General features: G+C 36.9%; 2 protein-coding genes and 1 non-coding gene across 3 annotated transcripts; 1 reads left to right on the top strand and 2 right to left on the bottom strand.

The window, feature by feature from the left end:
• Positions 1 to 1647: 1647 nt before the first annotated feature.
• beta-Man (beta-mannosidase) lies at positions 1648 to 44980 on the top strand. The gene is made up of 12 exons (XM_073962244.1): positions 1648 to 1905; positions 1983 to 2239; positions 19893 to 20030; positions 20094 to 20607; positions 20759 to 20855; positions 20970 to 21150; positions 29042 to 29152; positions 35534 to 36007; positions 36067 to 36488; positions 36548 to 36745; positions 44355 to 44537; positions 44605 to 44980. Exons 2-12 carry the CDS (start codon positions 2059 to 2061, stop codon positions 44878 to 44880), a joined length of 2775 nt encoding a protein of 924 aa, XP_073818345.1. The 5' UTR covers positions 1648 to 1905; positions 1983 to 2058; the 3' UTR covers positions 44881 to 44980.
• TRNAT-UGU (transfer RNA threonine (anticodon UGU)) lies at positions 31576 to 31647 on the bottom strand. Its single transcript has one exon. It is a non-coding gene; the product is annotated as a tRNA-Thr (tRNA).
• A 7499-nt stretch (positions 44981 to 52479) lies between the features above and the next one.
• On the bottom strand, positions 52480 to 106312 carry LOC141391479 (uncharacterized). Its single transcript, XM_073964357.1, has 2 exons — positions 106109 to 106312; positions 52480 to 54520 (listed from the first exon to the last, which is right to left on the bottom strand). The coding sequence occupies exon 2, from the start codon at positions 54425 to 54427 to the stop codon at positions 52781 to 52783; it is 1647 nt and encodes a 548-aa protein (XP_073820458.1). The 5' UTR covers positions 54428 to 54520; positions 106109 to 106312; the 3' UTR covers positions 52480 to 52780.
• Positions 106313 to 112935: the final 6623 nt, after the last annotated feature.

The following is a 112935-nucleotide window of genomic DNA, read 5'->3' as shown; positions in this document are numbered from 1 at the left end:
CATTTTGGAAAATGCACTTTAAGGTCTGCTTTCGAATCGCTTTTAACTTTGTTGTAAGAACTTTTGTTTGCTGTCCCCATTACGGCGATGCAGGTTTTTTCAGGGTCAAGTCCTTACTTCCTGAGAAAATAGCTCGATAGCTGTAAAAATCCCTATGGCACTATGCTTATGATAACTCTCGAAAGGATCAGCCGATTCAATCCAAAATTTGGCCTTCGTAATATTTGGTCCAAACTAAGTTTAAGTTTGAAGATTGGCACTATCGGTGAGCAACTTCCGGTACCTTCCCCCACCCCCAAAAGTTAAAAAGCGTCACAATAATAGTACGCGCTATATCTGCTGAACGGAGCAACCGTCCAAACCTTGGATCTCCTAATATTTTGTCCAAATGATGCTTATTCATTGTGGCCCTGTTTAACAGATTTTACGAGTATGTTTTACGTGGGCAAGTGCATGCTTCCTGACATCGTGGCCCAAAACCTGTAAGTTATACTGTGACCAACTTAAATTAATGGTGGGCACAAAATCTATAAAAAGGAATGCAATAAAATCCACATCCAAAATGAACTATGTCGGTCCATTTCTTTAAGTAACCCCCCGCAACACTTTTGAGCTTCAAACCAAATATATTTTTTTGGGCAGATTTCAAAAAGGGCTACAAAATCCGTAATCCGTAGATTCGATATCGCCAATAGATGGACATTTAAATTCACATGGGCTGAGGGTATATCTCTGCCGGTTAAGCCTACTGATACTTTTTACTTGTTTAATAGCCCATCGCTGTCCGATTATATGTAGTATGTGTAGGTACATCATTCGGAATAATCATCATATAACGTAATTATAAAATCTTTAAATAATTAATTTAAAATTCACTGTATAAATTTACATATGTTAATTATTTTTTCGTTTCAACCTAATATACTTTCGCTCATATGTTTGTAGTGTTTATATTATGTTCTCTCTCTCTAATAATTCTTTGTTGTAAGTCAAGCCATGAAAGTGGATCATTTGAAGTTCAGTGACTGGATAATAAAAACATTTACATTGTATTGTTGCAAAGTCTCAACAGCACTTGTATCTCCCCTGCAATACAATAGAAGTCTTTGTTGCATTGTATCATATTCGAATTGAAGGAAGTGTGGCGGCGGTTTGATGCAATTTGAAACTAAGAAATTATTTATATTTAAGATGGCAAAGAAGGCTCTGAACCGTGTATAATTTTCTCTTTATAATTTGTAAACACAAACCCAAAGCTGAACTACTGTCAATATAGTTGGAGCTGTAATTCTTTACACAATGTAGCAAAGGTGTTCACATTTGAACAAATGCTATTTTGGGGTTTTTGCTCAACAAATTTCAGAAAGTGGTTATTCACCAAAGATATATTAATGTTTTTATTTTAAATTATAAGTTAGCAAACTAGTGGGCGACCAACTGTATATACAATTCTCCTCATTCTAACGCTCAAAATGATTCATTTGATTTAATTTTCTCTTATACTAAAAGTAACGTATTTCAATATTTATGAGTGTGATAAGAGGTTTGCATGCAAAGAAACGAAAAGAAATGCATGAATGAACGCCAAACGGCAACTAAGCATCGCGGTCTTCTTTCAATTGAAACTTTAAAAAAATCGCAAGGCAAGCAGTTGGCATTTGTTTGTTGTCGCGTTATAATCGATCGGAGCGCGTCCAAAATTCTTTTCAACAAAAATAATGTTTGAGTGTTGTTGTTGTTAGAAAGGAAGCATGAAAGTTTTCGAACCATAACAAATGTTCAAATTAAAAGTGATTTTTTTTGTTTCTTTTCAAAATTATTAACAAACAAATTATGATGATATGAATGAAATCAAATAATAATAAAAACGCCAACTAAACAAAAAACCAAACCGGCAAAGCAAAAGTAATTACGATAATTTGTTGTGTGTTTACAAGTTGAAAATATAAGCTGTGTAATTTTTTTTGTTATATTTTGGAAAGGTTAAGGTTCGCTTCACGCGCCTAGCCTAGCGTAGATAAGTAAAGAAAAATTAAACAAAAATAAAATAAAAACAAAATGTTGAGATTAAAAAGTAACTCCTGTGTTCCAAATCGCACGATGGTTTATTGCAACTCGTATACAATGTTTGCAGTGATTTTGTTGCTATTTTTATTTTCTATGGCACGTGAGTGCCAAGCAGATTCAATAAATGTGGTTTATTTGAACCGTAATTGGTCGCTGAAAAATCAAAATGAAAGTGAGTAATTTTGGTAATTATGAGGACATAAAAATAAAAAAAATTGCAATTGCCTAATATTTGTAAAATCTGTATGCTATCGGTTAGTGGCAGTTAATTAATTGCCGGAATCAATTATTATCTTGAGAAATAGCTCGCAAGTGGTTACTTGTAGCGGAAGAGATGTTGATATTCTTTAATGATGATTGCGTTTGGATGGTGCCAAAAATTATTAATGTGACATAAAACAAGTAAAGTAAAACAAAAAGTAGGGTAAATGCTCCTAACTCCGGCATGTGCTAGTAATGCTCAAAATTACTGTAACAAAATGTGAAAATAATATTTGAACATCTTCAACAATACTTACAGCTAACTTTGTGTAAAATTTCATTGAAGACCATTTATTATATCGGAATTTAACTTTTTGTTAGTGAGCGTGCATGTCTCTTAAGAAAAAATTAGGAAGAAAAAATGTTTGTAATTATGTTAAAATGAACAAATTTTCAATAAAAATTGTTAGCCCATAGCAATCGCCGAAGGGATTTTCAAATAAATCGCGATTTAAGTTCACATTTTCAGGGGTTCTTTGGGTTTTCACGATTTTGCTTGGAAACCGCGAGTTTTATGTAAATGGGCCTAAAAAAAATATTGTAGCTGTGAAAATTCTCTACAAGTTTGACCTTTATGATATTTTCGTTATATATCTTGAAAATGGTACAACCTAGGAAAAAATCCAATCTTATAGAGAATTTTCATAGCTTCAACATTTTCTTTAGGCTCATTTACTTAAAACTCGCTGTTTACAAGCAAAATCGTGGAAATCTAAAGAACCCCTAAAAATGTGAAGTTAAATCGCGATTTATTTGAAAATCCCTCCGCCGTTTTTTTGTTTCTTAATATTTCTCATCCATGAGCATTGTAGTTTCAGAATCTACAAAAACTTCCCAGGTGTAAGCACCTTCCATTTAAATTTGGTTAATGCACACCGTCAGATACTATGACTGCCAAATTTTGGGCCGAATTGGTTTATCCGTTCGTGCGCTCCATCCACTACTCATGGTGCCATAGCAGGTTTTTAGAGCTTTCGGGCCAGGAAGTATGGACTTGCCCCTGAAAAAAATTGTACTGTCATAATGGGGACAGCAAAGTTGTTACAACAAAAATCAAAACGATTCGATACACGGAGGAATAAAAGACCTCTCTAACATATGGTAAATTTCAAATTTCTTTTGCAATTCCATTGGAAGAAATTTTAAAAAAAAATTTGCGAGCACATCCGCTAATTTTGGAACATAGATTAAGAAAAAAGTCGTGGTTTCAAATCTGTTCGCGTTCACAAAATTGGATGCTGCGCTCCAAATTTATGGGGGGTTTTATTCCCTTATAAAGAACAAATATTATTTTTGGTGTTATAAGAAAATGTATGTGTAAAGCGTTAACAGCATTTAATATCTATCCGCAGATGCCTAAATATTTACTAAATGTATTTCTATTTTCGCGGAAAATCAACAAATACTGAAACAATTTTGGAGTAAATTTAATTTATTCTAATTTAAAGTCCAAATAAAACTCGAAGAAATAAATTAAAAATACGTACAGATTCTAGACAACGCGTAGAAAAATATGAGACCAAAATTTTAACGATAGGATTTATAACTACCATATTACAGCAACAACAAAAGACGAAAACTTATTGTTGGAATATTATTTCAAAAATATATTTTTTTGTTTAATACGAAAAATAGAAAAATCATTTTTGGGAGTTATTCTACTATTTCGCTAAATTTCGATGCAAGGACTGACGGACTTCGCTGAAACTTTTTCAAGGAAAATGCGATGACAAACCCGAAAGTGTATTTGCTTACTTTGATAAACAATAGGATTATGAAATAGAAAGTAATATTGAAATTACAGCCAAATAAAAAACATAAAACTTAAAAAACGTATAATTCGCGAATTCGTTAAAATCAGTTAAGGCGCATGCGCTTTTCAGATACAGCGAGTGCATCTCTATCAATATGTAGCCATTTTTCCACTTTTCATTCAGCGGCCAAAGTGTGCCGTCAGCTGCATCTTACTGTTCAAAAAACCTTTAGGTGGGTAAAAATTGCGCGATGTACATAAGATTATAAGGCGCATCCGATTTCAGTGACCGCCTATAAAAAATACGTCATTATAACAAATTCGTCAAGAACCACGGATGTGCTACCAAATTCTATTTTATACGAAATACGAATATTACTCCAGAATCTCGGTAATTTCTGCCACACGGTTTTGGAAAATAATATAATCGCGTATAAAGGATTCCATTTATGTAAAAATAACCAAAGACAATCGCGGTTCAATGCGCGGAATCATCAAAATATAATTTTGCAGAATTTCCTACTTTCAAGGTATCTATAACCGCCGTTTTAGTGGATGGATTTGAACGCTGAAGGGTTCATTAGATCCGGCGCGTAAAAAAACTAAAATCACGCGGGCTTCAAGGGTACCTGAGTCACAGTTGTAAATTTTGAAGCTAAAAAATAGGTTTTTAAAGAAAATTTACGCACCAAAATTTCGACTTTGGACTCTTATTACTAGGGAGCTGTATGAAGCACACTCATGAGATATACATCAAACGACGTGGAATCACGAGTTCTACAATCCAATAAATAGATTGGGAAATTATCTGGGTGCGCCCTCCAATTATAAGAAAAATTCAAAAAACCCAGATTTCAAAACTTCAAAATGTCAGCATCGATTTTAGTTGGATGCAGTGTATATATCGAAAAGTCATACATTAGAACCATGTTGCCCAAGGGGTATTCTTCAATTCTTTCTTTGGGTTCAGGTCTGAATTTTCCGTGGTTTGACCAGAAATCAAGAAAGAACACAAAAAACTTGTAAACTTCAACACATTTTTACCCATTTTTTAATATTACCACCAACACAGCTTCCACGTTAATTATTTGTTATGGTTCATTTTATGCGACCCCGGCTAAAACACTTCAATTAATATAAATATATTCATATTATATAAAATATATTGACAGTTCGCGACTTATTAAATGGTGAACCTCAACTTCAACGATTGTAAAACATTTTTGAATATTACCATATGTCCCAAACTTATTTTGCAGAAAACATATATTTGTTTGCAATCAGTCCCAAACATAACGTATGTTTGGGTCCTGCAAACAAATTATATGTTTGGGTAGAAACAAATTAGCCACAAAAAAAGACAAACACATGCACCAGTGGGCGCTTACTGAGAGCATGGGAGCATACATTTTAATGTAAAACACATTGAAAATATATGTTCAACTGCTCTCACTAAGCGCTCACTGGCTATCTCTAACATATACACATATTTATAAATGGTGATGGTTTATTGAAAAGCATAGAAATACCAAACACAAAATCAGCAACAGACACATAGGTACATAAAAAATTCCAAAGAAATACATAACAGACTTAAAAAAGAAAAACTGAATGAAAAAATTAATAAAAAGTCACACTTTTAAAAAGAAGCAAGTAAGAAAAGTCTATAGTCGGACGGAGCCGACCATGGGATACCCTATACCTGGACAATCGCTCTCCACGGAACTTCTTTTCAATGATTGTGAAAATTTAATTATCAAATATCAGAGATGTAATATGTATAATACTTATGACCAAAACCAAAAAGTTATATAGCATGACAAAGACATTTTTGTAGTAGGAAAGGAAAATTTAGTTCACACAAACTAAAATGTAATGAAACCCAATTATGCAGTACTAATACTTCCGTTGTTTAACCTACGTTATTGAAATTTTTACCAATTTCACCCAAAAGTTTCAGTCCATATAACCCGCTAAGTATTATCTGACCTTCACGTTGGTTTGTACGCTTCTTCTACATTATAAACTCAAACTTTGTTTAAAATTTTGCGGGTTATTATTTTGACCTACAGAGCCGCTACAAAATTGGTTAACATTTTGTTTTTGGTCCATTTCATTCCATGAACATTTCACGATCATCAGCAAAAACTAATCATTTCTATTCTGGCCCGAAATCAACCTCCTTAAAAAAATCGTTACAATCGGTCCATAATTGCGGCCTTAAGCTTGTTTGAAATTTTTAATGGACGGACACACATCGCTAATTCGCTTTATCTCGTCGAGATATGAATTTTGGCATACCAAATAAGGGGTCTAGGACGAATATTTCGTGGTGTTACATAAACTTTTGGAGAGACAATATGTAGCATGGGAAAAAATGTTGTTCTCTACACAGAACCCATTATATATTAGGCAGTTGGCCCGTTATCTATCAAACACTTTGTTGCAATTTACATCAGAGGAAAGGTCAGTAGTTTTTTTCCATATGTAGGCTACTTTGCGAAATATATATGTCCTCAAGGAATTAAAATATCGACCAAAAATAAAATTTTTATATTTTTCATACAAAAGTAATGGTCCATTTCACCCGCTAAAAAATATCAGATCATCATTCAAAATTGTAGGCATCTTTTTCGACCTATACTCTTACCCGGTGCAAAATTTCGTGACTATTGATGTATAATTGCGACTTCTAGCGAGTTTATTATTACACTACAAACAAATAACCGAATATATTAGGAAAGTAACTCTGTTATCTGATCATGCACACCAACATAATTGGCATCAATTGAAAGGTCAAGCGTTCCACTTTCAAGTATATCTCACTTGTCCGGAATGTCACTTCCAGGAATTAAGATATAAGCTGTATATTAAAAATTTTCATAATTTTCACACAAAAGTTTTGGTCCATTTAACCCTCTAAATATTATCCGATCGCCATCTCCAATTGCAAGCTTCTACTTTGTGAAATGCTCTTACCTTATTTAAAATTACGCGTTGATCGGACTATTATTGAGACCTACAGAGCCGCTAGAAAATTAGATAAATATTATGTTTTTGGTCCATTTCACCCGCTAAATATTTCACGATCATCACCAATAAGAATAGGGATCTATTCTGATCGGAACCCGACCTCCATACAAAATTTCGTGACGATCGGTCCATAATTGCGGCCTGGAGCGTGTTTATAATTTATAATGGACAGACGGACGGACGGACACATATCTCAAAATCGCTTTATCTCGTCGAGATATGAAGATTGGTATGGGGGTCTCCGACGAATATTTCGCGGTGTTACATGAATTTTTACCAAAACAAACTTATAATACCCTTTTCCACATTGTGGTATAGGGTATAAAAAAATATATAAATATATATCGTTGAACGCTTCTCCTTAGTTGTGAAATAAAACACATTTTCCTCAAAGTTGAATTCATCAGCGGGAAATCGGCATCTGGAATCAAATGATTACATAATGTAATAACTAGGTATATCCATATTTCAAATGTACATATGTATGTATATGAAAAATGTATTGATGTAATTGCCAATGTTAAATGTGATTTCTTCTTTGTCCAATAAAATATTTCCATTCACCTTTTTGATTCAATTATAACATGTATTGGGCATTTAATTTATTAAAGAGCACAATTTCTTTAAGAAAACACAAAACACTGATTTATTCACTCACTTTACCGTCTTTACTCAACGATTGTATTTAGAAAACTGAAAAAAAAGAAAAACGTAATTAATGCCTTTTTTCATTTCCTCTTCGCTTGCTGCTTTGGTTAACAACAACAACAAAAACCGAAATACACGTGTTTGGCCGCATACACACTACCAAAGCTTCTGCGTCTCCTAATACACCATACACACAGCTCTTTATTAGAAAACAGCATTCCGCATCCGCGAGAGCCCTGTTGTTACTCTCTTTGATAAAAACCCTTTCTCCACCCAAAAAAAATATGTTCTAACATAAAAAATATGTTGGTAAATGTTGCAAACATATATTTGGTTGGACACAAACAAATTATGTTTGGATCCAAACATATATTTGTTTGAAACCAGTTTATGTTTGGATCCAAAAATATTTCTAACATATATTTTTCTGCGTGTATGGACCGACCACAAACCGAGAAAAAAAGATAAAAATAGTTTTTGTTTAATGTTATTTAGCTATTCTGACCCTTAAGAACCGTTTGTGCAGACCTAAACCCCAGAAAATTTTATAAGGAATATGACCTCGACGATTTCGACCTCGATTTTGAAAATTGCCTCAAAGAATAAATCAAAATTCTTAACGGTTTTGACAAAATGATCCCTTTTAACATCAAGGCCTCAACACATGTGGGGCCCATAACCTCGAAAGTCCTTATGATGGCGAAATACGCCTGGACATGATGGTTTTAGACTCCAAGTATCTTTGGAGAGAATCAGTTTCAGACAATTTGAAGTCGATTTAACAATGTGCGTCCGTCTGTCTGGCTGACTGACTGGAGCGCACGATAACTCTCGAACGGATTAACCGGTCGAATCCAAAATTTGGTATTCGTAATATTTTGTCCAAACTTAGCTGAAGTTCGAAGATGGGCCATTTGGTCCACTCCCTCGGGTAACTCTCTCACAAGAATGCAATCTTTTCAAAAGATTATGCGCACCATAACTCTGGAAGGCACTAACCGATTTGGTCGATATAAAGCATACTGCCTCCATTACGACAGTACATGTTTCTTCAGGGGCAAGTCCACGGTTATATATATATATATATCATATATCAACGGTTATATATCAACTCTTTCGAGTACCTCCCACACAAAATTTCGGACATGTACAGTTTAGGACCTCTTTTCGAATCGTTTCGATTTTTCTTGTAAAATGTTGCACTCAATGCCTCTATTACGATGGTACGATTTTTTGAGCGAAAGCCCTACGGCCAGCATTTGTAGTGGACCGAATACTGAGTTAGTCCACACTTAACATATCGTAATATTTCTTCCAATGTTAGATGAAATTTGAAGGTGGTGCTTATAGGTCCACTCCTTCCGGCACCAACCCCACAAAAGGTTGAAAATATGCGCTAAAATGGTTCGCGCGATATCTCATAAAAGGAGCAACCGATTTGGTCCAAAGTTTAAATTTGGAAATTTTTTGTTATCGTAGAGAACCCTTATATCGTCCGGTTTTAGTTATTTTGAAGAGTTTTTCAACATTATTCATGCTGAAGTGAATGTTACTTTGTATTCCGAATTCCCAACGTATAGAAAACCCCCCACGAAACAAACAATATAGGTTGATGTTTCGGTATACCTTCCAGTGGAATGACTTTAATTTCGATTTCGTATTATAACTGGGTAGACAAAAGCGAGGTAAACCCAAAATTTTTAATACATTTTGTGTGGTGAAATTTGTTGTCGGAGACGACGCCTGAGTTGGAGTCGTGAAAAAATTTAACTGGAGTCATAGTCTAAAGAAAAATGGCTCGACTCTGAAGCCCTGACCGTAACAAAGAGTAGTTTTTTCTGCAGCGCTCATACTCTTTCAGAAGTTTTGTTAGTTTTGTTCAAATTGGTTGATATATGCGGGTAGGTCAATGTTTTGCTCCATAGTTGAAGGCGTCTGAGATAGTTTTGAAATCTTTACCAAATTTAGTATTCACGGTCCCTATTACGATGGTACATCTTTTCAAGGCAATTCCATACTTTCTCATATTGCAAAATGATCATACAAGTTTATTTCGAACAGTTCTGGCTGTTCTTATAACGACAGTATAACTATATTGGGTAAGTTCATACTTCAAAGGTAATGAGGTTTTATATCCTCTGTGCCACACATATGTATGTTAAGAGCATATTCTGTAGGCAATATGAAAAATTGAATGTAAATTTCAATGTCCACACTGTATCCCCATACGGGTTAATATGATACCCGCCAGACATTATGATTATGGTCTGCACTATTTGTTACCGATAACTACCTACTACTTTTCACTTGTTTATAATCAATTACATTCTCCCCTAATCACTGATATACATTTCATTGAAAACTAAGTTTTATTTGTTGTTTAAGTTTATCAGAATGGCAATTAGTTGGTACCAGTTTGGTGCGAATGACCGCTCGAGTTCTTAAATTGTAAAGATTATAATAAAGAAAGCCGCTTGGCTCCTATGAATTTTGAAATTTGAAATATTTACTTTTCTATACATATTTACAATCGATAATTCCTAAAGGGGTGAGCGCAATACCGGGTGCCACCGTGGTGCAATGGTATGCACGCCCGCCTTGCACGCAGAAGGTCGGGGGTTCGATTCCCCGGCCAAGCAACATCAAACATTTTTCAACGGTGGCAAAATACCCCTCAGTAATGTTGGCGACATTTCCTGAGTATTTCAGCCTTGAAAAACTTCTCCATAAGTGGTGTCTTAAGACACGCCGTTCGGACTCGGCGATAAATAGTAGGTCCCATATCATTGAGCTAAATATGAATTGGGGTGCACTCATTGATATGAGAGAAGTCTCCCTTGTCCCGTATGGGATGTTGTGGAACAATGTTTTTTTGTTTGTGAGCGCAATACCATTTTAAAAATAAATCCAATGTTTACAAATGACGATCCCGTTATTAATATTACTTTTGCGAATTGTGAATGACAATTTTATAAAGTGCTTGTCATAATTTGTTTCTTCATGACCTATCCCATAAATCGCGCAACCAAACCAATTGAAGGTATTTGATTATTGTTGCACACGCTAAAAGTGTTTAATTGATTAAATTCATATCAACAACAGTTGTTTAATTTGTTATTGCTATTGTTGTATGTGTTCTTTAAATCTTGTTAAATGTATAACACTAGTCTACAGGAAAACAATAATATTGATTTTGCTTAATTAAGGCACAAATAGAGAAAAATAAAACATAGAAAATATTCTTTTGAGAAAATATAAATGACAAATGTTAAATAACCACTACAAAATCATATATAGTGATATTTCAAAACATTGCCACTCACTTCAATAAGACATACAACTTTTTAAACGATGATTTTTATACTCAGTCTTTAGACTTTTAAAATGTGTCTCATCGAAATAATGGTTTTAGACCCCAACTATGTTTAGACAAAAACAGTTTCAGCCAATTTTGAATCGGTTTAGCAATGTTCGTCCATCCATATATCGGTCTGTCAGACTTGCTGCATTCAGTCCATCATTTGGCCAAACTTAGTTTAAGTTCGACGATGGGTCATATCGGTCCACTCCTTCGGATACCTCCCCCACAAAAGTTCAAAACTTTTTGCTAAAATGCTCCATACTTTGCACATCGTAGTATTTCTGTGAGACATAGATCAGGTCAAATATGGACTATATCGATCCACTCCTTCGAGTAGCTCCCGCACAAAATTTTGGAAAAGTTGATTTTAACATCTGCTCTCGAATATCTCTGATTATTTTTTGCAACCATTTGTATTCGTTGCCCTTATTACGACAGTACAATTTTTTCTGGGGTAACTCCATTCTTTCTGGGAAAATAGTGTAAAAAACCTTGCGGCTCCATATGTAGTGGCTGGAGCGTACGATAACTCACTATCGGATCAGCCGATTCGCTTCCAAATTTGGACCTCGTAATATTTTGTCAAAAATTAGTGTTAGTTCGAAGACGGGCACTATATGTCCATACCTACCGATACCTCCCCCAAAAACTCAAAACGTTTCGCTAAAATGGTGCGCAAGATAATTTCCGAAGTAACCAATGTGGTCCCTACTTTGTACATATTGGTCCACTCCATCAGCTACATCCCCCACAAAAGTTCAAAACTTTTCACTAACATGGTGCACACAATAACACTCGAAGGCAGTAACCGAGTTGGTTCAAATTCGAATATGCACTTTATCGGTCCAGTCATTAGTTACCTCCTCCTCAACATTTTTGTTTAAGTGCAGTTTAGGGCCTGTTCGATGATCCTTTGGCAATATATACCGATGTTACTCCTTATGGTTTTGTGGTTACCGAAAATAAATAAGAGCTGCCTCCACCTTTTTCTCTTGTAAAAATCGTCGATCATATAGCTCAACTCCAACGAGTAATTAAATAAATAATATAATAGTTAATATTAAAAATTAAAGAAAAAAAAATAACTTACAAAATTAAAAAAACAAAATAACTCCCAAAATAACATCCACTTCCTTCGCAATACTTCTGAGCTTTAATCCAAATATATTATTCGGCAAAAAATACATAATTATTGGGGAAAAGGATTTCGGTTGGGTAGCCGAATAGATACTTTTTACTTGTTTCATATTACTCGAACACAGCTTCCAGTTAAATTTAATTTGAAATTGTTTAAGGCGTTATGGCCACATACAAATTTTACAAAATCGACATTTTTTATTAGTTCATTCTAAAGTACAGATATAATAGAGATGCTGATCGAATCGATCGGACCAAAATTAGCTAAGATATGATTGTAAGAAAGAGAAAATTCATTGCGATTTGTTAGTCCAGTCAAAATAGACATTGAAATAGCAAAAATTCCCACAAAGCTGAATTTTGGTGGAGAGCTAGGGTTTGCCATTAAAAGCAACGTCCTAAAAGTCCCCATCGATCCCATGTGTGCAAAAAAAATTATTCGGGGTCAAAGGTCAAAATTTAAGGGTTTATTGTATTTATTTATTGTATTTATTGTAGACAGAAAAATTATCTACAAGATTGACCTTTATAATTTTTTTCTTAGAAGGAACCATTCTTGAGATATAGCTGTTCTAAAAAACACATGATTTTTATGCACTTATAAGGGAAATTAGCACATATTCAGACGAACCGGCGAAAATAAGCGAAGTAATCGGGTCTGTCCCCAAAAAAAATATATTTTTTCTTGAAGAGCGAAATTATAGCTATCTTCTAAAAAAAATTCCAACAAATTCGCAGTGTGTTTAGTAGAGTTATTCAATGTTAGAGTCATTTTATGCAAAAATAGCCCATTTAACCCACATGTATGATCGAAAGCCCAACTGGAACGACCCCAACGAAAACTCTCCGATTGTTTTCAAGTTTTGTTCGAAGGTAGGGTTTGTTGCGCTGATTACGGAAATGTATAATTTTCAATGGTTGCGGATCCGGTTCGCCGGTTAGGCCAAATTTAAAAACCGGGTTAGACCCGGTTCTACTGAACCGATTATGCCCACTATAGCTCGAAAAGGGATGAATACTTATCTTCATATGTTTTTAAGGGACTATTATACATATAAAACGTTTATACTTAAGTGAGAAACTTAGAAAGAAATTACGGATTTATGGCGAAAACACTGTCCATTTTTATACCCAACACCACACTGTGGTATGGGGTATTCTGTCTTTGTGCATTTGTATGTAACATACAAAAGGAAACAAGATAGGCCCATAGTTCCTTCTAGGCATATATGTATGTACGTAGAATCTCTTTCTGAGTCGATTTATGCATGTCCTTCCGTTCGCAACATACACTTCGCATTTATTGTTCGATTCAGCTGAAAATTGGGAAGTATCATTTTTTAGCCATAGGGAGAATCCTATTCTTTTTGGTGAAAATCGGTTCTGATTTGGATATAGCTCCCATATATTTTTTCGGCCGATTTCACGTATTAGATGCACCAAACATGCTATATATCCGACTTCGATGAAATTTGGAATATATGACTGAATTCGGTCTAGAAATAAATATGCCAAATTTAATCAAAATCGGTTCAGATTTGGATATAGCTCCAATATATATATCTTTGGCCGATTTCACGTATTTGTTGCACCTAATATGCTATATCACGGTGCTCTTGAAACAATTTTAAATGGAAGGTGCTTACACCTCGGAAGTTTTTGCGGATTCTGAAACTACAATGTTCATAGATGAAAACAATCAAAAAACAAAAAAAATCGCCGGAGCGCTTTTTAAATAAATCGCGATTTAAGTTGACATTTTTAGGGGTTGTTTAGGTTTTCGCGATTTTGCTTAGAAACCGCATTTCCTTTCAAAATGGGACTAAAACAAATATTGTAGCTATGAAAATTCTCTACAAGATCGACCTTTATGGTATTTTCGTAGTTTTTACCATTTTTGAGATATAGAAGTTCAACTTGGGACAATGCACTGACTGTATCGCCCCCTTATAAAACAATGTCATGTAGGGTGCTCCTTAACTAACTTTTGATGAAAACCGCTTACACAGGGAAAGTTTTTGTGAATTCTGAATCAGCAGTGTTCATAGATGAGAAAAATCCAAAAACAAGAAAAAATCGCTGTAGGGCTTTTTAAATAAATCGCGGTCAAAATTCACATTTTTAGGTGTTTTTTAGGTTTTTACGATTTTGCTTGAAAACCGCAAGTCCAATCGAAATGGAGCTAAAGAAAATGTTGTAGCTGTCAAAATTCTCTAGAGGATTGACGTTTATCATTTGTTCCTAGCTTGTACCATTTTTGAGATAAGGAAGCTCAGTTTACATTTTTAGTTTTTTTTTGTTAGGGTTTCGCGAATTTGCTTGAATACGGTAAGTCGTATCGACATGTGACTTGAGAAAATCATAAAGCTGTGAAAATTCTCTACAAGACTGGCTTAAGTGACTTATCCTTAGTTGTAACATTTTTTTTAAATATATAAGTTTAAGTAGGGAATTTGCAGTCATGAAATTGTTTTATAAAGGGGCGATACAGAATTGAATTGAATTTGAATTGTCCCAATTTGAACTTCTATATCTCAAAAATGGTAAAACCGACGAGAATATCATAAAGGTCAATCTTGTAGAGAATTTTCATAGCTACAACATTTTCTTTAGTCCCATTTTGATAGGAAATGTGGTTTCTAAGCAAAATCGCGAAAACCTAAACAACCCCTAAAAATGTCAACTTAAATCTCGATTTATTTAAAAAGCGCTCCGGCGATTTTTTTTGTTTTTTGATTGTTCTCATCTATAAACATTGTAGTTTCAGAATCCGCAAAAATTGCCGAGGTGTAAGCACCTTCCATTTAAAATAGTTTCAAAAGCACCGTGATATATATCCAATTTCGATGAAATTTTGTAATATATGACTGAATTCGGTCTAGAAATAAGTGTACCATATTATATCGAAATCAGTTCCGATATATATCTCCCATATATATGTTACATATCCACAGTGGTGTAGGGTATCATATAGTCGGACCTGCCCGACTTTGATCCTTTCCTTACTGGTTTTAGTTAAAATCGAAATTTTGACTTTGACAGTTCACATTTTTTATGGATTTTTTTAATTCCTTTTCGCTTAAGTACAAGATTATTATATTCTTAATGTTCCCACAAAAACAAAAAAAAAAACAAAAACACATGCTGATCGGTTAATTCGTTTTCGAGTTACAGTGGGCACCGCAAACTGCTTTATTAAAAAGAGTGTTTCGTATGTGGCCATTCGTCAGAAACTGTGCAATATTTAAAAAAATCCGAAAGCAGCTAAAGGTTTGATCAATCAGAAGAAAACAAAATCTTCTGAAAAAAATTGTAGTTTTAATGTAAAAACTTCATGAAGAATTTAATTTTTCGTGCTCAATAAGTGGGCAAAACCCCTTAATGACAACATATAACCTGCTTACACTGTGCAACAATTTTCGGGTCAATGGTGGGCTTGTTTAGTTCTTCCTGGTCTTTGCGCTATGCTCTATGCCGAAGTCTAGGCTCTGTGCTCCCTGAATTCAGCATAGGATTGTCTACCTGCCATACAGTTAGTCAACCATCTGTTAAGATTGTTAGGGAGCGTTTACTCGATAACATCTCTTAAGAGAGTTGTATGACTTACCGTATCGAACGCTTTCGACAGATCCAGTGCCACCAGGATTGTTCATTTGTGAGGTCGTTGACAGTTACGTCCTTCTGTTAAGCTGGAAGTTACCTTACTAAGTGCTTTGACCATACTTCGTCCAGCTCGAAAGCTGTGTCGTCAGTCTGTTGTCTCTTTTCCTATTTCGTATTCTCTTGTTGTTTTTGCAAAGCGAAGTTGTATTTTTTTCCAGCGTGCATGATATTATGACGATACGTTTAAACAAACGAAAGAAAAATAAAAATTTCACCAAACAAAACAAATATGGCACGAATTCAATTTTTACAAAAAAAAAAAAAAAATAAATAAATAATAATAATAATAAAATAAAAAATAAGAGAATGACCCAAAAGCTCTATAAATTCTACGGTGACCAACTAATAACTATACGGTGCACGATAACTATAGGCAGAATTGACTCACAACCTAAGATCAAGTTTCAAGATTGACTATTTCGGCCCCATCCTTCATACAACTGTTGCACAAAAGTTTGTCACTTTTACGCTTAAATCCAGTCATTCTCGCAAAAATACTTCGGCCGGGGGCTGGAGGTAGATCGATGTCAAAGAAGATGCTGCGCCCCGCGGCTGGCTAATAAGGCCAATCTCCACCGACATCGGTGGCACTAACAGTGGTTTTGGCACACTGGGGCGGTCATGTCTTTGAGGTTGTAGGAGGGCGTGCCTACGCAACAGGCTTGGTTGGTGGTTTGGGTGTAGACTGAGTGTTTTCAGGTATCCGCTGACTCGTCCTACCAGGTGATTTGGAACGGTTGTCGAGACTCACTTAACTGGCTTGGGTTGTTCGTAGAGGCCCGTTTCATTGACTTAGGAGGTTGCGAAAAGGGCTGGATAGCAATTTGGGCGGCGCCACCCTTTGTCTGGCCCGGCTTAGTGAGGTGAATTAAGCAGGGCTTCATAGACTCCAGAAGTTGATATTGAATATGAGGACTTCTTATTGACAGTCAAATTTCGGATCTAATTTCGAAATTCTCTCCGGCCTTTGACAATGGGTGTTGCTAAGTTTCTCCTGACGATCTGCAGCACCTCCTGGAGTTCATACGCTCTTCGTGACGGCTCGATGACTCTAGCTCCGATGACAGTGGTTAGTTCATAGAAAAGTGCTCCTGGATGGAACTGTACGCAGCCGACTCGAGTTTACTGCCAACGAGATTTCCGGTAGGTATTCGTCCCCTATGTTGTTTGGTTTTCGGCCACATTATTATGGTCTAAATGGTACTGTTAGCCCGCCCCGTGGAGTTTTCCTGAGGGCAATATGATGATGTAAACTGTCGTCGAATGCCTGTCTGTAGCATATAATTTCCAAGAATGCGGCACGTGGCTTCCATCATCTGTCGAACCCAATGACATTGGGAGGCCTCCACTGCTCGCTGTAGCGACACGACGGGATGTCGTGACAATCGGCTACCACGTTAAGAAAGACCCTTTTTATACGTTACACTGAATTTGTACTGCATGAGCTCCAGAGCCCAGAGTGCCAGCCTACCGGTGGGATTGCCTATGGAGTTCAGCCCCAGGTGGTCAGTGATTACCAAGAATCTGTAACCCTTGACGCATTTTTCGGATGCCCCAAACTATTACCAAGCATTCCTTCTCCGTGACCGAGTAGTTTTTCTCTGCATCATTCAACGTAAGACTGCCATAAGCTATCTGCCTTTCTCCTTCATCGAACAACTGAGATAAAACAGCTCCGAGGCCGTGGTCACTGGCACCCGTCTGCAATATAAACTGTCGTGTTAAATCTGGGCAAGCTAAAATATGTGCTTGGGTGAGTCTAGCCTATCGTTGCGAAGTCTAGCCCAAACGTACGGTACATGAAACCACCCCAAGATGTGGCGCTACGGAAGTAAACCGTCCCGGTACGGGAGACGCGGTGTATCGTCTGCTGTTCTCCTCCATAGGAATCTGCCAATACTCATCTTTAAGGTCGAGATGTACTGGGCTTCACGGAGGCGATTTAAAAAGGAGTCGCTTCTTAGAAAAGGAAACGCATCTGGTTCCGACCTGCTGTTGAGTATCCCGAAGTCGTTACGTAATCGCCACGTTCCGTTTTTCTTTTGCACAAACATTATATGGGAACAAAAAGGTGAGACGGCTCTCTATATACCAATGCTAATAGTTCATTTATCTTCCCATCGATAATGGCTTGCATGGCGGAGGGCATACCTGAGCTTAAAAGGCCGGTCTTCCTTCATGTTAATGCAATGGATTGCGGCTGTAGATGGTCCATGAAACGAATACTTCCCGGTATATCGGTTTTCCATACACCTCCCGCACATATTTAAGTGTAGTTAATTCTATGTTTCTACTGCATGTAGTTTCTGTAGTATTCCCTCGATAATAGATTGAAATTTCCAAAAATCTCATCTAGGTGTTGTTCTATTAATATGACGGTGACGTCCGAGTAGGCAAACACTACATAGTTAAAAGATCGGTACGTCGACGAATCCTCTCACCCCACCTAACTCAAATACAACACCACTAGGGACTTAAAAGATCGATACGACGAAGACTCTCCGTACCCCAGTTAACTCAACAACAACACAACGGAGTTAAAAGTTTGGTATGCCGGCGAACCTTCGCACCCAAGTTAACTCAACAACAACACTACGGAGTTAAAAGATTGGTACGTCTGCGAACCTTGGCGTCCCAGTAAACTCAAGAACAACACTACACAGTTAAAAGACTGGTACGATCTTATCATAACCCAGTTAACTCATCAGCCGTCAACAGACAACTGTGTCGAGTGATGGCAATGCACCCCTTTTATAGCCGGCCGCCGGTGGTTTATGAAGCAACACATGCGGCCAACTTCACTGTACTCATTGGTCTTGTTTTATATTTTTCCGCTAGAGGGTTTAGTTGCTGTGGTAGTTATCGTGATTGCCACCAGAATCTAATGTGAGACCGTTTAAATGGATAAATAAAACGCCCTCTTGAGTATTTTATATGGGTATACAGATTTAATTTCTTACTGCCAATATTCATATTTTTAAATTATTTTTACAAGATAAAATTATATTTCATTTGCACAACCCAAACAACGAAAAAAATTTCAATTGGTAGTTATCGTGATTGCCACCAGAATCTAATGTGAGGCCGTTTAAATGGATAAATAAAACGCCCTCTTGAGTATTTTATATGGGTATACAGATTTAAGTTCTTACTGCCAATATTCATATTTTTAAATTTTTTTTACAACACAAAATTATATTTCATTTGTACAACCCAAAAAACGAAAAAAATTTCATTTTTCAAAATAATGGACCCCTTATCCTTTACAAAGCCGACTTTTGGGGCGTTACAGTATTCTACAGTCATAGGCGTAGGCCCGTTCTTACATCTTGTCTTTAAAGTCCATTTTAGTTATACCTTACTTTAAGAAAATTAAAGAATAAAGTTCGCATTACCAGGGATTTGTTATTACATCTTCCACTTAATATAAATGTTAAATTTTGTATGGCAATATCAAGCAAAAAAATCAGTGTACATAAGATTTACTCAAATCTGATTGGTTGATTTGAATTTGCTGACAATTTTTTCTTGCTTATGGTGGAGCATACTCTCGGGCGCAGTTTAAATTTTAAAAGGAACACAAAGTTCCTTTTAATTTACATGACACTTATTATTAATGGAAACATGTAAGAACAAAAAACGGGTTATCTGTCCGATACCGGCCAAAATTTAACTACAGAAAGAATGTAATAATGGGCCTGAATGTATTTAGCTGTAGACAAAGCCAACTTATTCTCTTTTATGTTTTCGCTCTAAAACTCATTGCAATCATTACGAAAATTGATTAACGGCTTCCGATTGCTTTCTGAAACTTTGTTCTAGTACCTTCCTTCCATTTATTAAGCCATTTGGTTGGAAATGCGTTTATTTTACCGATATTTTGCATCAAATGTCTGTAAACTTTTTTGTAAACCTATTTTTACCGCTATTAAATGGTACTCCCCTTATTTTCCATTTCCAAACTACTAGCTATTTCCGTTTCGGATATCATTTTACCAAGTGGTGTCTACTCTGCACTATACGGCGAAGAAGTATTGGATTCTTGGAACGATGTGGGTATGCGTTGGATTTCCTATGATAACTGGACGTATACCAATATATTTATGGGTAAGTTTAAACATATACGAAATACACAAACACTCTAGTCTAAATTTTTGTCCATGGTTGCAGTTAACACCACCACATTGCGAAATATACGCTATAAAAATTTAACTCTTTGGGGCATTGACACTGTGGCAGAAGTGCGTCTCAATCGCTATTTGCTGGGGCGGACAGACAACATGTTTGTTCGTTATTCCTATGAAATTTCACAATTCTTACAAGAAGAAAATGTTCTAGAAATTGAAATAATATCTCCGGTACATGCTGCACGCCAAAGGGCAAATGAGCTGAAAGCTCAAGGATTTGATGTTCCACCAAATTGTCCTAATGGTCGATATCATGGTGAATGCCACATGAATATGTTGCGTAAAATGCAGGCCAGTTTTTCATGGGATTGGGGTTTAGCTGCACCCTCAATGGGTATATGGAAATCGGTGGCCTTGGAATATTATGATGTTGCAGTGATACGTGATGTTGATGTGGCTACATGGAAAAATTCCACACATTGGATAATAGATACTCGCGTGTTTATGGATTGTGCTGGCCAACAAAATTTCTATGCTGAACTAACATTTTATGCTGTGTAAGTACATACAGACATATGCACATATTTAGTAGATACATATCTTCTTACATGCTCAATTGCAACTTTGCATTGATGAATTGATTCAAGTACATCATAATTGGAATAATTATGCAAATTTTATTACTTTGTTATTGATCTTCATTTATAGAGAACTTCTTAAGAATCCGCTTATTATCACTGACCATGTAAGAAAGCCAATTAGTTACAAGGCTCCCGTAATTGAGTTTCAAGTGGCCTTTCCCATTGTGAGTATCATCAAGACATTGACTGACGCCACTTTGTTAGTTTGAACGCAATTATGTATGAACTTGTAATGATGATGTTTTTATGTTTTTTAATTGTATTTCTATTGCTTTTAGGATGAAGTAACTCTGTGGTGGCCCAATGGTTATGGTGGCCAGAAGCTATATCCTTTACATTTTACCCTAAAGGCTTGGCTGGATTCAAAAGGCACAAGTCTACGAAACAAAATTGCCTCACAAAAATCAATTAGTATTGGTTTTCGCACAGTAGAATTAATCGAAGATCCAGTATTGGAAGGTAAGGCCAAAGTATATATTTATAATAGACTGACTGATGGTTTTAGGTATATTTTGTGTTGTATATTTATTGTACGTGCGTATATATTTATGTTCATGACTGATGAACACATGTTCTTTATCACTTTAGTCGTGCCATACTGACAAATAAATTTCTATTTACTGTTGAAGATAATGTTATCAAGATTATAAACAATCGAGCCAAAATAATTAATTATTTGATGATACATATAGGCTTCATTTATGTCAACGATTGGTGTTTTATATATAAACACTTAGTTACTGGTCATGATCTAAAATGTATTTTCTGATTAAATAATATCCTCTACTAAACGTTTCTATTGTTTTCTTTGAGCTTTTTATTTTTAACTTAAATCTTTCTTTAACTTAATATCCTCTATTTTTAAACTAAAGAACGACTTGGATCGGACCATCTACCCATAATTGTCTCCATCAGCAGACCACCCGATTTCATCACCTCTGAACGCCGCACATTCGTCAATCATGGGAAAGCTGATTGGCCGAGTTTTGGAGAGTGAATGAGCGTGATGAGCTTCGTCGAACCAACCCCGACGACCCCAGAGTCAGGGAGTTGACACTGGAAGTTAACAGGCTGGTCGGCGAACATTAGCGGAACAAGTGGTTAAATCATCTGAAGAGTTGCAACATTGGAGCCGGTATAAGTGAATTGTGGGCAACGTTTAAGTCACTCTCGAACCCCGGAAGGAGGGATGACAGGACCTCAATCACGTTTGGCGACGTTACGTTGACTGGCCCGAAGAGGTGTGCAAGTTACTTCAATCGACAGTTTGTCGAGCACCCCAGGAGTGGCATTAGATCTCTTCCTGCCGAGGATGAACCACCACAGTTTACAATGGATGATGTTGCGAATGCCATCAGGAACGCTAAATCATCCAAAGCGTTGGGCCCTGACGGAATTTTCATGGTAATGTTGAAACAGCTGGATGAGCCGGGAGTGGAGTATCTCACTAAAGTTCTCAACCTGTCGCTAGCCACCCATATTGTTCCCGAAGTCTAGCAAATGGGCAGGGTGGTACCGCTACTTAAGCGAGGCAAGGATGCCAGCAAAGGTGAATCGTACAGGCCGATTTCGCTTTTGTCACCTGTAGCGAAGACCCTTGAGGCCTTAATCCTTCCCAGCATTAGAAACAGCTATCAAGTTGCCGATCATCAGCATGGATTCCGTAAGCAGCACAGCACGACGACAGCGCTGCACGCCATCTCCACACATATTTGTCGAGGACTCAACCAGGAGCGGCCGTGTGATAGAACAGTGATGGTGGCGCTTGACTTACCAAAAGCCTTTGATACTGTCAAGCACTCCACGCTGTTCGAGGACATCGAGCAGACAACCCTCCGGCCAAGTCTGAAACCTTGGATAATCAACTATATGTGTGGTCGCTAGTCGTATGTGGAATTCAGGAACAAGAAATCCAAGCCCCGTAGAGTGAAACAGGGAGTTCCCGGGTGATATTTCCGGAACTGTTTAACCTCTACCTTTCCCGTATTCCGCCCCCTCCAGACGGCATTGAGATCGTAAGGTATGCGAATGAGTGTACGATCCTGGCATCAGGTACCTACCCTGATGACATCTGTGAGAGACTGAACTCCAATTTAACCGATCTTACCACGATACCCTAGGCATATCAAGAAGGATATTCATGCTCTAGAGACGGAGGTCCAACAATATAAGAGAGAACCTCTAGATCAACAGGCATAACAGGCAGGTTTGAACAGCATTCACACGGATGCAGTTGCTAAGGCCATAAGCAACTATTGTGTGAATGCAGTCATCGGAGTACATCCCCATCTATAGCAGCCGAAGAGCGTCAGCTGCAACGACGAACCAGAGTAGTTTTGGCTCAATTACGCTCGGGATATTGTAGTCGCCTAAATTCTTATTGGGCGGGAATAGATCGCACCGTGCAAGACATCTGCCCAGTATGCGGCATGGGCCCGCACAATACTAAGCACCTATTCAACTGCCCCGCCAAACCTACTCATCTAACTCCAGTGGATCTGTGGTTACATCCCATCGAAGTAGCCACTTTCCTGGAACTGGAGATAGACCAGAACCAGATTGAACAGGAGAACGAACATACAAACATAAAACACAACAACAGCTGCAAAACCGAGCGTTGTGAGATTCTGTGAGTAAGAAAACACTTGTTTCAGTTTTACAAGACTGACATGTAGCCAACATTACAGATGGTTCCAACGACTGTTGAAAAAATGAGTATGGTCTGGTCGTAACCTTGTGTATGTAATGCTGTCATGCAAAACCACCAATGCTAGTTTTAATGAGAAATTTTCCTTTAGATGAAACAGTGATTTCTACCTTATCATCCTGTCGCCTCCAGACTTAAACTGCTCGGCTGGTAAGCCATCGGCTTCTGCTGGCTTATTATACCGGTGGCGATATACACTCAATACCATCTTCTGGTTATCAGATTTCCCTGCTCGTCTCTACAGAAAGATGTGCCTGTGCCTGGGCTCTTTCATTAAGCAACTGGGCTAGTTGTGAGGAATATGCTGTGGCTATCTGTTGTGTTTGCTTATCTATGTCCAAATTATGTGTTGTGTATCTTCGTATTTTATTTGCTACGTTTAGACCAGCGTCGCCCATAATATTTCCATCAATACTACAGCATATGTGTATGCAAAACAAAAAACAACATTGTTCCACAACATCCCATACGGGACAAGGGAGACTTCTCTCATATCAATGAGTGCACCCCGATTGATATTAGCTCAATGATATGGGACCTACTGTTTATCGCCGAGTCCGAACGGCGTGTCTAAAGACACCACTTGTAGAGAAGTTTTACAAGGCTGAAATACTCAGGAAATGTCGCCACCATTACTGAGGGGTATTTTGCCACCGTTGAAAAATGTTTGATGTTGCCTTGCCGGGGAATCGAACCACCGACCTTCTGTGTGCAAGGCGGGCGTGCATACCATTGCACCACGGAGGCACCCATGTGTATGCATTGGTAAAAAAAACAACAACCACATGATATTCATCGTTTGTTTATTTACACGTACACTGTACGTGAGAGAGAGAAGCAAATGCAAAAACAACTCAGTGGGCGCCCTCACTATACTTCTTTGCAAAGACAGCGCGTCTCTGGTTTAGACAGTGTAACGACACCTATGGCTCCGTTTGCTGAGGCAGCTCGCGGTGACCAGGGCACGTCCCTATGTCGTCTATCCTCGGAGCCGGCAACGTGAGACCAAGAACAGTTCTCGTGGCGGTGGTCACCCTTTGGGCGGACGGAGCACTGCGCCGGGGTGGCGGTGTAAAGCCGGAAGGGTAGTTACGATTGGCCTGTGAAAACTCAATCGCCTAACGCCAGGCTTCCACGGTCCGCTCGGGGATAAGTAAGTGGCCTGTGAAACTCACTCGCACTTGGACGCTTGAGGGGCAGGAGTGGGGTTCGAGACCTGGGAGGTGAGACCTTGGACGGTTCTCGGGACCAGAGCGTAACACGACGCTGGAGTTCCTAAGGGAAGTAGCGATTGACCTGTGGAAACTCAATCGCCTCTGAAGTGGCGATGGACAGTCTTTCTTGAGGGAAGTAGTGATTGGCCTGTGGAAACTCAATCGCCTCTGAAGTGGCGATGGACAGCCTTTCTTGAGGGAAGTCGCGATTGGCCGGTGGAAACTCAATTGCCTCGCGCCGCCTTGCTCGGTTCGATCGTGGATGTGTGGACGGCTTGGGAAACTCACACACATCGACACTTGGCTTTGTTCACTCTACTAACCTCAGGATTTTTCTTAATAGCTGGGTACTTTGAAACGGGCACTGGGTTACTATGCGTACACTTGGTAATTTTCACTTTCACTGACTGTCCCCGCTGTCAGCTTGCCGCGTCCTTTTATAGGGTCCTTGACTACCGTCGGCGTCGACTTCAAAACCTATCCCTTTACATGTTGTTACTGGTTGTTTACGAACAACGTGGTGCAACTTCTGGGTTCCCTTTTGTTGTTGGTTGTTTACATCAGCCAACATTAGATATTCTAAGGTCCCCTATTAGATTGTTTACGAACTCCACCGTGCGCCGGTGTGGCTGGTTGTTTACGAACTCCACCATGCGCAGGTGTAGTTGGTTGTTTACGAACTCCTCCGTGTCCTATTCCCGTGCATGTTGTTGCTTGTTGTTTACGAACTCGAATTGGAGTGGTTGTTTACGAACTCGAATTGGAGTTGTTGTTTACGAACTCTAATTGGAGTGGTTGTTTGATGATATTGTTTGTTGTGCCGACGATCGTTGGTGTAAACAAAAACGAGTGCACATTAATAATTTAGAGAAAATAAATACGTTCATGTTCGCATGTATTCACAAATATGTAATTCAACCAAATAAAAGGATAACAAGGAAAAGGTAAAATTCAATTATATACAATTCATTAGATGATATGATAATATGATAAAATATGGTAAGGAAGGAAAACAATTCAAAGATTAACGAAAACAATATATAACAATACCAGCACTTCGCTGGCCAACGATAAAAATATATGTGGCCGGAAACAAGAGTCGACTTCCGGCGTCACAACAGATACGTACCTCTGTTGTAACAAGGTAAAACTCCGAGTCGATGTTTGTTCCTCGGAACAATCGTACATCCAATGAATGTCTTCCATCAAACACAACGTTATCAATTTGGTTTGTTGTTTTCTGATCTGGTGACAGCCAGGTGTCCTTGTGAATATCGTTTTTTTGCTGCTGCGAAGTCTATCCGTTGTCATATGTTACATTATGGAAACTGAATTTTTCCCATTTTTTTAAATCGCCGAGAATAATTTTAATGTCATGGGCAGGCATGACTACGGTCATATGTTTCTTTTCCTAAGCGCTCGTAAAATATATATTTGGTCTCTTCGGCTGGACCAAATGTTTTAACATCCGACAAACTATACTTTTGGACCAATTTGGTTGATGCGTTTTACAGTTATCGTGCGCTCGGCATAGTCAGTCAAACATGGCTAAATATACTACAAATTGCCTGAAAAGGATTTCGTCCAAACATACTTCGTCCAAACATACCATTATTTCGATAAGGCACACTTTGGTCTGAGGGTATGGAAATTGTATCTATCTCCCAAAGAAGGATGATACTATATTGACATTTTTTACCCACTCAGAACCCTAATTATTAATTTCCAGAAATTTGATAAATGTTGCTATAATATTTCAAATACTTCCATCGTGGCCATGGTTATATGGTGCTATATCTCAATGCAAGAACGTTGTTGCTGTGTCCAACAACTCACCCGTGGTCACCACGGAAAGATGTTCCCTGACTTGTTTGCATGGATACTGCCCTGTTGTCTCTGGGGGGAACTAATACTAGCTTTCGATGGTTTTATCGTTTGTGGCGGACGTTTTGTCCTTTAGAGGAACGGCACCAAAAATGCCCAGCCAAAAATTTTGTTTTGGGGGTATAATAGAGTGTCCGATTGAGAAATTGGTAGTCCCAGGGATTTGGACACGGTATACCGTATTCCGGTACGCCCGATGTATATATCAGAGGTTAAATAAGTATTTGGGCTTGATGATGCTACGGGTGCTCTTCCGCAGGGAACCGTGTATGTGCGAACCTCGTTGCTGGTCAAGGTCAGTAACGCCTTGTTCAAGGGATTTAGTTTGCAATCGCCATCATCTATGCAATCACCGAACATTATGGTGCTATCCGGGTTTCGAGGATTGATTAGCACACGGACCTTAACCGCGACTCAATTACCCTCGGGATAAGAAGCTGGACCTCGGCAGTAATTTTCATACAATAATGGTAATTGGTGTCTAGAGGGTGCATTAGAGTGTTATGGGGCAAGTGGCAAGGATGACACTCCTTCTTCCCTGGTCAGCTCTGCACGAGGTGTCCCATTCCCAGGCAGTTTCCACAAAACAGGGATAGCCGGATGTATGCCGTCTTTAACCGCGGGGACATCTGCAGGAGACAGGAATTTAAGCCTTTATAGGAGCGGCACCAAAAAATGTCCAGCCAAAAATTGTGTTTTGGGCGTATAGAGTGCCGGATTGAGCAATTGGTAGGCACAGGAGTTTTGAATCCCGTGTCAGCCTCGTCCGGTACGATCGCCGTATTTCTCGGAGGTTAAAGGATTCTTTGGGCTCGGTGATGCGACGTTAGGAAGCGGTATATGTGCGAACTTTGTTGCTGGTCGAAGTCAGCACCGCCTTGTTCAAGGGATTTAGTTTGCAATCGCCTTCATCTATCCGACAACCGAACATTATGGTGCTATCCGGTTTTCGAGGATTGATTAGCACACGGACCTTAACCGCGACTCAATTACCCTCGGGAAAAGAAGCTGGACCGCTGCAGTAATTTTCATCCAATAATGGTAATTGGTGTCTAGTGTGTGATGGGGCAAGTGGCGAGTATGACACTCCTTCTTCCCTGGGCAGCTCTGCACGAGGTTTTCCATTCCCAGGCAGTTTACACAAAGCAGGGACAGCCGAATGAATGTCCTCATCTGGAAAGAGAAAGCAGAGATCGGTTAGGAGGGAAGTATTTCATAAATAAATAGTGAGAACGACAAGGGTTGCCTGGCTTGTAGAGTAAGAATTTTTCATTCCTTGGGAGAAGGACGAGTTTATGGATCAGTCGAAAGATTACACCATTTTGTGTTCTAAAGTCCACCGCTCTTAAGCGCTCGCTGGGCCTTTTATACATCTTGATGAACCGACCGAGTCACCATTCGTTCGTTGCCATTGCCTCCTTGTGTAACACTTCCACGTCATTCAATTGTAAGTCCTCTTGGGGTTGTTTCCACTTAGTTCGCTTGTGGAGCTCCATCTTCGAACGCCTGCAGAATTCTTGCGAGCCCAATTTCACCCGTCGCCAACGGTTCCGAAAGAACATACTATTCTCGTCTTCCTGTGGTTCGGCTGGAGAAAGTAAAGACCACTCCGATGAGAAATTGCCCAGGTGTAAGAACACTGGGATGGTCGATGCTAATGGTGTATATTCTTTATTCGCCAGAACAGTATACAGCTCCTCGAACTTGTGCCTGATATGGCGGGACATTTTTCCAAGTGCCTTTTGCAGACAAAATATATAGTCTGTTCCAGAACTACAAGAATCTACTAATTTTTACTATTTTTTCGATAACATAAAGGAAAAAATGTTATCGTAGTAAAAAATAGTAGCTTCTTGCAGGTCCTGGAACAGAGCATTATTCTTATTCAATACACAATGGTTCTTCTTTATTTTCCTTTTTCTAACAACAGACCTTGACAGCACTCGCTGACAATTAAAAAACTGGGACCACAAGAGCCAGAGTACCAATAAGAAACAAAATACAGCAACATAAAAACAGCAATTCCCTTGTCGCCGTAGTTGAAGGGAAAGTAACGTTTATTGATCTGTTTAGGTGTTGCTAAGGCAGCGTTTTCCAACTCACATAAATAAACAATTGCTATCAACTAATATAATCCCCATATACCGATAAATCGGATAAAAAAGTACCTTAAAGCTCCTTTAAATTATTTCAAATTTAGGACTCTGCATACATTTCGACTTATATGGGTCACCTGTTCATTTATAACTAACTATAAACCCCTTCTAATAAAATTAAATAAATAAACCACTGTTGATAGTATAGTATTTCATTTTTATTTTATTTTTGATGATATAATTCTATGGGTCTCAATTTGCAATTACACTTATGCTCATCAGTAATTGAGTACCCAATTGTAGGAGCGCAGATTTTCACAGATTTAAATTATCTTTATTTTATATATACCTTTATAATAATATTTTATACTTTTTACAAATATTAAATTTTGATTTCTTATCTTATTACTCTAAACCTTTTTTTCTTTGTCAATGTTACACCCTTCTAGGTACCGGCAACACCTTCCTCTTCAAGGTAAATGACAAGGAAATCTTCATGAAAGGCAGTAACTATATACCCAGTCATATATTACCTGAATATAGTCGCGATACAACAAGAAGTAAGTATTAACTAGAAAAAATATTTATTATGATTAGATCTATTTTTAAATACTATCGTAAAGTTTTGCGGCACGTAACAAAATCAGATTTATTTGTATTATTTGTTATAATTTATATATGTGTTATCGTAACCTTGTTACGAGTGAATTTTATGGTCAAAACACTTGTCGCCTTCAATGAAAATGAATTGCATTAAATTGTCATGGAATTGCATTATTTATAGATGGATGTAACGTTTGTTCGTTGTTTGATTAGTGATGAACTCAGCTACTATATAATCTCCACTTCTATGAAATAAAAAATGACAGGGGATTCATAGAATTAATAAAATGAATGTTTCGAAAGGAAGTAATAATTAAAATGTAAACATTTTAAAGAGATTACTTTTGAAAATCGGATAGCTATAGCAATGCATTTTTATAATATATACATATATATTGTGGCTCTTTTATTTCATATTTACAACTTTTATAACGAATAAATCCCTGTAACTAATTGTTTTAAAAGTACAAATATGAGTTCATACACAAAATAGTCTTCTCGATTAGTTATACAGTCGAACCTCGTTTATTCGTAAACCTTCATTATCATTTTACACCAATTAACCCAGAAAATAATTCAGTCGACCTCATTTCAGTGGACAAAAACAATGCACAAATTATTTATTAAGAACAGTTTCAATCTTTTAAACTGCACATTATGGGGGTTATAATGAACGGCAATTCCCCTGAATTTTTTCACTTTCTTCCTTAAGTTGCAACGGCGGAAAGACAAAACTCACGGGGAAATTTCATTGATGATAACCCCCAATATTTATAATCGCTCTTATTTATAAATATTTGCAAGTACTCATATTTTTGTTTAAACATATATAAGAAACAGTGCTACTCCATTATTTGGGAAAATCGATTATCCTTAATGCCTCCGGTCGCGACCATTACGGATAATCGAGGACCGACTGTAATTCTTCTACGTTACAGAGAAGTTTGAATGTAGCTGCAATGTTGATGAAACTTAAAATCAATACAGCATACTTTTAGGCGCTTATGTAAATAACCAGTAATACTGTACACACAGAAACCTTTGGGTACAGTGACGAGCATTAGTGAAGTAATGAAGCCGAAAACGAATGAACGTTTGAGTAAAGTCCCACAGTGGTCCCACTTGTATGGGAAGGTGCGACAAAAATATTTATATTCGTCGGATAAATCTGAATGCCTGAAATCGGGAGGGCATATATTTGCATTTCCGTGTGTGACATTAAAAATACTGACGGTACCTCTGGTCGTTTCAGTGAATATGCCGTATTACTGTATTCTCAGTTTCTTCTCTGTTTTGTGTTTTAATTGTTTGTTTTGGTTTTTTTCTTTAAAGATTTAGACATTTTTGTTTTGGGATCTACTTATGAGTGTATTTTTTTACATTTGTATATTTTTGATATATGTATGTATGATGCTGCATATAATATGAAAAACAAGTAAAAATTTAAAGTTCGGTCGTACCGAACTTTATTATATATTATATGAAATATTCAGACCTCAAATGGAATAATGTTTTTTTTACCACTAAGAACTCCAAATAGCAAATTACAACCAATTCGAACCGAAAATGTAGATAAAAACATCATAATAACTGAAATAGGGAGGTACCTTAATATGAGGGCTATATCGAAACCTGGACCTAAGACCACCACAATTTTTGGCGCAGAAGGTTTTTGATCATTGAGAACTCCAACTGGCAAATTACAACCAATTCGGGCCGAAAATATTGATAAAATCTTCAAAATGCCTGAAATCGGGAGGTATCGTAATATGAGAGCTATACCGAAATCTGGACCTAAGACCACAATTTTTGGCGCAGAAGGTTTTTGACCATTGGGAACACCAAATACCAAAGTACAGCAAATTAGGGCCGAAAATGTAAATAAAAGCTTCAAAATACCTGAAATCGGGTGTTACCGCTACATGGGGGCTATAGGAAAAACTGACCCATATTGATGAATTTTTGGCTAAAGTCTTTTTTACTTATTTTTAGCATATACTGAAAAAATCTGATTGATCCGACGATTATAAATATTTTTGTCGCACCTTCCCATACAAGTGGGACCACTGCGGTGAGGTTTGAACTTACGACCCCTGGTTTACGATACCTGAGCTAAAAGGGCTCTGGTCCTCGCTGGAGTTAATACCTAATTTAAAAGTGCTCAATTTTGAAACTCTAATAATATCAAATGTTATGAAACGTTCATTAAAAAATTACTTAATCGTGTTTATTTATACGGAGTTTGATTAAGAGATCTTCTGAAACGTTCTTGTAATTTCTTCTTAAAGTACCCTCTTTTTCAATAATTATTACATACGCATTTTAGTAGTTTTTAATTAATTTTTCCAAATATTATTGGCTAAAAATATTTTATTCGATTTGCCTCCTGTGAGGATTGAACTCACGACCCCTGGTTTACAAGACCAGTGCTCTGCCACTGAGCTAAAGAGGCGTTGTTACACATGCATTTAAAGGCAAGCTTAAACATGGTTCCATTATATTGTATTCAGTGTTTTAATCTTATCATTTTCCAATAAAACGGGCTTTGGTTCCGAGAATAACATTCGTTACGAATATTTTAAAATAGAACTTTTGATTGCTGACAAATTTTATCAAAAAGATGTTATGTAGTTTGACAATACAAAATTGAAAGATAGCAATAATGTACTACGCTATCTGGATAGCTTGTGCGATGATATTAGACATGTGGGGTTCATCTGAACTATTTGCGATAAATAACTCTCGTTATGCCGAACATGTTACTAACATATTTTCTTGGAAGGCAGATCCAGTTATCTAAAATTTTGTAATGTAATAAAGTTCTTAAAATTTTTGTTTTACACAAATAATAAATGCATTTTATTTCTTCTGCGATATTTTGCAATGGCTTGCACACATTCCGCAGAATGCTGGTATCAAAACACGTGCTTTGGCCTGCATCCTATTCTACCCCAAAGGGTTAGTTAAAATGCAATGCAAAAGGGATAGTTAAAATGCAGTGCCAAAGGGTCAGTTAAAATGCAGTGCCAAAGGGTTAGTTGAAATGTAGTGCAATGGAGTGCCTCTTTCCGGGGTCACGCTCTTGTAAAAAGAATGAGTGAAAATGCATAATTTGATGCACTTCCAAATCACTTGTACATATCATTTAACTGCCTCTTTGGAGGCAAATTTTTGCTGGGTATGCTTCTACTTAGGTTTCGTTATGGTATAACAACAGCACTCCAAAAATATTTTCCATCAGGTGAATTACCGCAAACATGTTCGCATTTTCTTTGTATTTCTTTATTGTATAACAAATTCTTAGAAATTTATACACTCTTTTTTGTCTTTGGAAGAAATTAAGTCGCTGCTGGTAGGGATCAACAAACTGGCTAGCTTGTTTGTAGCGATATTTAAGCAAATGTATCGAACGGAGTGCATTTTTCACAACTCCGTGGGGACTGCATCGGAGGATGTTGTGAAATCTTAACACCACATGGCATCACTTCCAATTTGTTTTCGTATCGAGAGAAGTATGAAAAAAATATAGCGTTATAACAAAGACTACTAAAAAATATAGTGCAATAGGTTTACATCCCGTAATCAAACTCAGCCATACATCATGTGGCAGTTGAAAGTCTTATGCTAAGTTTACATTTACGAAATCCACTCGATTTCAACTGTCAATTCCATAGCTCAAACGTCTAATTAAATCTTATCTGGATTTCATTTGACGTTTAACCTATGGATTTGACAGTTGAAATCGAGTGGATTTCGTAAATGTAAACCAAGCATTATCTCACTTTATTCTAAGATTGGTGAGCAGACCCCTTACCACTTGTTAATCACGTTTAAATGGACTATATATTAAAATTAGATCCCTGTTTAACTAAAATATCTCTCCTCTACACCAGAAAATCCTCACCTAGACAGCATATTTATTAATACAAAACACTGTTCGTTACCTGAACAGAACTGGATATCATTTTGGTAGTCATTCTTTTCGATGGTTTCCGCGTCAACCAGCCACTTCGGTTGCTCAGCTTTGGATTTTTTTAGAGTATTTGGGTTATTATGTCAGGAAGAATGGACTTGTTCGCGAAAAAAATGTAGATTCTTGTAATCAGAATCACTAGGTGTACACACGGGTTTTCTTTAACTATTGAGTCATTTTCTTAGGAAGTAGGAACTTGTCACCGAAGAAAATAATGGGGCCGATACGAGGCATGTACATACTTAAACTGCACTGTTATGATATTTTTTAAAGCTTGTGTGGGATAAGCCGAACTAAGAAACGATTTCTATCTGCGTATCTTGGTGGATTTGCCATTCGTTGAACATAGGCTGTAGTCGTTTACACAATATCCCTGACGATATCTTATATGCAATAGGGAACCGTATAGTTTGAATATACAGTCTTATCTCCTTCCTTGTGGACGTGGCATAGGATGATCACGTTCCAATAATCACGGAACGGATCCTGCTGTGTTATTATTCTTCAGCCGTTTTATTGCTGTCTTTACCTCAAATTGGCAGGGCGGTATACACTCAATATCATCTTCTGATACTGGATATGTGGAACCTTGTCGTCTTCTCTAGTATTGCAAACTATCTGAAGAAGTGCCCGCACCAAAGTCATGTATTTCTTTTTGCGCTACGCAACTGATTGAAGAGTACCCATATATGCCGCATTCTTCTCTTTTATAACAGCACGATATTCCTGGTCATACCTTGGGTTCCTTGGTGAAGGTCTCTGTTATTCAAGTATGGATTTTATTGCTTTTTGCATGGAATGGGCAATACTTTCCGAATGAGCAGTTGGGATACTTTAGTATAATATGCTGTGGTTAGTTCGCATTCTGCGATTCCTTCGCTTCCTGCGATCCGTTCGCTTACGCGATTAGTTCGCTTCACGCCATCCGTTCGCTTCCTGCGATTCGTTCGCTTCCGCGACTCGTTATCTTCGAACTTACTCAATCGTCTCTTGTCGTTCCAGACCGACTATACTGAGCCGAGTGCCACCAACCCGAGTACAATTAACAGGGAAACCGAGCCGATGGCCATTAATCCGATTGCCGAAGCCAAAGGTAATCATCACGCCTATTAGAGCCGACTATACCGAGTGCCATCAACCCGATTCCTCAAGCCTAGGGGCATCAGCACGATCAGGCCGACCCGAGTATTGTTCACCACACTACATTAAACCGAATCGCAGTCAACACGACTATTGTAGCCGAGCGTCATCAATTCGGCTCCAACGTCGAACGCCGTCAGCACACCGACTATAATCAACACGCTTGCACCCGGCAATACGAGCCGAGTTCCCCACCTTTACAAGAACCAATACTTCCACGGGCCGACTCCTGTCATCCGAACACCGTCGAGCCGACTGCTACCACTGTGTCAACTTCAGACGATCCCGCCAATGCTACTGAAGACAGTAGCCTGGCAGTAACTATACGAAGTCACCCTGCCGAGACGAATAGTCGTACCAATTAAATAAGCCTAAAGTACTCAAACGTCCACATGTTTCTCATTATTTAGACACCAAGAGAGGTGATAATAAAGAAATTAAATCATCATAACTCGTGTATTTCCTTAAGGTTTTGTGGGTCCTTGAGTTGACCCTGGCAGCGACTGAATTTACTTCAGCCCTAGTTAAAACCCGAGTTATAACACTTTGATACGACCAAAATTCTGAATCATCGAAATAATTGTTTTATACCCCAAGTATTTTTGGACGAAATCCTTTTTAGACAATTTGGAGTTAATTTAGCCAACTCCATTGCCGGTCCTTCGTGTACCTCCCACGCAAAATTTGTACAGTACAGTTTAACAGCTCGTCTAGCATCGTTTTGATATTTTTGCAATAAGTTCTTCTTGCGGGCCTCGGGAGAAGTCCATACTTCCTGAGGAATTACCTCGGAAGCTCAAAAAGTCACTATGGACGTCAGAGGTATCGTGGTTACTTATTTTCTATAGGTCCGAGGCAGCGGCTAAATCTCCGTTGACACAGCTGACTGATATTTTCTCACTTGTTTTCGTTATAAAAGATAGTACCATTAAAGATAATACTTGGAAAAAGAATACCTGCAGGATATTTTTTATTCAGTTCCGCAGGTTTTGCGAATAATTTGTTTGAACATTTCCCTGAGAGACTGCGCCGGTCATATAGTAAAAAAATTGTTGAAGGTTTACTTTTCCCTTTATCACGTTAATGTGTGCTTCGGACATTGTCGTGTTGAAACAGCCAGGCGCTTGACATTACTATTAACTTATTTTTATACGTTTAAAATAAATATTCTCAATTCTTACTTATATTCATCATTTTTTTTTGTGTTTAATTTTTTATCGTCCAGTAAAACAACTCTTACTTGCCGCCAAAGACACCCATCAAAATATGATACGCGTTTGGGGTGGTGGTATCTACGAGTCGGATTTATTCTATGAGTTAGCCGATACATTAGGCATTATGATATGGCAGGATATGATGTTTGCCTGTGCCATGTACCCGGTGACAGATGCGTTTCTGGCTTCAGTACGCAAAGAAATAACGCAAAATGCTCAGCGAATTGCCCATCATCCAAGTATTGCCATATTTGCCACAAACAATGAGAATGAGGTGGCAATAGCACAAAATTGGTATGGCACAGTGGAGGAACGTTATAAAACTGAATATAGGGAATTGTATTTAGGCACAGTGATACATGAATTGAAAGCCCTGGAACATGCAAGTCGTCCTTTGCCTTTGGTATCATCACCATCAAATGGCAAAGAATCGGTAAAGGATAATTACTTATCAGCAAATCCACAGGATCCCAATTATGGAGATGGTAAGGCATGTTCGTCAGAGTTTGATGGCTAAGATATTTAATATTTGTTTTCATTTTAGTTCATTTCTATGACATATTTAAGGATGGTTGGAATCCTTCGATATATCCCCGCCCCCGCTTTGCCTCAGAATATGGTTTTCAAAGTTTGCCATCAATGCAGACATGGCAGCGCACCCTTGCTGCCGAGGATAACTTGGGCGATTTAATAGAACATCGTCAACATCATCCATTGGGCATGATGGCCATAACAACTTTGGTGCGCATGCATTTTCCTCTGCCGCTGCCAGAGGATGGGAATTATTTGGAGGCTTTAATTTATTTCAGTCAAATCTCACAGGCCATGGCCACAAAAACCGAGACAGAACTTTATCGTAGTCTACGTGATACTGAGCACCGGACAATGGGAGCTCTGTATTGGCAGTTAAATGATGTGTGGGTTGCTCCATCATGGTCAGCCATTGATTTTTATGGAAATTATAAGGTGGGCTTGAGGAGTTTCTGATTTATTATGTTTAAGCTAATATGGGTTGTTTATTTCAGTTGCTGCACTATTGGTCCAAGGAATTTTTGGCGCCCATTGCTATAACAGCTTTGTATGAGATGAAAATAAGATCATTAAATATTTCGCTGATATGTGATCTATTCGAAATAGATACCGATGGTTTACAGGTCTCAATGAATATTTACAAATGGTCTCAGCTGTATCCTAAGAAAACTACAACATGGCCTGTTACAATGGTAAGATAATTATAATTGGTTGCGAAGTTTTTATTATGATTACGAAGAATGCTCGCATATTTTGGAATTAATATTTCTATGGATAGGAGGAAACCACACCATTTTCTCTTTTTTGACGATTTGTTGTATTAGTGTATCAAGTCAGTAGCCTTTCTTATGTCTTAGGTCTGGTTATAGAATGCGCATCTGCCATTACGAGTATTGCAGACAACAGCTTCATTCGGTGACCAGCGGTTCATTCTGATCATCCTGAAAAGAGATAAGTGAGGAAAGTGAAACGGGAAGGTGTGGAAAAGATAAGTGGGGGAAGTTCAGATAAAAGGACAAGGACGGATAGAATGCAAATTTGCCGAACTGTAGATAAGATCTAAAAAACAACCGCTTGGTAATTTAAGACTCCCGCAGAATTTTAACAAGGCCGCAGGTTCTACAACCCGATTATAAAACTCCATCTTGCTACTTCATCATCAATCTTATCCCCCAAAATTGCATTTTGAACCATTTCAGACTTTTTTCCAATAGACCCTAGTGTCTTTAGAACAGTGCGGATATCTGTATATACCGTGACTACTCTACCTGCGAACTTCGTCAATCCCACTAACAACTCTAAAGCTTTCAAGACTACAAAAAATTCTTCCTGAAAAACACTGCAGTCATTTCGCTCATTTACTCAAAAAGTGGCATAACTCAAAAATTGCGTTTTCTGAGTTAACAATTTCTATTTTTTCTACGACATTGACTTTATCCTTTGACAAATTTTCATGTTGATATCTCTAAAAAAATCAGCAACACAGTTTTCCGAGTTTATGAAGCACTAATATAATTCAAGTTATGCTTGATCTTGCACAGAAATTTAGCACCGATATCTGGCTTGTTCTTTCCAAAATATTGTTCCAGTTGTTATGTATTTGTTGTGTAATAATCTTTTTAAGTGGGGAAGTCAAAATTCAATCGTGAACTTAAAACGCGCTTTTCTCGAAACTCCATTTTTTGAGATGTGTCACTCCTTGAGCAAATGAGCGATTTTTAGTTATCCTGTTCCACTGTGCGGTCTCAGTCCACATGCAGGGCATATGTTCGAGCCCAAATCGAATTAGGGCGGCGGCATGTGTTTTCCTTGGCTGCTGGTATTTATCTGCTGCAATTGATAGGAAGTGGTCTCCGAGTACTGTATGCACACTACCCCTTCAAAGTGCTGATTCTAAAATTCTACAACTTGGCTGGCCCCGTCCATAAAGATTCGGGAGACAGGTGATAGTGTTTAGCTGAACATTTAACCAGATACAGCGTATCCCGTTATCTCAGTCCACATGCAGGGTACGTGATAGGTATGTGTTAGGTATCCATATCGCCAGGTTCCAGTCTACATGCAGGGCATGTGTTGGGTATCCTGCTGTCACTTGAGGCAGCTGCACCCGCCTGATCTGTATTGAGCTAAAAGCTCACACTACCCTTTCGAAGTGCCTGATTCCAAGGAATATTTCATCAGTATCAGTACGAGTATTGTGGGTTTTTGTGGGCACATGAAAAGATGCCTAGTAATGTGATGAAACTGTCCACATTCTGGGCACTCGTTTTGTATTTCAGGGTTTAGGAGCCATAGATAACTATTTAGGTACGTGGATAGTCCAGACCTGAGCAGTGCTAGCATGCATCTGGTCTCTCGTGGTAGTTTTGGTTTCCTCTTCGCTGATTGGAGGAGGTCTGCACAGCATTTGTATGAGCTAGGTTTATTGCTCGTTTAATTTATGCATCATTGGGTGTGTGTAGTGGGGGAGGGTGTGCTTGTCCCTCCTGAAGTCCCACCTGATTGGATTTATGAAAGTGAGGTGATTTGGATGGTTTGGGGCGTAACACTTCAGTTGGTGTTGTTTTGTAAGGAGTTTGGAGTGACTTTTGACATTCAGCATTTTGCACTAATGTTGGGGGTTAAGACTGGGGCCGCGTAATAGAGTAGTGGACGGCCTATGGCTTTATAGGTTGTTACAATGGTTTTTTATCTTTACCCCATGTGCTTCCAGTTAGGCTTTTGAGGAATTTATTTCTGCCATCTACCTTTTTTGCCGTAAGTCAGACACGGTGCTCTAGAATCCAATTTAAATGGAAGGTGCTTACACCTGGGAAGTTTTTGCGGATTATGAAACTACAATGTTCATAGATGAGAAAAATCAAAAAACAAAAAAAAAATCGCCGGAGCGCTTTTGAAATAAATCGCGATTCAAGTTGACATTTTTAGGGGTTGTTTAGGTTTTTACGATTTTGCTTAGAAACCGCAGGTTTTATCAAAATGAGACTGAAGAAAATGTTGTAGCTATGAAAATTCTCTACAAGATTGACCTTTACTGTATTTTCGTAGGTTTTACCATTTTTGAGATATTGAAGTTCAAATTGGGACAATGCACTGACTGTATCGCCCCTTTATAAAACAATGTCATGAAGGGTGCACCTTAACTAACTTTTAATGAAAACCGCTTACACAGGTGAAATTTTTGTGAATTCTGAAACAGCAATGTTCATAGATGAGAAAAATCCAAAAACAGGAAAAAAACGCTGTAGGGATTTTTAAGTAAATCGCGGTCAAAATTCAAATTTTTAGGTTTTCACGATTTTGCTTGGAAACCGTAAGTCCAATTGAAATGGAGCTAAAGAAAATTTTGTAGCTGTGAAAATGCTCTACAGGATTTACGTTTATGATTTGTTTTCAGGCTGTACCATTTTTGAGATAAAGAAGCTCAGTTTACATTTGTAGGTTTTTTTTGTTAGGGTTTCGCGATTTTGCTTGAATACGGCAAGTCTTATCGGCATGGGGCCTGAAAAAATCTTATAGCTGTGAAAATTCCCTACAAGATTGGCTTATGTAATTTTTCCTCGGTTGTACCATTTTTTTTAGATTTATAAGTTTAAGTTGGGAAATTGCAGTCATGACATTGCTTTATAAGGAGACGATACAGAATTGAATTGAATTTGAATTGTTTCAATTTCAACTTCTATATCTCAAAAGTTGTAATATCTACGAAAATACCATTAAGGTCAATCTTGTAGAGAATTTTGATAGCTACAACATTTTCTATATTACCATTTTGATAGGGCTTGCGGTTTCCAAGCAAAATCGCAAAAACCTAAACAACCCCTAAAAACGTCAACTTGAATCGCGATTTATTTAAAAAGCGATCCGGCGATTTTTTTTTTTGTTTTTTGATTTTTCTCATCTATAAACATTGTAGTTTCAGAATCCGCAAAAACTTCCTAGGTGTAAGAACCTTCCATTTAAATTTGATTCAAGAGCACCGTGCAGAGTGTTTACTAAACTGGAAAGTATTGTCGAAGGTAACTCCTAAGATTTTGGGGTACTTGACAGTCGGTATGTTACTGCCGTTGATATTTATTTTTATTGTTGTATTTACCTCTTTTGTCCAGGTTGTGAATAGCGTTGTGGAAGATTTGAGAGCTGAGAGCTTTAGATTTCTACTTTCGAAGAAGTTTGAAAGGAGAGGAAGGTACTCGTTTAGTCTATTTTCTATAGTGGAGATATTTCTATCATAAAAGTTGTGGTGATAGTACTCCTCCTTGGGACACCCCTTGCTTGTTGCGTCTTTGTTTGGACTTGGTTCCTCTGAGCTCGACGTAGGACTGTCGTCCGGCCATCTATCTCTTCAACGAATTTGGGAGAGTAGTCCCTTTGATATCGTTCAGGAGTGTGGGGTGTCAGACTGTGTGAAAGGCCTATGACAGGTCCAGGGCCACAAGTATTGTTTTCATGTGGATCATAATTGAGATAAGACGACTCGTGCTTGCCTTGGCAGATGGCGTTCTTCTGCTGTATTCTGGAGGATGTGGAATTTCAGAAAGGTGGAATTTAACTAGTTCCGGGTATATCACTCCGCCTTGGTAACCTCCCAGTTTCCCTCATCGACTTCTTCTCTCTGAATTCCACAAAAGACTGGCATCCATACATATAGTTGATTATCCAACGGGAAGTCTTCGCTACGTCCTCGAACAGCTTGGCATGGTTGACGATATCGAAGGCTTTCGATAGGTCAAGAGTCACCATGACAGTTCGATCCCATGACCTGTTCTGTGCATTTTGCGGAATCCATGCTGCTGTTGGGTAACTTGAAACCTTCTTTTCATCATGAGAAGGAATAGTTCTTCTATAATCTCTCTATAATACTCGCTTGAATTCTACTCGCGAGTAAAACTCGCTCGAATTCAACCGCGAGTACTCGTGCGAGTTTGAAAAATTAATCGAGTATACTCTAATTTTCTTCGTCACTCGCGAAGAATATTTCCGATTTGATTGATTTTTATTCGCGAGGAGTACGAGTTTTTTTGTTGTGAGGGGAACCTCCGAACAACCTCCTCCGAACTTCCCCCTGTCAAATTGCCCTTTCCAATTTCAGTCCACAGCATCATCAACACATGTTCGCTACTACACACACTCACACGAATACAAAAAACAGTCACAAAATAATTTTTTTCACTCGATTTTACTCTTAGAGTAAACTTTCACTCTATTTCGAACATTATGACTCCCCCTCTTTTTTAAACCAGGAGTACTCGCGAGCGCTCCGAAATAAAACAAAAGAGTGGAGAAAAACTTCGTGTAAAACATGTACTCTTAGACTATTCCCACTATCAAGTACATTTCACTCGCGAATAAAATCGAGCAAAACTAATTTTTTGCTCGTACTCTTCGTGTACTCCCACTCGTGAGTTCTTTTTACTCGCTTGTAAAATCGAGCAAATCGGAGCTCTGACTTCAAGAGGAAGTTCATTAACATCCTTAAGGGTTCGAACGACGAAACTCATCACACTAATTTGCTGGGAAGTTTCTTGTATTCGACTAGCAGGTATATAGCGAGCAATGCCAAAGATTCCAGGGACTGGGCAGTTCTCTGAAACGGTAATTGATGAATTTTCTGAACCTTTGACAATAGGCTTTCTCATTGTTTAGGTTATGAGTTTATGAAGTCAGTAGGTCTGTTAAAGGAGATGTTGATTGGAAGGTGGTCTAAGCCAAGCAAAATGGCGGGTTGTCAGGATACGTTATTTATGAGACTCTGTGCCACAAAGCAGTATCCTCTTACCATCGTAAGAGCGTCTTCATTTAGTGTGCAAAATGTGGAGCTAATAATTTCAAATACCAAAGTCCCCTATCACCAAATGGTTATTGGCCTTCAAAAGCGAGTTTATATCTCGCATATAACTCAAGTTACAGATTTTCATCGGCGGTATGCACCTATTAAGCACATCTATCTCAGGGAGGGGAAGGGCCACTAATAGACCAAATATGATTTTGGAAGAAAACTTGCCGACAAAAATGTGGATTAAAGTTCAAAATGTTGCGAAGGAGGTACTTAAAGGAATGGAAGTGGATCGTTGTTATTTTTCTCATTCGAGACGAGCTGATTCATCAGAAGGTTTTTTTGTAAAGAAAAAGAATGTCAGAGCAATTGTCATCGCAAACCACTACACTACATATTTCGCACTTTGGTGAGAAGTGCTCATCAGGTGTATCTTGTGCAGCAATCTGACTATGTCTCTACCCTAAATGTTTTGTTCTATATATACTGAATTTATTTCGAAATTGCAATTTGGAATTCAACACCACGGATTTTTTTACTGCAGATGGCATTGCCAACTCTTATTCATTTACGTTTTTACAGGGATCTTTTAGGAGTCATATCTTTTCGATAGATATCGCGCCCACTAGTCATCTCAGTGGGTCATCGTATAAATTTTGGACCAGTATGTCAGGAAGCATGGAACTTTCCAGGGATAACATTATATCGCTTTAAGCACCACAACAAATAGCATCGGTTTACATTGTTAAAGGATCTTCGAACAGACTCTAAACAAATGTTAAACTTTTGTGAGGGTGGTACCCTAAGGAGAGGAACGTTAAGGGCCATTTAAGAAGTAAAACTAAATATTAAATATCTTCGAACTAAAACTAAGTTTCGACAAAATATGACGACGGCCAAGTTTTGAATCAAATCGGTTGATCAGTTCGAGAGTTATAGGATTTTTTACAACTTTTGGGCTGTTTTCTCAAGAAGTGTGAACATGCCCCTGAAAAACTTTAACTGTTGCAGCGAATGCAAGCTGATTCAACAAAAATTAAAGTAATTCGAGATCACGTTTTAACGTGCATTTATCCGAATCTTTTTGTCGGATGTATCTGAAGGAGTGAACCGATATTGCTTATCTTCGAACTTGAACTAAGTTTGGACAAAATATTACGAAGGACAAATTTTGGACCAAATCGGCACATCCGTTCGAGAGTTTTCTTGAGCTCCGACCTACACCGTGTGTAGTGTTTTTTTTTGCATCTTCAGGCTAATTTTTCTCACGAAGAATGGACTTGCCCCCCCGATGAAAGTTGTACCGTTGTATGGAGGGCAGTAAATACAAGCTGAACTATTCCCAAATTTTGTGTGGGAGGTACCTGAAGTAGTGAACCGATTGAATTCATATTGGAACCTCATCTAAGTCTGCTAGAAATGTTACGATGTGAATAGTGTGGATCAAATCGGTTACTCCCTTTAAGAGTTATCGTGCACACAAATTTTCCAAACATTTTCGAACTTTTGTGGGGAGTGGACCGATGTGGTCCATCTTCGAACTTAATATAAGTTTAGGCAAAATATGGTGAAGTGCAAAATTTGGTTTGAATCGGTTAATCTGTTCGAGATTTATCATGCGCACCAGCCATCCATCCAGACAGACGGACAGATATGGCTAAATCGACTCCAAATCGTCTGAAACAGTTTTTGTCCAATCATATTTGGGATCAAAAACCATTATTTTGATGACGCACATTTTGCCCGTGTGAAAGTGTTACCTTAAGTGCTGAGGGTATAAAAACTCATGCCTGTGACTCACTTCTTGGCAGAACTCTCCCCCATTCGGTTAGGATTGAAGGGACACTAAAGAGCTCTAGAGGCGGATAAGCTCTAAAATGTCCTTTAGTATTGTGATCAATATGAGAGGTGTGCTGTTGAGTATCACCGGGATGACACCATCAGTTCCGGGTGAATTATAGGGATGGAAATTATTGATCGTTCGTGAAATTCTTGAATTAAGCTGTCAACAATGAGCCCCTCTCCAGAATTATAAGTCCTATTCAGCTTTGTCATTCTTGCAATCCGGAGTTAGTGAGTTTTCACCAATATATTTAGAGTCTCAAGAGCAGAGTTCGTAACGTGTTATTACCTTGGTTAACGCTTCCAATAGGTGTGTGATATTTTAGGATTACCTTGCGAAATCTTGCCGAAACTATCGGCTCTTTGGGATGCCTCCACCGTGCATTATGTATGTCCGTTTTCGATTCGAGGCCATGTTGCCTCATTTTCAACGGTGGCAAAAATACCGCTTAGTATAATGTGGTCACATTTCCTGAGTATTTCAGCCATGTAAAATCGGCTATTACAAGTAGATCCCATAAAATTGAGTTTAAAAAATGGGGGTGCGAGAGTTCTCTCTTGTCTCTTCGGGGATGTCTATCGAAACAAATCTTCGTATAAACAAACTGCTAAGGATTCGATATAAACATACTATTTCGGTTTTCCAACCCTTTCTTGATGTATAATTTATCTCCTGATTTTAGGTACCAAATGGAGTCCACTACGATAAAGTGATACCCATAGATGATATTTTTCAAGGAGAATTTAACAACTACAATAGCTTTGTGGAATTTGTGCTGCAACGCAATACCATACCGCTGGCTCGGACATTTTACTTTCCTTCTTCATTTAGCAGCATTCAGGCTGTTAAAGATCCTCAGATAGAGGTAAGGATCGCCCTAGTATAATCCATTCTCAAATAAAAAATAAATGTTTCACTCTATTTCTTTTCAGGTTCTTATTTCCAATGCGTTTTGCAGTTCCCAAGTCAATGCCAAAATGAATAGCTACAGTTTGACACTGAACACCAAATATCCGGCAATATTTGTCTACATTGAATTAATTTTGGAAAAATTTCCGGATATAAAACATTATAAATTTTCTAAAAATGGTTTTATGATGACTTCATCCAATTGTGTGCTGCACTTGGAGTTCGAAGCAAAGGAATGCGTTCGATTGAATGCTAATGATTTTAAACTTATGACAGTTAATCAATTTATGAATCTTTAATTTTTTTAGTTTTACATCAAATATTTTTACAATTCTCTTGTTAACTCGATATTCGAACAAAACATATATTTTAGAAATAAGAATTTATATATTTATCTAACTGTGTTCAGTGTCTTCATTTAATGGCGGGACAAGTAAGACAGAAACAGCTAAATACTTGTATAAAATATTACGAGGTGCAACGTTTGGTTCAAATCAGTTGATCCAACGAGTCACTCAGATAGGGAGACCATTATTTCGATGAGGCACATTTACACCTCACGAATTTTCTGTGTTTTGACTATTTTAGCTACAGTAAATGAGATGTTATTTGTCAAGGGTCACAACCAAAAAAGGTATATTCAGGTTTATGTTTTGGTATGAGTACCCAATTTTCGGCATTTTGAGGATTTTAGCTAAAATTTTTGGACCGAACCAACGGTTATTTCACATTCGAGGTTCCCAATGGTCACAAAGCTTCCATTATATGCAAAGTGATTTTTTCAAGTACCCTCGTAGAACTCGATCCAACTGTAGAAGTTGGTACGTATAATTTTGATGTAGTTAAAAACTTCGTTAAAAACATTAGTTTTAGTTAGTTTGGTCAACAGATGCTAGAAAACTGTTTAAAATCAAAGCCACATCTTGTCAAACAAACACAACGTTTATATAGTACTGATACTACCCGTGCCGGTTCAAAATGCTTGTACACCAAATAGATTTGAGAGAAAAATTCTTCCAAAGACCTACGGGCCAATATGAGTTGACGGTGAATATCCACGTCGTATGAACCACGAGCTGTGTCGGCTATACAACGACATCAGTAAATATAACGATTGCGATGGCTTGGCCTTGTCATAAGAATGGGCGATGATGAAACCACTAAGGCGTAAAAAAGCAGGACGGTTTTCGAGTTTGCCCATAGATTGTTGACTTGGCGGTTTTACACTTTTGGCGTTTTTACAGTTTTAAAAGAAAACTCGGAAATCGATTTTCTGCGGTTATGAAAAAGTCGAAAGTCGAGTTTTAGACCAAAATCGAAAAGTCGAAAAATCGATTATTGCTTTCCATTATCTATCCCTAAACGCCATATTCCTGAAGATACAAATGGAAATCTTTTCTTAGACAAATGTTCCGTAGAGGATCACACAAATACGTAAGTAATTTCTATAATTTCTACTTCATCGTCTCGTCTCTGCAGCCGCATATTTCCTTAAACTTGCACCATGGTGTGATAATTAAAGCTCAAAGTACAAACTACACTTCTACAGATGAAGTGTGTTAACCAAGTACTCCTTCACCCGAACAGCTTCCTTGGATTCCTTACTTACCTGCGATTGGGATTTAATTGTCTTCAGCGGAAAATTGGTGGCACACCGTTGCTGTTTTGTGGGACGACAGATTTGAGCTTATAATATATGCTTCCTTTGACCCGTTGATGATATATTGTTATCGTCCCAAGGACTATCTGTACTGCCGGATGAGTCCGTGCTACTTTCGGGGCAATCAAGTATCAAAGAACTGGTAATTGTGGAAAATGTCGCTTCTATTGTCATCTTATCCTTTTTGCTTATTCATTCGCCGTTTACGTCGATAATGTCAAACAGTCCTTCAATGAATTAAGGTTCTGTTGATAGACCCTCCACCTTAGTATGGAGGGTATTTTAAGTTTATTTTTCGTTTGTAACTGAAATAATCAATTTATTATCTTGCGAACGTATAAATATTATATACTCTTGATCAGCATAAAATTCTGAGTCGATCTACACATGTCCGTCCGTGGGCTATATCGGCCCACTTTTTGCTATAGCCCCCATACAACAGTACATCCCGATTTTCGGTGTTTCGAGGATATTAGCTACAATTTTTAACCAAATTGGATGTAATTCGACATTTTAGGTTCCCAGTTGCCACAATACTTATTCACTCAAAATTGACATCATAGGTCCATGCTTTGGTATATAACCCCATATATAACATAACCTCCCGGTATTTCGGTATTTTTGATAATTTTAAAATTAATAGCGGTGAACTTATTATACCCTCAGCCTTTAGGCTAAAGAGGGTATTTACACTTTGATACGACCAAAAATGTGCCTCATCAAAATAATGGTTTTAGACCCCAAGTATGTTTGTACGATATCCGTTTCAGACAATTTTGAGTCGATCTAGCAATGTCCGTCCGTCTGTCTGTCTGTCTGTCCGTCTGTCTGTCTGGCTGGTGCGCACGATAACTCTGGAACGGATCAATCAAATTTTGGTTATCAAAATATTTTGTCCAGATTCGATTTAAGTTCGAAGATGGGCCATATAGGTCCACTCCTTCAGGTACCTCCCCCACAAATGTTCAAAAATTGTCTCAAAACTTGTGCGCACGATAACCCTTGTAGGTAATAACCGATTTGGTCCATACTTTGCACATCGTGTAATTTCTACCAAACTTAGACGAGGTTCCAATATGGACTCAATCGGTCCACTCCTTCGGGTACCTCCCACACAAAATTTCGGAAAAGTTCAGTTTAGGACCTGGTCTCGGATCGCTTTGATTTTTGTTTACGCAGGTTGTATTTGCTGTCCTCTATACGACGCTGTAAGTTTCATTAGGGGCAAGTCCATACTTCCTGAGAAAATAGCCTGAAAGTTACAAAAAACTCTATGACAACGTGTGTAGTGGTTGGAGCGCAAGATAACTCTCGAACGGATCTGCCGATTCGGTCCAAAATTTGGCTTTCGTAATATTTTGTCCAAACTTAGTTCGAGTTCAAGGATGGATTATATCGGTCCACTCCTTCCGGTACCTCCCCCACAAAAGTTCGAAAATGTTCGGAAAATTTGTGCGTACGATAACTCTTGAAGGGAGTAACCGATTTGGTCCATACTTTGCACATTATGAAACTTCTACCAGACTTAGATGAGGTTCCAATATGGACTCAATCGGTAAACTCCTTCGAGTACCTCCCACACAAAATTTCGGAAAAGTTCAGTTTAGGACCTGCTCTCGAATCGCCTTGGTTTTTGTTGTAACATCTTATATTCACTGTCCCCTATACGAAGGTACAAGTTTCCTCAGGGGCAAGTCCATACTTCCTGAGAAAATAGCCTGAAAGTTGAAAAACAAACCCTATGACACCATGTTTATGGGTGGAAGCGCAAGATAATTCTCGAACGGAAATGCCGATTACGGCTAAAATTTGGCCTTCCTAATATTGTTTCCAAACTTAGTTTAAGTTCGTAGATAAGCCATATCGGTCCAGTCCTTCAGGTACCTACCCCACAAAATTTCAAAAATATTCGGAAAAATTGTGCGCACGATAACTCTTGATGGGAGTGACCGATTTGGTCCATACTTTACACATTCTCATAATATCTACCAGATATAGATCAGGATCGAATATGGACTATATTTGTCCACTCCATCCCGTACCTCCCACACAAAATTTTGGATAAGTTCACTTTAAGACCTGCTATTCAATCACTTTGATTTTTGTTGAAGCAACTTACATTCGCCGCCTCAATTACGATGGTAAAAGTTGTTTCAGGGGCAAGTCCATACTTCTTGAGAAAACAGCCCGAAGGGTGTAAAAACACCCTATGGCACCCCCATGGTCTATGTCGTTCCATACCTTTAAGTACCTTTTCCGCAGAATTTTTGAACTTTAATCCTAATTAACATTTTTGTCGGTTCATACCAAAATTTTGAAACCCCCTAAATACATAATTTTTTTGTGAAAAAAGTGTTTCAATTTGCACAGGCTGAGGGTATATCTCTGTCGGCAAAGCCGACTGATACTTTTTTACTTGTTTTTATACATTTTAATGCTTTATATGCAAATAAAACAAAGAATTGCACAGCAAAATTCGGGTATAGCGAACATCGGTTATATGAAACTACGTTTATAACGAACAAAGTTTTGTGTTCCCAACAAATTTTTCTTAATATTTGTAAACACATTCAACTTCTTAAAACGACCACGATTATAACGAACAAAAATTGTCACCACGCGAGTAGATTTTTTACAATTTGTTAGGCCCGCTTTTAAGTACATGTGGATAGCGACGAATTTAAGCACCGTTTCAAATATTTTAATACATGATATTTAAAAGTAAGCTTTAATAAGAATTGTACAGATGGACACGTTTATAACGAACGCCGGATATATCGAACACATTTTTTTTGTTCCTACCCTCTGTTCTCATTTTACCTATTTTATTCGTTCCAACCCAAAAATAGAAGAAAAACGATTATAATGAACTAAAATATTGATTCCCCAAAAGATTTTTATAAACATTGATATGTTTAAAATATTGATTCGCGAAGAGATCTTTAAAAATATTATTTTTTATAAGGACCAAATAATCCGCGCAATCATGTTACCCTAGAACGTATTGCGGCTATAATTAACAAAAATGTTGACCACGGCACTTCTGTACATTTTTAGAAAACATGGTGAGTATTTCTTTAAAGAAAATTTATTTTTAGTTCAACTTCACGCAACAAAAAATTAAAAAAATATTTTTTTTCTGCAAAGGCACCTTCAAAAAAGTGATATAACTAAAAAACGCAGAAAATCGCTACTTGGTATATTATGTAGTTGATTCAGAACCCTTTACTGAATGTAGGCAGAAAAAATATTCTCTGTGTAAGAATTTCAGACAAAGTTGGGCAATTTTGTAAAAGTCTACAATATAAAACCATAATTTTGTAAAAAAAAAAAACAAGTAAAAAAGTGTCAGTCGGCTTTGCCGACAGAAATATACCCTCAGCCAATGTGAAGTGAAACTTTCATCTACGGGCAGATCGAATGTATTTAGGGTCTCTTCAGAATTTTGTGGCCCTTTAAGAACGTTTGAACTTGCCGACAAAAAAAATGGATTAGGAATTAAAAGCAATTATACACAAATGATGAACTTTTGTGGGGGAGGTACCTTTACGGAGGACCGATATGGCCCATTTTAGAAGTTAAACTAAATTTTGACAAAATATTAGGAGAACCAAAGTTTGAACCAAATTGGTTGCACTATTCAAGTCATATCGTCCTAGGATTTTAGCGACATTTTATTGGGGGAGAAGTACCGGAAGTTGTGGTCCGGTATTGCCCCATGAAACTAAGTTTGGATAAAATATGACGAAGTCCAAATGTTGGACCAAATTGGTTGAACAGTTCGAGAGTTATCGTGGCATAGGGTTTTTTACACCTTGCGGGATGTTTTCCCAAGAAATATGGACTTGCCCCTGAAATAAATTTTACCGTCGTAATGAAGGTAGCGAATGCAAATCGCTTTAACAAAAATCAAAGTTATTCGAGAGCAGGTCTTAAAGTGAACTTATCCGAAATTTTGTGTGGGAGGTACCAGAAGGAGTAGACAAATTAGTCCATATTTGAACCTGTTCTATGTCTGGTAGATATAATGGGATGTGCAGAGTATGGATTACATCGGTCACTCCCTTCAAGAGTTATCGTGGGCACATTTTTTCCGAACATTTTTGAACTTTTGTGAAGGAGGTACCTGAACCAAATTGCCTGAAACGCATTTCGTGCAAACATACTTGGGGTCTAAAACCATTATTTCGATGAGGCACCTTTTGCCCGTATGAAAGTGTATATCACCAATATTTTTGAAAATTTAACATAGTTGAAGCCAAGGTTTACCCTTTTAGAACACGTGACATCAAAAGTTAATTTGCCTGGAAGCTGTGGCTATATTTATTTTAAAAAATATGTAAAAATGGTTTGAAGCCAACGTGTATTTTTTGTTTTCTCTTGACTTGTGAATAAACCAAACTTTTCCCGATTTTCCTGTCAAAGTAAAAGTAGAAGCAAACTAAATATGGATCATCTCACTAATGTACTACTTTTCAAAATTTGATCTGCTTCTACCATTAAATGATGCTGACAGTTTGAAGCCAGATTTACAGTGTTTTTTGACATTTTCTTCTAATTTCAACTCTCGATTCTGAGTTATTTGATATATGTGTAGTGAATGTAGTCTACACAGCTTCATAGAAATCTGCATCCATATACGAACATTTTGTGCGAACATTTTTCTAAAAATCATATTTTTCGGGCCTAATTTTTACAATTGTCATTCGAATTCCTCGTACTTAGTTTTTTACGTTCCGGATCCAATAAATCATCCCCCGTGAAAATCCATCTACTAAAACGCGAGTTACAAGAAATTCCAAAGTAGAAAAATCACTTAATAATGTTTTTGAAAATACCGCTTATTTTATCGCGTTTTCTGCGGTTCGTTTCCACTACAATGAAAAAAATAGTGCAGCATCTTCGTTTTAGCGGAAACAGAGATTTTAAACTTCGCTGATAAGGAAACTACATTTATTTTATCCCAAAAAATAGTGTGTGATGCTACATCCACGGTTCTTGATGCGGACAAAAATTGTATGCACTTTGCGCAAATTGGCGCTATTTTATAGGTTTTTTAATGCTAAGATGCAGCCGATGCTACATCTTAGAATCCAAATTATATTTCGAAAAATATATTTCGATTTGGTCCAAACTTTGGATCTCTAAATATTGTCGAAACTAAGATTTTAAAATTTAAATTTGGTCCCTATCTGTCCGATCCTTTGGGTACCACCCACACAAATGTTCAACATTTTTTGTGGTTAAGGGTCTGTTCGAGGATCCTTCCTGTTTATTACTAGTAGGCTAGTATGGTAAAAAAAACCCTATCTATCGATATTTCCGCAAATTTTTGCGCTTTAATCCTATCCATATTTTTGTCGGTTCATACTCCCAACATTTTGGAAACCCCCCTAAATACATACGTGCTTATTTTTTTGGGAAATAAGTATTTCAATCCACACAGGCTGAGGGTATATCTCCGTCGGCAAAGCCGAATCATACTTTTTTACTTGTTTAAAACCAGTGTAGTACTGCTGTTGGATGACTCCATACTATTTTCGGTATCTCTGATATGTAAGTATGAACTGTTTACCGCAATAATTGAGATAAAACACAATATTTTTGCAAGCGAGTATATTTTTGCGACGTGCATGGCAAGTTGGAAGATGGGCCATCTTCGGCCCCGCCGAACTTAACAAATTTTTTCCTTGTCTGACCTAATTGAGGCATTTGCGGTGCCCGTGGTCGAAAAACTTATGCACATAAAATTGTGGTCAGGAAATGAATCTAATTATTCCATTTTAGTTGAGAATATTTGACGGTGGAGAGTTGGCCCGGGCGAACTTAACCATTTTTTATTTGTTTTTTTTTTCCTGCATCGTTCGTACTCGTCCAGAAGATTTGTTATTTTCACATATGGCTCGAGTCGAAAAGTCATCGTGCTAATAAACATGTTTCCGCCAGAATGACATATGAATATGAGCCAATTAACAGTATACGTCTCAAGGGAACGAAATCACAGAACTTGACATCCAAAGTTGGAGAAGTAAAGTAGATACTAACCAAATTTAAAATCCGTATTAAGGGTGATACCTCTCATAAGCCCGTTTAATATATTCGCATTTTAGTGAAATATTGTTTGGTACAATTACTTATTATTATTTGAATGAATGAATTTCACCATTAATTGTACTTAGCTCACCTTCCAGCAACAGGCTGACAGTTAAAAAAAACACATTAAAAAATTAAAATATTCTTTTTATTTATTGTTTATTTTACAAACTAACTAAATTCTTAAATTACATAGTAACTTTTAATATTAAACAAATGTTCAAATTATTTTATAAATAAATAACAATAGCTTAAATAAATTCTAAATTGGGCATTGCAAACAATAAATAAATATTGAAATTAACCCATGTACCCCCGCCGTGGGACACTTAGGGGAGAGCACATACAAACATGCTTTATGTGTACAATTTAGTGACAATATACTATAAATTCTACAGGACAAGATTTAATGTGAACGCACATGTTGTAGGTTTTAATTTATTTGTCTATCTATCGAATGTTTGAATTTCTACCTTGGGCGGTGTATAACCCTCTGGGTATGGCACCAACTGATTGTTAAGCACACGAGCATTACGCCAAGTTTTCACTTTATCTTCGGGGGCATCAGGTACACGAATGCCTTCAATAACTGTGACTGCCGGTCCATCAACAACTGTGGTAGTGGCCGATGTTTGTGGTGAACGAGTGTAGGATTTGGGGGGCTCATCAGATTCTATGAAGGTAAGGGAGGCTGAAGATGTGACTTGGGCCGGCGGTGGAAGGGAGTTGTATTGTTCGCGCTGTTGAAGTTTTTCTTGGTGTTTTTCTTGCTGCCTCTGTGGTTGGTGTACAAAATCGTATTGCGTTTGAGGTTGCTTTGGTGGCTGTTTTTCTTGCTGCCTGGAAAGCTGGGGTACAAAATCGTACTGAATTTGAGGTTGGTGTGAATGGGGTTTTTCTTCTAGCTTTGACTGGTGGTATGCTACTGATTGTTGAGGTTTTTCTTCTCGCACTGTCTTTTGGAATGCTACCGTATTTTGAGGTTTTTCCTCATGCACTGTCTGCTGGTATGGTACTGAACTTTGTTGAACCGCTGTTGAAGATGTGACAACAATTGGTGCAGGAACACGAATATGCGTTCTCTTGGCTTGAATATAATTCTTTTTCGTTATCAAATTAACTGGCAACTTATGCTGTTTCTTTTCTTCTTGGACATTATTTCCATTATATGAAGAGGAGGGTACATGCCTTGAACTGCGTTCAAAGTTATCTACAGGTGCAGATTGGGTATAGGATCTTTCGGGCCCAAACGAAACTGTGGCTTGTCTATAGTTGCGACTGTGATATTCCATTGGTTGCCATTGTGGTGGCTCTTGCTGCCTATAAGTTTGATATGTAATCACAGAGGACCTTTCAGATGGGAAAGAAAAATTCTGTGGCCTTTCCAAGGTTCCAAAGCTATAGCTAGGACGATTATAGAATCTAGGCTGGTGATATTGTTGTTGTTGCTGCTGTTGGAAATATCTATTTTCTGAGTTGTCATATATGTGGTTGGGAGTATCATCCTCAAAACGTATACGTCTGGCTGCTCGGGGCTTACTGGACCAAGGATTTGCAGTGTCTTGTTGTTGCCTCCAGCTTTGAGCCTTAATAAGTTTTAAGTCTTCCAATTGTTTTATCCGAGCCTCCGTATCTTCTTTGCGTTGTTGATAGGCTTTTGCATCTCTTGTCCATTGCTGTTGTTTGAGTAAAGCTGGAGAATGGGGTAGTAACAGCTCTTCGGCATTACTTGATCTTTTGGCTGTTCTAAGCTGCTCAGGCTTACGAACATCTGAGGAACGAACAAAGAAACTTTGTTCCTTCTGACCTGCCCTGGCCCGCCTACTATTTTTGCCCACCAAAAGTTCCACATCTTCACCTTTATCCGATTTCACTGTGACCACTTGAACTTTTTTGGGATCTAAATTCCGTCCAAATCTCAGCTCAGTTCTTAAAATGGCCGGTTTCAAGACCTTTGGTGGATCTCGAGAGTTTGCAGGTATATAGCCAGTATCTTCAAGATTTACATGGGCCTCACCGCGACCATATTGGCCACGGCTCACATGCACCAATAACCCCAGAATAAAAAGTAAAAATAAAAATTTCGTTTGCATTTTATTTAAACTCCTTCTCGTTTTTTTCGGTTTCTTTGTTGGCAATTATGTTCCGTTCAAATAAGTATTTCACTTAACTCTGCTTGCGTGACTCTGCAATAGAAAATTAAAAAAGAAAATCACAAATTAGAAGTGTTATTGCAATGTTTAATGACAAGAAAATTGAAATTGAATGCCAACAAGTAAAATTTTCCTTTTATAATTAATCGTGTTGACAAATTCGTTACGCCCCAGATATTTGTTTGTTTAAAGTTTTCCGTTGTGCGGATGGATAATTATGTTAATTGTTAGTTGCCAAAAACAAAGTGTAAATTTCACAAAAATACCTATTTTGAAATCACCAATTGATAAGAGTTTTCAATGAAACTCTTAAGCTTGCCGGAAACGTTATAACTTTAAAAAAAATCAAGCTGAAGAAATATATTTCAAGTGCGTCAGTCGCGTGATGATATTTAGGTCAAGATTTGTTTGCTGTCCATATAACCTATATATATCACACTTTGCATTGACGCTCACAGTATGCAGATGTTTTCAATTTACATTACTCAACGAGTTAGACAAATGGCTTGTCAAAGTGTTTAACAGCGACAAACAATTCAAGTCATAACATATAATTCTCATGAAAAATATGAATTTTGTTTTAACATGTTTAAGATAATATCTGTCGAATCTGCTAAAGAACCTGTAAAAAGGTCATGGTTCAATTATTGATATAATGAAAACATAAAAGCTTAAGTCAAAAATAACCAATTTAGATTGAAGTAGAAATAATATACAACTCGGGAGTAAGAGAAACATAAATCATAAATAATAATCATGCAATGACAAGAAGAAAGTAAGCAAACATAATATGGACAGTTTCTCCTTACGACACTGCTTTTCACGTCCTTTTTTAGCAGCATTTTTGGCAATTTTGGACAAGTCACCGTGGGCAGATATGCGTATAATTGAACACAAGCTTCAAAGCAACATACGTATGTATATGTAACATTTCGTAGGATCACCAACATACAGAAATGTTATAGTGGAAGGTAAAATAAGAATTCAAAATCAACCCATTCTGCTCTTTTTAGTAATAAAAACTTGTGTTCATCAGTTTGTTTGGAAACGCTTTACTACTTTAATTTTCGTACCTCCTCCCATTTACTAGGAAACGTAGGACGAACGTTTTCACTTTTTATTTTCTTATCTGTTATGCTGTGATCAATTCCGACTGTTATCTGATATTTTGTATCAACATTTTTCTCAGAATTGTTATTTTATTTGAAATAAACTTTAAAAAGCATCCTGCGCTAAATTTGCATATTTCCGTAAAAATGACAAAAAGTCAAAAATCGCGAAAAGTCGAAGAAAATTATTTGGAAATTTGTTCTAGACAAGATATATAAAAAATAAAAAAATATATCTCGATCTGATCTGATCCGATTTTTTATACCCTCCACCATAATATGGATTTAAATTTGTCGTTCCATTTGTAACACATCGAAATATTCATCGGTGACCCTATTCTTGATCAGAGTAAAATACTAAGTCGATATAACCATGTCCGTCTGTCCGTCCGTCCGACTGTTGAAATCAATAAACAGCTCGCAATTTTTAAGATAGAACCTGTTAATTTGGTTTAGACGTTTATATTACCCCTAGGATGTTAGGTATTGCAAATGGGCTATATCGGTCCACGTTTTTATATAGCCCCCATAGAACGGTACCACCCGATTTATGGTATTTTGAAGGTTTTAGCCTCATTATAACACTGAAATGGCTGAAATTTGGTACGTAGTCATCGTTGGGGGTATAAAATTTTCTCCCAGAAATTTTCGGGATAGATCCACGCCTTCAGATAGCCCCCACAGAACGGCACCTCCCGATTTCCGGTATTTTTAAGGTTAAGGTTTCGATATAGCCCTCATAGAACGGTACCTCCCGGTTTTCGTAATTCTGAAGGTTGTGACGTCAATATCCCACCGAAAGACTGAAATTTGTTATTTAGTCCTCCATGGGGTTATAAATATTCCAGAAGAAAATTATCAGTATAGGTCCGCGGCACTGTGGTCGAACTTGTATGGGAAGAGCGGCGAAAAATACGTCCTGTGCAGATATCAATACGAAATTTTCAGTAAAGGCTAGTTTAGCAACAAAAATAAAAGGAGCAAAAAATTCAACATATGTCCAACTTTAGGTATAGCCCCCATAGAACGGCATATTGGGGTTTTAGACCACATATTTCAATGAAATGGGCTGAAATTTGGCTATCGGTATTCCCTAGTGTTAGAAAGCCTTCTTGCAAAAATTTTTTGAATTGGGTCCACGTTTTGATAATGTCCCCATATAATGGTATCTCCCGATTTTCGGAATTTTGAGGGTTTTATATAAAATATTAATTCGTTATGACCGAAATGCCACTAAATCTTTCCTAGAGGTAGGCTACCACCAGAAAATGTTCGATTAATGTAGGTCGACCCTTTTATGTTTTCCCCATAAATTGGTACCGTCTAATATTCGGTATTTTTAGGGTTCTAGCCGTAATAATCAATCAAAATGGCTAAATTTTCCAAATTTTATATTGAGGACCACATTTTGGCATATCCTTCATATAACTGAACCTCCCAGTGTCTCTTCTATATTTTTAAAAAGCTGAAATGTATCACCTGCACCTGCAAAATGACAAAAACACCCTGAAAGCTACCGTTAGTATTTTGGGAACAAGTTCCAAAGTCGCGGAAATACGCAGCTGATATTCTGCAAATAGAATATACTATAGCCTACTAATTATCTTCTAAAAAAATCGTTGGGGGGAAATTTAATTATACCGAAGAAATGACATTACAAAAGTCCTTCAGTCAACACACGTATTCAATAATTAATCCCAAAAATTAACAAACACAAAATTGCATAAAAATTAAGTTAATACATTGTTTTTCAGTATTCGAATTAAGTTTGGTCAATATAGAGTTCATTTAGTTTGATATTAATATTTATACCCTCAGCCTTTAGGCTAAAGAGGGTATTTACACTTTGATACGACCAAAAATGTGCCTCATCGAAATAATGGTTTTAGACCCCAAGTATGTTTGTACGATATCCGTTTTAGACAATTTTGAGTAGATCTAGCAATGTCTGTCCGTCTGTCGGTCTGTCTGGCTGGCTGGTGCGCACGATAACTATCGAACGGATCAATCGATTCGGTTCAAATTTTGGGTATCGAAATATTTTGTCTAGATTCGATTTAAGTTCGAAGATGGGCCATATAGGTCCACTCCTTCAGGTACCTCCCCCACAAAATTTTCGCAAAACTTGTGCGCACGATAACTCTCGAAGGGAATAACCGATTTGGTCCATACTTTGCACATCGTGTAATTTCTAACAAGCTTAGATTAGCTTCCAATATGGACTCAATCGGTCCACTCCTTTGGGTACCTCCCACACAAAATTTCGGAAAAGTTCAGTTTAGGACCTGGTCTCGAATCGCTTTGATTTTTGTTTACGCAAGTTTTATTCGCTGTCCTCTATACGACGCTGTAAGTTTCATTAGTTGCAAGTCCATACTTCCTGAGAAAATAGCCTGAAAGTTACAGAAAACCCTATGACACCGTCCAAAATCGGTCCAAAATTTGGCTTTCGTAATATTTTGTCCAAACTTAGTTCAAGTTCAAAGATGGATTATATCGGTCCACTCCTTCCGGTACCTCCCCCACAGAAGTTCGAAAATGTTCGGAAAATTTGTGCGTACGATAACTCTTGAAGGGAGTAACCGATTTGGTCCATACTTTGTACATTATGAAATTTCTACCAGACTTAGATGAGGTTCCAATATGGACTCAATCGGTAAACTCCTTCGAGTACCTCCCACACAAAATTTCGGAAAAGTTCAGTTTAGGACCTGCTCTCGAATCATATTGGTTTTTGTTTTACCATCTTGTATTCACTGTCCCCTATACGAAGGTACAAGTTTCCTCAGGGGCAAGTCCATAATTCAGCCTATGACACCATGTTTATGGGTGGAAGCGCAAGATAATTCTCGAACGGAAAAAATTTGGCCTTCGTAATATTGTTTCCAAACTTAGTTTAAGTTCGTAGATAAGCCATATCGGTCCACTCCTTCAGGTACCTACCCCACAAAAGTTCAAAAATATTCGGAAAAATTGTGGGCACGATAACTCTTGATGGGAGTGACCGATTTGGTCCATACTTTACACATTCTCATAATATCTACCAGATATAGATCGGGTTCGAATATTGCCTATATTTGTCCACTCCATCCCGTACCTCCCACACAAAATTTTGGATAAGTTCACTTTAAGACCTGCTATTGAATCACTTTGATTTTTGTTGAAGCAACTTACATTCGCTGCCTCAATTATGATGGTAAAAGTTGTTTCAGGGGCAAGTCCATACTTCTTGAGAAAACAGTCCGAAGGGTGTAAAAACCCCCTATGACACCCCCATGGTCTATGTCGGTCCATTCCTTTAAGTACCTTTTCAGCAAAATTTTTGAACTTTAATCCTAATCAACATTTTTGTCGGTTCATACGAGACCAAAATTTTGAAACCCCCTAAATACATAAGTTTTTTTGTGAAAAAAAAGTGTTTCAATTTGCACAGGCTGAGGGTATATCTCTGTCGGCAAAGCCGACTGATACTTTTTAACTTGTTTACTTTCACTTAACTTTTGCTCTGAATTCACCTCGAAATCAAACCTGTTAAAATGTCTCTTTTTTGATGCTATTTTCAAAGAGTACAGTAAGAAGTAATCCATAACAATTTTTTTTTAGAGAAATTTAACATGTTAGGAGTAGATATGAACACATTTGATACCAAAAATTGGACTTTAATTTTGGCCAATGGCAGCGACCACTGTGCGCGGGCTTCTATATCCCCGATAGAAGCGTACCTCTTGATTTTCGGTATTTTGAAGATTCTACCGAAATATCGGAAGTTCGGTATACAGTCTTCTTTGAGTCTTAAAACTTTCCGCCATAAATTTGAAGGTATAGATTGACGTTTTGGTATAGCCCCCATGGAACGGTACCTCCCGAATTTCGGTATTTTAAAGGTTAGTTGGGTGCCACCGTGGTGCAATGGTATGCACGCCCGCCTTGCACGTAGAAGGTCGGGGGTTCGATTCCCCGGCCAGGCAACATCAAACATTTTTCAACGGTGGCAAAATACCCCTCAGTAATGTTGGCGACATTTCCTGAGTAATTCAGCCTTGAAAAACTTCTCCACAAGTGGTGTCTTATGACACGCCGTTCGGACTCGGCAATAAACAGTAGGTCCCATATCATTGAGGTAAATATGAATCGGGGTGCACTCATTGATATGAGAGAAGTCTCCCTTGTCCCGTATGGGATGTTGTGGAACAATGTTTGTTTAAAGGTTAGCCACATTTTTTTACCGAACGCGCTGAAATTTGGTAGGAAACTAATTGTTCCACTTTACTTCAATACAACTTGTGGTGGAGGGTATAACGAGTTCGGCCTACGCAGTTCTTACTTGTTTACTTTACTTCTCCTTTAATTGCAGAAATGGAATAAAATGGACGTTACATATAATTTGCCCGTAACATCTATATTAACATGACTTATGGCTTATAAAACTGTTTAATTTAATTAAATACTTTTACAACAAATCAATAATACAAAAGACTCGACAATAACATTTTCACAGACTGCGCACGTCTGTCACAATTTTACAAATAAAAAATGGCATCGTGAACACTGTAATTAATTCTTATTATTATATATGCCGTTAAATAAATTCAACCCTATAGTTTCTCTAATACTGTACTAACGTTTCATAGTTTCTCTGAACTTATTATTTTGATTTTCTGCACGCTAGATCGGTATTTTTTCCCCACTGTGCGTTGGTTGCTTTGGACAATGCTGATTGTAGATTCAGTTTCGACCTGCATTGCAGATGTTTCGAATCTGTGGTTTTGTCATTTGCTGAAGGCAGTTTCATTGAGTATAAATGCTCATCAAATCCTGCAGAAATAAGTACTCGATGTTTGGTGATTTAGTCGACCCATGGAAAATGATGATGATCTTGGGTATGGGGTGACCTTTCTCTTCACCAATTGTTATACTCAAACGACCATACCTTTTTTTATCTGGTAATCACGCTCGTAGTATCGGTCATTAAAAATGTAGAAAAAAGGGTAAAAATAGGTTGAAGCCATTTTATGGATTTTTCGATATATCCACTGCTTCTACCTAAAATTAATACTGACATTTTGAAGCCTGAATTTCGGCGTTTTTTGAATCGTTATAATAATTTGGACTTGTTGCCCGTCCAAATTATTATAACGATTCAAAAAACGCCGAAATTCAGGCTTCAAAATGTCAGTATTAATTTTAGGTAGAAGCAGTGGATATATCGAAATAGTATAATAATAGTCAAAACTGGTAACAGGATTACAGAGCTCGTGACTTTACGTCGTTTAATGTATGGCAACATGGGGCGGCTAGGCTAGCGCCGATTTTTTTTCGCAAACTATAAGTGTTGTTTATTTTTATGTTTATTGAAGATCTGTCATCTCCTAAAAGTTGGCAGTTGTGTCATAGGTATGACAGCGGATGCATACGGTGTTGTGTTTTTAGGGTATTGGTAAAAATAATATGGTAGGTATGTTTTGTGATATCTTCATTACTTTTTGTGATATCAAAAACATATTTTATACCGTAAGAAGACAACTACTAAAGAATATAAATCCCAATGGGGCGCCTAAGCCATGATAGGGGGCGGTGGGTTAATGTGTGTCGTGGCGGTGTCATGTTTAACTTAAATTCTTTATGCCATAGATATACCACACTATAATGTGTAGTTAAAATCAAATATTATTCTAAACGTATCTTCTTTATTTTTTGGTAATATTATGTTTTTTTCTAAAATTCAAGGTACCTAGTTCAACTAAGTATTATTGGTTCTCTTTGTGAATTTTAGAATCATTTTTGATTACTCATGTTCATGTTTTTGATAAACATGTTCCTTTTTCGCATAATGTTGATATTTAAGGAAGAAGTATGGTAAATTACAGTTTTAGAGTCCGTTGGAGAATGTCACATATAGATGGCTAAGTTGGCCCATGTTTGGGGAGGCTTCGCCACTTTTTACACATTTTGTAAACTCTCAAGAATAATATCTTAAAAACAAAATTATAACCATTTATATATCAAAACATATGGTCAAGATATGCTAATATTTTTACCAAATATAATATTTGAAAAAACGTTAACGGTGTCTATATGAGAACAGTGTGAAAAAAACGTGGCAAAGGCGCCCCATGTTACCATATACTTCATAAGGGTACTCCGTACAGCTTAATTGGAATCCAAAGACGACAAATCAATTATTCTCAAATTACAAATGAAATAATTCGAAGTTCAATTGGAATTCTCAAATTACAAGTGAAATCTTTCGAATTTCAAATGAAATAATCAAATTACAACTGAAATTCTTCGAATTACATGTCAGAATGGTGTAGTTATTGTTACTTTATTGTCATATATGTATTTATGAAATCCACCGGTGGATGGTATTCACAATTAATTCACCTTAACAATAATTAATTCACCTTATTTCAGAAGCACTTTAAATGATTCGCTTCTAACTTTTATAATTTTTCATCGATTTCATTCGACCAAAGACCATTGTAATCTTGACTTTGTAAACTTGGAAAACCTTACAAAAGAATATATAAAGTAGGTATATTGTATTTTGGCCGACGCACTTTGGGGCAAGATCGAAACACACAGTTTTGCTAATCTGTCTTAACAGGGTTAACGAGTACAAAATTCTACCTCACTAGCCAAAATAGCAAAGTCGTATGTTGTTTACTTTTCGTGCAGCAAAGTGAAAATATTTTTAAAATTTAAGAAACAGGTGAAAAGTATTAAATTTTGCTGCTTTTAAATCGCCATCACGTAGTTTTTGCTAGATAACCTGGCATTTTCAAAATGGATATTTCAAGCAGAGGTAATTCTTAATATTTTATTAAAAAATGTTTCTGAAAAGGTCTTGTAGAAATGTCATTAAAAAAAATCGTCAAAATGTGCCCAGATTTTGCATAATTTTGAAATGTATTGGAGTATAACAAAAAAGAGTGTCGAGAAGGTCCTGAGAATTTTTTTGTATTTTTCTCTTGATGGTTGTCTTTGATATTGCGCAAACAAAACTTGCGTCTTGCTTGTGTATTTTGAGTTATGCCAAATATTGGTGATTTTTTTTGCATTTTGGGGTTTTTGTCATCATTTTATCTGTTATTGTTTTATAGTATGTCGGGTTTTGGCTTTATGTCTGTGTTCACCCTACATAACACAATGTGTGCACGTCCACCATTATGTTATAGGTACTATATATAATAATTTATATGAAATGATGGCGATGTACAAGGGAGACAGAGATATACCCTCAGCCTATGTGAATTGAAACTTTCATCTACGGAAAGATCGAATGTATTGAGGGTCTTTTCAGAATTTTGTGACCCTATTTGAATATTTGAACTTACAGACAAAAATGTGGATTAGGATTTAAGTTGTACTTGATGTACCGACATAGTCCATTATAAAAGTGTATCTAATTTTGGAAGTCCCACTAGTCATTTCAGTGGGTCATCGTGTAACATTTGGACCAGTATGACAGGAAGCATTAATTTGTCCACGAAAAACATAATATCACATAATAAAACATAACATAATAACAGGACCACAACCAATAGCATCGGTATATACATATTTCCAAAGAATCTTTGAACAGGCCCTTAAATGCACTTAAACAAAAATGTTGAAGTTTTGCGGGGAAGTACCTTAAAGAGAGGACAAATATAGGCCATTTTAGAAATTGAACTAAATTTTGACAAAATATTAGAAGATCCAAAGTTTAGACCACATTGGTTACCCTGTTCAAGAAAGTGTATCGAGAATACCATTTTAGTGCCATTGTTTTAAATTTTAGGGGAAGATACTGGAAGTTGTGGACCGGTATTACCCATCTTCGAACTGAAACTGAGTTTGGACAAAATATGACGAAGGCCAAATTTCGGACCAAATCAGTTGACCAGTTCGAGTGCTATAGTGCGCTCCAGCCATTACACATGGTGCCATAAGGATTTTTACAACTTTCGTGATATTTTCTCAGAAAGTATTTACTGCCCCTGAAGAAACTTGTACCATTGTAAAGGCGGTCAGCTTCAACAAAAATCAAAGTGACTCGAGAGCAGGTCTTAAAGTGAACTTATCCGAAATTTTGTGTGGGAGGTACCCGAAGGAGTGGACAAATATAGTCCATATTCGAACCTGATCTATATCTGGTAGATATATTAGGATGTGTAAAGTATGGACTAAATCGGTCACTCCCTTCAAGAGTTATCGTGCACACAATTTTTCCGAACATTTTTGAGCTTTTGTTGGGGAGGTACCTGAAGGAGTTGACCGATATGGTTTATCTTCAAACTTAAAATAAGTTTTGACAAAATATTAAGAATGCCAAATGTTGGACCGGATCGGCAGATCCGTTCGAGAGTTATCTTGCGCTCCAATAACTACACATGGTGTCATAGGGGTTTTTTTGCACCTTTGAGGCTATTTTGTCAGGAAGTATCGGCTTGCCCCTGATAAAACTTGTACGGTCATATGGGGGGGCAGTGAATACAAGTTGTTACAACAAAAATCAAAGCGATTCGTGAGCTGGTGCTAAACTGATTTTTCCGAAATTTTGTGTGGGAGGTACCCGAAAATGTGGACCGATTGAGTCCATATTGTAACCTTGTCTAAGTCTGGTATGGGATAAATCGGTTACTCCCTTCAAGAGTTATCGTGCGCACAAATTTTCCGAACATTTTTGAACTTTTGTTGGGGAGTGGACTGATATGTAGAGTTGGGCAATCCAGTTCCCGGAGCGGATCGATCTTTCTAGTTCCTTTTCCCAAAAGGAACTAGTACCTTATATTAGTTCCATAGTTCCAAATAGTTAAGACATCGATATAGTTCAACGAATTTTTCTCTTTCATCGTTCTTTTCATTCCAAATAGTTCCGAGACCGAAATAGTTCCATGAATCTTTCTTTTTCGTCGCTCTTTTTGTTTTTTTTTTCGTTCCAAATAGTTCCGAGATCGAAATGTTTTCATTGTTTGGTGGATGAATTGACATAAAAATAAATAAATTGCAGCGAACAAACAGTAACAACGAAAGATCGACGTAGGCGTTAAATTGAAGGAACGAGAAAAACGAAAGGAACTATATGAACTAAAGGAACTATATAAACGCAAGAGCTGGGTATAATACAAATAGTTCCTTGTCCAGAATAGTTCCTTGGAACTAGTTCGTTCCGGAACTACACAGCTCTTTCGATATGGCCCATCTTCGAACTTAAATTAAGTTTAAGCAAAATATTACGATACCCAAAATTTAGTTTGAATCGGTCGTGCGCACCAGCCAGCCAGACAGACGGACGGACATTGCTAAATGGAATCCAAATTGTCTGAAACCCATTTCGTCCAAACATACCTGGGGTCTAAAACCATTATTTCGATGAGGCACATTTTGCCCGTATGAAAGTGTATATACCCTCGTTAGCATAAATGCTGAGGGTATAAAATTAAATTCGGTTTGTGGTATAACTGTCGTTACATGGTAATATGGTACAAAATTCTAAGTCTCTAAACAAAATGCCAAGATCATATATCATAAAGTAGCGGAATATTTTATATGGAGGCTATTCCAAAACGATAATATATGGAGATGAAGTCTGATAAAAATATGTTCAATCCCTTCAAAGTACTCAATTCACAATTTGAGCCAGTTTAGTTGCAATATATGCCTGAAATGTTGGAAAAAACTCAAACTTGAATTACCTCTATATGGGGACTATACCAAAACATTGACCTATATTGACAAATTTTCGCACGATGAATTCTTAGGCATTCAGAACTATAAATCCTAGTTTACAGATATGTATACTAAAAAATGTGGTCAAGGCACTCAAAATACATAAAATCGGGAGATACCCTTATATGGGAGCTACACTAAAATATTGAACTAACTTAATAATTTGTTGCCAAATAATAGCTTAACCAATAATTTATCATATAAGAATATTTTAGATTAATCCAATAAGAAATGTGGGCAAAACCGTAAAAACACTTAAACTTAATTTACACCAAAACTGTGTTCCGTTATATTGATTGAGGTGTAAACATTCGAAAAATATTAACATTAGATCCTCAAAATGCCTTCCTGAGTTAACCTCCGCTTTTTGGAATCTTGACCCAATGTGCGACGTAAAGATATCAAGTTGTTGAAGTCTAAATCGGAAAACTCGACATATGGTTTAGGGGACTTTTCAGCTCCGTACAATCCCCAGAATCAGAAACGCGAAGCGATCCCACCTAATGTGCTTTTATTAATAAAATGTTTAAAATGTACCACAAACTGACAGTTTTGAATGTATGATACGACCATAAATTAAAGCATACGCCTTTGAAAATAAAAAACAGCACCCTGCACAGTTGTAATACAGCATCTTTTGTGCCACTACGTTTCTTTAATCGAAGAAAATGGACAAGATCTATACTTTTGTTATTTCTTAACTGAATTTTTTTCTTATCCAACTCCCAAGGCCTTCAGTAAGAAAATCCCAAAATCTTGTTCCTAATATTTTGAAGAAAAGAAGAAAATTTTATCTAGTATATGATAAACATTACATTAAATCAAGATACATATCGGGGTATAGATACCTACCAAAGTTATACAACTATATTAATGTCAGGTCGAAGTAAAAAGTGTAAGCCAAATTAAATTTACAAAACTATCTCTGCACTTAATTGCTTACAATTCATGTGTGTTTGTGATAAAATCCAATAATTTGGCTTGATGTAATAACTTTGAGTGCAAAACAATTAAGTGGATATGTTGAACTATAAACTGCACTACACGCTTCTGTTATTACCTTTGCACAAGTCCCCATATCTTTTTCTTAACAACAGCAACAGCTGTTTGAAGTTGCAAAATTGTTAACGCAGACAGACCGTTGATGCTATCATCAATATACCCTAAACCCGACTCAACATCATCAAATCGTCATTCAAATTTGTCTTTTACTATCTGGTTTGTATAAATTTGCTACTACGAATTTGTAAATCCGTATTCCGGTTTGTGACGACTTTAAAAACAAATCAAGATTTGCAACGTCGTGAAGTTTAGCTTAACGACTATTATGTAATACTCAACAATGACTCAGGCATACATAGGAGAGGCAACAATGACATGAGAGTGTAAACAAAATAAAATGGTAGAAAAAGAGAGTAAAATAATGGACATAAAATAAAAACAGCTGCTAGCTGCATTAAGTTCACAACAACAACAACAGTGTTAAAACCCAAACAAACAAACGGTGACATTGAAGTTCATTCAAAACTAAAACTTGGCCGTAATAACGTGGTAGCAAAGCAAACAACAACATCAAGCGCAACAAAAAGATAACAGACAGAAGCGAGAGCGGTGAATAAACTCTAGAGGTTTTTTGTTACCAAAAGAGGGTTACCTACATTATTGTAATTAAAAAACTTTTTCTTATGTTCACTTGGCTCAAGGTCAGTAAAAATAAAAAACACACAAAGTTTATTTTTAATGTAGATTTATTTTCCGATATCGCGCCTATTATCGATATCATCAGGGAATTAATGTTGGTTTTATTACTCTGAGAGCTTATTACATCCTCTTTTGTTGACAAGAATTGACAAGAAAATTGGTAATTTAAAAAAACATAATATATTCAGTGCAACGTGTATTTTGAGACAAGATTCTCGAAAAAGAGAGCAAAAGCATCTTTTGTTGACAAAAATCGTTGACCACGCCTTTTTTATGTGCGGTAATAAAATGAAGTCATTCGATGCCAAGTCAGCCTGTACGGCGGATGATCCATCAATTCCGAAATCATTAGATCAGTGGCGCGAATGACAAAACATTAAAATTGCGAAATGTTTTTCATTGTATTACAGATACTCTGCTGTTTAAAACGTTATTTTTACTTTTTTCTTCAGTTCAGTTATTCAGTATCAAATGCAAAAAAATTGCTGAATCAGAATTTAAGAAAAATTTTCCTAAAAACTTTTAAATTCTTAATAAAACTAAACAAAATTTATTTTTATTTGATAGAAGAGGATGGTTTACGTTTGTTGAATGAAGTGTAATGTTCAGTCCAATTCTTTTTTGACGGCTTATATTGGACATGGTTATTTGAAATAACCAAATTTTGGCTGAAACTAGTCGCAAATCTTGCTGATAAATGGTCTGAAAAATAGTTTAAATCATCAAAATACCCAAAATCGGGAGGTACATTTATATGGGTGCTATAACAAAACGTAGACCTGTGTTCACAATTTTTGATGGAGATGATCAATGACCACCTAGATCCTCCAATGTCTAAACTCAGTTTATTTGATACTCAGATACTCAAACTCAGTTTATTGATAAAATCCGAATATCGGGAGGTACCGTTATATGGGGGCTATAACCGAACGTGGACCTATGTACAAAGTTTTTCGTGGAACACTTTAGTGACCACTAGGAACCCAAATTAAAATTAAATTGTGGCTTAAATTCAGAAAATCGGGACGTGCCGTAATATGGGGGCTATACCAAAATATTAGCCGATGTTGTTAATATTTGATCTATTATTTCCCACGGACACAGACTAAGTTTGGGTAAAATTTCAGAAACATAACCTAATTCGGTGCGCTGGTTTGAATCGATGTGTGAGAGCTCACATTGTCATGGCGCACAAGGATTTGCCTTTTCTTGTTCGTTTTTCGAGCTTTTCCGAATACTTCAGGCAAACTAATTGTTGTGTGTCACACAGAATTGATCTCCTACCTTGCTTAAGTGGAAGAAACCAAAGAAACAGGCGGCCATTTACATGCATGCACAACTTCGGTTGCATTTGGCTCGTCTTCGAAGACCCACGAAAACCCATTTTATTGCATCAATCGACAAGAGCTATTTTTTAAGCGATTGCCAAACAGTGAGGGATCCAACGGGAATAACCCTTTTTCGGACAGGCGCTTATGCAATATCGAATGTGTGCTGGTGGAAAAAATGCATTATCAGTTCACGCACGCAAAGACCCAAATTCGTCAGTTTTGGAAGGTAATCCGAGAACGTGGATTACGTAGGGGTGCAAGATACCAAATAACGGTCTTGATCGGTTTTAACATGGCAAAGTCTAGGACTTATATCGATTCCTCCTCCATCAATAGTGCGCACCGACCTTTCCATGATCTGTTTACAGGAAGTGCAACGAACGGCTCGGTAAGATCAGACTTTTTGGTGTAACAACGAAAAACGGAAAGAGTCTGATTGATTTTGCAGCGGCTAAAAACCAGGTTTGCACAAAGCCACATTGATGTCCCCAGAGGGTAACAGATCGGTAATGTTACGATGTGTCACTCTTCTATGGTCTGTTCCTTTACTTTTGAAAATGGTAAAACCGGCAAAAGTGGTGTAAGTTGTAAACTGCTCCCATATGAATTATATGGTGTCTAAAGTATAGGAACGCTTTTCGAGTAAAAATTGGTAAAACTTGAAGAATCTTGCACGTAAAGGAACAGAGCTCTAGTGTGTACATGTATGCACACAAGGGTTATGATTATTCAAAATTTTTCTCAAAAATGATTTCCTGTAGCACTGCTGACTGAACTTTTCAATATTAATCACTAAAATAACGTTTATTCCATTGAAATATAAAATAGTTCACGCACAGGGGGATTTTAAAAAAGTATTTTTTTGAAAAAAATATTATGAAATGAAGAAAGAAATTCTCAAAAATTATTTTCTGCTGCACGAATGAATAAACTTAAGCCTACAAATAACCTTGTCACGGTGCTCTTGAAACAACTTTATATGGAAGGTGTTTACACCTGGGAAGTTTTTGCGGATTCTGCGGATAAATAAATCGCGATTCATGTTGGTATTTTTAGGTTTTCACGATTTTGCTTGGAAACCGCAAGTTCCATCGAAATGGGACTAAAGGGAATATTGTAGTTATGAAAATTATCTACAAGATTGACCTTTATGATATTTTCGTAGGTATTAACTTTATTGAGATATAGAAGTTCAAATTGGGACCTATGCATTTACTGTATCGTCTCCTTATAAAACAATATCTTGACTGCAATTTCCCAACTTAAACTTATATATCTCAAAAATGGTACAACCTAAGAAAAATTACGAAAACCAATCGTGTAGAGCATTTTTATATATATAAGATATAAGATTTTCTCTAGTCACATTTCGATAAGACTTACCGTTTTCAAGCAAATAGTGAAAACCTAACAAAAAAACTTACCAATGTGACATGAATTTCTATATCTCAAAAATGGTAAAACCTAGGAACAAATCATAAAGGTCAGTCCTCTAGGGAATTTTCGCAGCTACAACTTTTTCTTCAGCCCCATTTCGATAGGACTTGCGGTTACCAACCAAAATCGTGGAAACCTAAAATAAACCTAAAAATGTGAATTTTTACCGTGATTTATTTAAAAATCCCTTAAAGTTAGTTAAGGCCCACCATGTATGACATTGTTTTATAATGAAACGATACAGTCAACGCATTGTCTTAATTTGAACTTCTATATCTCAATCAATCTTATTGAGAATTTATAATGTTTGGTGCACCCAAACATAATTATCTTTGCACCCAAAAATATATTTGCACCCAAACATATATTTGTTTCCACCCAAACATATATTTGTTTGCAGACCCAAACATATATTATGTTTGGGACTGTTGCAAACATATATATGTTTGCTGCAAAATATGTTTGGGACATATGTTAGAGAGGCCGTTGTTTTTTTGCGTGTAGAGACATAAGTGCAATGGGTATGGAAATCGCATATCAAGTGCTGCCAAGTTTATTGTGTGAATGTCTAAAACCTATTATCGATGAAATGTCAACGACTTATACCATGGGTCTTGTTAGAGAATACCAATGAAAAACAGATCGACACACATCACCTATTTGTCGACTATAAGTCCGCCTTCGACAGACATTCCATATGGGGTTTTCGCGTACCTGTAGTCTGAACATGACGCACAATTAAAATGTCAATATTACCAATTTCGTTATAAATAATGGCAACTCTGACAAAATCCAAGCGCACCGTATAGCACAATGACTCTTTCTCTTCGTTTTACTGAATAGGTGGTGTTTGTTTGTTCGAAACAAAAAAGATATCGAAATCTTTGGTGAAGGCTATGGTGAGCTATATTTGTGGTTTATGTCTTCGTCTTTGATGTCTTTATTTACTTTTTATGGCCTTGTGGTTTTGTTTTAAGATAGTTTACCAAATGGGAAAACAGTGATGCTAAATATAAACGTACATATGTACATGTGTAGTTCAAATGATGTTTGTTTGAACTTATTAACGAGTTACGATAATAAAAGTTCAATTACAAACCCTTCATATGTGGAATAAGTTTAGATGAAAGATGGTGTCGATGAAAGATCTCGTCATCGCAAATGCTTTAAAAACTCTGAACAACGTACCTGCCTCCGAAACCCCCTGGATTAATGTATTTGGAAGGCACAAGGTCTGTTGGAAGTATCTAATATCATTAAAAAAGTCAAAAGAGAATCTGTAAAAATGGGTTCCTAAGACTGGGTATTTACCATTACATATTAATTCATTACCATTTTTAGAGCTTTCCTACCATTATGTCAGGAAGTATGGACTGGGCCACGAAAACATTATAAAGTCATAATCTAGACCAAAAGCAGTGTATTCTATTTCATGATCATCCCAGAACAGCCCTTTATCTGCACTTATGTAAAATTTTTGAAATTTTCCGAAGGAGGGTACCCGAAGGAGTTGTCCGATGTTGACCTTCTTGGGACGTGTGTACGTTTGGAAAAAATATTAAAATTTGCAAGTTTCGATCAAATCACATACTAACTTCGTTTGTTATTGGTCTCAACAGTCATTTTAGTTGGTGCCGAAAGGGGTTTTTGGGTCTTAGTTTCAGAAAGTATGGACTTACCCCCGAAATTATATAAGAAAATACACAATTATTATCAAGACTACAAGTGCTACCCTCGGGGAAAAAGTTTTGTGACCACAACCAGTGTATGGGGGGGCTGTACCAAAACAAGAACCTATGTTGACAATTTTTAGTGGAGAAGTGTTTTGACCACTGGGAACCTCAAACGTCGAACTACAGCTAGTTCGGTTAAAAATTTTAGCTAAAATTCTGAAAGTACTTAAAATCTGGAGGGCCTTATACGAAAACATGGGGAGGTGCTGTTATACTGGGGCTATGCCAATCTTCGAAATTGACCTGCATATGGCATAAAGATACTCGGATGGAAAATATATAGCGTTATAGCTTGCAGGACAACGCAAAATTTTTAAGCGGTAGTTATTAAACGTCCTACAGTGGTTAAAATTCTTTTTTCACGGTAAAAAATCTGTAACTTTGAAATGGATAAAGATGTTTTAATTTTTTTTCCACACGTAACACTAGCACAAGGCTATTGTGAATCCGATTCAGTAGTTGCATATTTTGCATCAAAATATGAGTGTTTTTGAATTTTTCTTATGTTATATATTAAAGTCAATTTCCATTTGTGTAAAAAGGTATAATTTATATGCGAAACGTTATTGAAAAACTCACATTTTTACCCATGTAATTTCAAAAAAATTAAATAAATAAAATAAAAAAGTTTTAACCCTTTCGGTGCTTCTTTTTTGTTTTTGATCTGAAAAATATATTTTTCCAATTTTATATATACTTAAGCCCACTATATGAATAATCAAAACTAAGTTTTTAACATTTTGTTTGGAAAAGTATTTTTTGGACACTATGCCATATGGCATAGAATGTATTTAAAGAAAAAAAACTAAAATATTCAAGTTTTAAATTCAATTTTATCTTATAGAATACCAGGAGTCTTTATATAAGAGGAAGAGGCATAGAAGAGCAGAAGGTCTTCTTATAGAAGGGCAAGATGTCTTCTCCTTGAAGAGCAAAAGGTCGTCTCATAGAAGGGCAGAATATCTTCTCATAGAAGAGCAGGAGGTCGTCTCATAGAAGAGCAGGACGTCTTCTCATAGAAGAGCAGAAGGTCAGGATGTCTTCTCCTTGAAGAGCAAAAGGTTGTCTCATAGAAGGGCAGGATGTCTTCCCATAGAAGAACAAGATGTCTTCTCATAGAAGGGCAGGAGGTCTTCTTATACAAGAGCAGGAGGTCTGCTCATTGAAGGGCAGGAGGTCTTCTCATAGAAGAGCAGGACATTTGCATATAGAAGGGCAGGAGGTCTTGTTATAGAAGATCGGGAAGTCTTCTCCTTGAAGAGCAGAAGGTCCTCTCATAGAAAGGCATATAAGGTCAGGGTGTCTTCTCATATAAGAGCAGGAGGTCTTCTCATAGAAGATCAGGACGTCTTCTCATAGAAGAGCAGGGCGTATTTTCATAGAAGGGCAGGATGTCTACTTATAGAAAAGCAGGACCTCTTCTCATAGAAGAGCAGGAGGTCGTTTCATAGAAGAGCATGACGTCTTCTCATAGAAGATCAGGACGTCTTCTCATAGAAGAGCAGAAGGTCCTCTCATAGAAGGGCAGGTGGCCTTCTCATAGAAGAGCAGAATACCAACTAAAAAAAACAGATCTTCTTATAGAAGAGCAGGAGCCCTTCTTATATAAAAGCATAAGGTGTTCTCATTGAAGACCAGGAGGTCTATTTGTAGAGGACATGAAGTTTTTTTGGAGATCTGGAGGTCTACTTTTAGAAAATTTTTGGGGGTCTTCACATAGAAGGTCTTCTTAGAGAATATCTAGAGGTCTTCTTTTAGAACATTGAAAGGTTCTTATAAAAGACCTAGGGTCTTCTTATGGAAGATATGAGGCCTTCTTATGGAAGATCTTAGGCCTTCTTTAGAAAAACTGGAGGACTTCTTATAGAAGATCTGAATGTCTTCTTTTAGCAGATCTGATGGACTTCTTATAGAACACCTGAATGTCTTCCTATAGAAGGGCTGGAGGTCATCTTGTATAAGACATGGGGGCCATCTTATAGAAGATCTGGAAGACATATTTTAGAAAATCTGCAGGAATTGTTATACATGATCTGGAGGTTATCTTATGGTAGATCTGAATGTCTTCTTATGGTATATCTGAAGATCTTCTTATTGAAGACCTGGAGGTCGTCGTATAGAAGACCTGTGGGTCTACTTATACAAGATCTGGTGGTCTTCTTATAGAAGATATAGGGGTTTTACTAGTATGAAATATACAAGATCTGGCAGGTCTATTGATCTATATTTCGGATCTTTTTTTCGTTTTAACTATTAAGGCTATGATTATCTACTAAATTAATTACAAAAAGTTACCAAAAATAATTTTTGGTTATAAAATATATAAAATTATAAGATGGTATTTTCATGCAAATTTTAAATCAAACGAGGAGCGCTCGCTCGTTGGGACATAACAATGTATAGGGTCCACCAATTAAAATTTTGTGTCGATTTATTTTTAGATAACACTTCAGGGAAAAATACAAAATTATTAAAAAAGTGTACCCATAGGTATTTTGCCTTAAAACAGGCTTCAAAATCTGGCTATGCCATATGGCATAGAATCACCGAAAGAGTTAAACGAACGGAACGGGACGGGTACAAAAGTATATATGGACTGAAAGAGGACACTCTCTTTTAATATTCTGTGAAAACGGAACTTCTTTCCCCTAAAAGTTCTAGTCCACTAAACTTGGAATTTCACTAAAATTTAGAACCTGAGAAAAAATAAAATAGTTCATTTCGTGTAAACGCTACGGTGTTTTATTAAAACGATTCTTAAGGGCAACAATTCTACGTACCTAACTAAAAACAACGAACACGATATCTGTTATAGTTTCCGAGAAATAGCTGCTTCTGTCTCCAAAAATTTGAAAAAATTAAGTATATCCTAAAAAATGGAGTCCCCCACGCCCAAACTTTGCAATATTTTGACCTAATTTTTTCTAATTTTTGGTTTTCTTGGTTTCAATATGTTTACTATCGAATCCCATATAAAAATATCTGTGACAAAACAAAATTTTGATTTTTGGCCAGGAAAATCGTTTCTTGAACCATTGTGCGTCCTCGATATTAAGTCTCGGCTACAATATAGGCTGCACTCTTTAATACGACAGTGGTCTTACATTGGCCCTTCGGGGAACAATGTTTTTCCAAGCGATATAGTATAGAACCCCAATCCCAAAAAATAATATGAAGAATAGTTGCATTAAAAGCCAAGAGTCACTGTTTTATCGAACAAAATTTTGGCCACAATCATTATTTACTTAATACCTTCTTTCTACAGTTGTTTTTTTTTTTGTGGTTTTTTGTTTCATTTTTTTCCAAAGTGTGCAGATTTCATAACAGGCCAAAACCAACATTACTGCAATTTCGTATTAAATTCAACCCAAAGATCAGATCATCAACATTTACCTGGTTTTTGTGTGGTGGTCGGTTACAAGGTGAACATGCCGTGGTTATTGTAGCCAAATGTTGCCTCTGTGGTGGATGCCACTTTGACTCTCAATGTTAGAGAAAAAGAGGCAATGCTGAAATGAAAAGCAACTGAAAGTGAAAGTCGTAACAACAGAAGTAGCAGCAGCAACAACAGCAGCTACTTTTCAATGGTTAGACGGATGATTATCGTCATCATCACCATCATCGTCAGCTCTACGTTTGGTGTTGATTTTTCCACATGATGGACTTGTAAGTGTTGCTACAAAAAACGCCAAAGCTGAAGACACACATTAGTGGATCTGTGCCAGTGCTTTAGTTGGCGGTATAAGTTTCTTGGCTTCAACTCCATTGTTACCATAAATATGTATTTGCAGTCGATCCTCTCTATGCTTGACAATCATTAGAAACGTCAAACACGCCTACTTTTTTGGTGCACAAATAATGCCATAAAATAATGTGCTGAAAGGATGTTGATTTTGTTCAGATAACCGACATCATGCATCACCACCATGTAAGCTATGTTTGGATAGGCTAGGCTAGGCTTGGCTTAGGTTGCTTGTTGTTTTTGCTTGCACGCTTCTTTTGTTGATGTATTCATATTGCAACATATAATTATTTTTCCTTAAAATACTTTAATTAGCAATACAAATTTTGTAAAATAAACCAAAACAGACAACAAACGAAACTTCACATTTACACGATATTTGGATTTCAGTATTTTTTTAGTGATTGAAGATAATGACGCTAAGCCTGTAAAAGACATCGGCACGAATCTCCGTGAATGCGAGGCATTAAGTGTTACAAACAAACTCTTTCGTTCACAGCACCACCAAAACGGAAAGTGTTTTTATTTTCTGACTGACGTCTTCTTTGAAGGCCTAACGTATCGTCATCTTTGTTATTTAGAAATAAATCATGAAAATAATAAGCAGTTGTGAACGCTTTACTTTTAATTTGGAGGAGTGGTAATATCTTACGCACTATATACGAATATTAACAAAATTGCAATGATGTGGGTTTTGAGTGTTAAGAAACAAGAAAATGAAATTTGGGTGAAATGAAGGAAAAATAATGGAGTGTAGGCTAACAATAATTTCTGCAACAAATTAACGATTACAAGGAGGATTTATTTGAGCAAGAAACTCTGAGCCAATACTACTTTAGGTTGAGAAAGATAGAAAGCATTTGCAAGGAGGAAAACACATGTCAGATTAAAGAGAAGATGATTGACAGAAGATAATAAATTATTATTAAAAAAATTATGAAAATGCCATGAAACAGAAGAAAATATAAAGTTAATGTGCGGAAAATATTTTCTTCAGGTGCAACATGAAAAGTCAAATCCCTTTATAAAAAAAATATTTTTGTTGTAATTTCCCCAACAACATAAAGAAAGTTTTGACATAACATATTCAAAATTTTACGATGCCACTACCTGGTTAATTGTGCCATGGTAGTAAAACTTGTAAAATAGGGAACTGTCAGAAATGAGTTCCACATACAAATTTGCGTAAAAAGTACGAGAAAAATTTTTGTAGGTTTGTTTTTTGTGAATTGCTGAACAAATTTTTCGGAAATTTTAAGAGTTTATTACAGCATCTTCTGAATGTAATATGGGCTATAATAACACTGTGCGACAACCAAAAAATTACAAGAAAAACCCAGTAGATTATAAAAGTAGAGCTAAAAATATGAGACACGTGTTTTTAATGTTTGTGTCGCAAAGTAACCAAAGAAGGCGGGGCAAGTTCCGCCCATTTTTAGTTTTTTTTTATCGAAATATTCGAGTCAATATATCTTGGAATCCTTGCATTTTATGTACATATTGTCTTTGGCAACTTTAATGAAGAGAATGTGATAAATATTTTTGTAAACAATTTTAAACTGCATTATCAAAGGGGTCTTTTTGGTCCTTTTTTCGAAAATCTTTCAAAAATTTTTTTAAATTGTGATCATATCAGATCCAAATATTTTTCGTCATAAAATTTTACTATAAGTCTCAGAACACACAAAATCTGTATATCTTATCTAATCGCCAGGAATCTTTAAAAATGAAAAACACGTTTTAGGCTTCATCTGAGTTTATTCAAAACTGTCCCATAAAACATAATTATAGAGAGCTGACGTCAAGGACAAAAATATTTTTCGTCAAATTTCACTATGGGTCACCAAAGAAATGAAATGTCTATTTACATTTTATATCATGAAAATATCATTATCAATTTTGCTGAAGAAATATTAAAATATTTCTGAATTTTTTGATGAACAATTTTTCCGTCTTTTTTCGATTTGATGCGTGAAAGTAATATGAAACTTGGTTCTAGGTGAAAAGTGTCAAAAGAAGAAACATTATACACAAAATTTCACTGTTAGTGTCAGAATAAACTATATATCTACGTATACTATTATCTTAAGAAAACAAGTAAAAAAGTATCAGTCGGCTTTGCCGACAGAGATATACCCTCAGCCTGTGTATATTGAAACAATTTTTTCCCAAAATACGTATGAATATAGGGGGTTTTTAAAATGTTGGGCGTTTGAAACGGCAATGTTGATTAGGATTAAAGATCAAAAGTTTTGCGGAGGAGATACTAAAAGGAATGGATCGACATTGGTCGTTATGGAAGTGGATGTCCAGCCACAACCATAGGGGTTTTTACACTATTCGGGCTGTTTGCTCAAGAAGTATGGACTTGCCCCTAAAAAAAAGTTTACCATCGTAATTGAAGCAGCGAATGCAAGTTGCTTCAATAAAAATCAAAATGATTCGATATCAAGTCTTAATGTGAACTTATCCGAAATTTTGTGTGGGAGGTGGACAAATATAGTCCATATTTGAACCTGATCTATATCTGGTAGATATATTAGGATGTGTAAAGTATAGACCAATTCGGCCACTCCCTTCAAGAGTTACCGTACGAACAATTTTTACGAACATTTTTGAACTTTTGTGGGGGAGGTACCTGAAGGAGTGGACCGATATGGCTTATCTTCAAACTTAAACTATGTTTGGACAAAATATTACTAACGCCAAATTTTGGAGGTCAGTGAATACAAGTTGCTAAAACAAAAATCAAAGCGATTCGAGAGATGGCCCTAAACTGAACTTTTCCGAAATTTTGTGTGGGAGGTACCCGAAGGAGTGGACCGATTGAGTCCATATTGAAACCTTATCTAAGTCTGGTACACATTTCCCGACGGGCAAAGTGCGGACCAAGTCGGTTACTTCCTTTTCGGTTTGAACCGAATCGGTTTATGCGTTCGAGAGTTATCGTGCGCTCCAGCCAGACAGAGAGACAGACGGACGGACATTGCTCTATCGACTCCAAATTGTCTGAAACAGATTTCGTCCAAACATACTTGGGGTCTAAAACCATTATTTCGATGAGGCACATTTTACCCGTATGAAAGTGTATATACCCTCGTTAGCATAAATGCTGAGGGTATAATTAGATTACAAATTTGTATATTTTAGGATGGATTATTTTAGGAACAACATGGAACAAAGTTTCGTTTTCGCAGAATGATGCCTGAGAGTGTCCTCTTTCAACCCATATATACTCTTGTACCCGTCCCGTTTCGTACGTTTATCATCTTTTAAATTAATTGAATTTACACGGGTGAAAATGTGTGTTTTTTCCAACCGTTTACCCTCCACCATAATTAAATTTGTCATTCCGTTTGTTTAAGAAAAGAAAATATAATCATGTCTGTCTGTCCGTTTTGGTATTGCAAATGGGCTATATCGGTCCACGATTTGATATAGCTCCCATAGAACGGTACCACCCGATTTTCGGTATTTTGAAGGTTGTGGGCACAATAATCCACCGAAATGGCTGAAATTTGGTATTTGGTCTTCGTTGAGGGTATGAAAGTAGCTACGATGTAATGAAGAACTTTCTAAAAAAAAACGCAAGAGCAAACCGTAATCAAAGTAATTAGATCTCCAATTTCTAGCTTTAACAACATTTTTCCCTGCGCGAAAATTGATTATCATTTTCATACATACCACATAATATATCTGTTAATTATTATTAACATTAAATTTTTTTATATTGTATTATTAATTTGTATTCAATTTACAAGTTGCTTTAACATTGGAGTAGCTATGATGTAATGAAGAATTTTTTCTAGCTTTAACGAGTTTTTATCACTGCGCGAAAACTTATTATCATTTGCATACCACATCATACATCTCTTAATGATCATTTCATAATTTAACTAATAACTTATACGATATATTTATTATTAATCTGTTGCTTTAAAATTGGAGTAGCTATGACGTAATGAAGAATTTAAAAACAAATTAAAGAATATAATTGTAATCAAAATAATTATATCTCCAATTTCTAGATTTAAGATGAATTATATATATGAAATTGTTTTTAGAGTAGCTTTGATATTTAGGTGGATTCTTTGTAATTATATAAATTGGCCTCAAAATTGGCTTCAATTGCAAAGCAATAATAAATAACAATAAAAAAATAATAATTTCCCCCCAGAAAGTTGTCGGTACATTTTCACGCCTTAGTATAGCCCCCATAGAACGGCACCTACCTATTTTCGGCATTTTGAACGTTGTGGCCTCAATATTACACCGAAATGTCCGAACTTTGGTATTTGGTCTTCATTTGGGGTATTAAACGTTCCATATGACATTTTTTGGTATAGGTCCACGCCTTCATATAGCCCTCATAGAACAGTGCCTCCCGATTTTCGGTGCTTTGAAGGTTGTGGCCTCAATATTTCTCAGAAATGGCTGAAATTTGGTATTTAGTCTTCGTTGAATGACATTTTCCCCCAGAAAGTTGTCGGTACATTTCCAAGCCTTGGTATAGCCCCCATTTCGGCATTTTTAAGGTTGTGGCCTCAACATTCCACCGAAATGTCCGAACTTTGGTATTTGGTCTCCATTGGGGTATTAAACGTTCCATTAATTTCCCCCCAGAAATTTGTGGAAAAGGTCCACGCCTTCATATAGCCCCTATAGAACGGTACCTCCCGATTTTCGGTATTTTGAAGGTTGTGGCCACAATAATCCACCTAAATGGCAGAAATTTGGTATTTAGTCTTTGTTTGAGGTAAAAGCCTTTCTGACTGAAATTCGTCGTGTAGGTCCACGTTTCGATATAGCCCCCATAGAACGATACCTCCCGATTTTCGTAATTCTGAAGGTTGTGATTTGTTATTTAGTATTCAATGGGGTTATAAAATATTTCAGAAGAGAAATTTCAGAATATGTCCACGGGTTCATAAGCGTACCTCTTGTTTTTCGGTATTTTGAAGGTTTTACCGAAATATCGGAAATTTGGTATTTAGTCTTCTTTGAGTCTAAAAGCTTTCCGCCAGAAATTTGTAGGTATAGATCTAAGTTTTGATACAGACCCCATGGAACGGTACCTCCCGAATTTCGGTATTTTGAAGGTTAGCCGCATTGTTCTACCGAACTTGCTGAAATTTGATGTTAAGTCTTCTTCATAAACGAAAGGAAGCTAATTGCTCCATTTTACTTCAATACAACGGGTGGAGGGTATAACAAATTCGGCCTTTTTTGAAAACATTTTTTAAACAAGTAAAAAAGTATCAGTCGGCTTTGCCGACAGAGATATAGCCTCAGCCTATGTGAATTGGAACTTTCATCAGATCGAATGAATTTAGGGTCTTTTCAGAATTTTGTGGCACTTTTTGGACATTTGAACTTGCCGACAAAAATGTGGATTAGGATTAAATTTCAAAAGTTTTGCGGAAGAGGGAATGGACCGACATAGTGCATTGCGGAAGTGGATCTTATTTTGAGAGTCATGTCTTTTTGATAGATATCGCGCCCACTAGTCGTTTCAGTCGGTTATCGTACACCTATTGGGCCAGTATGCCAGGAAGCATGGACTTGTCCACGGAAAACATAATATGGCTGTAATCATCGGTATAAATTTCCAAAGGATCTCCGAACAGACCCTAAACTGCACTTGGACACAAATTTCGAACTTTTGAGGGGGAGGTATCCTAAGGAAAGGACCGATATGGGCCATTTTAGAAGTTAAACTAAGTTTGGACAAAGTATGACGAAGGCCAAATTTTGGACCAAATCGGTTTATCACTTCGAGAGTTATTGTGCTCCCCAGCTATTACATATGATGTCATAGGGGTATTTTACAACTTTGGGCTGTTTTCCCAAGAAGTATGGACTTGCCACTGAAAAAACTTTTACCGTTGTAATTGAGACAGCGATTTCAAGTTGCTTCAACAGAAATCAAAGTTAGTCAAGAGCAGGTCTTAAAGTGAACTTAACCGAAATTTTGTGTGGGAGGTACCCGAAGGAATGGGCAAATATAGTCCATATTCAAACCTGATCTATATCTGGTAGATTTATTAGGATGCGTAAAGTATGGACCAAATCGGTCCCTTCCTTCAAGAGTTATCGTGCGCACAATTTTTTCGAACATTTTTGAACTTTCATGGGGGAGGAACCGTAAGGAGTGGGCCAATATGGCTTATCTTCGAACTTAAACTAAGTTTGGACAAAATATTATGAAGGCCAAACTTTGGATCGAATCGGCAGATCCGTTTGAGAGCTATCCTGCGCTTCAACCACTACACACGGTGTCATAGGGGTTTCTTGAATCTTTCATGCTATTATGTCAGGAAGTATGGTTTAGCCCCCAATGAAACTTGTACCGCCGTATGCGGGGCCGTGAACACAAGTTGTTACAACCAAATTCCAAACGATTCGAGAGCAGGTGCTAAACTGAACTTTTCCGAAATTTTGTGTGAGAGGTACCCGAAGGCGTGGACCGATTGGTTCCATATTGGAACCTCATCTAAGTCTGGTAGAAATTTCACGATTTGCAAAGTATCGACCAAATCGGTTACTTCCTTCAAGAGTTATCGTGCGTACAAATTTTCCGAACTTTTGTGGAAGAGGTACCGGAAGGAGTGGACCGATATATCCATCTTCGAACTTAAACTAAGTTTGGACAAAATATTGCGAAAGCCAAATTGTGGATCAAATCAGTTCATCCGTTCGAGAGTTATCGTGCGCAGTAGCCAGCCAGATAGACGGACTGACATTGCTAAATCGACTCCAAATTGTCTGAAACACATTTCGTCCAAACATACCAAATGAGGCACATTTTTCCCGTATGAAAGTGTATATACCCTCGTTAGCATAAATGTTGAGGGTATAAAAAGGGACCAAAAATATCCCTTTTATGCCAAAGACACCATATATATAAAGTGCAAGGATTCCGAGTGATCTTAGCTAGAGCTGGCAAACCATCGATATTCCCAACCATAGATATTTTCGATATAATATTTTAAAATATCGATTGCTATCGATATTATCGTTACTTACTTTCTCAAACCAAAAAACCGAAAAGCAGCGAAATTTATATTTATTTCAATAAATTTTTGGTTAGGGATTTTTGTTCCGATAATATCGATAGGCAAAACTATCTATCGATATTTAATTTTTAAAAAATAATCGATTTTATCGATAGTACCAACAATTTTTTGCCAGCTCTAATCTTAACTCAAATATTTCCAAAACAGTAGAAATGGTAGAAGCTTGCACCCCTATTTTAGTTTCTTGGTTTTTCGGCAAAATTGATACCGATATTTCCTTGGTATTTAATTCAAATAGAGATTTCATTTCTTTGGTGACTTATGGTGACATTTTACGGAGAACATTTTTGTCTTTGACGCCATTCCTTCTAAAATGATGTTTTGTATGACAATTTTGCCAAAACCCATAAGTACGACATCAACCCTAAAATGTGTTTATAATTTTGCTTATTTCTGGAGTTTAGTTTAGGTAAGATATAGAGTTTTGGTGTATTCTAGGACCTATAGTAAAATTTGATAGCGAAAGAATTTGTAGAATGTTTTGATCTGATATGATCACATTTTATAGGATAAGGGGCCAAAACGACCTCTTTAATGGCCGTCTAAGGGTTAAAAATATGGAAAATGAAACCAGCGAACCGGAAAATCAATCAATTTATTTTTAGAGTTTTAGCCAGGGTTTTCGTAAAATTGGCCACTGTGTATTGTAGTGCAGGGTAAATGTATTCAAATATTCAATATTCAGTTCAACGCCACAGCATTCGAATTTCCACAAGAGCCTCGTCTTTATTATAAAATCCCTAGTCATACTTAACAATAATTGTTGGTTGGTGGTTAATTGAATAACACGAGTTTAACCTTAACATTTCTCATTTTTCATCGCATTGTTAACAGTGGGAATGGTCATGATTACATTATGCCATTCGGGAGAAAGGGCGAATACAGATCACTGCCCTAGGCTACCACAAACTGCTGCTTGTGTCGTCTTTGTTGCTGAGGGTAAAAAGAGTGTCTGTCTCAAAATAAACCATAACCTAGGCTAATAATAAACCATAACACAATTTGACCTTTTTTGGGGCTGACTTAGTTTTTTTATTGTATCTAATTTTATGGCCACAACGATCATGACTATAATTTTTTCATTTGTTTTTGTTTACACCATTCCGTTTTAATTAACATCTCTCTCTGACGTCTGTTGTGGTTAGTTCCCTTGTTGCGGTGATGCGCTAGTCGTTGATTTCTTTTTTTTTTTGGAAATAATGGGTTGTGATTGATACTATTGTGGAGCGTGTGGTGGCATTGATGAAATATAATAACTATTTCTTTGGCTGGTTAAACAAATGTTCAAAATAGAGTTCAGAAGGCATAGCCTTTGTTATGCAGTTTATTTGAAAATCCATTAATATTTGTCGGCGAGATTACCTTTAGGCTTTTTTTTTGACTGATCAATGTCAAAAAGTTAAAGCAATTTTAAATTTTTTCTTGTAGAAGTATGCAGTGTTGAATGGTAATGATGGACTAGAGTCAATTGAGGTCAATAGAAGAGTTCTTCCAAGGTTCAGGAAAATATTTATATTTTCCCAATATTTTTCGAGTGGTAGTTGTCTTACCAATTTTTTTTAAATTTCTTTCCTGCTTCAATCTTTACCAAAGCTAAATTGAAAGAAAGTAAATATGTATCAAATTATGTATGGTAAAAATATTGTTGTTTAATTGTTGCCTCCCACGGATTTCCCACGCTTCATCAAAAACAAATCATTTGCTTTTAATTTAAAAGTATTTAGTAAAAAACCCACATCAAAGTTGCAAATATTACTCAATACTATCTTATGGATCAAATTACAATTCCCAGCACGCATCTGACGAAATACTCGTACCCAGTTGATTAGTATCCCATTCGTGTTAGCCAATATGTGATTTAATTATTTGCTCCAATAATAAATCTTGTTCATTGCAATTGGCAAGTAAAATCAATTGTCAGTTCAAAAAATTACCCAACTATTAGACAAGAAAGCACAATATTTTTTTATTACCAAACATCAAAGACAAAGCAATTCAAAACTCTAATTATGTAAATCATTTCCAATTCGTTCAAAATGCATAACCAATGAAGAAAATAAACGATAATGGCCGCAGAGTTATAAAATGGAAACAAATCAAAGGTGAAATGCCTCGAAGTGTTGCCCTCTCCCCATTCATTATTAAATGTCAAGTACTTGCTATGCAATGCGGGAAAGTAAATATTTTGTAATTGTCACATATACATAGATACAAAGCTAGACTTGCACACACACACAGTTACTTCATCTACTAAACCTCATAAATAATGAATTCAAATTGAAATTAATAAACAAACAAAAAAAAAAAAAACAGTACCAACGTGAGTAGACAGATTAATGGGCGTCACATTCAAACAGTTACAGATCCATGAATGGAATTAAATCACCACAACTTCAGTTTTCAAACTGTTAATGTGGAAACATTAAACGACATTCGAAATGCCACAAATCACAAAAGCCCCCCAATAGACCGGGGCACAGACATATCGGCAAAAGGTTAATAACACTTTCTTTACACCAAAACGGAACAAATGCAATAACAAAATACGTTATAGACGTTACATTACAGCAGCGGCGCTCTTTATCCATTATCTCTTTTATAGCCATGATTCGTATGCAAGAGACAATGTGACGACAATGTAAAAGTAGGAAGGCCTTGCTCACAGAATGACCAATACAATTGCCACACTGAAAATAATATGTCCATTCGTCAGATGGTGGATTGTAATAATGATGACGATTATTAAGTAATCGCAATTGAAGTTGAATACTCAGTGACATTTTCGTGTATTACATAATAAATTTAAATGCACTTAGAGTGTGGAAAACTTTGTAAAGTTTGAGCTGATTGAAGTTCATTACAATCGATAATTTAGTATATTTTGTAGGATAAAGCAAGTAAAAAAACTTTAAAATACCTGAAATCTTGCGGAAGGGTGTACCTACATGGACCTACGTTTTCAGTGAAGAAGTTTTTCGACAACTAGAAACCATAACCGGAATTTACATCGATAAAAATGTCAAAGCATTATTATATGGGGGGGTTTTCAAAAAATGAACCTATGCCAAAAAATATTGGAGGAGAAGTTTCTTGACCTCTCGAATTTGGTTTGTCGATAAAATCGTTGAAATAGCTGCAATCGAGCGGTACCTGGAGTCCCATAGGGAATGTCAAACTTAATATACCCTACATAAATGTAATTGATCATTCATTGGTAAGTCAAACTTAGAGTTGAATATTACGATGTACAATGGACCAATTTCAATCACATCTTTCGATAGTTATAGTGCCTACCGGGCATTTTAGGTAAGTATTGACTTGCCCCCGACAAAATCGTAGGGTCACAAAAGGAAATAAGACAATCTTTTAGAAGAATTTTCAAAACGGGGCATCATCATGTATGAATGAAGTTTAATAACATTATTTTTTAATAGACGTGATGAAGTTATTCTGCTACGGTTTAGTGGCTTTTTGGCTGTTTATGGTATTTTGAATGTTGTAGGAATGACATCCAAGCGCTATGGTGCGCGTCCACATTTAGCGGATTATTGAAATACCAGTAGTTATATTGAACATCTGTGAAGAAAAAAGTAGTCGGTTTGGCGGATATAGGGAGAAATGCCACAATTAACGGAGCGAGCGTCACTAACAGTGTGTTAGTAACTCACATTAAAACAAGTAAAAAAGATCAGTCGGCTTTGTCGACAGAGATATACCCTCAGCCTGTGTGAATTCAAACACTTTTTTGCGCGGAAGGTATCTAAAGGAATGAACCGATATATTCCATTTTGAAAGTGGGTCTTATTTTGGGTGTAATTCCCCTCGCTAGATATCGCGACCACATGTCGTTTCAGTTGGTCACCATATAATTCAAAGGTTGTGGAATATTATGTCAGGATGCATGTACTTGCCTACGAAAAACATGACATCGCTGTAAACAGGACCACTAGGTAAAAAATTTCAAGGGATCCTCGCACAGACCCTTAACCGGGTTGCTCTGTTTACGATTTTTTGTGGAGGAGGTACCGGAAGGAGTGGATCTACAAGCACCACCTTCGAATTTCATCTAATATTCAAGAAATATTACGATATGTAAAGTGTGGATCAACTCAGTATTTAGTTCGAGAGTTGTCGTGCTCTCCAGACACTTCATGGTGCCATAGAGGGTTTTTACACATTTCGGGCTGTTTTCTCAAGAAGTATGGACTTTCCCCTGAAAAAACTTTTACCATTGTAAGTGAGGCAGCGAATGAAAATTGCTTCAACAAAAATCAAAGTGATTCCAGAGCAGTTCTTAAAGTGAACTTATCCAATATTTTGTGTGGGAGGTACCCGAAGGAGTGGACAAATATAGTCCATATTCAAACCTTATATATATTTGGTAAATATATTGGGATGTGTAGAGTATGGACTAAATCGGTCACTACAATCAAGAGTTATCATGCGCACAATTTTCCGAACATTTTTGAACTCTTGGGGGAGGTACCTGACGGAGTGGACTGATATGGCTTATCTTCGAACTTAAACTAAGTTTGGACAAAATATTACGAAGGCCAAATTTTATACCGAAACTGCAGATCCGTTCAAGACTTATCTTGCGCTCCAACCACTACACACGGTGTCATAGGGGTTTTTGCACCTTTCAGTCTATTTTCTTAGGAAGTTTGGACTTGCCATTGATGAAACTTGTACTGTCGTATAGAGGACAGTGAATAGAAGTTGCTACAACAAAAATCAAAGCAATTCGAGAGCAGGTCCTAAACTGAACATTTCCGAAATTTTGTGTGGGAGGTACCGGAAGGAGTGGACCGATATAATCCATCTCCGAACTGAAACTAAGTTTGGGCCGACTCGGTTTATCCGTTCGAGAGTTATCGTGCGCTCCAACCATACAGACGGACGGACATGGCTAAATCAACTACAAATTGTCTGACACACATTTCGTGCAAACATACTTGGGGTCTAAAACCTTTATTTCGATGAGGCACATTTTGCCCGTATGAAAGTGTATATACGCTAGTTAGCATAAATGCTGAGGGTATAACAAAAAACGAGGAAAGGATAGAATTTGGCGAAATTATTTCTAGACTACATAGACTTCATCCAAATTAGACAGACAGAAATCGGGCGAAACCATATATATAACAGATATATCCAAATTTATTTCAGTATCATTTGGTAAACCGATTTCTAAACCAAATTTCAACAAAATTGAATAGACATAGATTGTTTGGTGCATAAATACAAGAAATGAGTCAAAATCGTATTTGGACGTTACATATGTTCAAATCTGAACCGATTCGCACCAAAAGCAATAGCGTTAGTCCTGTGGACAAAAGCAGTTTCATGAATTTTCAAGAAAACTATCAAACTTTTTTGGTAGATGAAATGGTGGACCGAAAAAGTCAACAATATTGTTCCGATCGACTTGAAAATTTTACCACATATTCTACGAATGGAACAAGAAAACTTTCTGGCCTAGGCATCACGTAGTGACGTCAGCCGTCATTTGACTTTTTTTTTTTGAAAAGTTTGACGTTTTTTAGCCTAAGCGCACTCAGGACAGTTTGACATACGACGACGTGTTGGGTTGGTTACAGTGATTTGAAAAAATCACTTTGCAAAAGAAAAAAAACAGTAAGGAAGGATCAAAGTCAGGCGGGCCGACTATATAATACCCTACACCACTGTGAATATGTATACCCTACACCACTGTGAAATATGGGAACTAAATCAAAATCTGAACAGTTTTCGATATAATTTGGCACATTTATTTCTAGTCCAATTTCCGTAAGATATTCTAAATTTCATCATAATTGGACATATATTACGCGTTTCGTGCATCAAATATCTAAAATTGGCCCATAATATATGTATATGGGAGCTATATACAAATCTGAATTGATTTCGATATGATTTGGCACACTTATTTCTAGACTAATCACCGTCACACTTTCCAAATTTCCTTAAAATCGGACATATATAGCGTGTTTCGTGCATCAAATACCTCAAATCTACCTTACATATATATGGGGGCAATATCCAAATCTAAACCGATTTCGATATAATTTATCACACCTATTTCTAGGCCAATTTCCGACACATATTTAAAATTTCATTGAAATCGAACACAATTTGCGTGTTTGGTGCACGAAAGGTCTTAACGTGAATTTATCCAAAATTTTGTGTGGGAGGTATCCGAAGGAGTGGACCAATTGAGTCCATATTGGGACCTCATATAAGTCTGGTAGAAATTCACGATGTGCAAAGTATGGACCAATTCGGTTACTTCCTTCACGAGTTATCGTGCGCATATAACCCATTTTCGAACTTAAACTAAGTTTGGACAAAATATTACGAAAGCCAAATTTTCCACAGAATCAATTTATCCGTTCGAGAGTTATCGTGCGCTCCAGCCAGACAGACGGACAGAAATGGCTAAATCAACTCCAAATTGTCTGAAACACATTTCGTCCAAACATACTTGTTGTCTAAAACCATTATTTCGATGAGGTACATTTTTGCCTAAAGGCTGAGGGTATATAAATACATGGAGAGAAAGAGATGCATAAATCGAGTCATAATGTGATTTACGGGTTTTTCTCGTTTCCTTTTGAATGTTACATACAAATGCAATAAATGATCTGTCCTCTAAATTGTTCCGATAACATGTCAGTACAGTGGCAAAATATTACCAACTCCGTGCAAGCAGCCGCAAAATCCAGACTAGGATACCAGAGCCCTACACCAAGTAACCCATGGTGTGAGTGTCTAGCTACTAGGGGAGAGAAGGATACGGGACATAGGGCTACTCTGCAATCACGTAGCTCACGATGGAGGCATCCGGAGAAAAGAATAGAGGAGAATCGCAGAAACGAAAATTCTACCACAGAGGGAAACATCAAAATAGCCTTCTATGGAACAATCTGGCCCGATGATCATAGTTTTTTGTAGGTTTCGTTTTTTAGCACAGTAATGAACTCGTAACATTTTCTTATCGATTAGGCAAATATTGCGAAATTTAGAGGAATTTAAGAAAAATTCACCTTAGGCCACATACAAATTACTATCGAAATAAATATCGTGTTAACATTAACCGATCGTCATAAAATTTCATATTTAAGGTTTTTGAAAAATATCTAGAGGGTGGAAAAGATTTGTAGCGTGAGCTTTTTTTGGTCATGTTAATTTATACATCCCGTTCAAGATGAGGTAAATACAGCAATAAACTGGCAGAATAGTAATAAGGCCTCAGCTGTTGCTATCTTACCAGCCGAGCTGTTTAAGACTGGATACGACACGCCGATAAGTAGTATGCCTTAATTAGTTGACACCATCTGGTACGAGGAACTCCACAAGGAAGTTGACAAGACTGTGTTCCCTATGGGAACATTGGCCAACATTTTACCTGCAAAAGACCAAAGAGATACAGATCGACACTTGTTGTCGCCTTTAAAACAACCTTATGTGTTCAGAGGTTTACTGTCCATGTCTGAATTCGGCTTTGTAAAATGGCTTTAATTGATAGCCGGTCATCAGTAAAATTTTGAAGGAATCTCTCTGGACAGTTTAGTACCGAAAGATGTTTCAGACAAGGATACTGCGTTTTGTGTGATCTTTTAACATCCAACTTGAGATGGTTATATGAGATGCAAATGCTGAATGAGATGACACAATATACACATTTTATTTCACAATTTTAGGTGGAACAACTTTTCGACAATGGATAGACTCCTATTGCCTCCCACTATTGCTTAAATTACACTGTGAACACAAATGTTGGGGCAGAGACAATTCCTTTTGGAGATGAAAGCCCTTGGTGTGTGTATGTTAAAAACCCCGAAGGACAGATGCGCCGTGAGTCGAACTTCCGCGATATGGCAAGATACCCTGTAAGCCATCATGAATTAGCATTATATCTATGTTTGTTGTTTTTGTAAAGCACTTAAGCAACAGTGAACAGAGATATAACGCTAATTCCTGATGGCCCACAGGGTCTCTAACACAAATTTCATCACGCCATAACGCGGAAGTTCGACTCACGGCGGATCTGTCCTTCGGGGTTCATAATATACTCACAAAAGGCTTTCTTCCCCAAGAGGAATTTTCCATGCCCAGACTTTCACCTCCATTTTTTTGCACATTGTTATCTAATCTAAAAAAATGTATTCAGCTAGGTGAAAGGTACCACCTACGGGGCTAAATCAAAGAGTCAACCTATCTTTAAATTTTTTGGCGGAAAAGTTTTATTGCTGCAGGGAACTTCAAGAGTCAAATTGAGTGTAGTTTCATCAAAACAATGTAGACCCTTAAAAATGGACCATGTTGACGAATTTTAGTGAAGAAATTTCGTGACCACTAAAAATTCCCGAAAATCGGGAGGTACAGTTATATGGGGGGATATACCAAAACATGGACTTATATTAACGATTATTTTTGAATAGACAAAATTGTAGCTTCTCAAAATACCGATCATTACAGCTCGTTCGGTTAAAAATTGCAGCTAAAATTCTCAAAATACCGAAAATCGGGAGCTACCGTTATATGGGGGCTATACCAAAACATGGACCAATGTTGACGATGTTTCGTTGGACATGTTTTATGACCACTGATAACTTCAAATGTCAAATTACAGCTATTTCGGTTAAAAACTGTATCTAAAATGCTCAAAATCGGGAGGTACCGTTATATGGGGACTATGCCAAAACATGGACCTATGTTCACGATGTTTGGTGGATATGTTTCATGACCACTGAGAACCTCAAATGTCAAATTGCTGATAGTTCGGTTAAAAATTGTGGCTAAAATTTTCAAAATACCGAAAATCGGGAGGTACCGTTATATGGGGACTATACCAAAACATGGACCTATGCCCATATCCTTTATGATATAAGTTTGTTGATCATTAGGAACCCTAAATGCCAAATTATAGCTAATTCGGTCTGCAAATGTGGCGAAGAACGTCAAAATACCTCAAATCCGGAGGTACCGTTATATGGGGGCTATACCAAAGAGTGAACCGATATAGCCCATCTTCGAACTTGACCTGCCTATGAAAAAAAAGACCCTCGGGTGCAAAATTTCAGCCCTCTATCTCAATTATTGCGGACGCTAGAGTGATTACAACAGACGGACGGACGGACATGACTAGATCGTCTTAGAATTTTATCCTGATCAAGAATATATATACTTTATGGGGTAGCAAATGATTAGTTCGATGTGTTAGAAACGGAATGATATTACCTATGTAATACCCTAGACAGACGGCAGAGTTAATTTGCATTAAAAATTTCCTCATTTGAATTAATTTTTCACCCTGACACCCTGAAACAGCTGTTTGTGTTGTTTTTTTTTTTGTACCCAGCAGACCATTTCATAAAGCTTTACAAAAGTTCGCCAAAATATGCGAAACAAATACACTTTCTACCTTTGATCTTTTCACCACGATGAAGCAAAAATAAATTTAATTTATTCGCCATATTTTTGAGTCTTTTTAATATTATAAAAATATTGCAAAACTTTAAAAAACATTTCAGGAAGATATAAGTTTCGATAGAATTGGTATGGTGGGTAATAAATTTTTTTGTGAAAATAAAAATTTGAAAAAGAGATTTGTTAGAAGGCGTGAAAAACAATTAGCTGCTATTCTACTCGCGAAAGACCACTACTTATTTTGAAGAAACGCGAAAATTGCTGATTTTTTTTTCTTAAACATGGAAATTTGACAAAAGACAATTGATTTTCAACAGCATTGCCATATTGAAATTGGTAAATTCAGTTTAAATTTCCTTTGATTTTGTGCATTAAGAATGTGGATAATGCACGAATTAATTTGAATTAAGGCAGTTAATGCAAATTAACGCTGCCGTCTGTCTAGGGTATAAGCACTTTAAAAACAGAGCCACATCTCGTCAAACAAAAATCACACTTTACAAACACTGATTGATGCTACCCTTGCCAATGTATTGTCCCGAAGCCCGTGTTCTTATACAAGCTGATAAGGGTGTGCTTGGAGTGTTTGAGAGAAAAATTCTTTGAAAGATCTTCGGCCCAATATGCCTTGACGGTAAATATGATGAAAAATTCAAAAAAGGCGGTACATCCAAAACTGCAATTCAGGTATTTTATACCTTCGTATGGTTTTGGATCACATACATATATACATAAATACGTTCATGAACTAAGGCCCTATAAGATTTATCGGTAGGATGGAAATTTGCCTCTGTTGCTCCAAAGAGTTAATTACTGTTAAAACTATGAATACGTGGAATATGTATTTTATTTTTGTTTGCTCTCTGTCTCGTCTATGGGCCCATCAATTCGATGCCCCAGAGAATTGTTCATTCCTGGAATGAAAAAACCGAGAAATTCTTAACCATGCAATCATATTTTTTGGGATCATAAAAGCAAAAAATAACTAAAATGTTAATTATTCGTTGATTTTCCCCATACAGCAATGAAACCAAATTCTACTTTTTATAGACTCATGGTGTAAGACAAGGCAGTTCAAAATTTTATATCGAATGAAAACCCTAATAAACATTGAATCAAAATACAAAATTATTCGTTAGTATATTAAATTTCGGATTATTGCAGGTAAGTGTAATGCTATCACTCTTTTGTTACTTTTGAACTTCTGACATCACCATTTACTTCCACAATTGTTATTCATGCAATAACAGTATATCGCACACATCACATCCACATCGTGGTCAACAATAGCAACATCATTGAAATGACATTTGTGAATGGATGGATAGTGCTTTGTGGGCAGAGGAGGTACTCTGTGTCAGTACAGTTAACGAGACAAAACAGTGGCAACTCAAATTTAAATCGTTATTAACCCATAAGTATGTACACGTCGGTCAGTACTTCAATGTGAATTTTAATAATTTCGAATTTTTGGATGTGTGATTTTGTACGTTACACAAGTTAAATGGATGGATGATGGTGTCGATAAAGAAATTTAAATGCTTTATTATGGGATTCATAATATGTAGAAAAAAGGAGGAGCGGTGCGAATGGGCCACATCGGCTGACATTTGAGTAGGGAATGTTGTCTTTTGCATAACGATATATCTAAGAGTTTGTATTTTAATGTTTTATGTCGCCACCTTTTGCTTAGGTGTGTTGTTTTTGTAATATAGACGGATGCTGTTGAAGATTTTGATGACTATCTCATCACTTTTACTTTTCCATCGTTGTTAAGATTTTCACAGTAATATGGATTTTTTACACTTTTTGTTATTGTTGCAGCACTTTGTAATAAACCAAAACAGCCATACATACATAAATGTATGTTGTTGAATCAAATACGCTTTTAATTAGAAAGAAATGTTCATTTTTTAATTACTCTTTGCCTTGGGTTCAAATTTGTCATCGTAATATGTATACCCAATACAAAGCCGACACATGAATGCTCTCAAATTATGACTGTACAAAAAACAAAAAACAGGAGTGGGGCACTTAAATTTACTATGAACAGATCCTTAATTTTCGAAAGTTTCCGGCGGAATCATAAACAGTGGGCCTAATTATTACACTGGCAGACCCAATCAACAGCTTTTTGTAATATTCGAACCATCATCGAGAAAATTATGAAGAATAAAAATTATTGACTTCTAACAAAGACTACTAAAAACTTCAGTGAGAGAGGTGTATGAAGGAGTGGCCCTAAGGGCTGATATTTTCGGGCCATATTTGCTGCTATTAACATTTTAACACCATATGGGAAGTGGCCTTAATTGGATTAAAGTTCAAAAGTGTTAAAGTAAACTGTACCTGAAGGAATGTACCAACATAGTCCACCTTAGGACTAGATCGAGCCATTTTAGTTGGTCACTACAAGATTATGCCGGGAAACCTTTGGGAAAATTTCAATACAATTTCTAAACAGCCCTTCAACTGCACTTAGCGTCACTGACAGACCTAATCAACACAAACAACGTCAAAAATACGTAATAATTCTTTTTGTATAGCAAGGGCGTGGTTTTTCAAATATCCGGACCATAACACTGTGCAACATTTTTAAGGTAATCTTGTGCAAACAATTTGAACTAAGGATTTTTTGAAAGTACAGACCCAAACGACAGGAAACCCCAGTTGGGTTTTGTTGTGTCAGATCCAGCACGGATTTTATGGCCCCATCTAAACATGGTTAAATATTGAGTTTTTAAAGAAATTCTGGGCTATATCTGAAACCAATGAGAATCTTCTTCTAACCTCTGAAGCAAATTTGTAGATAAGGACAAGAATACAATATTTAGAGAAATAATGAACTCGAAAAACTACATTTATTGCCTCAAATTTCAAAATATATGCAAAAATACCACAATTTTTATACATTTCGCACCGTATCTCCAAAACCGTTAATTTTTTATGAATATTTTCTTTTGATAAAATATTCCCTGGAATGTAATACACAACTCTGCCAACATGCCATTGTTGTAAAATGCCTCTATCCCGTTGTTTTCAGTACAATAATGTAGTGAAATCCGAAATACGAGAATAAACTGTTGGTGTGAACTGTGTTTGAAATACGTGTTGTAAAAGATATGATGCAAAATACCGTTGAAACAACATGAAGTAAGCATTTAAGAGTTTCAGAATGTTCCAAAGAATTGTTGAGAACTTTATTTGGAAGATTTTTGCTTGGTTCAACTCCCAATATTTTAGCCGATACTGACCAGAATTTCAGCAATTATGTAAAATTTTCTATATTTTATAGATTTTGATGCCCTGGATGGAGTTTTTCTTATGTGGTTTCTTAAAAAGATAAGTTCTACTAGTTTAGGGCTACAATATTGCTAAAGAAAGTAAGGCCAAATTCCTATTCGTTTCTGACATAAAGGCCTGAAAAATGCAAAAAAGTGTAGATTTAGCCCGGTTTAGATGAGGCCATAAAATCCGAACTGGATCTGACAGGACAAAACCCAACTAGGGTTTTTTAGTCTAAATATGTACTTTCAAAAAATCCATACTAGAAGTTGTTTGCATTTTCAGTGTTGCATAGTGTAATCAAGAAAACTATAGAGAATAGAAATTATATAGTTGTAACAAAGACCACAAAGACTATTAAAAACTTCAGTGAAAGAAATGTATTAAGGAGTGGCACTAAAAATTGATATTTTCGGGGCCCAAATCTGCTGCTATTAAAATGTTAACCCCATCCGAGAAGTGGCCTTAAATGGATTAAAGCGCAAAAGTGTCGAAGTGGAAATGAGGTAACTGAAGGAATGTACCAACATAGTCCATCCATCGAGGTATTTTAATTGGCCACTATATGATTTTTACGTCATTATGCCTTAAATCATGGACTTGCCTTTGCCATCAGAAGCACAAGAACAACCTTCAATGAAAATTTCAATACCTATTGAAGTGATGCTATTTAAATTTCAAAATGCGCAAAAGTGTTGTCGTTTTGTGGAGGAGGTAATTAAAGGAATTTAACGTCATAGTGCACCAGCCATTTTAAATGGTCAACTTAGGATTGTTTGGTCATAATTTTTTGTAATAATTTCGAAAGAACACAATACATTATATCGTAGGGTATGGTCCGCTTTAAAATGTCAATGCGATTATCTGAAGAGGACACTAACCGCACGTGATGGTGCGTGGGCTTCAGGGTAGTAACTAGAGTTGTGTAGTTCCAAGGAACTATTCCGAATGAGGAACTATATACAGTTCTTTCTTTTATATAGTTCCTTTAGTTCACTTAGTTCCTTTTGTTCACCTCATTCCTTTAATGTATCACATCACCTACGTCGATATTTTTTCGTTGCGTTAATTTTTCTTATTTTACATTGGCAATAAACATAAAAGACATACACCTAACATCGCTGCAATTCATTAATTATTATTATTATGTCAATTCCAACAAACAATGAAAACAAAAGGTACGATATATTTCGCTCTCGGAACTATTTTTAAACGAAGGACACACGATGAAAGAGAAAGATTCATGGAACTATATCGCTCTCGGAACTATTTGGAATGAAGGAAACAGAAAGAACGATGAAAGAGAAAGATTCATTGAACTATATCGCTCTCGGAACTATGGAACTATATTAAGGAATTAGTTCCTTTTGGGAAAAGGAACTAGAAGATCGATCCGCTCCGGGAACAAAGACTTCGCCCCAATAAAAACAGACCATTGTAAGGCTAATGATCCTTGAAAACGTTTTAAAGACCATGATCTATGAATCTATACACGGATTGGCCGCACTCTTAATATAAAGGAATTGCAGATAACGCACTGGCAGAGTTGCAACAAATCTAAAACAGACCCAAACAAATATATGTTTGCAACATTCTGTAACATATCTCAATTTTATATGTTTGGGTACCAACATATTTTTTATGTTAGAACATATTGTTCATGGGTGGAGAGAGATATTTGTCAAAGAGAGTAACAACAGGGCTCTCGCGGCTGCGGAATACAGGTTTATAATAAAGAGCTGTGTGTATGGTGTAATAGGCGAAGCAGAAGTTTTGTGATGTATATGCGTAAAACACGTGTGTTTCGTGCTTTGTTGTTGTTAACCAACTTAGCAAGCGAAGAGGAAAAGAAAAAAAAATGACATTAATCTTTTTTCTTCAGTGTTCTAGAGACAATCGTTGATTTAAGACGGTAAAGTGAGTGAATAAATCAGTGTTTTGTATTTTCTTAAAGAAATTGTGCTTTTTAGTAAATTAAATGTCCAATACGTTTTATAATTGAATTGATTTTTTCTGTTTAAACGTGCAACTTTTTATTTGTTATTTCATTCAGTTTTTTCTTTTATTAAAGTCTGTTTTGTCCTTCTTTAGAATTTTTTGGTACCTATGTGTCTACTGTGATTTCGCTATTTTTCTATGCCTTTCAATAAAACACCACCATTTATAAATGTTCTGAGAGCAAATGAGCATACATTTCAATGTGTTTCACATTGACATTTACGCTCCCTTGCTCTCAGAAAACGACCACTGGTGTATGTGTGTGTTTATACCCTACACCACTATGTGGGGAGGGTATTATAAGTTGGTTTTGGCCAAAAAGTTTGTAACGCATCGATATAATGGTCGCAGACCCATACTTATATATACCAAAATGAATGTCTCGACGAGCTGAGTCGATCTGGCTATGTGTGTCCGTCCGTCAGTCCGTCCGTCCGTCCGTCTGTCCGTCTGTCCGTCTGTCCATCTAAACCTTGTAATCACGCTACAGGTCGCAATTTTGATCGGATCGTCACGAAATTTTGCATGTTGATAGGGGTCCCGGAGGGGAAGAAGCCTATTGATTTTGGTGATGGTCGGATAATATTTAGGGGTCGGAAAGGGCAAAAAACTTAGGTGGATAAAATGACAACGTTTTTTTCCAAAGTGAATATCTCAGCTTCTATATGGGGTATACCAAAAGCAAAACCTGACAATGAAAGTAGAAAATATCACCTTTCTAATAATGTAAAGCAGGTGCTCGTAGGTGATCAAACAACGAAGATATCACAATAGAAGCAAATAAAACCCCAATTTTCATTTTTGCGATTTTAATTATATTGACGAATATCACAGCTTTAGTCGAAAACTTTCCAAAAGCAAAGTCTGACTCTGAAAGTAGAAGATCCCCTCTTTACAATGATGCAAACTAGGTCGGTGTTGGTAACCAAATAACGGAGATATCACAATAGTCGGTAATACATCCCATTTTTCTATTTTTTTGGAAATCACGCTACAGGTCGCAATTTTGATCGGATCGTCACGAAGATTTGAGGGTTAATGGGGGTCTCATAGATGAAGAAGGCTATTGATTTTGGTGATGGTCGGATAATAATTAGGGGTCGGACTGGGCAAACACTTATTTGGCGAAAAGTCAACATTTTATTTTAAAGCAATATCTCTGTTTCTTTAAGAGGTATATCAAAAGCAAAACCTGGCAAGGAAAATAGAAAATATCACCTTTACAAGGATGTAAAGCAGGTTGTCGTAGGTTGTCAAACAACGGAGATATCGCAATGGTAGATAATGTATCCCATTTTCCGATTTTTTTTGTAATCACGCTACAGGTCGCAATTTTGATTGGATCGTCACGAATTTTTTGGGAGTTGATGCGGGTCCCACAGAGGAAGAAGCCTATTTAGTTTGGTGATGGTCGGATAATATTCAGGAGTCGGACTAAGCGAAAAGCTTATGTGGAGAAAAGTCAACGTTTTTTATGCGAATATCTCCGCCTCTAGTTGGAGTATTCCAAAAGGAATACCCGTCAATGGAAGAAGAAAAGATCTCGTTTATATTGATGCAAAGTATGTTGGCGTAAGTGAGTAAACCGAGATATTGCAAAATTCAGTAATAAACCCGATTTTTCCATTTTTTTGTAATCAAGCTACAAGTTGGAATTTTGATCGGATAGTGACAATATTTTGGGGGTAGATGGGGGCCCCACAGAGGAAGAAGCCTATTGATTTTGGTGATAGTCGGATAATATTTAGGGGTCGGAATGGGGAAAAACTCATTTGGAGACAAATTCAAAGTTTTATTCTTTGTGAATATATCGGCTTCTAGTAGGGGTATTCCAACGGCAAAGCCTGTCAATGGAAGAAGAAAATATTACCTTTATATTGATGTAAAGCAGGTTGGCGAAGGTGGTCAAACAAGGGAGATACCACAGTAGTCGGTAATGCATCCAATTCTTCCATTTTTTGCAATCAAGCTACAGGTCGTAATTTTGATCGGATGGTCACGAAATTTTGGATGCTTATGGGGGTTCCAGAGAGAAAGAGGCATATTATTTTTGGTGGTAGTCGGATTATATTCCCTAAAAGAAATGTTTACCAGTGAAAAGTTTATGCACAGGGTTAGTGGTGTAGGGTATCACATGGTCGGCCCCGTCCCGACTATAGCCTTTGCTCACTTGTTTTTTTTTGTGGCTTTTGGGATTGTTTTTGTTTGCACCCAAATTCATACATTTTGTTTGCATCCAAACATATATTTGTTTGCAGGACCCAAACATATGTTATGTTTGGGACTGCTTGTAAACAGATATATGTTTGCTGCAAAATATGTTTGGGACATATGTTAGAGAGGCCATTTTTTTGTGTAGGAGTGAAATACTCAGGAAATTTCGCAAAACATTAAAGAACCTGGTTTAGAAATCGAACCGCAGACCTTCTGAATGCAATGCGGTTGTGTATACTTTTGCACCACGGTGTGGACATATGTTGACAATTTTTGGTGGAGAAGTTTTGTCCATTGGTCACAAAATAACATATATTTCAGTAAATAAATGTAGTTAAACTCCTCCGTGCGGAGTTATTTTTTTTTTTTCATTTTTTTCTCTCCCATCGGACGCCTCCCCAGGTGGTGGATAGGGGAACGCTCATCAGATATGGCGGGTACCGCAGAAATAAAATATGCGGGGCGAACCAAAAGAAAAAAATGGAAAACGGCAGCGTCTGACCAAAGGATTGGCTGCAGCAAACAGCGTCTGAATTCCAGGAGGAGCGGCTGAATACAGAGATGGAAACTCTAAACCCTTTAGAAGGCAACGGGAAACCACTAAAGTAATATCCCATGAAAATCATACAATGAAAAATGGAAATACAAAATAACAATCGGCCCTCAGTCTCCGGCCAAACGAGGGTGCTAAGAATCCCCGGAGGTAAAACAAAACTTAACATCGGAACATGGAATGTTCGAAGTCTTTATGAGCTTGGAAAACTTGATAATACCATAAGCGAGATGAAACGGCTACAAATAGATATATTGGGTATAAGTGAGACATGGTGGACTGAAAGCTCAGAGTTCTTCTCTGAAAACACAAAGGTTTATCACTCAGGCAATGTTGACGGAATCCACAGAAAAGGTGTTGCTATCCTAGTCAAAAACAATATTGCACCCAGCGTCACAGGATTCTTCCCAGTATCTGATAGATTAATGATGATTAAATTGTCCGCAAAACCGATTAACATAAATGTAATACAAGTCTATGCACCTACATGTGATGGTAGCAATGAGGAAATAGAACAATTTTATAATGATGTGGAAAAATTACTGACAATGACGAAACAACACGAAATTACAATAATCCAGGGAGATTTTAATGCAAAAGTTGGGAAGGAAGAAACAACTGATGTAACAGGAAAATTTGGTTTAGGTAAACGAAATGAAAGAGGCGAGAGATTAATTCAATTCTGCCAAGAGTATAAATACAAAGTTACTAATACGTTGTTTTGCCTCCATCCGAGGCGTTTGTATACATGGAAGTCGCCACAAGATAACAGTGAGAATATTGTCAGAAACCAAATAGATTACATTTTAATAAATAAAAGATATGCTTCCTGTGTGAACAAATGTTCCACATATCCCGGCGCTGACGTTCCCTCGGACCACATTCTTCTAGTTTGCAAAATACGCATAAAACTGGCCATAACACGCAAGAAAAAAACGCAGAAGAAGTTAAATTTTGATAGACTTGATGATGAATTGACGAGACATGCGGTAAAAACCCGATTAAATGCCGAACTGAATAACATCGCTGAAGATAGCGAAAATATATGGGATGATGTTAAAGAATCCATCAACAACATAACTAATAATATGTTAGGCACCACAACGTCTAATAGAGAAAAATCATGGGTGACAGATGAAATACGAGCTCTACGCAAAGAAAGAAGCAAATTCAAAAACATAAACTACGAAAAATACTGGGAAATCAACCAGGAAATTAAAATCGCAACACGGGCTGCAAAAAATGCACAAATAAGAAAACAATGCCAGGAAATTGAAAGATTACAAATTCTCCACGACGATTTCAATCTCCATAAAAAATTGAAAGAGGCATCCGGGATATATTCCAGAAGATCTTCCACATTTCTCTTTGATGAAAACAATATAGCACATTACGAAGTTTCTGAAAAGAAAAATCTTTGGGAAAAATATATAAAAGCTCTATTTACGGACGAAAGCCGAACACAATTACAAAATACAGAATATCAAAGCGGTTTAACGATAAGACCCATTACAGAGGAAGAATAAAGAGCAACAATAAAAACCATGAAAGATAAAAAAGCATCGGGTCCTGATGAAATACCCACCGAAGTACTGAAACTAATAGAAGGAAGAAATATACAACTAATATTGAGATTATTCAATCAAATTTACGCCACAGGACATTACCCTCAAGACTGGCTGGAATCGACATTTGTAACCATACCTAAAAAAACAATGCGAATTTGTGCGGTGATTTTAGACTAATTAGCCTTATGAGCCATGCTCTAAAAATCTTTTTAAAAATAATACACAGACGAATATACCCATTATGCGAGATGCATATGGGTAACACACAATTTGGATTCAGAGAAGGCATGGGTACCCGAGAAGCATTGCTTGGACTTCACGTTCTAGTACAAAAATGCCGCGAAGTTCAAAAGGACGTCTTTCTTTGTTTTGTGGACTACGAGAAGGCGTTTGATACCGTAAAACACGATAAGTTGATGGATATTTTAACCGATATTGGACTAGAAGAATGTGATAAAAGATGTATTCAAAATCTATACTGGAAACAAGTATCAAATATTAAAGTGGGTGGTGAATTATCTGACAATATCCCAATTTCGAAAGGTGTACGGCAAGGATGTATTTTGTCACCTCTTCTCTTTAACATATATTCTGAAAAAATTTTTCAAGAATCAATAGCTTCCAAAAACATTGGCATTAGCATAAATAACATCCTCATCAATAACATTCGTTACGCTGACGACACCACATTACTGGCAAGCAGCTTAGCAGGGCTACAAAGACTAATAGATGCACTCATGAAGACCAGTGAAAAATATGGATTATCAATAAACATAAGAAAAACTAAATATATGATTGTCAGCAGAAAACAGGTGGAAAATAATGTACCTATGATAATTAATAACATAGAAATAGAACGTGTAAGAACATATAAATACCTAGGAGTCCAGATAAATGACCGATGGGATATGTCAAGTGAAATTAAGTGCCGAATCGAAATGGCAAGAAATTCATTTTCCAAATATAAGAAAACGCTAACCAGCCATGACATAAGCCTTTCAACGAAAATACGTTTTGTCAGATGCTACATATGGTCAGTATTATTATACTCTGCAGAAACTTGGACGATAAAATTAGCCGACGAAAAACGACTAAATTCTTTTGAAATGTGGATTTATCGTCGTATTCTAAAAATTCGCTGGACTGACCACGTTTCAAATGAAGAAGTACTACGACGGATGAATGTGGAAAGACAAATAACACGCGATGTAAAAAGCCGAAAAACATCTTATCTGGGCCATATAATGCGCAATGAAAAATATAAGCTCCTCCAAGCCATTATCCAAACCACAATAGATGGAAGAAGACCAAGAGCCAGAAAAGAAACATCATGGATAAGAAATATTCAAGAATGGACGGGACTGCAAGACGAAAGAAACCTCCTGAATGCTGCCAAGAATCGAAACCTATCTATAATGGAATAAAAAATATAATTAAATTGTTAACAATGTAAAACAATTGTATGATCGCCAACACCCGAATACGGGTTGGCAAATAAAGAAGAAGAAACTCCTCAACAACTTAAAATCGGGAGGTACCGTTATATTCAATTCAATTTTAATTAACTTGTAATTCAAAGCCAACCGGCCCATCAGTGTAAATTACAAAATGCATAAGAATTGCTTAACCAAATAAAAAGGAAAAATGGGGGGTATGCCAAAACATGGACCATATGTTTTTGACAATTTTTAGGGAAATCTGGAAATCTTAAAAATGTTAAAAAACAGGTATTTCTGCCAAAAATGTAACTAATACCCACAATAGTAAGGTATGGTCGTTATGGGCGGCAATATCAAAATATAGGGAAAATCAAATGACAAATTGCAACTGGATTGTTTAAAAATTGTAGCTAAAATACGAAAAATCGGTAGCTACCGTTATATGGGTGCTATACCAAAACATCGACCTATGCTGACAATTTTTTGTAGAGAAGTTTCATAACTCTAGGGAACCTCAAATGTCAAATTACGGGTAGTTCAGTCAAAAATTAGAGCTAAAATCCTCAAAATAACTAAAATCGGGAGGCACCGTTATATGGTGGCTATGCCAAAACATTGACATATGTTAACAATTTTTAGTGAATAATTTTTTTGACTGCAGGGAACCTCAAATGTCAAATAAAACGTAATTCCGTCAAATTATCGTTCTTTAGGTAAAATATGTAACTAAAATGTCCAAATAAGCAAAAATTAGAAAATGCTATACCACAACATGAACTTATTTTGACAATATTTGATGGAAAAGTTTTGAGAACACTGGAAGCCCCAAATGCGAAATAAAAAGTAGTTCGGTCAGAAATTCTTGCAAAGATTCTCAAAATAACTAAAATCGTGAGGTACCGTTATACGGGGGCTATACCTTTGTTAAAAATTGTTGGTGGAGAAGGTTTGTCACCACTAAGAATATAAAATGTCAAATTATGTCTGACGTGGTTAAAAATTTTAGCTAAAATCCTCAAAAGACCTTAAACCGGAAGGTACCGTACTGGGGACAATACCAAAACATGAACTTGTGTTGAATATTTTTGATGGAGAAGATTTGGAATCACTGGAAACTTTAAATGTCAAATTATAGGTAGTTCAGTCAAAAAATGTAGCTAAAATCATCAAAATATCTTAAATCGGGAGGTACCCTTATACGGATATACCCTTATATGGATATATGTACCTAAAGAAGGGACTAGGTTGACAATTATTGGTGTAGAAGTTTTGCGAACACCGGCAACCTCAAAAGTCAAATTGCGAGTAGTTCAGGCATAAAATGTATATAAAATCCTCAAAATATCTTAATACGGTGGGGGCTATACCAAAACAATGAGCTAAGTTGGCAATTTTTGGTGGAGACGATTCGTGTAAACCTCATATGTCAAATAACAGGTAGTTCCGTAAAATGATCGCACTTTAGGTAAAAAATTTAACTTTCAAATTACAGACTCGGCGAAAACATAAGGTCCCCTATCATTGACCTAATTTGAATCGGGGTGCATTGTCTTTAAAACACTGAACATCGGTAGGTACCGTCTTATGGGAGCTATGCCAAAACCTGGACTGATATAACCCTTACCAATGCCAAAAATCCTAGGAGTAGTAGAAACTTTTGTACCAAATAGTAATGATCTATCATAAATATTACAGATTTCAACATACGGACGGATATCGTTATATCGAACTACTTTATAGGGTTTCCGATGAATATTTCGATGTGTTACAAACGGAATAATAATAATCACGACTAGAGTGCATCGATCATATTAAATCTTTGTATGTCGATAAAGGGTCATCCTAGCACTACCGAAAGTGGTTTAATGAATTCAATCGTGGCCGACACTCGCTAAAAACGAAGTTCGTGCGGGTCCCCCCAAAATCGCCCGTTGCGCCTGTAACACACCGTGAGATAGAGGCGTCCTTGGGCATTTCTTCCAACAATTAATATTTGATATTGCATGAATACCTGGCCGCAAAAGCGGATTTTTCTCGTTAGATCCAAAAAATTGGACAATTGCTCAAAAAAGGCTCTTGCAGAAATAGTGAATAAAAATGACCGCGGTGCTTCAAGCGACATTTGTAAGATAATTACAGACGAATCTTGGATCTATGCTTAGGAACCCGAAAAACAGTAGGAATCGACCCTTTGGGTCTTCGAAAGCGAACTGAATCCAATGAAAGTTATTCATGTAAAAGCACTTCAAAGAAAATGGAACACTGTTTCTTCGGCAAAATTGGCCGTGTTGCGACAATACGGCTTAAGAAAAGTGGGACGGTTAATTCTGAGCGGTACACTACAATTTGTTTGCCTGCAATCTCCAGAGAAATTCGAAAAACGAACAAGAGAAGATGAATCATTCTGCATCATGACAATGTGAGCTCTCACACATCGAACGTGGAATTTAGGGGTCATCCACCATACCGCCCTGACTGAGGATCCAATGACTTTATTTGATTCCAGCATATCAAAAAAAAAAATGCGTGGTCAACGATTTTCGTCGCCAGAAGATGGTGTTGAAGCGTTCAAACACCGTTGTTTGGAGGTGTCTCAATCGGAGTGGAAAAAGTGCATCAACAATTGCATGTAAAAATGGCTAAATCTTGCTGGAGACTACTTAAGAAAACACCGAAACAAACGTAGAATTGATGGTAAGTAAGTTTTGATGTTAAATATTCTCGTTTTCATTGTTAGGCCATATAATTGTCGTGCAATTACAAAGAAATGTAAACAAGCCAACTTCTGCATTACCAGTAAATAATGAGTTATTTGCTATTACCAGAAAATAATGAGTTATTTGTTTATAATTTTACAGGGCAAAATTTGTTATTTTACTTATTACTGAGTAATGTGTAACGGTTGTATTATAATGTTTATATTTCTTAACCCCTAAAATTCAAATTAAAGAAAAATTGATTAAAGCAATTGGTTAATTGCTTCGTCCAGTCCTGATCGATCGTAGTCCCAGGAAATCCTCCTAAATACTTTTACAAAATTCTTATTTTTATTTACAGACCGTATTATTCCAATATGTTTCGTGTTATTTATTATTACACTATTTTGAAATTAGAAATAATTTTATAATATTTGTTGGCGGTTTAAATTATTTATAATTATTTATTTGAAAACGATTATCTTTTTGCAAATGTATATTAGCATTCAATTTCAATTGCTGTTATCACTTTTAATTCAATTCCATTTTGTTTATTTTCTTATAATTTTATTTAACTTTATTTCTTAACTCACATCAATTGAACACTATCACTTGCTTAATGTGAAATACTTATTGAAAACAGGATAAATTAAAACGTCGGGTATAGTTTTCCTTTAGTTCCGATTTGCAGTTCAATTTCAAAAAATTATTGCAACAATATTCGTTCGATTTGTAACTCAAGTAAAATATTGAATGACGGCCATACAACAGTTCAGTACCCGTACCGAGTGGTAACTGAATGAAATTGAAATTTGTTGGTGGCTTGTAACTGACGTGAAAAAAGCGAAAAATACAAAACACCAACAACAAAATATTTCGTAAATAATACAAAAAGCAAAAAAAACCAAACTCAACAACAACAGCAGCAGCAAACATCAACGCTAAGAGCTGGAGCAGCCAGCCAACAACAGTTGTATGAAAATTATGCGGTGGCTGACTGAATGACTGAGTCAACAAAAGACAAGAGTTTTAGTTTAAGAGCGAGCGGATGAATATTATCATCATAGCCAACGAAGCGATCATCGAAAAAAAAAAACAAAAAATAAAATAAAACACAATCAAAAAAGTGCAAAAAAACTCAGCCATTGTCATGAATGAACAAAAATCGGTCATCTATCCGATACCATTTTCTGAAGTGGTCTTTTTTGGAGACATGCCATTCATAAACTAATTTCCAGGCTCAAAAAAGCTGTTGGAGTTTAAGCCAAAGCAGTTGCAAACTTTTACATGGATTTTGCAAATTACATGTAAATGTTATTCCGACAGAGATTTGGGAAATTTGAATAATAAAATGTTGGAGAATGTAACATGCCGATGACAGTGTATATGAGAAGCTTAAGTATATTTACAGTGCAGACAAAAATTAACAGAGCACGGGCGCCTGAACTAACTTTAAATGAAAGGTGCTTACGCGTGGGAAGTTTTTACGGATTCTGAAACTACAATGTTCATAGATGAGAAAAATCAAAAAAACAAAAAAAAAACAAAATCGCCGGAGGGCTTTTTAATAAATCGCGGCCAATGTTCACATTGTGTTTTAGATTTCCACGATGTTATTTGGAACCACAAGTCCTATGGAAATGGGTCTAAAGAAAATGTTGTTGCAGATTGACCTTTATGAAACGCCAAGATTTTGCTTGGAACCAGCAAGTCCTATCGAAATGAGACTAATGTTAGTTCAGGCGCACTGTGAGAGCATTCGACTAACATTGGACTAATCTGCAGTATATGATACTTAATACCAATGTTGTGTAGGTACTACAACGGAATATTTGTTCGTGAAGTCAAAATTAGGATAGGATTCCAAATCACACATTGTAGTATTATCTTCTGCGCTATTCCTACTCCACTTGATGTCCACATTGAAAGTTGTACTTTAAAAGATATAATGAAAGCATTGTCGGCGAATAATTCCTTCATACAGATCGGGGTTTAATAACGCCGATCTTTGAACAGGATTTGTCGAAGAATGTTTTCTAGCCAATATTGAAAGTACAAAGTAGAATTGCACAGCTATTTGTTTCTCTATATTTCAAATATGTGTCCATCTGCTGTCCGCCTGATTTCATCGCCTATGTACGCCACAGTTTCATTAAACGTGACAAGGCTAAATTACAAGAGTTCATAAAATACCGTTTCAAAGAAATGGTATATAGCGAGTCTGGGAAAATCCTTCCCGCTTTCAGAATATTAGAAAAATTATGTTCAGGTAGCAGAACGGATTTTCCGAGACTAGCTACACACCTGCTTGAAGAATACCCAAAGTGAGGCCAAATATCTTAGCTGTGGCAATGGAACTAGCAAATGAGAGTTTAGAGCTCCGGCGAACCGGCCAGGCCGAACTTGTTACACGAGTTGTATTGAAGTAAAATGCAACAATTAGTTTACTTTTGTTTATGAAGAAGACTAAATACCAAATTTCAGCACCTTCGGTAAAAAATATGGCTAACCTTCAAAATACCGAAATTCTGGAAACACCGTCGATCTATACCTATAAATTTCCGGTGGAAACTTTTTACACTCAGAGAAGGCTGAATACCAAACTTCCGATATTTTGCTAAAACCTTCAAAATGCCGAGAATCAAGAAGTACGCTCCTGTGGGGGATATAGAAACCCGCGGACCTATACTGATAATTCTCTTCTGGAATATTTTATAACCCCATGGAAGTCTAAATAACAAATTTCTGTCTTTCGGTGGGATATTGACGTCACAACCTTCAGAATTACGAAAATCGGGAGGTGCCGTTCTATGTGGGCTATATCGAAAAGTGGACCTATACCGACGAATTTCAGCCATAAAGGCTTTTACCTAAATACCAAATTTCAGCCATTTCGGTGGGGTGCTGTGGCCACAAACTTCAAAATACCGAAAATCAGGAGGTACTGTCCTATGGGGACTATATGAAGGCGTAGATCCATTCCAACAAATTTCATATGGAACTTTTAATATCCCAAGCGAAGACCAAATACCGAATTTCAGCCTTTCCGTTGGATTATTGTGGCCACAACCTTTAAAATACCGAAAATCGGGAGGTACTGTTCTATGGGGGCTATATATGAAGGCGTGGACCTATACCGAAAAATTTCTGGGGGAAAGTTTTATATCCACATATAAGACTAAGTACCAAATTTCAGCCATTTCGGTGTGATAATGAGCTAAACCCTTTAAAATATCGAAAATCGGGTGGTACCGTTCTATGGGGGCTATATATGAAGGCGTGGACCTATACCGACAAATTTCATATGGAACGTTTAGTACCCCAAATGAAGATCAAATAACAAATTTCACAACCTTCAAAATACCGGATATAGGGAGGTACCCTTCTATTGGGGCTATATGAAGGCGTGGACCTATACTGACACATTTCTGGGTACCAAATTTTAGCCATTTCGGTATTATAATTTCGGTATCAAAATACCGAACATCGGGTGGTACCGTTCTACGGGAGCTATATCAAAACGTGAACCGATATAGCCCATTTGCAATACCAAACATCCTAGGTGCAATAGAAACTTCTATACCAAATTACAAAGCTCTATCTTAAAAATTGCGAGCTGTATATTGATTTCAGCAGACGGACGGAAGGACAGACGGACATGGTTACATCGACTTAGAATTTTACCCTGATCAAGAATATACATATATACTATATACATTCTCCGATGAATATTTCCGTTCTATGGGGGATATATGATGGCGTGGACCTATACCTAAAAATTTCTGGGGAAGTTTTATACCCCTAACGAAGACTTAACACCAAATTTCAGCCACCTCGGTGTGATAATGAGGCCAAAACCTTCAAAATACCAAAAACCGGAAGATATCGTCCTATGAGGGCTATATCAAAACGTGGACCTATATAAACATTTTATGGTAGAAATGTTTCTTAGCCTTTGGAAACACAAAATACAAAGTTACAACCGATTATGTTGTCTAATGGGACTAATATATTCCAAATATATTAAAATGACGCGTACTTTATATGGGGCGTTATATGGGGGCTATACAAAAGCGTGGACCTACATAGCCCGCTTTCAATACCATAAGTCCTACGTACATACATATAATAGATTTTCCCAAAATTTCATCCACCTACGTCAATCCGATCGGACGCTAGAGTGATTTCCACAGACGGACAGACGGATGGACATGGCTATATCGATGTAGAATTGCACGCTGATCAAGAATAAATATAGTTTGTGGGGTCTACAACGATTATTTCGAGTAGTTACAAACGGAATGACAAACTTAATATACCCCCATCCTATGGTGGAGGGTATAAAAAGAAAACACAAATTACAATATCTTTACAATACTTATTTTGCTCCTCGAATATTGTTGGATCAATCACATTTTTTTTCTCTGCGTGTATATATCGGTTTCGAATATGGACTATATGGGTCCGCTCCTTCTAGTACCTCCCACACAAAATTGGGATAAAGTGAAGTTTAAGAGCTCCTCTCGGATCGTTTTAATTTTTTCAGTTGGTTGTCGTTGTGGCTTCCTTTACAGCAGTACAAATTTTTTCTTGCGCAAGACAATACTTTCAGATATATTGGCCTAAAAGCTCCAAGAAACCCTGACGGCACAAACCAAAATAGCAAATCCGGAAGATAATTCTTGCAGGGAGTTTCTGATTGGTGATTGGACTTTGCACATCGTATTATTTCATCCAATCATGTACCAAGGTGAAATATTGACTACATCGGTCCACTCATTCGGGTACCTCCCTAGGAAAAATTGAAGTTTACGATCTTCTCTCGCATCGTTTTGATTCTTTTTTCAGTAGGTTGTTCTAGCGGCCTCATTTACAACGGTACAATTTTTTCTGGAGTAAGTTAATACTTCCTGAGATAATGGCCAAAAAGCTAAAGCAAGTTTAAATGTGGACCAAATTTGAGAACTCCTTCTGGTACCTCTTTTTAAAATTGTAGCTGAAGGGCAGTTAAAGGGTTGTTCGAGGATTGTTTTCATCGAAGTTAGTCCTTGTGATTCTGATTACAACGATATAATTCTTGTTATGGGAAAGGCCATGTTTACTGACATAATGACGCAAAGGCTCTTAAAAATACTAATACTACCATAAAATAACTGCTTTGCACAATAACTATCGAAGGGACTATGTAAGTCCATCTCTTATCAATTTAAGGACACTTCTCGGCTCATGTTGAAATGTTAATTGCGGGTAGTCATTGTGGACCAATCCTTCATACATCTTCGCACTGAAGATTTTAGCAGTCTTTGCTATCTTTGCTATATCGCTGTATCTTTATTCTCCATAAATATATCGATAATGGTCCAAATATTGTTTGGAATGTTTCGAACCATATTATCTCCCTAATGAATAATTCGAATCCTTTTTCGAAGCTTAAAAGTAATAAACATGTTGAGGGTACCCATTTCTTTTGGATTTTAGCAAGAAACCGAACCAAATCATTTATTTCAATTTGAATGTTATATCAATTTCATTAGATCTTAATATAAAGCGTCATGGAAAACTTACAATACCACCTCCCCCCTTTTTAACCTTTCATATCAAACTTAAGACTGCTTTGACGTTACTACCTCAACTCGGCACATATTGTGGTATGTAACACAACCTATGGTTAGATTATGAACACTCAGTGTTGAATGTTCAGCAAAGTTGTTGTTATTCTTCTTCTTCTAGGTCTCGTTGGCGGTGGTGTGGATTCAACTCCCAAAATAAAACAACACTTACCTAAAAAATCCAAATAGACTTATTGTTGTTGCGCAACTGTGACACTTAACAGTTAAACAATGAAAACAAAAGTTGTTTTAAAACGATTTTCTATGTCTTTCTGTTTCTGTTTTGGGATTTCGTATTTTGTTCACCTTTATTTTGAAGTTGGCTTTAATATTGTGTATGTGTGTTTATGTCGTCGGTACGTGTGGAGTGTTGTAGGAAGTAAAATTATGTTTGTTGAACTTACATCGCACATGCGTCGTTCGTTCGTTCGTTCACTATGCAATCTGTCATCCCCGTCCATGTTTAAAAATCCCAAAGTGGCTTATGGACTAAACTACGGAATTGAGTAGTTTTATATGTTTTGCTTTTTTTGTCATTTTTACCAACTACCAACAATCAGCTGTTATTCACTTTTGTAATCTCTACAATGTTTTGTAGACCATTACAAATCATGTTTTATGGATGTGCTGCTGGCTGATCGCTTATACACATGCTGCCGATGCTGAAGATTACGTTTGTTTTGCAGACAATGGCAGTTTTTTGCTAAGCGGATATTATATGAATGAATAAATATTTGTGCATTTCTGCACAATGGGGTGGTTAAAGAAACCACAATTGTATGATAAATTTACAAAGTTTAATTTATTGTCATCACAGTCGTCACATCACATATGCATCTTGACAAAATGTAAAAAATGAGGCCAGAGTGTGGTTTGCCCTAAGATTTTTCATCAATGGCCTTTGACCATCACCACCAATATTTAGAAGTACGGCCTTTTTATACCCTCAGCCTTAGGCTAAAGAGGGTATTTACACTTTGATACGACCAAAAATGTGCCTCATCGAAATAATGGTTTTAGACCCCAAGTATGTTTGTACGATATCCGTTTCAGACAATTTTGAGTAGATCTAGCAATGTCTGTCCGTCTGTCTGTCTGTCTGTCTGTCCGTCTGTCTGGCTGGTGCGCACGATAACTCTCGAACGGATAAATCGATTCGGTTTAAATTTTGGGTATCGAAATATTTTGTCCATATTCGATTTAAGTTCGAAGATGGGCCATATAGGTCCACACCTTCAAGTACCTCCCCCACATTCAAAAATTGTCGCAAAATTTGTGCGCATGATAACTCTTGTGGGGAATAACCGATTTGGTCCATACTTTGCACATCGTGCGATTTCTACGAAACTTAGATGAGGTTACAATATGGTCCACTCCTTCGGGTACCTCCCACACAAAATTTCGGAAATGTTCAGTTTAGGGCCTGGTCTCCAATCGCTTTGATTTTTGTTTACGCAAGTTGCATACGCTGTCCTCTATACGACGCTGTAAGTTTCATTAGGGGCAAGTCCATACTTCCTGAGAAAATAGCCTGAAAGTTACAAAAAACCCTATGACACCGTGTGTAGTGGTTGGAGCGCAAGATAACTCTCAAACGGATCTGCAGATTCGGTCCAAAATTTGGCTTTCGTAATATTCTGCCCAAACTAAGTTCAGGTTCAAAGATGGATTATATCGGTCCACTCCTTCCGGTATCTCCCCCACAAAAGTTCGATAACTCTTGAAGGGAGTAACCGATTTGGTCCATACTTTGCACATTATGAAATTTCTACCAGACTTAGATGAGGTTCCAATATGGACACAATCGGTAA

Source organism: Musca autumnalis, unplaced genomic scaffold, assembly GCF_047663935.1.
Source record: "Musca autumnalis isolate F117 unplaced genomic scaffold, ASM4766393v1 scaffold_1, whole genome shotgun sequence".
In the NCBI taxonomy this organism is placed as follows: domain Eukaryota; kingdom Metazoa; phylum Arthropoda; class Insecta; order Diptera; family Muscidae; genus Musca; species Musca autumnalis.
Note: the sequence above shows the minus strand (reverse complement) of the source record. Positions and strands in the feature narration are given on the sequence as shown.

Excerpts from the sequence above, each read along its gene's own strand:
- LOC141391479 (XM_073964357.1), bottom strand. The coding sequence starts at position 54,427 with ATGCAAACGAAATTTTTATTTTTACTTTTTATTCTGGGGTTATTGGTG.
- beta-Man (XM_073962244.1), top strand. The coding sequence starts at position 2,059 with ATGTTGAGATTAAAAAGTAACTCCTGTGTTCCAAATCGCACGATGGTT. Across the intron at positions 36,489-36,547 it reads ATTTTTATGGAAATTATAAG|TTGCTGCACTATTGGTCCAA; the intron begins GTGGGCTTGAGG and ends TGTTTATTTCAG. Across the intron at positions 36,746-44,354 it reads CAACATGGCCTGTTACAATG|GTACCAAATGGAGTCCACTA; the intron begins GTAAGATAATTA and ends TCCTGATTTTAG.